Source organism: Aricia agestis, chromosome 3, assembly GCF_905147365.1.
Source record: "Aricia agestis chromosome 3, ilAriAges1.1, whole genome shotgun sequence".
Taxonomy (NCBI): domain Eukaryota; kingdom Metazoa; phylum Arthropoda; class Insecta; order Lepidoptera; family Lycaenidae; genus Aricia; species Aricia agestis.
The window spans coordinates 1,626,670-1,770,848 of NC_056408.1; the positions used below are offsets into that span (position 1 = coordinate 1,626,670).

Sequence of the window (144,179 nt, forward strand, 5' to 3'; positions counted from 1 at the left end):
ACTCGAGTTTGTCAAGCGATAATTTAAAAAAAAATCTATACCTACCTAATATTATTATAAACCTGAAGAGTATGTTTGCTTGAACGCGTTAATCTCAGGAACTACAGGTCTGATTTAATATAATAATAATAATAATATCTATGGACGCTTCACACCACGTCAGTCTGGCCCCGTGCTAAGTACCTAAAGGACTTGTGTTACAGGTACCAGACAACGGAAATATATTTAATACTTTTATACTATACATATATTTAAGATTTTTATTATATCATACACATATTTAATAGGTACACACATCCAGACCCGGGAACATTGAAATCTTTTTGTTCCGTCGGCGGGATTCGAACCCGCGACCCCCGGCTTGAGCTACCAACGCGCTCACCACTGAGCCACAGAGGTCGTCAAATTTAAAAACTTATTTCAGTGTTAGATAGCTCATTTATCGAGTAAGGCTAAATATTATCACGCTAAGACTAATACGACCGAAGAAACTCGGGAAAATGTGGGAAAAACGGAGGAAATATAAGAAATTACCAACTACTGGAGCAATTTTTATGGCAATATTAAGCACAGATATAGAGTAGACCAAGTGAAGGGAGTAGGGACATAAGCTATTTTTTACGGGAAAATGTACGGTTTCTGTAAAATTCCTAATTTACGCGGGCGAAGCCGCGCGGGACATCTAGTTTTAACATATTCTGTAAAATATCACAGCGGTATATGATTTAGGCACACGATAAATTTTTCTTTACAGACCATTATCCTGTTTAGGTTTTATGTAAAATAAGGCTCGGGTGCTGGGATAACCAGGACGTTAATTATTTATACGTTTCAAAATAACTGTCCCCAGCCTTCATTTGACTATAAGAAGTTCAAGCAAAAATATTTTTTAATTGTCATCATAATATTTTCCTAACATTAATTTAAAAATAACATTTAGGCTCTATATTACCTCTACAATCTACCGACATATCATATTGTACGTTAGCAAATGAGGATGCAATAACGTATTTTTACTTGGCAGTCAAATGGCTAAAGTTGATTGGTGAGACAAAAATGGTTTAAGTATGAACAAAAATCAAAATCAAAATATTTGTTTCTGCTGAGCTTGAGCTGCTGGTGAGTTGCCGGTCTTTTTAAGAGGGAATGCGCTCTCTCCTTGAAGGTTTGCAGGTCGTATAGGTCCGAAAATACTGCTGGTGACAGTTCATTAAAATTTTACAGTGTGCGGCAGAAAGTTACGGGAAAAAAGCACGGTGGAAGTCTGCCACTCATCAAGGTATCATCTCACTTTGATGAGAGAAAAATATACCATCCATGAGGATTGTATACTATAAAAATACGCCATCCTCATGGATGGTATATTTTTAACATGGAGCGATGGCGAAAAGTTGCAGGAGGTAAGTACCTCCTGCAACTTCAATCTCCTGCAATCATAGGTATGATTCCGAACAATTCCTCAGAGCACTCCCCGTGATACAACCGATTGAGGATGCAGAGTGAAGCTATTTATATCTCGGCGTAATTCCAAGGGGTCCAGCCTATTTGAAACATTATGGCAGTCAACAATTCGAGTGGCCCTTCGTTGGATACGATCCAAAGGGATTTGTTGGAATTTTGGGGTCCCTGCCCAGATATGAAAACAGTATTCCATATGAGGCCGAACCTGCACCTTGTATGCAGGCATTGGTTCAGACTGAAATACTGTCTCGTCCTGTTAAGAACAGAATCAGAAAACTATCGTCTACCGCATTTAGAGACATTCTCCTGTGAATTCTCTATTTAGACATAGGTTCGTTTCGACTCTCGATGACATTTAGCCGAGAAATATGGTGGAAGCCGGTAGATAGGGCATCACCTGTACTATCATCCGCATAGCAATAAATGCCATTGGAATGTAACATATCATTGATCTGCCAAAAAAACTTGTGACCTATTTGCATAAATTCTCGGGAAGCCCATATTGTGATGGAAGCTTTGATAGTAGCGCTTTGAGCCAAACCCGATCAAAGGCCTTCGCAATGTCCAAACTAACAGCCAATGTCTCTCCTCTCCACACAATCACCTGAGCCCAACGATGAGTTTTGTACGAGAGATAACTAGCCAAGCGACCTGTACTGTATGTCGTGTTTGTCGCTTTGTAATGTCTGGCCGCCCAAGTATCGAAAGAGTTGATAATGGATTCCATTATCTTCGAGATGACGGAGGTTTAAGCAATTGGTCTGTAGTTGGAAGGATTTGAGAGGTTACCTTTTTTTGGGGATCGAGTACATTAAGGTTGTCTTGTAAGAAGCCGGGACAATGCCAGAAGAGTAGGAGAACCAAAAACGACGCCTTCAGACCGGAGCCAACTCTGGAGCACACTTTTTCAACACAATAGGAGGGATTCCGTCAGGCCCACTCGACTTTTGGATATCAAGGGCACGCAGGGTTATTCACACTGAGCGCTGACGTAACCTATTACCTAATATCTTACATGATGCCCCTGCATCGTGGTATGGTCGGCGGTTTTTATTCCAAGGTCATCAAGGGTCGAGTTTGACGCAAGGAGCTTACCCAGAAGATCGTCTTTGTATTTGTCGTGTCGTGTCGTGGGACAACGATCCATTTCCTACTTGTAGGGATGACAGGATGGCTTTCATAAATACCCTTCAATAGCTTAGGCCAGAGACCAGAATTCACGGGTTCCCAAAGGAAGGCAATCGAGTCTCCCACCAATACTATTGACGTGCTGTTTGATCTCTCTCTTGAAAGATCTATAGGCAAGGTTGTACTCCATTTTATATGTATGAGTCCACGCATAGACGCGAGGTTGGTCAATATTTATCAACAACAACAATAGGTTAACAATATTTTTTTTCTGAACCATCAACAAGAAAATATTAGCTAACTAGACGTTCCACGCGGCCTCGCCCGCATAAATGAAAAATTTTACGGAGACCGTACATTTTCCCGCAAAAAATTGCCTATTTTCTTTCACATCATGTTCTACTCTACATCTGTGCCAAATAACTTAAAAATTCATCCAGAATTCATCCATCCAGCGAGATAAGCGCCCTCAAATAATTTTAGTGTTTTTTTCTACATTTTCTTATGTTTCTTCGCTTCTATTCGTGTTATAGTGATAATTTATAGTTTATAGCCTTCTTCAATAAATGAGCCATCAAACAACAAACGAATTTTTCAAATCGGACCAGTAGTTCCTGAGATTCGCGCGTTCAAACAAACAAACTCTTCTACTTTATAGATTTACATTTTATACTCTTAACACTAATAAACGGGCTTTTATCTTTACAAACATGTAAAAGCAACAAAATCTACAAGAATAAGCGTGTAAATGACCAGAGCATGGCTCAGGAGGAAAAAAATATACGTGGAATAACCATGCAACATTTCACTGCACTTGTTAAATCTTCATTTATGACACGAATAAACGTGCATTGATACAATAGTGTTAACAAGTCACATATTATTCACTAGAATAATAATTTTATATGGTTTTTCTTAAATATGTAGTAAACCGTTAATATTTGATTTTTAATAAATATATGAGCTGAAAGATATTTTTTTTACCTTTAATTTGAAAACACATTCTATTTGTCTATTTATTATGTAGTGAAAGTTATGTGGCTCCAAACGTTTTTTTGGCTTCCTGAAAAGTTGTCTTTTTTCGATTGCACGTTTATTCGTTGGGGCCATCGATATAAGCGTCGGACTCATTTTGACCTTCGACCCTCTGATAACAAGTGCTCCGGGTGGGGGTGCTTTTCTTCAGGTCCATGGAAAAGCAGGGCTTCTGTATGTACTTATGTAATATATCAATATATGTTTTTTATTTTAAATGATTATTATGATCTCTGTCCGATAAAGTCAAAATTCTATGAAAAATTGGGATATCAATTAAAATTTAAGAATAGTAATATTGTTAAATGATTTTGGTAATTAACACGTCATATTTTTGCTAAGTTACAGTGGAACAAAATATAAAATATTTGATTTTTCTAATAAAAAAATGCAACCTTTTACTAAATTGTTTGATTTCAAAACCGCGTATCTTTAATATTTAGCCTACGTATTTTGTAACTACTTAATACAAAAACGCGTAAGTTTTTTTGACTTGACTTTACACAAAACCTAAGCCAATTGCGAACAAATTTACATTACTAACCACTAAAGGAAAGTACAAAGAACTAGCTGTTAAGTTCAGTCGGTAATAGGAGTCAAAATAGCTGAGATATTCAGTTTTTTCTTCCTCCTGTAAAATCATCAAAAAGCAGATACGCGGTATTTACCAACTGCTCATACGCGGTATCGCACGCGCAGCGACGATATAGAACTGTAGAAATTCGAATAGAAACGTTGGCCTAGATAATGGACACGTTTCTTATCATCGGTGCGACACAGTAGGTAGGAAAAAAGTTGCACGCTTGGTTTCATACAAATGGAGGGACATGCGGTATCTATCTTGATCTATGTCTGTTGATGTCTTTGCATAAAACTGATCAATAACAGTAGCAACATTTCAGATGCATTCTAAACTTTGTATGGATTTGATAGATTTGCATGACGTCTGACCGCTCACGCAATTGAAATCTGTCAATTCGTGACACAATATTTAGAAATGCATTTACGCGTCGCGTTGCAGTCTGAATTGATTAAAGTATTGAATTGACAAACTATCTAGTCTAAATTTGTTTGTTTGCATTTCTAAACTTGTACTGAATTGACATATTTCAATTGCGTGAGACATCTTACAAATCTGTCAAATCCATACATTTATATATTTTGAAACGCGTCGCGTTGCGGTCTGAATTGACCCTAAGGTGAAGTTTTGTGATCAACCTTCTTGACTTATTTTTGGGTAAGATTTGAGATTAAATCAACGACGACAACATGGTAAACATTTAAAAATGTTTTCTTTCTACAGTGAAAACCACTTTTATTTCAAGTCGAAGTAGAAAAAAAAAACTCCTAGATTACATTACTGTTAAATATTTATACTTTAAGGAAGAAACTGTTGAAGTCTGTTCAATATGCAACTGCCCAGTGTGTATCCAGCTTATGTCGGAAGAATTTTATTTAAATGTAATTTTCTTTCCTTGCGCTTAGGAAGTAAATTGTTGTGCTGAGTTTAATTTTGATACGACCCGTGGTGACATATTAAACAAAAATACATCAAAACGACATGAAATGACGTAAAATACTTTTCTAAAGTTATAAATAGTTACATAAAACAATTATTCTTTATGAGGTCGGTAAGTGATGAACCAGTATGTGAATTTTTAGAAACATATTATACAAATAATTTTAAATAATAATCTACTTAGTAAAAATTCCCGTTTCATAGTATTTGTTAAAAAAACCTCCTTGACACGGCTGGAACGATTGTGATGTAATTTAATTTGCGTATTGGGTGGATCTAAAAATTTACTTTCATACCCGAAAATCGAGTGATAATACTATAATAATAGTAGTCAATAGAGTCATAATATATAGGCCAGGGATAAGTTTCTTCATAACATAGGCCCCGAGGAGAAAGCCTCTCGATGCAGACAGGCGGAGGCAAAGGCTGCTGCATCTGTAGAGATGCCGGAAGTGGCAAGCGCTGCGGAGGACGCGGTTGAATGTTGCGATCCCACTCCGCGTGTAGCGTTGACGAGGGCATGGGGGGGGGGGGGGGGGGGGTTTAGTCGGTAAACCTCTGCGGAGGGAGTCCGACATACCCCTGTCCCCTTCCCCCGAGGGGGATTTTTAAGGAGGATCTACGTGGGAGAGCCATGCTTCGGCACGAATGGGCCGGCTTGACCGGAGAAATACCACGTTCTCACAGAAAACCGGCGTGAAACAGCGCTTGCGCTGTGTTTCGCCGGGTGAGTGAGTTTACCAGAGGCCCAATTCCCTTCTCTATCCTCCCCTATTCCCTTCCCTTCCCATCCCTACCCTTCGCTATTACCCTATTCCCTCTTAAAAGGCCGGCAACGCACCTGCAGCTCTTCTGAAGTTGCTTTCCATAAGGTGACCCGTTTGCTCGTTTGCCCCCTTCTTTCATAAAAAAAGGAGGGGGAAATGCGTAATTCATTTCCCCTCCTTAAAAAAAGGGATAAGTTTCTTGGCTATAATATATTCTCTTTCACAATAGCAATGGTATTATTTCCATCCGTCCGTGATCGGTAACGACTAAAATGTTCTAGTTACAGTTCTCCTACAAGAAACCTATGTTCAGTGATGTAGAACTAATGTATATTGTACCTGAATGTGCTAACTAGTGTCTGTAGAAATGGACTGGAAATAATTTAGCATAGTTGCCTTTGTATAATGTTTATTGAATTATGTATCGCGGCTATGATTCAGGTGTTAAGTTGTAATAACTTATTATCATTGTATTTGAGTTGCTTGAGAGTTAAGTATTTATGGAGCTAATAAATTAATATTATACAAAAATAAGTCGGGTTTTCCTTCCTGACGCTATAACTCCAGAGCGCATGAACCGATTTCCACGGTTTTGCATTCGTTGGAAAGGTCTCGGGCACCTTGAGGTCTATAGAAAAATTCAGAAAAAACTTCAAGAGAAAAGCAGGAAAACAGGGAAAATCATTTTATGGCAAAACAATATTTGCCGGGACAGCTAGTTATAATATAAAAAGTTATTATAATAACAGAAAATAATACAGGAATCTGGTTATGTCAATACATAAATTAAATTACTTATGACATTTGACATTGGTCTGTCAAATGTCATAAGTACTTAATTTAATTTATCTCTGAAAAAAATTCACATGCCTTCTAATATTGCAAGCATCCGATAAATAAAGTTTTTTCACCTTTTTAGTGGCTTAGAGGATCAAAATCTGTTATATGCCAGGTAAAAATTACGAGTGAAGCCGGTATGATAATCTTATAATGAAATGCCATCATAAGATTATCTTACCCGAAGTGCGTGGGCACCTAAATGTAGGTACCCACGCACTTCGGGTAAGTCAGCACTGCGACACGAGTCACGACACGATGTCACCTCGTGACACACCTTGACGGGCCCTCAGGGATACATATTTCACTCCAACACGTGGAAAAACTTCCAGATTGAACGTTCTCCAGATATATTTGAAGTAGAAAAAGTACAAAAATAATTCAAACCAATAACCCATTGAACCAAATATAATGCTAATAGTTTTACCTCTTTACCAAAGAAGACTGTACTCCATATAGTTAAAAAATCTCCTTGTCTATCATGTCACTTTTATGTATCAAAGGAATAGAAAACCCTTTATACAATGTCGTGGACCTTTTATTTTAGATTCGTTAAAAAACTTTAAAAATAATCAAAAACTATTTTTTGTAAATAAACATACTTTTGTGCTCACAATAATATGATAACTAAAGGCTTAGGTATTCACGTTATAAGAAAAGTTAGGAGAAGTAACTTAACACATTGAGTGCCAAGTATATTTTCAGGTCATTATTGGTTTTCACCATACAAATGGTCATCTACGTAACACTACGTACTCGGCACCGTGTTTAAAAATGGTATGTGTGGTGCCGCAATCTACGTAATATACGTATACGTATTCGCATTATTTTACGTACAAAACGCGCATACGTACAACACGTTTGAAAGACTGGACATCCGAAATACGGTTCTAGAAGTTTTGGGAAGATTTTGTGAAATATCTACTAGGACTGAACTGTGGCGATACTACTACCACAGCTGCAGAATCACCTGGAACATAAATACCGCCAGTACAGCCTGAACGAGTTCAGGCTGTACTGGCGGGATGGGTCTGCTGCAGACCCATCGTCGTTGCTGCCTGGGCCCTCTATACCACCTGCATCGCCGGCCGTTCATAGAAGTCGTGTTCCGTTGAGACATTTTCATTACTTAGAAAAACTCCCACCTACTAAGAAGGCTGTTCCAGCGAAGCTTTGTCGTGTTTGCACCAAAAATAAAAAACGAAAGAAGTCATATTTCGTATACAGTGCCACTTGTCCGGAAAATCCTGCCTTGCGTGTTGTAAACTGTTTCTACACCTACCGCACTGATCCTCGTTTAGCATAATTTTGCATAATTTTATATAAAATTCTATTGATGTTCTTAGATGTTTCTTTTTTTATATAATTATAGTTATCGATCTCTTTACATAGTTATAAAACTAATTTTTGATCTCATTATAAAACTGTAATTTGGGCCTAAAAAAAGGAACTTTATTATTTTAAAACTATTCTAATCACAAAATTTATAAGGCACTTTGAGCCTTATAAATTTTGTGATTAGAATAGTTTTAAAGTAATAAAGTTACTTTTTTCCTTGTCACGTCCTATTTGAGATGCCAACGAACCTAAAAACATCCTTTCCAGGAGGCCTAATAATGCAAATACCTATTTAAATTATAAGAAAGTGCTACGCTGTATTACGTATTTGGCCCCTAGCATTACTAGTGCCTACGCAATAAGGCGTAGTTGGCATTCAATGTGTCAAAAAGTACTTTGTTTAGAATCTATTTTTATTCTGACCTTACAATTGTAGGTGTCAGAGCGTTACAGAGAAGACTTTTATAACCAGTAAAGATTACGTTAATCGAGACTAGTATTAGGGAAAGTAAAGTAGCAATTTCAGCTTGACTCTATTATGTAACTATGGCTACATTTGACCCGATGAATAACCCAGTAATCGTACTGAACCCTGGTATCGGAAAGCCATTGGAACACTTTATAGTCGGCAACGTTGTCTAAGTAACCTATCACCGTGGTCTTATGATGATTATGCTCCAGAAACTGGATATTTTATAGGTATAAGTAAATTAAATACTGACAAAATAATTTCATAAACTATAAAGGGTCAACTATAAAGGGTCAAATCTATAAAGGGGACCGCAACGAGACGCGTAGATGCATAAATTTGTACTGAATTGACAGATTTTGTGAGCGTGAGACGTCTTGAAAATCTGTCAAATCCATACAAATTTAGAAATGCATCTACTCGTCGCGTTGCGGTCTGAATCAACCCTAAGGGCCGTCTTGTGAATCTGTCAAATCCATATAAATTTAGAAATGCATATCTACGTGTTGCGTTGCGATCTGAATCAACTCTTAGGGTCAATTTATACTAGCGCAGAGTCGAAGCGCATCGAAGCGAATTATTAAAACTGAACATAAAAATATAAATTACGTAACGATCTATAGTGGCGCGGTCGCGCTACCATTTGCATACATTTGCTTCAAGTGATTTCACGATGTAGCCGTCAAACCACGCGTTTGCGGAACATAAAATATACAGCCTGAGAAATTGATTGCTGGGCCAAACATACGTAAATTGGTCGTGTTATGTCGAGTCCCGTCAAACATGACCAACATCGGTATCTTTTGTATATATTTGGCAAGCGTCACAAATATATGATTATTTAATTTTATACTACGGCACTTTGTAACTGCAAGGAACGCTTATGCTGGCCATACACCATCCTTCCTATCGTCGTTAGAACTGACCGTGTGTGGGAGTGAATTTTCATGACTCATGGCATGACTCATTCCAAACCCACTCCCACACACGGTCAGTTCTAACCGATCCAATCCGTAGCGTCATGCGGATTGGACGATAGGAAGGATGGTGTATGGCCACCATTACAATTTTGTGTTATCTGCCTACCTAGCATACGCCAACGAGATATCTCACTCTACACGTTTTCTCGATGTTTGATGGTTTGTCTCTTCATCTCTGTTCACCCTAGCATGACAAACATTTTTTCTCGCGTAGATCTATCATCGAAATAACACATTTTTATAGAGTTTGGTCGAGATAATGTCGAGATTTTGACATTATGAGACGAGTAACTACTCGTCTCATAATGTCAAATTCTCATATATGAAAATGTAACGAGAGTGAGATATCTCGTTGGCGTATGCTAGGTAGGCTATACAGCCTACAAATTCGAGTCCCAGAGTGGGTCACGATGCACAAAACGCTCCGTGCATCGTGACACCAGAGAGGGCCCCCAAGCAAGCCCCAAGTGGGGCCTCTGTCGGCTTTCGGGGCGAGAAGCGCCCCCAAATGAGTGTGGCCGTCCGACCTTTGTGAAGGTCGGATGGCCACTGACGTAGTTGTGGTGGGTGTGTCGTGCCCGTGGCTTCGTCTTGGGTGGCGAGAGGAGCGTCGCAGAGTTTTAGTGGGTAGGGTCGCGGCACGTACCATCTTCGCCGCGATGAGCCCCACATATCCACAGCGCGAGTCCCCATCCCCTGCGTCGAATGCGTTAATGCATTTCTCTGCGTGAAAAAAAAAAAAAAAAAAAAAAAAAAGGTAGGCTGTATGTCCATCCAGCCATTCAAACGTTCATGAGCTGTCAACCTTGATATAAAATAATTATTATAACTAGATGATGCCTGCGAATCCGTTGCGCCAAAATTCGTTTACCGCGGCGATACCGTACATTTTTCCGGGGTAAAAAGTATCCTATGTCCTTTCTTAGGTCTCAAAGTATCCCCATACCAAATTTCATCAAAATCGTGGGCGCGAAGGGGTAACATACAGACAGACAGACACACTTTCGCATTTACAATATTAGCATGGATTTTGTATCTTATGGTTGGCTCTCCATTTTTAAGGTTATGCATCTAAAAATAATCTTAAATCCAAATCCAATATCTTATATAGTATTCCTTTGGAAAAGCACTTCATAAATGCGTTTCATAGAATATCTCGACCTTTTCAGGAACATTGTGGCAAACATTTTATCTCGCAACTAAAACGCTTTACGTTTTTCCACGCTATCCTTCCGGATGGGCGTTTCCGGCGCGGCGTATGGGATTAACGCAGTGTTTCTCAACCTATTTTTATGACGTGACTCCTCTGGTATGAAAAACATATTTCGCGCGACTCCCCCCTAACCTTTGCTAAATCATGCATGCAATGTTTAATATTTTACAAATTCTCCTACTTAATATATTTTCCTTTCTAATTTTTATAATCTCTGTCGACTTCTATAGAAGGCGACCCACAGGTTGAAAAACACTGGATTAACGGATGCAAAACTTTTGTTCGCCCTTTTTTTTCACCACCTAAAATAATAACGCTTCAACATTTTCAATATCAACGTGATGCGACGATTATGTGTGAAAAGTTAATTTCAACAGAAAAGTCTGTTTTACTCAACTACGGTGGAACTGTAAGGAAGGGTAATATATTTTGCCAATCTGGCAGTATATTATGTATGTTATTAATTTTTATAGATGTGTCCTCAATCCTCGTACTACTGGTCATAATATTTAAACAAAATAGGTGTCAATAGATTGACTTAAGCTTTAATTAGTTTTATTGTACTTCGTATGTAGTTTGGTTGGAGTTTTTTAAATTTAAGATTTTTTTTTGTCTCTTCTTAATCTATGATTATGACACTTACAACAAGTCAAGTACTCGTATAACTTATAAAGTTTAAAATAGTATCATTATATAAATTGTTTTTTAACTGAAATATCCGGACTTCAGAGGCATTTCAAGCATTGAGCTTGAATATCAAATTAATCATATTTTGACAGCTCTCCCCTTACAAGCCACTCTCGAGTTGCAGATGTTTTGAGTCGCCATCAATTAACTTTAGATATAAAATCATTAACAACATTACTTACGGATTTAATAAGAAGGTTTGAATAAGTGAAAGGGGGGGAGATACCACCTCATTTCCTTTATACAATTGTGCAAGAGAGAAGTATCAAACTTTTTACTATTCCATAAAACAAACTATTTGAATGTACCTCGTTTAATTCCTAAGACTAGGTGAGTCCAGGGCCGGATTTATATTTTTTATCAGTAAAGGTCACTTTTATTTTGCCGCCTATGTACGAGCTCTGCCGCCATCCTAGGACGTTGTCGCCCCCTCTAGGCCGTCATAATATGACGCTGCCGCCCATAGGACATGGAATATAGTACCCATACATAATAATAATAGCTCCCACACCGATTTCGGTGACGGTGGCCGATTTTATTGAAACCGGGCCAGTTACGCAGGAGTAATTTTATAGTGCCCAAGTGTGTGCGCAGTAAACAAGAGCACTCTCTATTCCTTTACTCTCATAACCCAGTGGGATGGAAGACCGACACGACTGGCGAGAGATCAGGCGCAGGACCGACTTTTTACATACCCATCCGACGCATGGATCATCTTACTTGTCAGACAATCAGGTGATCAGCCTGCATTGTCCTAAACAAACTTGGAAATAACATGTTTCCAACGCGGGAATCGAACCCACGACCTCCGAGTCAAGAGCCACGCTCTATACCACTAGACCACGGAGGCGTTAAGTTTTTTTTTGCCCATACATAATATCTATATCTAGAGCTTTTTTTTTAATGAAATAAACGAGCAAACGGGTCATCTGATGGAAAGCAACTTCCGTCGCCCATGGACACTCGCAGCATCAGAAGAGCTGCAGGTGCGTTGCCAGCCTTTTAAGAGGGAATAGGGTAATAGGGGAGGGTAGGAAAGGAAAGGGAATAGGGGAGGGTAGGGAAGGGAATAGGGTAGGGGATTGGGCCTCCGGTAAAGAGCTTGGTGAGTCTTGAGCATGGCAAAGAAATAGTAACTACTAATACACGGTAACTTCAAGCACTCAGTCAGGTGAAAACAGGTGCTTCCTTCCTGATATCTTCTTGTTTTTAAAATTCTTTAAACTTACGCTTTAAGAAAACACTTTTAAATTACAACGTAGCACCTTTACATAATTCATTTGACTCTTAGCACGTAAAAGTTAAGTAAACTGAACTTTCTTGAAACTATTGCTCTTGTATAAATATTAACTTTAACTCTCAGCTCATTACCTCGCGGATATTTTTTCAAGTCACTAGAAAGACCCTGCTAAATTAATTATGAAGAAATTCACTATTTCTGTAATAGAGTTAGAGTATTTCAGTACTTTGTAACAGAAAAAGTTATGTTCAATTTAACACTTCTTTATTATTTTGTATTGGAACTAGCGACCCGCCCCGGCATCGCACGGGTATAAAATATATAGCCACTGAAAAAATGAATAAAATCGATAGCCTATGATCCTTCACGTGGTCTACTTCCTTTCTGTGCCAAATAAGATAAAAATTGCTCCAATACTTCGCGAGATAAGCCCTTTCAAATAATTTCCCCCGTTATTTCCACATTCTCCTATTAGTCTTAGCGTTATCAAATATAGCCTTATTAAATGGCTATCTAACACTGAACGAATTTTTCAAATCGGACCAGTAGTTCCTGAGATTAGCTCGTTCAAGTTAGCCCTTTTAAATAATTTTCCCCGTTTTTTCCACATTTTCCTCTATTTCTTCGCTTCTATTAGTCTTAGCGTGATAAAATATAATAGCCTATAGCCTTCCTCGATAAGTGCAGGGCTATCTAAAACTGAAAGAATCATCAAAATCCGTTGCGTACTTTTAAAGATTAAAGGGAACAAAGGGAAATGAGGGAAAAAAACGACTTTGTTTTATAATATGTATAGATAAGTCATGTTATATCAGATTCGATTACTAACACTTAGTTTTTAGAGACTTACAATAAGTTTTGTTAAATAAACGTTGAAGAATTATAATTCCGCGTGTTGAAAATTAAGATTATGCTATGCATAGTGTCTAAATGTACTAAAAGGATTCAAAATATTCATGTAGGTAAAACAACAGCATTTAACATTTTGGGGTAGATCGGCTATGCATTTTGATGAGACTATTACATGCAAATTGGTGTAAGATTAAACTGGTTTATATCACCACTTGACGCTTGACCACTGTAAACTATTCAATGTTATATTTAACGCACTTTTAACTACTCTATTACTGCGATTAGATCAGGGGCCCAATTTTGTGATCTCGAATAGCGCTTCCGTCTTTATTAGTTTACAGCCAGCTTTGTATTGTTCGTATTCGAAATAATTATAAGAATTAACCCGCAATGGTCTTATTCCATAAAACATTTTTAAGACGAATATAACATCCATATTATATCGGCGCCAATGCCACAGATTTACAGAAAACCTGTGCACCGAGTTAGGGTCAATTCAGACCGCAACGCGACGAGGCAAGGCGCGGCGTGGCGCGGCATAAATTTGTATGGATTTGACAGACTTCAATTGCGTGAGACGTCTTGCGAATCTGTCAAATCCGTTTAAAATTCAGAAATGAACTTACGCGTCGCGTTTCGGTCTGAATCAACTCTGCCCGGGCGCGCACTAGCGCAGGTCGCGGCGGCCATCGAAAGTATGGTGTGGCCGCTGGTCGCGTTGCGGCCAGGTGCGCGTCGTGTATGACGATTTCATACAGAGGTATCTATCTCGATGGCCGCAGCTGGTCGCGTTGCAGCCAGGTGCGCGTGGTCTATGGCGGTTTCATCAAGTTGGCCATCGAGATAGATACCTTAGTATGAAACTGCCATAGACCACGCGCACCTGGCCGCACGCTATCGAGCAGCCACATCATACTTTCGATGGGCGCAGCGGCCTGGCCGCTAGTGCGCGCCCGGGCTTAGTGTGGTAATTAAGCCCGGGCGCACACTAGCGGCCAAGCCGCGGCGGCCTTGCCACGGCGGCCATCGAGATAGATGCCTTAGTATGAAACCGCCATAGACCACGCGCACCTGGCCGCAACACGACCAGCGGCCACACCATACTTTCGTTGGCCGCTGCGACCTGGCCGCTAGTAGTATAGTGCGCGCCTGGGCTAAGGTCTTTAAAAGTGATAAAGATTATTAGAACTATCGACTAGCTCCTTGGTATTCCCAGTGTCCTTATCGCTTACCACAAGGTGATTCGAAAGGTCGTTGCCTGGTTTATTTTATAAAAAAACCGGCCAAGTGCGAGTTGGACTCGCCCATGAAGGGTTCCGCAGCAGCAATAAGGTTTATTTTTATGAAATTAAAAGGGTTTTGATTTATTTTTATGTTTCAGTTGATTTAATGAAAGTTTATTTACGGTTTATCATTTATGACGTGTAAAAAAAGTACTAGCTAGATCTCGTTCAAACCAATTTTCATTGGTAGTTTTTATAGTAATGTACATCGTATATTTTTTTTAGAATTATCATGCCCCTACTTTAGAAGTTAGAGGGGGGGGGACACACATTTTACCACTTTGGAAGAGTCTCTCTCGCAAACTATTCAGGTTAGAAAAAAATGATATTAGAAACCTCAATATGATTTTTGAAGACCTATCCATAGATACCCCACACGTATAGGTTAGATGAATTTTTTTTTTGTTTCAGTTGTACCTATGGGGACCCCTAAAATTTTTAACAATTTTTCCATTTTTGTATCAAAATCTTAATGCGGTTCACAGACTACATCTACTTACCAATTTTCAATAGTACAGCTCTTATAGTTTCGGATAAAAGTGGCTGTGACATACGGACGGACAGACAGACAGACAGACAGACATGACGAATCTATAAGGGTTCCGTTTTTTGCCATTTGGCTACGGAACCCTAAAAAACATCAATATTAGTTAGCATAAACCAATTAGAATTTTCAGTCTGTTTTCCTGCAATTAATTAACCGTGAAAATTATAAAAGATCTATATTTAGACTGTTATTATAAAGGCTACTGTTTTTCTGGTCCCGTAAAGTATCTAACATTATTTTACGTAGAAAACTTTATTATTAATAACGGAAATTCTGACCTGCCTTACTATTTACTTTGTAAATAATATTAATGTTTGCAGTCGCTGCTAATGTATAATTTTTTTTAATATTATAATATATAAATAGTAAATGTAGTGATAATATTATTACCACTACATTATGAAAATAAAACAACTTACATGAAATACGGATTTCATAAATTCACTTCAAACATTTTTTATTTCACAACTTTAATATGAGTTAGGAGTACCTAACTCATGTTAACTTCATCATTTTTGGTTGTAACTAAAACGCTTTTCAGTAAAAAAGCGTTTTAGTTACAACCAAAAATGCATAAAGCGAAATATGGAAACTTTCTTGCAGTGTCGCCTACTCAAATATAGGGCATGTTCAAAAAGTTTATAACAGAGTTCACATTGAATGACCTTTTTAGTAGTTTTTGGGTTCAAACTGGGAATATTATACTCAATACTCATCCACAGAATCATATGAAAAATAATATTGTTTACCCTTAACTAGGGTTAGAGACTTTGTAACACTGGGTGTACATTTTATTAATTTCGTAATTGAAGACATATTATTGAGTGGACTGGGTAACTAGCATTTTATAACATACGAGCAATTACAATTTTTTCCCTTATAACAAACAAACCTTATAACTTATTTACTTCGCATTCTGCCTTATATAATATCTGACTATATCCACTTTTTTAATTCAAATCATTTTTCGGGGCCTAAATGCATAAATGGAGGCTCCATTTATACAAAAACGTCAATTTTCAAATTGTTAGTTAGCCACTTCATCCACTTTTGTCTTAATTTTTTTTAGAACAGTGGCCAACTGTGACAGCAGTCGTGGGACTGCTGTCACAGTTGGCCACTGTTCTATATTACTAACCGCCTTAAAAAAAGATATGACTGTGGAGTCATATCTTTTTTTAAGGCGGTTAGTAATTATAAAGTAAGTACTAGCTATTTGACCGAGCTTTGCTCGGTATTCGATGAAAATGACATTTTCCAAAAAAGATTCCTAGCTAGATCGATTTATCGCCCCCGAAACCCCCTATATACTAAATTTCATGAAATTCGTTGGAGCCGATTCCGAGATTCCAATTATATATATATACAAGAATTGCTCGTTTAAAGATATAAGATAAATTTGTATATTGGACAGATATTATATTCAGACAGATAGCGGTCACGCGGTCAAGCGTTCAAGCGGTCAGTTTTGCGTTCTTTGTGTTGTATTACGTTATATAGAGATACTCACACAGGGGGCATTCTGACCACGTCATAATTGCTCCTGTTAGACTAACCACTCGAACGCAGAACGCTTAAACGCGTGACCGCTCTCTGACTGATAGGTCCCAATAGAAGGAGCATTCTGATCGCGTCATAATCGCTTCTGTTAGACAGACCGCTCGAACGCAGAATGCGAATACAAAACGCTTAGATACGTGACCGCTCTCTTTCTGATAGAGGGGGCGTTCTGGCCTCGTCAGAATTGACTGACCGCTCAAACGTAGAATTCGAACGCAGAACGCTTGAACGCGTGACCGCTCTCTATCTGATAGGTCGCTTAATACAAAGTACTATTTAATACTTGGTAAATACAACACTAGTTACTTATACCGTTATATAAAACGAAACAGATTATACCTGGGAGCGCTAGATTTATGGTCTGATAAGCGGTCTAGAGCCTGCGGCGCCAATTTATTAACTAATTAGATATTGTTCGGTTACACTAATTGGCTTAGCACCGAGTATTTTATTGGTAATACTACGGTTGGCAGAAATACAGTAAACATAAATTAATTTGAAATTGGAGAAGATAATAATTTGACAATTATTATTTGAACAATTTTAGTTACCATACTATAATATTATACTGTCGCCAAAGCTGCTGTTTGATCAGCCATACCATTTAATAGCATCGATAAATCAGACCATCTTGAAATGTCTTGGGACTGCGTCAAAGGTCGATGCGATAATTTTTGTGTTTAAAATATTTTGTGGCAAAAATTCTATCACAAACGCGAAATTTTGAAAGTGTCAAGAATTATGTCGACAGTGTTCTTACTAGTGCAATCCAGTTTAATTTTTTATGTTTTTGAAGTTTGTACTGAGTGTAATTAATATCGATCAAGTCGACGGTCTGGAAAAGACCATCGACTTTCTTTCACAACAATTCCAAACTCGGCCAAATTGAAATTACCAAAATCAACTCCGCCGGTTATTAGCCAATAAAGTCATAATAAAAGTTTTATTCAAACTCAATATTTACGCAAGATTCGTGCCCGGGGGAACACCACGGACAGATCTAAGTATCAGTTTATACTAGCGCACAGTCGACGCGCAGTGAAACAAAATTCTTCAACTTGATGGAGAAAAAACAAACGTTGTGTACTGTACAAAACATGTTCATACTTAAAATATTTTGTAGTAATTTAAAAATACGACAGTATGTCTGTCAATCTTCATTATTAAACCTCTGAACCGTTTTAAATTTTATTTTTATTTTTGCGGTAAAAATACGACTTCCTCGTTATGAACACATTTTTGCATTGAAAATATAAGGAAAATATTCAGTGAAATGTAGTAAGAAGCAAAGGTTATTATTATTATTTATCAACTCTTCATAAGTATCTTCAATCAATCAATCAATCAATCAATCAATCAATCAATCAATCAATCATTTATTTGCATTAAAAGTGGTACATTAGATGTTCACATAAGTTCATTGGTCAGGTCTTACACTTTTAACTATAAAGATAGCATGCAAATATTTTAAAAGTCATAGAATCTAACAACATTTAACTAATAATACAAGGCAGTCTGTATGAAAATATTAAGAATAAACAATAAAAATGTCACATCATTCCATAAAATTATTAAATAACAGTTAGTAATACGTGCATAACATTTTTAAAATACAATAGGACAGTTACAATTATACAATTACAATAAATACAGCAATGTCAAGAATAATAAATTTAGTTTAAGTTACAAGATTAATATGTCAATGTCGATCATTAAAATACAATAATATAATATAATTAGTTAAAAGTTTATTATTATAAAATTATGTCAAAAGGATTATAAGATATAATTATAAGATATAAGATCTTAAGAATGAAGGTGCTACATTGAATAATTTTCTTTCGTTGCGCTTCTCCACGCTAGTATGAATCGTCCCTAAGATGCCCGAGGGAGAGGTGCCAGGGTAGAGGTGCCAGGGTCGCGGTACAACGGACAGGTTTAATTAGGGAAGGATACCCAAGTTTTGATGAATGCGATTTCATGCTACGTCCGCCTGCGGTTCTTGACGAATATAATTTACAATTTTGATTTAAAACGTCGGTTTCAGGTGTGGAGTAAAACTATAAATACGTACAATTTATTCTGTGGTTTGAGCCGCTCAAATGGCGTTTAGTTATCTAATATCTATATATATATAAAACTCAAAGGTGACTGACTGACATGGTGATCTATCAACGCACAGCCCAAACCACTGGACCGATCGGGCTGAAATTTGGCATGCAGGTAGATGTTATAACGTAGGCATCCGCTAAGAAAGGATTTTAATGAATTCTATCTCCAAAGGGTTAAAATAGGGGATGAAAGTTTGTATGTAATAATACTGCTTAAAGCGAGCGAAGCCGCGGACAAAAGCTCGTTCTAATATGTAAAAATAAGTCGGGTTTTCCTTCCTGAAGCTATAACTCCAGAACGCATGAACCGATTTCCACGGTTTTGCATTCGTTGGAAAGGTCTCAGGCTCCGTGAGGTCTATAGAAAAAAAAACAGAAAAAACTTCAAGAGAAAAGCAGGAAAACAGGGAAAATCATTTTATGGCAAAACAACGTTTGCCGGGACAGATAGTTTGGTATAAATGAATTTATTTGCAGCCCTACAATGCAAGGTTGTTTGGACGCGTGGATGATATGTTGTGGAGCTAGGATGGATGGATGTATGGATGCAAATCAGCTGTCTCTGATATGGGCGTTAATCTATAAAATTGACTAATAATATGCTTGGATGACATTAACAGCGTAGACATTGACAGGTGTCTCCGAAGTGACACTATACCTACAAATGGCGGCGGCGTTCTTCACGCCAAATTATATTATTACTATAAACTTTTTATAATATTATTATTTGTTAGAATTTATAATATATCGAGATAGTTATTAATGCTTTTATAGCTTTAAGAATATGACGCCCCCAAATCCGTTACGCTAAAATTCGTTTATCGCCGGAAATCGTAATTTTTTTCAAGATCAAAAGTATCCTATGTCTTTTCCCGGGACACAGAGTACACTATACCAAATTTCAGCAAAATCAGTTTAACGGTTTAGGCGGAGGTAATTGAAGAGAAATTGAAGGTAACAGACTAACAAACATACAAACAGACATGGAATTTATGATAATATTAGAATTGTTTGCCACATTTTATTGACTATATTAAAGTATCTCAGAGTATACAATATATTTGTCAAATCCCACGTACGTATTTATCAATAACGGGGTCACTACATGATATTCTAGATATTGAGAATGATTGCACTTAGTAATTTGATACACTGGTATTTAATATTGATTTACTAGACCAAATACGGTTGTGTAGGTGTTTATGAAAAGTGGAGTTCGGTTTGTGGTCGAAATTAATCCTTGATTAGAAATGATTCCAAATTTAAAGTTTTATTAAACTCTCTCAAATATTTTTGAATAATTGTATTAAAAGTGGTGAACTGTTTTTTTTTTTACTTTTATGCTAAAGTACCGGTTAAGTGGCTTATGCATAAAGACAGAAAGTGTCCTAAGGCTGAAAATACGCGGCCGAAGTTTGGCATGATTACGCTTGCAATGCGCTACGCATTGCAAGCGTAAGCGTAATAATATAACGCGACGTAATTTCGCCGTGGTGTATCATCACTCATCAGCAATTTAAAATACATTGCAGGCGTTATCATGCCGAACTTCGGCTGCGTTTTTTCGGCCTAGGGCAAAGTTACGCGGCGTAAATTCAATATGATTACGCCCGCAATGTATTGTAAATTACCGATGACACCGTCGCGTTCCGTCCGTATTTTGTATGGTATGCGTTTGACATTGCGGACATAATCATGCGGAATTTACGCCGCGTAACTTCGGCCTAGTGTGTTAAGTTTAAAATATTCGAAAATGTATAAAAGCTACCATACATACAATTTAATTCATAGTGTTAATAAAAGCTAAAGTAGAAAAGTAAACTTCAGCTAATAGCTAGTTTAAACTGCACCAAAATGTACACCGAATGCAGTACATAATCACTATTAGTGGCTATTAAAAGTAAAAGTGCTAAACTAACATATTTTGTGGACTTTGTAACCCGCTGCGGGCAATGGCCTTCGTTCTGTAAACATTTTACTAAAACATGGTGACTTTTAAAGGTACGTGCACATTGTGATGTAGAGAAGCGGGGAGGGCCGCATTTTTCATACAAGCTTTATGACCCATCGCGGATTCTGTCCTAAAACTTGAATGAAAAATGCTGCCCTCCACGCTGCGTTTAATGTGCGCGTACATTAATGCCAAATATTATTTTCCATATTAAAATATCTACTGAATTTAAAATAATAATAATTATACATAAAATATCATATTATTGCTAAAGTATTAGTTCATAACTTTAGTTATTGCATAGCTTTTAGCGCAGCGACCGAATCAAGAAATTTCGTACCAAAAAACGTAACACCCCCTCGGCGGGTGTATTGCCAGACCTCGACACGGTGTTAATGTGCGACTAGACGTATGCGAATTATAATTCCATCAAATGCTATGCAATAGCTTTATCCCCGAGTGGTATACGTATTTTTTTAATGATACGAACATATCCATTACCCCTTTCCCGGACTTACAGTAAGTATCTGCATCAAAATCGGTTCAGCGCTTGAAGTATACGTGTACATTCGTATCTAAAAATACCTGCGTTTGTACAGATACTTAAAAATATATTAAGTGCGACCGCGTTTTTATCGCTAAGTGATGTCTTCCCCGGATATGGGAGTATTATCTCATTCCCTCACGTCGTCGTAAATCAGAGAATGTATGTATGGGAGAAAATGCTAAGGGTTGATTCGAACTATAAATAAGGGTTGAAACGAATACTAAAACGTAAAAAAAATGCGTGTTATAAACTTATAATATTGAGCTTGTTAACATTTATCATATTTTATGCTCACGATCTTTGCGACAGTGGTGAATATGCAGTGCTGTGAAACGTTTAGATGAGAGAAAAATAATTAGAAATCAATATCCGTACTAATATTATTTTAATGTGTGTAACTGTCTTGCTGTTTATTACCTCTTTTTTTTTATGAAACAAGGGGGCAAACGAGCAAACGGGTCACCTGATGGAAAGCAACTTCCGTCACCCATGGACACTCGCAGCATCAGAAGAGCTGCAAGTGCGTTGCCGGCCTTTTAAGAGGGAATAGGGTAATATAAAATAGGGGAGGGTAGGGAAGGGAAGGGAAGGGAATAGTTGAGGGTAGGGAAGGGAATAGGGTAGGGGTTAGGGGATTGGGCCTCCGGTAAACTCACTCACTCGGCGAAACACAGCGCAAGCGCTGTTTCACGCCGGTTTTCTGTGAGAACGTGGTATTTATCCGGTCGGGCCGGCCCATTCGTGCCGAAGCATGGCTCTCCCACGTATAAAACCGCTAAATCGATAATCGCTAAAAGGCTATCTTTACGCCCAAACCGCTAAATCGATTTTGATTGACCTTGAAAACCCGGGACTCAAGGTATCCCCAAATACCATATATTTTTTATATAGGATACATGTAGAATGTATTTTTTTCCGGAAAAATTTACGGTTCCCGAGCGATGAATGAATTTTGGCGTAACGGTATAGCGGGAGCCATCTAGTATAAAATAATTTTGCTTAACATTTAACAGTACACTCTATACAGGGGCAACATGCACACCCTAAATATATTATCACTCGTTGATAAACGCATAAATGAGTAAGACGCTTAGGTGTTCATCGCGTTTGGTACAAAACCCCGCAGCCTCATGTTATTCAGCTCAAGATGGTGATCTTTGGTGAGCGTTTTAGCGCTACGGTAACCATGATAACAACTAAGACTGTCATTTCAGAATTGTCATGCCATTTCAATGATACTAGTTATTTGACCGAGCTTTGCTCGGCATTCGATAAAACACGAATAAAATGACATTTTATAAAAATTATTCCTAGCTAGATCGATTTATCGTCCCTGAAACTAAATTTCATGAAAATCGTTGGAGCCGATTCCGAGATTCCAATTATATATGTATATATATATTATACAAGAATTGCTCGTTTAAAGATATTAGATTATCCTAAATTATAATAATGATATTAATAATATCTATGGACGCTTCACACCACGTCAGTCTGGCCCCGTGCTAAGTACTTAAAGGACTTGTGTTACAGGTACCAGATAACGGAAATATATTTAATACTTTTATACTATACATATATTTAAGATTTTTATTATATCATACACATATTTAATACACATCCAGACCCGGGAAAATTGAAAACTTTTGTTCCGTCGGCGAGATTCAAAACCGCGACCCCCGGCTTGAGCTACCGACGCGCTCACCACTGAGCCACAGAGGTCGTCAAATTGAAGTTTTGTGAGTACGGTGGCTTATACAATAAAGCCCATCACAGACTTAGCTATAATATAATATATTAATATTTTTATAGCTAGAGAGAAAAAGACCCCTCTTTTATGTTATAGCTATAATATATATTTCTGGTTGCTACTATAATATATATTATAGTACGGTATATTAATATATAATAAAGCTAAGTCTGTGACGGGCTTAATTATGACGGCTAAAAATCTTGCTTTGTTTCACAGTGTGATTTATGTAGATCGTCTTTTATACAAAATATACTTTTGTTTTATCGATATTATACTGAATATCGAAGTGAATTTTAAGTATATCTAGCCGAAAAATCTTATTTTGTTTCACAGTGTGATCTTGATTCTCCTAGTTTTTTCTTTTTTAAAACGTTTATGTATCTCTGTTTTTGGATTTCATTAAATCTATAATTATTTTAATATAGTGCAAGCATAGTTCTTTAAACAATCAAATTAACGAGGTATTTGAGTATTAAAATAATAAAGAGTACGTATTAAAAATATGTACCGCAGAATCGCTACTTCAAACAAAAATAATATCATTTTGTTTATTCAAACAGTCCCGGTAAAAACACGAACAGTATGGTCGCCCTAATCGGAATGCGGGTACACATTTTGGGAATATTGCCTACATGTGTTACGGTAAATTCTTGAATTGCTTAACTGAATAAATGTATGAGAGCAATCATTATACGTTTATTCAACGTCATCATCAGCTTTTGTTTGTAGATTGCGTTTATTGGTGACTGGATGACGCCCGCTAATGTTTTTTCGTGTCGTTTCACGTTAAAAAATCGTTTATCGTGCGGGAACCGTACATTTTTCCGGGATATAAACTATCTTTTGTCCTTTGGATAATGTCCTGAATTGTCCTGTCCCTCTCCTTGGGACTCGAAAGTATCTCCATGCCAAATTTCATGCAAAATCGGTGAAGAGGTAACAGACAGACAGACACACTTTCGCATTTATAATATTAGTATGGATATGGATTGTTTGGTACCTAACTACGCGAAAAAGTGAGTGCTATTTTACGAGAGTTAGGTAGTGTGTATTACACAAATTTTTTTGCGACAAAATCTACTTATTTTTTTTTTATTATTGAGTTCACAGCAATAATTTCTTATTATTATGTTTATTATATCTATTTATAGTATGATTGAATTTAATAGCTATAAAGATAATGAAATGTTCGTTATCTTTATAGCTATTAAATTCAATCACACTATTTATAATTAACACATATTTAAATACTTTCCAATTACGATATACAATCACATAAGATAACTATATTATATGCCCTTATTACCTTACCATTTTTCGGACATTACCTTTGCTCGCATAATGGCTTTGCTTATGACCCAAATGTGACCTCCAAGTGACCCCCGTAGGACCTTTCCTACACTATTAATGGCCTCTAATTAGCCAGGTTACTTCTTTGCAGTTTCAAAAAGAACCCCCCGCCCTCAACTCCGTTGCGCGAAATTTCATTTATCGTGCGCGAACCGTACATTTTTTTGACATGAAAAGTCTCAAGTATCTCGATACTAAAAAAATTGGTTCGGAAGTTTGGGCGTAAAGAGGTAATAGACATACACACTTTCGTATTTGTAATAATAGTATGGAATTATGAAAGTATAGATAATTGTGTACTATGTTGTATTTTTTTGTAAATAATGAGAAAAGTTTACATAATAATTATCGAATGAAAACTCTAAGCTACCAGTTTATAAAATAACTTTATTAAGCATACTTCAATGCAAATAGTTAAAATTTTACCACCACTTCACTATCGCACACTAAAATCTACCCTTTCACGATCGCCATAAGTTTCAAATTCGATTACGTACTATCATGGTGCGATAACATGATAGAGTCTCGTTACTACAGAATAATGCACCCTACCACAATCAAGATAGAGTTCAAAATCAATGGCAGTGCGATCGCGTGTTCGCGTGCGGAGATTTCATTCGGCGTAATGCTGTAATTAGAAGCATCATCGGTTCAGATGTATCCGAACACGGAAACCTCGAATTTGATGACCACACTCTTGATTGTGTTTTTTGGTTAGCGGAAACCGGGGGTGCTCATTTTAACCATCCTGGAAGATTGTTATGGAGATGATTTTCATAAGTTTGGTAAGAGAAACGTTATTATTATTCCGTGGAATTATAAATAACTAGATAACGCCCGCAACTTCGTTGCGCCAAAATTTGTTTATCGCGCGGAAACCGTACATTTTCCGGGATAAAAAGTATCCTATGTCCTTTCCCGGGACTTAAAGTATCCCCATACCAAATTTCAGCAAAATAGGTTCAGCGGTTTGGGCGTAAAGAGCTAACAGACAGACAGACAGACAGACACACTTTCGCATTTATAATATTAGTATGGAAGTATGGATAGTTAAAAATGATGATATTTACTACATTCCAATGTAACAACATCTGATACAGTTTAAATTTAATTATAATGCCTCGTGCATTTAAATAAACCATACAAAACTGAACTTTATTGTGTAGTGACAAGGTAACATTAAATTGACAAAATTGCTGCCCGCTGTGTAACGCAGTTAATTCCAATTTTGAAAAAGCTCATTTGAAAATTCATAGCATAGCTTGTAAAAAAAAAACACAATGCAATGTAAAAAAAACACTCGCGTATACTTGCTACGAGTGCGTAGACTATTAGCGTTTTCGGCATCTGGACAGCCCCGGGGCAGGGTGGGCCGACGCCCGACGGGATACGCAAACATCCGAAGTTTAAATTAAGAACATAAACTACGTATTGCACTAGTACTATGCAATACGTAGTTTATGTTCTTAATTTAAACTTCGGATGTTTCCGTATCCTGTCGGCCCACCCTGCCCCGGGGCAGTGCAGATGCCGAAAACGCTGTATGTCTCGTAGCAGGTCTACGCGTGTAGATGCGCTACGCCGTAGAGCTGTGCTACGTCTCGCCCGTGCCGTAGAGCTTACTACGACACGCCATGACTCATTGACTCCTGGCTCATGACGTAGAATTGCTACGTTTCGTTCGACGACGGCCGCGCCGTCAGTAATAACATTGTGCTCATGTCAGTGTTGGTCGTTACCATAAAGTTAATATGCCTAGCGGAATAGAGCAACAATCTCGAGCTGTCGAACGTAACCGAAATTAGTTTTCATCTGTGTGAAAAATATGCATACGTATACACTTACACAAGCATGATTGAACATGCTTGTGTAAGTGTATACGTGAGATGATTCTATGACATTAAATTGTCAACGTGTGGCACGTGCCGACTGGACGTCAAAAAAAAAATGCTGCTATCATGTAACACACGTTTCTTTTTACCACGCAGTGTTACTGATAGTGACATCTCGCTTGCTCAGGCCTTTGTTTCTCTATTCCGCTAGGTATATTTACTTTATGGTCGTTACCCAATATTCATACAACAAAATCGCGTAAAAGATACAGCCTTCTTAACATAACCTTAATATTCAGGAGATAACAATTAACAACAATACTTAAAAAGGCTCGACTTATATAAAGCGTCAATTTACTTGTTACATTCTTTATTCATGTAGCGTCGTCGAGTGGTTAAAATAAAAGAACTCAAAATTTTTTGTATTATAATAAGCGTATAGCATAATTTTACTGAGGAGCGCAACAGCAGAGAAAGTATTAAAAACTTTCATGAATTCAAAAATGAAAGGATCCCCCGCAAGATCTGAGAAGTGTTAATAAGGCTCGGGGACGCCGAGTTCGTGAGTGCCCATTGTAGCGCGTCATTTAACTATAATTTGTATCGTATCGTATCGTATCGTCGTATGTAATCGTCTTTGCAACATTGGATGTACCATCGAGGAAATGGATTCCTAGGCAGTTGACGGATCTACGTCCTTTGGTTATGTCAATTCAATGTTAGCTGCAATCTGTCGGTTTGACTTAACGCGACCAAATTACTTAGGTCCGCCATCTGCCCAGGAATCAACTTCTCTGATAGTACATTCAGAGAAACTGATTATTAGGCAGTTGATAGACATGATGTTATTTGGTCAGGCATATGCCTACCAAAAAAAAAAGTCCAGTTGACAGATCAAGACGACTTGGCTTCTACCAAATTAATCAGGTTTTCCCATCTGCCTAGGAATCAATTACTGTCAGGGTACATGCATTAAATTTTAATGATAATCATTATTACTAATTACTATATTGACTTACATCATGATAAACAACGTCATAAAAAGCTTGATCATCTATTTATAACGTTACGTCACAACGTCATCCGGTGACGTTTCGTCTCGTGACGTTCGCCGCGCAATGAACACACTCCTCTCCTTGAATTATTACCAGCAGAGGTTTCAGCATTTTTACAATGAATCACACACGAATCCCGGCGGGTTTCCGCGGGAATTTCATTCATTACTCGTACATTGAATACTGGGTGGGAATTAGGATTTTTTCGTATATTGTACAAGGGCCGGGGAGATTTCCAAATTAACTGTCTCTCTTCTTGGAATTGCAAAACATTATAAATCGGGAGTACACGACTTGTTTTTGTTTGCTTACATAATTTATTGTAAATATTGACTCTTGTGTTTTATATTATTGAGGGCTTTCGTAGAATCACGAAAAAGAATTTTTTGGTATAATTATTCCATAATTTAACAGTTAACAAAAATTGATTATTGAATACCCAACTAAAAAATTAAATAAAACTAGAACAGTTCGGACTCATAGCATTAAGATGTTTTGATTTGTGTCACTCAACCAGCAACTGCAAGAGTGTTACTTGTATGTAGAATGAATCGAGGATTCCCTCGAAAGAAGTCTACCTCAATTATAGTAATCTCGTTGTATAATGATGCACATTTTTCATGTTATCACGAATATAAGGGAGCGTTAAAATTTAAACGTAACGTATAATTGAAACACGCGCGAGTACGTCGCCTGAATCCCTAACGCGACGGTCAAACTCCACGCCCGCTGAATAACAAAATTTTAATGCTCAAACTTTGCGGAATATTGTTTATCCTGTAAGTTCCCGCAAGTAGATACGTCGATTGTTTTTTGTGGAATTGTTGTAATTGCCGATTTGCATGTAAACTGCGCGCTTGTTGCTTTAACGGCACCTGGTGATTTGTTGTTTTGTTTGTGAACGTGTCTCTCGTTCGGAATTCGTTGAGGGCTGGAAAGTTGTGAACTTGGAATTTTAGGCGTTTTATATATACATCGTCTGTTTTTGCAACGTTTAATGTAATGTCAAACGAGCATAATTATTTAAAGTGAGTTGCAGAATTAAAGGCGGCAGAAATTTTGTTACATTAAATTACATTGAAAGTCCTATTTCATATTCATATTTTGTAAGTCGTTATATGTGTAAGTTATACGTGGGACAGCCATGCTTCGGCACGAATGGACCGGCTCGACCGGAGAAATACCACGTTCTCACAGAAAACCGGCGTAAAACAGCGCTTGCGCTGTGCGCCGAGTGAGTGAGTTTACCGGAGGCCCAACTCCCTTCCCTATCCTCCCCTATTCCCTTCCCTTCCCATCCCTACCCTCCCCTATTACCCTATTCCCTCTTTAAAGGACGGCAACGCACCTGCAGCTCTTCTGATGCTGCGAGTGTCCATGGGCGACGGAAGTTTCTTTCCATCATGTGACCCGTTTGCTCGTTTGGTCCCTTCTTTCATTAAAAAAAAAGTGAGTAAAAATGAAAAAAATATCTAAAACAACTCATTTTTTTTTTCATTTCTTCGTATTCACCCCTCCAATCTCCGTTTATCTGCGTAAAAATTTATGCATGTTTCACCTTGTCGTTTAGAACTCCACAAACAAACTTGCCGAATACGGTAAGCTGGAGAAAGCAACAAGAAAAACCCAAGCAGCTTGACGTGTTTCCAATACGGAACTTCAGCTGCACGCCTTAAATAGCCGGCTCGGGCGAAACACAAGTTTTTAATTTAACTTTAAATCCGGACTGAGTCAACAGAAACGTTTATTAGCTGTAATTCAAGAAAATATAATATTATCTAAATTATTAATCTTCAGCGCTTAGCTTTAGAACTTTCAACTACATATCCCATAGGAATGAACTTTTGTCTGAATAAGCACTTATATTAAAAATTAAACACTAAAATTAGTTAAGGTTTTCTCTGTAAGAAGTGTTGGTAAAAATCCTGCCAAAGTTGGACCCCTCCAGGCATGATTAGGAACACATAACTAAACGAAATTTCGACAAAATATTTTATTTAAGTAGGTACATTTAATAATATTATAAAAATAATTTATACTCGTACATATTATAATATTATATTGTCGGCAAATTAGTGCTCAATCGATGTAATACGTTTTTAAACGCCTTTGAAATGGGCAGGCTTACGCAATACGCACCCAGGTGCAAGTAGCTTAACCGTATTATTTTTTTATGAAATAAGGTGGCAAACGAGCAAACGGGTCACCTGATGGAAAGCAACTTCCGTCGCCCATGGACACTCGCAGCATCAGAAGAGCTGCAGGTGCGTTGCCGTCCTTTAAAGAGGGAATAGGGTAATAGGGGAGGGTAGGGATGGAAAGGGAATAGGGGAGGGTAGGGAAGGGAATAGGTTAGGGGATTGGGCCTCCGGTAAACTCACTCATTTGGCGAAACACAGCGCTGTTTCACCCTGGTTTTCTGTGAGAACGTGGTATTTCTCCGGTCGAGCCGGCCCATTCGTGCAAAAGCATGGCCTCTCCTACGTATAAATAATAATATCATATTTTGCACTCGATGCCATTATTTATATTTAAATATTTGGAGTCTTTGAAAGCATAATCCTTGAATCCTAAATGACTTTACAGTTATTTGTTAAACCTATTTCACGTAAAAGAGAGTAGCTAATAAAACGAGTACACATTTTGTTTGCTATACACACAATACAAGCGCCACAAAAAGGGGAATGCACCCTCAACTCAGGATAAGTAGCGATGCGTCGGTAAAGGGTTTAATTAGTACCACTAGAGTATACTTGTGGGAGCTCTATGAGCTAGTGGGAGCGGCTAAACAGAATACAATGGATTGATGAGTCGAGGAAATATGCTGCATATTTTCTTATTATGCTGCCACTGCTCCACCATACCATAAGCAAAATACACCATAATTAAAAATGGTACTTTTTTATTTCACACAACGTGAAAAGATTTATATAAAATGTGAGACAGTAATGCCTCGGCACAAATAGGCCGGCTTTACTAGATTAATTTGACGTTTATATAAAATCGGTTATCAACAATATTTTTGTTTCGTTTTGCCAAGGGCTAAAGAAGGCTAGGGATCATAAGTGATAGTAGCGCAAACCGTAATACTAAAGGGCACACATAATAAATGTTACGAGTTTTTTTTTTATGAAATAAGGGGGCAAACGAGCAAACGGGTCACCTGATGGAAAGCAACTTCCGTCGCCCATGGACACTCGCAGCATCAGAAGAACTGCAGGTGCGTTGCCGGCCTCTTAAGAGGGGATAGAGTAATAGGGGAGGGTAGGGAAGGGAATAGGGTAGGGGACCAATCCCCTACCCTTCTCCCTGGCCTCCGGTAAACTCACTCACTCGGCGAAACACAGCGCAAGCGCTGTTTCACGCCGGTTTCCTATGAGAACGTGGTATTTCTCCGGTCGAGCCAGCCTATTCGTGCCGAAGCATGGCTTTCCCACGTATAACAAAAAATATTTTTTATCTTCCAACTTATTCACGTGGTTACTCTAATCTAACAGGTAAAAGTAATCTGATGGTATTTTGTAGGTACAAACAAAAAAGCATTTCTCTTTCGTATAACACAAATTCGTATACATTGACGCGTGAAAGCTGCTAGTTATTTATACATTTTATACAAAATATGGAACATCGTAAGAGCCTACAGCTAATGAAGCAATATGAACACTAAAGGCACTGGAGGCTTTGAAAGCACTTTACATAATGTCGCCATGTGCCTGAAGATGTATGGTCGTGATTATATTTAAAGCATTCCCCGCATCTTCTACTTGTCAGCGCATAGTAAATAAACGGCGAAAAATGTGAAAATGAAATTTTTGCTCCTCCTTTAACCCTAAAGCGTGTAACGTGGGATTTATATGGGTTGATTTTATACACGGGCAAAAATACCGCCGTGCAATGTAAACTAACCCTCAGTTTACATTGCAAGTTTATTATCATTATTGCATTGCAATGAGACAATGTATGCATTTTTTACGAGGGCTGCCTTTTAAGTTTTGTCGTTTGGAATAAATACAGGCAATCTAATATATTATTACCATTTATTGTTTTTTAAGAATTCTTCGCGATATTTAAAATGCTTTTTCATGCGTTCAAACCAGTTTTTATTGCATTGCAATGAGACAATGTATGCATTTTTTACGAGGGCTGCCTTTTAAGTTTTGTCGTTTGGAATAAATACAGGCAATCTAATATATTATTACCATTTATTGTTTTTTAAGAATTCTTCGCGATATTTAAAATGCTTTTTCATGCGTTCAAACCAGTTTTTAAAACATTTATTTCAGTCCGAAATTGGGTAGTCAAAATGGCCGATTTTACGCGTAAACAGCTTCTTCAGGTGAGCTTAAACTTTGACCACAATGACTTTGTTTAATTTTGTGGAACTTATTAAAATCCTTAGGGCTCAAGCCAGGGCTGTAAGGCGGATGATCTAAAATTTCAACTTTTTGGGTTCACAAATATATCTTTGTTTGACCGCCGATGTGCGAACATGCGTTCTCATGGCCAGGAACATACGACGTCTTGAATATTTTTTTTCGAAATTCGGTGATGACTTGTGGCAAACAAGCTGTGGTATACTAGTTGCAATCTTCGGGTATAATTATAGTGGCGATGTGACCACCCTTTGTCACAATGGAGGCGAACTTTTTTTTAAGTGCTCTGTGAGTCCATGACTTTGGTCGATTTTGGCTCATTCTAGAAGACCCAGACAGTAGACTGCTGCTTAGAATTTAGATCATAAGCATATATCCAAAACTCGTCACTATTGAGCAAATTATAAACGTGCTTTGACTCTCCTCGGTTGAATCGCTGCAGAGTTTTGCGACAAAAACTAACACGGGCTGTTTTTGGTCGTCGCTAAGCAAACAAGGTATCTAATGAGAAATCACCATTTTTACTCCAAGTTTTTCGTGCAAGATTTTTTGGACAGTGGTCCCTGAAATGCCCATGGATGCCTCTATTTTGCGATATATCACATGACGGTCTTCGAGGATTAGCTGCTGCTCGGCTTCAATATTCTCTTGCGTTACGACGGTTTTTGGACGACCATCACGTGGCTGGTCACTGAGGCTAGGGTGTCCACTTTAAACTTCTAAATACCAGCGTTCTATAATCCTAAGACATGGTCCTGCATCACTAAATATAGAAATGATCTCCTCAAAACGCCGAAGTCGCGATAATCAACTTCGTTAGTTGTAAAAAATTATCGTACGGAAATTTTCCTTTAACATTTCCATTTTTACAACCGACTTGTCACCTTTGAATAGACGATACAATAAGACTATTCGACCAATCTGAATAATTTCTTTTGTTTATGAAATCCAAATACAAGGAGATTAAAATCCCATATGGTTTTTTTTTCAATTATCGCGGGAAGTTTACAAACGACAGAACTTAAAAGGCAGCCCTCGTAATGAGTCATTGAAATTGAATTTTATTTACCACACGGGATGCACATAAAATTGGCAAACTTATCGGACTAGCTAAAAAGCGAGACAACTTGTAACATGTAAGGCGACGTAGAAAATGGCGACTTAGGTAGTGGTAAAAATATTCATACAATTTTTGGCATTGGCACAATAAACAAGCTGCGAAATTAATAAAATACGGACGTGAATTGAGTTCAGACGAAAGCGGGTCCACCACAGTTATCCTTCACGCTGCAAACAGACTCTTATTATTTATAGGAATATTAATTACGATTCCGTAATTTGCTCGTGAAATGCGGCATATTTTTCAAACGGGATCGCTAGCCGTTAATCAACATCGTAAAGACAAACCACCGTTTTCCAATAACGAATTTGTTACCGAAATCTCATTAAATTCTCACGGGTAAGGGCCAGCTCATACATTCAGGTAGTCTTCCACCGTGCGTTTCTCACGTAATATTCTGCCGAGCACTGTAAAACTCTGGAACGAACTGTCACCAACAGTATTTCCGGACCGATACGACCTGCAAACCTTCAAGAAGAGAGCGTATTCCCTCTTAAAAGGCTGGCAACACACCTGCAGCTCTTCTGATGTTGCGAGTGTCCATGGGAAACGGTAGTTGCTTTCCATGAGTTGCTCATCCTGACCCGTTTGCTCGGTTGCCCGCTTATTTAAAAAAAAAATCAATATGATTGTGTAGGTAAGTAATCATTCTCTCAAATAAAAAGAAAAAAAATATTTCTGAATAAAATTGAAATTTAAGTTACTTAGGGCCTGTTTTACCACAGTTCCTGATAAGGCTATCCACCAATTAACTTGACAGATCAAGTATGGGGAATCTGTCAAAAAGTTGTGAATAGCCTATTAGGCACTTTATCAGAAAGAGGTGAAACAGGCCCTTAGTCTCGCTAAACACTTGAGAACGTTAGAGAAGAGAAGTATTATTTCTTCACCACGGACTCGTGGTGAAGAAATAATACTTATTTATCATAATTTAGGCTAAGTAATCTTAAAAAGGTGTTAGAGCATAAACAGCTCTCCAAAACTTCGTTTGTCACGACAATAGGATGAGTTTGAACGTAACCTTACTTAGGTATTATGAACATATTAAAAATACCGCGAGTATAGTTTTGAGTCTTAAAAACAATAAAATACCTTTTTATTTCAATACTGGACACCAGTAGAAATATTTCGTAAGTAAAAAAAATATACTAACTTTTAATTTCCTTTCAGCGTTGAATGATATAAATCACAATTTTCGTTCGGCGTAATCAAAGTGATCCGTATAAAGTTAGCTGTAATTTGCATATTAACATCAATTACAAATGGCGAAGGCCTAAGAGTAAGATTAAAACAGAGGTGAATTACGGCCGCAATCGGAGACTCGGATCACTTGTGCGCGGTTTGTAAACTTTTTTTGACCTAAGATATTTTTTAACAGCGTTGTTGGTTGGTCAACGTTTCCACGTTTCAGCCAAACCATGCGTTTTGTATGTAAATCTTTATTGAATAACTGCTGGAGTAATAATTTAATTCAAATGTCTCTAAGCGAGTTCGTAGGCTATATAAACTGTAAATCGTATCTCCGAAAGGAAAAATTAGGAAAAAGTTGATAAAAGAAGAAAAAACACGTTTGCAAGATACAATGAATACTTGGATTCCGCACGTGTCTTTTGCCAAGACTTTCTTTTCCTGTTACAAACGATCTAGCCCGTCGATCGTGGAAAAACTAGACACAATAGATATTCTTATTGTCTCGTTCACCGGTGAGCGTATGCCCCATACGATGATGAATGAATTAAAAGAAGACATCATAATCATACATAATAACATACTAGATACTGCTATTTAAATGCTGTAATGTTGATGTTAATTATCCATTTAAGTTATAAATTGACTCTATTTTAATTGCCAAAATAAAATGTACTATCATTCACAACTAGTTTCTAATAATTGCTAGTTTTATAAGATTAATAGCTGTTGTTGTTTATAATAAAAACAAAACAAAGTAAACACACATAAGGCAGATTCTGCTAACAATCTCTAGGTGCCTCTATTCCCCTACTCTAAGGTGAACTGAACCTCGCGGCTGAAGCTAATTACTTCGTTCGAGCTAATAATATTATTCTACTGCTTCACCTTTGATCTCAGATTAACTAACAGACGGATAACTTACAGACTTTATTAACTAGCTGTGGTTTGTAAATGGAATTTCCGTTTGCAGTATTGCGAACACAGTAGGTATAATATATATTTTTTTTATATAGTATTTAACGACCTCTGTGCCCTGTGGCTCGATGGCACAATGTGTGGCAGCTCAAGCCGGGGGTCGCGGGTTCGAATCCCGCCGACGGAACAAGAAAAAAGTTTTCAATGTTCCTGGGTCATGGATGTGTAATATTGTGTATTAAATATATGTATGATATAATAAAAATCTTAAATATAATGTGTAGGTAAAGTAAGTAAAAGTATTAAATATAATATTTCCGTTGTCTGGCACCCATAACACAAGTCATTTAGGTACTTACTACGGGGCCAGACTGACGTGGTGTGAAATGTCCATAGATAATATAATATTATGTTATTAACGCCTCCTTGGTCCAGTGGCTTAGAGCCCGTTACGGTCGTTTACGTGGATTCGATTCGAATTTTGGTTAGGGCAGTGCAGGCTGATCACCTGATTGTCTGACAAGTAAGATGATCCATGCTTCGAATGGACACATGAAACAGTTGGTCCTGCGCCTGATCTCTATTGTGCCTGATCAGTCGTGCCAGTCATCCATCTTACTGGGTTTTAAGAGTATAAAGCAAAAGAGAGTGCTCTGTTTACTCTGCACATACTTGGGCACTATTAAAATTACTCCTGCGCAACCGGTCTGGTTTCAATGAAACAAGCCGGTGTGAGATGTAATTATTGTTATCTATAATATAATATTATATTATGGTTTCTGAGATTTTTTACTCTAGCTTATCTCTCCAACAGCTGCGTTGTTAATTGGTTAATTTTATGGGCCTTAGTATCTTATTATTTCTTTTTTGATTTTCGATTGTGACATATTGCTTGTAGAGATATATGAGGCTTCTCTACTGTTGACCACGACGAAACCAAATTGTTATCAATTTTGTTGGTTCATCATACGCCAATGCAAAGTGGAAAGAGAAAGCTCTTTATTTTTCTTAAGTCTTATATATAAAGTACTTTAAAATATATTATAATTTATATAAAATACAACCACAACGTACTTAGAGCCAACAAAATATGACCACGACAAACTCTTTGTGCGTACATGTAAGCCTGTGTAGTATGTCAACTACGACATCGTGTAAAATAGGTTACACTTTGTATATTTTTATTGCGCTGAGATCAAAAGAAAGTTTATGCAAGCGATACGAGCTCAAAGTCCTGAATAAACCAAAAATATTTACAACTATCATAAAGCATTATTAAGGGCCTGTTTCATCGCTTCATGATAAGTGACGAATATGCTATCCACCAATTAACTTGACAGATCAAGTATGGAGAATCTGTCAAAAAAAGTTGTGAATAGCCTATTCGGCACTATATCAGAAAGTGGTGAATTAGGCCCTTAGAATGGTATATTGTCAACTAGATGACGCCCGCAACTCCATTGAAATTCGTTTATTGCGCGGAAACCGTACATTTTCCGGGATAAATAGTATCCTGTTCTTTCCCGGGACTTAAGTATATCCATACCAACATTTCAGCAAAATAGGTGCAGTGGTTTGGGCGCGAAGAAGTAGCAGACAGGTAGACACAGTTCGGTAAAAGTTTTAACATTTTTTCTCAAGAATCTAAATGAATTTTAACGTTAGCACCTGCAAATTAAGCCATGGTCCTTTAGCCTGCAAAATGTAACCTGGTATTTGAATTTGTACGAGTAATCGTTCAAAGTTATTTATCCGCTAGAGTGAGCCTTATGCAGTAGGCTTGAAGGTCCTGTAAGAGGCAAAATAATAGTGAACGGTCGGAATAGGGGGCCCACGTGACCCAAATTTGTACCTTAACAGGTTTCCGTGACACTTCAGTTTGTGATTTATGATGCGAAAGAAACTTCGGAGATATTAATATTTGATATTCAATTTCCCACATATTAGCGACGATCGGAGTCAAACGCATACAATATAATATAAGTAACGTAATTTCGGCATGGTGTGTCATCGGTAATTTTAAATACATTGCAGGCGTAATCATACCGAACTTCGGCCGCGTATTTTCGGCCTAGTGTGTTTAGATACTTAGGTTGCGTGTAGACATAGTTACTACGAATAATAAAAACTAAGGAAACATAACTCCCATACTATTACCTTTTTCAATTGTTTGGTTCCTTCCGAATTGTCGTGTAACGTCAGGCTGATACCGCTCAAGGCCACCTAAATATTGTAAATGTATTGAAATGTGTACTTAGGTACACATTTTTGACAAGTATTGTAGAACATGTTTTTTGACGGAGTTACTTTTCCTTAATTTTTATTATTCGTAGATGACACATAAATTCAGACCATTGTATCAATTAGTCAATTATCACTCACAAACTACTCACACAACTAAATCTACCTAATAATTATCATGTCAAACCTAATAATTATTTATCATTAGAATGCATGATTTGTCGCCTAATTATAGACTTTGATTATAATTATTATGTCTTTGACATGGTAATGCAATATTAATGTCACTGACTTGATTAACCTGTATTGAATAAATTTTCTACAACGCTATAATAATTTATTATTAATCTCATGACTTGGCGTTTTGCGTTAAAAACTTTTACCAATTGTATAGTGTCTTATACACGATGTACTTCTCGTAGTATTATAGGTACATGATGTAACATATTACAGTGCCTAAGAAAGAATAGGCTCATATTAGCAATTTCCGTTGCAGGAAAGCCAGGTAAGCAATTATTATTGCATTGGGCACTTACGACAGATCTGATTTACGTTAATTTAAATTTTGTTTCTAATTTAGAACTAAATCATGCTCCAACTTTGACAGTTTGGCAGTTTTATTAAACACATTTAAAATTGGAAAAACTTTGTAGTTTGAATTTAGAATGTCTGAGGTGAGATGTGTTTTTAAAGTTGTGCTAATTAAAAGTTTAGGGCTCCACATCATTAGTACGAGTTTGCCTGTACCAATCTTTTTTGTATTGTTTTTTTATTAATTTTAATTTCGTAGTCATAGAATTTTTTAATATATTCATTACTTGGTCATGCCATAACACGTTCATGTTTTTTCCCATTGCCCATACCACCAATAGAAACGAACATTTTTACTATCTGGAAACAAAAGCATCTCCCACACCATCCGGGGTACACTCAACAATTTTGTCAATTATATAAGTTATGACATAATATTATTATGGGTCGGATTTTAATAAACATTTTCCTTAATTAATTATGAAACCTCACAAAAAGAAGGTAATTAAATGTGCCTTATAATAATAACTATATAGCCAATATGCTTTTCCTACACCTTTTTAAGTATAACGTTGAACGTATGTGAGGTAAATGAGTGCGACAGTAATGGCGGGCGGTCTGCAGGGAACACTAATTAGGCCACAGATGCAGTAAGGTCGGGAGTATCCTTGGAACTGGATACACTCTTAATTGTATGTTATAAAAGTAGACACGTTTTTATTAAAGTTAAGACTAGTCCTCGCTAAGTACCCCCTCTTTATGGTACATACATTTTTTATCGTGGATAACATGTGCTTCAATGTGTTTAACTTGTAAAACATGACAATAAGAGCAACGACTATATGCTAAAATGCTAGTAGATTAAGAGCCAGCGACAGCTGGACTTTCATAATTTTATAAAAGCTAATGCTATTGAAAGGATATCGCCGGCTCTTGGGCCTGGGGCCATAGTTATCTACTGAGTAGTTTGGCCAGTGACAACCCGCTTCTTGTTTCTTTTACTCAGTTACTGCATAAGGTCTGTCCACAGATACGTGATAGCTATAATATTTTTATGCGCGAATAAATGTATCAAGTAGGGATAAGTGATAACTCAATGAACAAATTACTTCGGATGTGACCGAGTGACTGGGCTTTTTGCCCATCGAAAGTATAGGCTTGAGAGAGGTTTTGATCTTTTTTTTATTATACAGTGATCAAAACACAGAAAAAAGTTACAAATCACAAAAAATGTATACGAAACAAAAATTTTATGTATTTCAAAAGAATCCCCACTCTTGGCGGCCACTAGACTTTTATTGTGCAAGTTTACCTCCACACAAAGTGAATCTAAAAGCTGTCAGTGCTGCCAAACAAATTTTTGCGAAGCTTTTGTAATACAGATTTTTAAAGTTACGCAACTGACAAACCTTGGCAAAATGCATGCAGCGATGCGTCGAAAGCCGATCAGAGTTCAAAGCTTGTTGGTGCCGAAAGCAATATATTCGGTCGCAGCGTTGGGTGAAAATTAACTTTTTAATCGTGTTTCGCTCCAAACGTATCAAGTTCATTTACTGTCATTGCTGTATTTACTGTGACGGTATTAGCTTGACGTTTATTGAAAGGATGAGAACGGATTTATGTCCTCTTCAATTACTGTAATAACCATGTAGATGGGAAACGACAGTGTCCCTGCGAGATGGACTTTTAACACGCTAGCTCACTGTAGTTTGATTTCATGGGTAAATAATATCTATCATTTCCTTTATTATAGAAACATGAAAATTACACTTCTGCTGAGCCCGCAAAGTAAAAATTAAAAAAAGTTTAAACGATAGAAAATGACTAAGAACTGACAATAGTTTCGTCAATTATCTTAAAGAGTCTTATTTTATCCAGATTTGAAAATTAAAAGGCGCGAGGTTAGAAGGTAGAATAAATTTTCACCTCGGTATCTAATATTATATCTTAAATAAATAGTGTATAATTTATGTTATACAATATTTTGATCATGGTTTGCTATGTTGGAAAACGCACTTGATAGATCGATAAATTTTGTAACTATATATTAAGTATATTTTTTTTTTCATTCATTGTGTAACTATTTTTATTATGTAGGCTTAACAAAGTATAGGCGATAGTGTGTGTGTGTGTGTGACTGTGTGTAGAAAATTTTGACGGCACTGAAACACGTCATTAATAATGACTCATAAGAGCCAGTCCACATGGCGCGTTGCGTCAGCGTTGCGTCGACGTAGCGTACGACGTAGTTTACGTTGTTTTAACAAGGCGCGCTACGTCGTCGCAATGCACACATGACAGACAGCAGCCCCCGTGACGTAGCGGGACAGGGTGTTGACGTTAAGACTGTGTGGGATATGAGTGGTGGCCGCAAAGGAAGATCTTCCGACCGAGCGAGGTGTTATGCTCGGTCAGGCGGGAGCCCACATGATACATTTCAGCTGTCGTATATATACCGACGCGCTCAGAAAACTTCGATAGCGCGATGCAGGAATGTTAGGCGCATTGTGGGTACCGCCACACTGCTTCGTCATAACGCAGCGATGGCGCAGCGCCCGTGTGGCCGGCTATGCGTCAAATGGCAGCGCTGCGTCGACGCAACGCTGACGCAACGCGCTGTTTGGACTAGCTCAAAGGGTCAATTTAAACCGCAACACGACGCGTAGATGCATTTCTAAAATATGGATTTGACAGAATTGCAAGACGTCTCACGTTCATGAAATCTGTCAATTCAGTATTGCATTCACGCGTCGCGTTGCGGTCCTAATTGACCCTTACCGTTAATAATTCCAAATTTAAAGGAATGCCCTCCGTTATTTTCAGAATTCACCTAGTCACCTATTTCTTTTTTACCGGCAACAATAGAATAAATATTTGAATTCTATTTCGCATTCGAGAGTTACGCTCCAACAAACTTAGTATTTAAATAAACTGAGTCATATCGCTAGTGAATTTGTAGGGCGCGCGTATTGGCTCGCCTTTTGTTTGCGAACGGCCTGGATGAGGAATGTTTTCCGCGACCGTTCGCACCTACAAATATTCAAATATTTACGCCATTTCCGACAACGCTTTTATTTTCATATGGTCCTAGTAGAAAATTGGCTGCTGGTCTGTATTTTAAAAGTCACGTCAATTCTATTTTATGCAATAATGCAACTCCGTTCCTTGTTAGATCTAGTCCGCGTTTTCCGTCAACCTCCAAAAATATTCTCATGTAAAAATTTAACACGCGTTATTTTGTAACTTTGATTTGAAATTGTATTTCGAAAAAAATATTTGTCCACTTTGTTTGAAGTTCGAAACTTCATAGATCGAATAAAATACGAAGCCACATTAATTTTGCATAACACATTAAGGAATATTATGTTATTAAGAATTAGGTCACAACTCATTGAAAATGTCCGAACACACACGCGTCGCATTATTATAATATAATTCCGGAACATTCAGTACATAGTTCGTACCTCTTAATCAGTCTCTAGTCCCCTGTCAGGCCTTATCTGAGTGGCATGTAGACGTGACAGCCCTGGACTTGTAGCTGTCTCATGATCAAAGCTTCAATCATTCACGGTGGACTAATTTTAATACTATGCTCTGTAAATACATCGCCAACATCGTTTCCTTTGTCGTCTGTTTCGACGTCTTTGTTGTCGCTGTATTGTCCGTCAGTTTGTTTTGACTTTTGGCAAGGTCCTTTGATACGTTTTTTCATATTGTGGTTAACCTTAGGTTAGCCTTACTACCATACCGTTTGGACCCATATATAAATATTAGGCAAATGCTCAATTTCTAAGGTTTTTTGAGTGAAGTACTTTATCTCACTAGTGTTTTTGAGTATCTAACACAAAATTACTAACCAATCATCAACCCTGTTGAATAGATAAATTTATTTAAAAAAACCTGAGAAACCTGGGCATAAGTAAACAAAATTGACTATAGTCAGAGTGCAAGCTAACATTTACTATTATTTACAGTAAGTGCCTGATTAAATCTTTATATTAAATGGTTACTTGAAGATATTTTCTTGAAATTGCCGTCTTTCAAACAATTCCATTGCATTAACTTACCTTTTCCCGTGATGTTTACTTATTTGAAATCCTGTGAATTCATTAAACAGACTAGTTTTATAAGGAACAAGGATCCACTTTGGTTGAATTACAAATTAAATTCAACAGAGAGAGAGATAACTAAATTCACGATACAACATTGATTTGTACACTACTGCTGAAAGGATAGGCCACAACTAGGCCGTGAACGTTTCCAATGCGTGTGCCCCATAGAGTTACAGTCTATGGCCATGCGATTGTAACTAGATGAGTCGGTTCACTTGCAGCCGTTAACAAAACCAGCAATTTTTAACTTATTTATATTTTATATAAAAGCAAAGCTCACTGATTAATCACGAAATTTCAGAAACTATCACACTTATCTCACATCGGATTTTACAAAACTGCACTTCTGCAGCGAGCGAGATAAGCAACAGCTATTAAGCTATTAATTACAAAATTGTAGTGGGAATTACTTATAGAATATTATCATCTACTACTAACTTAATGATGTTTTTGGAAATAAAATGTGCAACTTTGAATTTGTACAAAGTTGAAAGACTCATCCTTACTTTCGAAATGTTAGCAATACAATCTCAGCGGAATTGCGTTCGCCGAGTCTAGCGTAAAGCAAGTCGTACAAAGTTAGTGCGAGCTAAGACAAGTTTTCATTGCTCATTAATTTCAAGATAAAGCCAAGTTCACAACAACTCAAATTCCTGTAGTGTGAAATCGTTACGACGTCTTACGCTAGCAATTTGATTGTTAATTTCTAAACTAAAACAGTTTGAGCCAGAGTATCGATTACAGCGTCTGCTGTTTTATCATCACCATGATTGCTAAGGTTGTGTAATTAATTTTAACGATTCATTTTTTGATGACATGATTTGACTGATTTTGCTGGAGAAAGACATACATGATTTATTTATTTATTTTATTTATTTATTGATACACAAAAATTAATATACAGTTAACAAATAACAGTGTTAAAAAGCCCATACTGGGCTTGTGCTAACACGGCCTCACGGGATATAATAAGTAACGCTACAATGGAAAATTTAAGTAACCTACGGCTAACATAATATCTTCTAGTACATATTTTATTACATAAGCATTCACCTGTTGATCACACTGCATTGCCATTCAGAATACTTGTACCTTTTCCTATTCATACAACGCGTGCGCACGCTATGCGCCCGCAGTACGACTGTGCAGCTACGCGTTGCAATTTGCATTATACGCATATCTACTGCCTGTAAACAAGTCTCGACTCTCGTCGGTGTTGCGCCCGCTTATACAGGGCGATAGTAAATAATTAATATATAGTAATTAATATTTTAACAATACTTACTGATGTTTGCAGGAGGCAGATAGACATAAATGATTAATATTTTAATTACATTTTTATAAATAATTCCAAACTTGAGTTATCCGCATCCATACGAGTTTTGTAAATGCGAATGCGTCTGTCTGTCTGTTACCTCGTCACTCATCGTCGTCTACTTTCAGTCCCGAAAAAGGACCAAGGATATATCATAGGAAATGTAGGGTTCCCAAGCGATAATCGATTTTTGGAGCCACGGAGTTGCTGGCACCTCTAGTTATCAATAATATTTTGTGACAGATTCATAATTTCAAAGGTACGCTCAAAGCTTTATCTACATTTCTTGAAACACTAATATTTGTTTTATTTCAAAACACAAGTATGATGCTAATGGAGGACAATTGGGATTTTCGTGGAATTTCTCGTGTTGAATTTACAATTACGAATTTGTTTTGTACGAGTGTGCCATGATACACCGACTATATTGAGTAATCTCTTACACGCGCTCGCTGCTTTATAATTAAGGTGTCGGGTGCTTTGGTTTTGCGTAACATTATATTTCCTTTTGAACTACACACCGAAGTTCATTTAGAATATATTGTATTCCACTGCTTCATCAAAGCATGTTAAACGTTTAAAATTAAAATTCTTAATCATCTGCTAATCGAAACAAATTAAAATTAAATTAAGTGGTAAAATAGAAATGAAACACATCATCGACATATAATTTGTATTAAATCAACAATATCTTATTTTACATTCTTTGGTATAGTCAGCTCGTTTTACATTTAACTATTAAATTCACATCCTGACCAGAATCGAATACAGATCCTATTTCACCGAGACCGTTTCGTATAGTCTCTCCGGCACTTGTCTGTACAAATTCAGCTATATCTAAACGGACTTAGTAAAATAGACTATAGACTATTGTAGACCTATATTAATGCCTATGTGTTGTTAGCCCACACGATAATGTGAAATAGGAGGAGGATTTGGCACGACTGCAGTTTGGCGCCGGCGCCCGGTGACGTCACTGAAAAAAAATTGAATACACTTGAATAATGAGCGGGCAATTGTAAGGGGAAATTGAATGGAAGCTTTATGGGCGGCCATTAGAGGTTATTCAATTGTGTACTTAATGCAGTACATCTTGTCTGTAGACTGTCTGCAATGTGTTTTGAAATGGACGATGCAATAATGTAAATAGGTTAGTGTGAAGCTATGTGGATTATTAATCAAATTGTAAGCTGCTTGTTAATCTTTTGTGGTAGATGTTAAAAGAGAAACATTTCAAAATTTAATAAAGTTGAAAAGTGTAGGAGAATAAAATAAACAAGAAGCAGTTCTAGAGACTGAAACTTTATTAACTATTCAAACAAAACATTTAAATGAAAAGTACGCAGCCATGAATCCATAACTTGATGATGCCGGTCTAGACTAATGGTTTCTAGAAATGCACTCAGAATTTCAATATTTTATTTCAAACAAATGTTCCCAACTATAGCACTATGTCGGACAAGTTTTACAATGAAAGTTGTTAAACTCGGCCTGTAGAGCTCACTCTTGGTCCTGCTACAGGTACGCTGAGTGAATACTTTTGCCACTTTGGATTTATAACGCTAAAAGATCTTTTTGTTCTAACATCGCTAGTCACTACTACACTAAAGTCTCAGAAATTTTATAAAGGACGGCCTTGTTACGAATTAAAGTTGACGTTTTATTGCGATAGAAACTACGAATAATAAATAGTTTTTATTATTCGTAGGATAGAAACAATCTATTTTATAGCCCGTGTATTTATGACTTATGTTACTTTACTATAATAATAGAGGTAAATAAGTTTTAAGAAACTTATAAATTTTTTTATGATAACCGAGGATCAGAATATATTATTCATATTTGATATTTTCATAAATATACCAAATTTATTTATCGAAATGATGAGTAATTAATTAAGTATTGAAACATAAATAATTAAGCTTGTTAAACATTCACCTCGTGACATTCATACACTTTAATAAAAGTTAGTATTACAAAGAAGTCTCTATGTCAGTGAGCAAAGAAACGTGGGACGTAATCTAGCCTCGCAATTTGTATTATGAAAGCAAAAATGTTACGTTTTCGAATATTCAGCTTTATTTGATTTCGGCTTTCGGCAAACCTGGCATTGTACGTAATGGAAACGGGTAGACTAAACATTCTGACAGCCCCAGAAATTGTTTAGTCTGTTATGTTTAAGTATGATTCATGGTCATAATACGATTACGGCGTGATTAAATTGCGTAACGTTCGTCAATAAAATGGTGGCAGCGGTGGGATCACTAATTTCATTAATCGACCGAGTTATGTCGGTGTATTTTCAATCAAAGGTTAACAATCGTTTCAAACATGCACTTGATTTGATTTTTGTGAAGTGTTATTCAATATAAATACACTTTTTATGGTCAAACAAATAGAAAAAAAAATACTGAGTGAATATTGTTATTTTAAAACAATCGACTTTTATAATCAAGAAGTTGTAAGTAACAAATAGAACGTTTTAAACGATAAGTGTTAAAATTACTACATTTTTTACTATTTAAGTTGCGACAATGTAACATAGAGTTTCATCTAGAACACTAAAATTATAGCCGTCGAACAATGACACTCTGTTGCCCAAAGGAAATTGTCTTCCCAAATGAGGCGGAGAGCTATAACTCACCGACTCTCAATGACCTCTTTCTAATCTTATTACTGCGGCTTCCTGTCCAGATGTACTGCGAATTCGATCGACCATAATGACACTTATAGCACTGTGTTAAGTGCGAATATCGTCTGTCATTAAATAAATTAATGCGCGATGTATAAATCAATTATTTCGTTCAAAGTTATGTTTTCCTGGTCACAGTTTATCAAGATAAAGCTTTGATTAGATTATTGAAATATGTTTTAGATAAAGACAAGAAGGAAGAGAGGAATATTTAAATCATGAAAATAAAAACTCTAAGAAAAATGCCACCACGCAAAAGTTTCGTGTAAGAGCGGTTGACCTCTCGCATTTGTACGGAATAATAATAATTATTAGATGAATTCAGATAGTTGTATGCCTTCTTGATTCAATTACAGTTAACAAACATTATACTGATATTCACAAAGAATCTTAAGTTAACCAACCTCTTTCAATCTTGGGGTCGCTGTTAGCGGAGTAGAGCGCGACGGCTGAGTTGTCCCTGTATAGATCGCCCACTTTGGCCTCGCACCTCAGTATCGGGGCCCCTCGCTCGTAGTGCGCGGGCCACAGCTGGATCTGTATGAACACCTCAGCACGGAACAGCCCCTCGGGGGCCGGTGGCTCCTGATGTAACCCTGGAGTCACCTGTATAATACAATAAATAATATAATTTAACTATTATCCCACCAAAAACATATAAGTGTAAAAAAGGAGAGTCAAGTTTTGCTTCGCTGCAAAAATAATTGAGATCTACATGAGTGCCAAGTTCTATGCAAAATCGAAATATTATGTACTTATTTAAATAAAATAACATTAAAAAACACAAAAAATTGGCTGAAAATTTCTTGGGAGACTTCTTAGATTTTGGAGAGTATTATTCATCTCGTTCCTGTGGGATGTCACATTAAAATCGAGGGAAGTCGCAGGCAAAAGTTAGTTATGAATATTTAGAAGTTCCCAGAAAATTTGACATATCAAAATATCCCGTATTACGGCTTCATTTCGAGGGAAGCCAAGAAACAAATTTCATCAACGGGCAGCTTTATAAATATTTAATCTACTTAGCTGCCGTTTGGACTTGCAGAGGGAGGCCATTCTGAGAATTCTCCCAAATAAACATCACCAATTGTATTATTTACTGGATAATAATGGCGCTGTAATTTTAGACTATCAAAGTTTATATCTGTTTTCCTGAGTTGTATTAAAACAATTAATTATTTTGCATTGTTGTCTCAGTTTTCCTTGTTATTGTTTAGATGAAAAACAACATTATTTACTCTTAATTTATTCGTTAAAAATGTAATTATAAAAATAGCCGAACGCCTTTCGTTTGGCTTTTTACGTATATAAGATTAAAATTAAATTTCTAATCAAAATATTTGGTTTATCAAATGAATCAATAGAAAATGGCTTATCTTACTAGCCATTAAGTAGCCACAGAGTAGCTCAAAACAACAATATCTATAGAGAAACTTGCCGCAAACAATGTTGTTTACTTCGACGAATTTTAAGCTGTAACATTAAGTAGGTAGTTTGTTATGCTCGGTAAACCGAATGTTTGTGGCGACTTGCAAATTAGAAATAGATAAGTGTATTAGTTTATTTTACACGTTAAATGGTTTTAGATCGTAGTTCGGTCACAGTCGCTATTTTATTGGCTAGTTAAATCCAAATCTAAGTAGTATTATATTTTATGTAAACTAAACATAATAATTTGATCCATTTCTTTTATTGAAACTCCGCTTTTTATTTTATTTCGGCATAACCATTATTATTTTAATTAATGGGTAAAAAGGTTGTAGTCCATTCAAAAATATTAATCATTTTAAATTATGATTATTTAATGAACAATGGAGATTCATTATAATGCTATGTTAATTTAATAAATATTAATTATATAACAACATAGTGTACACATTAACATTATTATGTATAAACTAACGTGAAAATTTTCGTAGTTTGTATATTGTGACCTACATAATATAATCCTGACTAAAGCATCGCGTTTTGTTTGCAGTTTTATTCCACGTGAAATTGAAATATCTTTTATTTCTTTTATCGGCTAAAACTGCGAACTATTTATACTAAATCTATGGGAAAATGACCCACCACACATTCCCACCACTGCAACTTCTGTGTCGCCAGGATCAACAGTGGTAACCAACCACGAAAACCCTTTGATACGATCTCAGGGATGCCCGAGGGACAAGCTAAATCTGTCTTGGGACCCGCAACGAAATTAATCAGAAGAAAGGTAGGAGGAGTAGGAGAAATCCAGAAATCCAGGAGAAATCTATGGGAAAGTAATTTTTATTTTAGTGATTTACGATACGAATAAAGTAGTTAGTTTTATTAAATAATATGTTCTTAGCGGATGCTCTTTAAAAATATCAAATGTGTAGGTGTTATAGCTTGTGAGGTTTTGTTATTGTAAAGTGACTGACCTTTTGCTTCTGTATTTTTTTTAATGAATTGCTTTTGTATACAAGTAAAGATATTCATACGGTAGAGGTAGAAAATATAAGTAAAATTTGATGATCGATATTATAAATCAATTAGAAGTTCGTGAAAATTCAGCAAATTTTATCAGCTATTCATCTAGCTTAAAAGTTGCATACAGTTCCCAGCTATTGGCGATTGGACAGTAGACACGTCAGGAAAAGTGTATGTTGGTATTAAAATCCCAGGAACAAGTTGAAATGAAGCTCCATACAGATGGTAATGCAGTTAGTTAACTTGCTTCGCATAAAATAAACGCAGCAAAGTTTTAATGCGATTAAGAAATTGAATTTTGGCGCAGGTATTTTAACTATCTGTTTATGTTTGGTCCAGATTTTACCCGCAGCTCGAGCTTAGCCCGTACAAAATTTATCTTCGGTAGTGAATTTTCGGGCACCTTATCTGGTGAAGCTGCTATAACTCCAAGTTTATAATTAAAAGTAATCCTTTTAGTGGTTTGCTTTGTGTGGTATAAAGTCTCGTCTCTTATTTATATCTCTGGGCAGCATAAAAGTTAGTTCAAATCGCAACTGACGAAGCGATACGATACATTTCTACAAAAAAATACACATCTTGTTGGGCTGCCTATTCTAATTAGTGGCCATTAGCCAATTTGAGAACGCATCGTCTCGTCACGTTGCATTGACAACTGCATTAGCGTTTACCAGTCAGCCCGTCTGATCATACTAATTCTCACACGTATAATTATTATCGTTACTCTTGGCACCAACCCCAGCCACAGCTTTCAATTCATTAGTAGCAGTTGGGGACGGTACTCTAATGCGAAAGAGTCACAATAGATCCTCAAGGGTCGCAGTGACATCAGGGCTACAATGACCTGTCTTTAGGACAAAAAATATATTTGCTCATACTCACAGGTATATCGTTGATGAAGAATGTAAGCTCTGCAGGCGGGCGGCTCGGGCCGGCCGAGCAGTTGGCCTTGAGAATGTCCCCTGGCACGTAGTAGTGCTGGTTCGTGTCGATCACTGGTGACTTTGGCGGGAGAACTATGGAGAAGAAAATTAGTTAAGGTTTTGAAATCACAACTTTATCTTTCCGTAAATAAGTGCTATACTTGTTATCTTTGTTTTTGGTCTAACTTACAATCATACTTCTTGGTAGTTATCATGTTTTGTTGAGTTTGATCATCGAAATGAAACAAAGTGAAAACAAATGAAACAAATCGAAATGAAATTAAATAGGTAGCTTCATCTATCTGACTACCTTTATGCCGCAGAGAAAACGTCGTGAAATAAAAAATTTGATCACCGAAGTTAATGTTCTTAGACGTGCATCTTTACAACCGCACAGTAACAGCCAGTCATCTTAGGTGAACAGTTAATTTGTAGAGGATCTAGCGTGTTCTAGACTTCACATAAAATTGCAGCTACCCTTATAATTTCTGCTAAATAGATAGATCGTTTTTTTAAGGCTTGTATTAATGCTTGTATGCTGATTTGCGTATCTTATGAAGATGTTGTACAGTAACTGTATTATACGTGACTAAACTGTCTGCCACTCCAACAGCTGGTACAATAAGCCATTATCATATTAATATAACGAGACAGGTGTTGACTTGAATAAAATATTACTACAGTTGGTGTAATTAAAAGATCCCCTAAATACGTGTACGTTTATTGCTGAAGATCGAGGGTTAAATTTTCGAGTTGAAAAAAAAAAGTTTGTCGCCCATCCCATAGAGCAGTGTTTTTCAATATTTTTTAAGATTTGACCTCCTTGGTAACAAAAAATTTTCGCCACCCCCTCTCCCTTTGTTTCTCTAACACATAATACCTATATCCTTTTATCAAAATTGCTTTATTTAATCTATCATAAAACCTGGCCATCGTCACTGAAAACTGGAACGCTTTATACTTTCTGTATAATATATAAAATTCTTCGGTGTACATATTCTGTGTTATGGCAATCAGAGATGCCATAACACAAGTTTTTACTTAGCATATGATTAAGTGACGTGATGTACACTGCCAAGCTTATATTAATATGTATTATCATGTGTGTTTTATAAAGAACTAGATGACGCCCGCAACTCCGTTGCGCCAAAACTCGCGCGAGAAACGTACATTTTTCCGGTACAAAAAGTATCCTATGTCCTTTCCCGGGACTCAAAGTATCTTCATGTCAAATTTCAGCAAAATCGGTTCAGCGGTTTGGGCGTGAAGAGGTAACAGACAGACAGACGGACAGACAGAAAATACTTGCCTACGACATCCATATTGCTGGAGACGATGGATGTGGCGAAGGAGGGGGCGTCGGCGGTGACCTCGCAGCTGAAGTTCCCCGACAGACCGAAGCTCACCCGCGTCAGCACCACCTGACTCTGGTTCGACCGCGCCAGCTGGTGACAGACGAAAGAGGATATAGTGAAATTTCTTAAGACTTTTGACGACTTTTGAGGCTCAGTTGGTGAGCATGATCGTTGGAACTTGCGGGTTCCAATCCCGCTGAGGTGATAAAAAGTTTAAAATGTTCATGAGTCGTGCACGTATTATAAATGTCTGTATGCTGTAATAAAATAATAATAAAAACATAATAATATCCGTGGACGCTTCTCACTACGTCAGTCTGGCCCCGTGCTAAGTACCTAAAGGACTTGTGGTACCAGACAACGGAAATATTTTTCATATTATACATAATCATTAGGATTTTTATTATACATCCATGACCCAGGAACATTGAAAACTTTTTGTTCCGTCGGCGGGATTCAAACCCGCTACCCCCGGCTTGAGCACTGACCACGCGCTCAACCCCTGAGCCACAGAGGTCGTCTTATTAAACTTTATTTATTTTTATATAAAGTATAAAATTATAAATATATTTCCCTTATCGTACCCGTACCACAAGTTTTTTTTTAATTATAAAATTGGGGCCGTCTATGGACTGTTCGTCCATATCCTTTTTTTTGTTATTTTTGTATTTAGATTTTTCGCACCAAGGATAATTGAAATAATATTATGAACTAGCTGTTGCCCGCGACTTCGTCCGCGTGGACTTTATAGTTGTTCCCGTACATACAGAAAAGTATATTGTGTGGGAACCGCACATTTTTCCGGCACAAAAAACATTCCTTGTCCCAGATTCAAATTAGTATCCTTATTTTCCTGTTCTGAGGTATCTCCAATCTCCATTCCAAATTTAATCAAAATAGATTAAAAAGGCGAGAATCATAAAAGTTTATTGTGCGGGAACCGTATATTTTCCGGGATAAAAAGTATCCCTTTTCCTTTCCCGAGACTGAAAGTATTGCCATACTAAATTTCATCAAAATAGATTGAATAGTTTAGACTTCAGGTGACAATCACAAAAGTTTATTGTGCGGGAACCGTACATTTTCCGGGACAAAATTAGTATTCCTTGTCCTTTCTCGAGACTCAAGGTATCTCCACACCAAATTCCATAAAAATAGATTGAATAGTTTAAGCGCAAATCATATAAGTACATTGTGCAGTAAACAGTTATTTTTCCGGGACAAAATGTATCCTATGTGCTTTTTTTGGACTCAAAGTATCTTTATACCAAATTTCAGCAAAATGGGTCCAGCCCTTTATGTGTAATGTCGTGACCACGCGAAATATAACGTTCCACGCTTCGCCCACGTAAATTAGATATTTTACAGACAAATTAGTCCACAAAAAATAGCCTATGATCCTTCACGTGGTCTACTTCTTACATGTGCCAAATAACAGAAAAAAGTCTCCAGTAGTTCGTGGGATAAGCCCTTTCAAATAATTTGCCCCGTTTTTTTCCACATTTTCCTCTATTTCTTCGCTGCTTTTAGTCTGAGCGTGATAAAATATAGCTTATAACGCCTTTCTCGATAAATGAGCTATCTAACACTGAAATAGTTTTTTAAATCGGCCCAGTAGTTCCTGAGATTAGCGCGTTCAAATTAGCCCTTTCAAATAATTTCCCCCCGTTTTTTCCACACTTTCCTCTATTTATTCGCTCCTATTAGTATTAGCGTGATAAAATATAGCCTTTAGCCTTCCTCGATAAATGGGCTATGTAACGCTGAAAGAATTTTTCAAATCGGACCAGTAGTTCCTGAGATTAGCGCGTTCAAACAAACAAACAAACAAACAAACAAACAAACTAACAAACTCTTCCGCTTTATAATATTAGAATAGATTCCTCGATAAATGGGCTATCTAACACTGAAAGAATTTTTCAAATCGGACCAGTAGTTCCTGAGATTAGTGCGTTCAAACAAACAAACAAACAAACTAACAAACTCTTCCGCTTTATAATATTAGTATATACTTTAATTAATTGTGGTCCATCACGCCATGGAAACGTTTTTTTTTAATATAGTACCAGTAGTATAGTACCAGTAGTAGTATTTTTTAATAGTAGTAGTAAACGGTACCACAAGTATTGATAATTTATATAATATTATTGTAAACTAACGCCTGCATCTACGCATAACTAACGATATCTAAGGAAAGGGAAATTTTTAAAAAATCAGAGCAATATTTTTAGCTATCGAAAACAAGAGTATTTTACAGAAAGTCAACTGTGTCGAACCAACTTTGTTTATTTTAGGAGCTTTTTAACCTTGAAAATGTATATAAAACTATTGTTTCCAAACGCGATTTGAATAATAATACTTTCCTTACAAAGATAGTTGTTTTTCTTCTTAATAATTAATCTTGATCTCAGCCTAATTGAGGACTTATTGCGTGTTATTTTCTGAAGAATTATCATTAAATGACTTTAATATTGGCTTATAGCGTCTTGCAAGTCTAGGGTTCCATTCCCGCGTTGAAAAAAATGTTGCTTTTAAGTTTGGTTAGGCCAATGCAGATATCAATTACTGATTGTCTGACATAAAGGATGATACATGCAACATGCGTCGAATGGGCATGTAAAAAGTAGGTCCTGCAGCCTGCTCCCTGGAGACCCTGCTAATCTTGTCGGTCATTAGCTTTGTCCACACTGTGCCTTTTTTGTTCATCAGGGGCATGCGTCATAGCGCAGTCAACATCATACGTGAGACATGCCCGCGACGCATGCGTTCTGACCGTATCCAAAACTTTCGCTTAGTACTATTTTTTCTGGAATTTCTTATGACCAAATAAGCCGCACATACTCCCCAGTAAAACTAAAACGTTCTCGTCGCATATGTTATAAAGCTGATAGATACTGCAACTGAACAAAAATGACAATGTTGGCGTTGCGTTCGTTAACGCATTCAATTATTGAAAGCGCCAAAAGAAAGTTGAATACAAAGAAGATGACGAAAATTGAAGACGAAAGCGCATAGTGTGGACATAACTAGTAGGTTATGAGACAAAAGGGAGTGAGAGTGTGTTTTAGTGTCCTGCGCTCTCACTTGCACACTTAATCACTTAAAACCAGCCACCCACAGAAATAAATCAAGATAGAATGGCTAAGCGGGTGGAGTACGCGTGTTTCAATCTTGCACAAGTGACCAAGATTTGTTGAACGTTCATTTAGTCAGCGCGCACGTCTCGACTTGATTACACCGGAGCGGTTGTGCAAAAATGCCTCATTGTGCAGTGTCTAATTGCAGAAGTACGAAAGTGAATCGGTCAAAAGGAGGTATTTCTTTCCACGGGTAAGTTATTTGTTGTAACTAAATGTAAACAAAAAAATTGACACTATCGATTCCTTAGATTCCAATATCGATTTTTTCCTTCACCGGCCACCAAAACCAGTGTGGCATTAAAAAGGTTTCTGAAATAAATATAATATCTATGGACGCTTCACACCACGTCAGTCTGGCCCCGTGATAAGTACCTGAAGGACCTGTGCTACGGGTAACATACAACGGAAACATATTTAATACTTTGATACTATTCATATTATATTAAAGATTTTTATTATAATATTATGATACACATATTCAATACACATCCATGACCCAGGAACATTGAAAACTTTTTGTTCCATCGGCGGAATTCGAACCCGCGACCCCCGGCTTGAGCTACTAACAGCCCACTAACTGAGCCACAGAGTTCGTCGAAATGACATGAATGAAATGACGTAAGATATACTATCAGAATAAAAAAGTTATTTATTTCCGTCTGCTCTAGAATTACATCCACGAACGTGAAACGAAATGGTATCTAACTCATGTGGATGTTTTAATAGCTCTGTAAAATAAAATGACGAAGCTGTAAAGGCGACTTTTATTATTATAAAACTTTATATTGCACGGTACAAATATGTGAATTACTGCAGTAATTTGAAGTCATACAATGTATAAGAAATGAAAACATATTTTGTGGTTTGTGCTACGAGCTCGTAGCGCAAACATTCGTAGCAATTCGTAGCTACGAATTGCTACGAAGTGCCTACGAAGCGCCTACGAAATGTCGTAGCAGGTTTTGCTTCATTATGGTTATTGTAATAGTAAAGGTGCCCATACACGGGACAATTTGTCGTTTCGATCGATCGTCAAGAAAATCGTCCAATCGATCTTTTGAACGTAAAATCGTTTGCGATATTGCTACACACGTACAATTTGTCGTTCGATTTTAACATCGAGGAGATAAATCGTTACGATATTTGTCCCGTGTATGGCCACCTTAAGACTTTAATATATTGTAATAGTCAACTAATTGGCCGTATTAAGAGACATTTAATGGCTACTTAACTTTAATTTAATGAAGACTTCAACAGAAAATAATATAGAGTTATGTCAAAATCTTCATCAACGTTCGCTTAGCATGTATAAATTAGAAAATAAAATAATATAAAAATAAATTATGGTAACTATGATGTTACTGATATTATAATATTGTATTTAATCTTCCTCATCCACGTGGTAATCACACGAACCTAGTGTAAAATTCTTCGAAATGCCCTTTGAACATGTTACAAAAGAAGTCTCACAAGAAATGTTAAAGTGCTAGAATTAAAGATGTGAAAAATTCTCACAAATGTTAATTTCCATTTAAATGGGAAACTTCGAGGCCCTTATCAAACAAACATTAAACAAATGTTTTCCCAAAAACTTCCAGACTCAGAACAATAAGCTTTGATTTTGGCAATGTTTATGAATTTAACATTACATTTTAAGAATATATCAAATGAGAGAAAAATGCCTTACTCGTTTAATATATTTTGTAAAACTTTTAACATATATTATGAGAGCATACTTTGACCATAATTTAAGTTCAAGATGTGTATTAAGTTTGAGCTAAGTATACATATTTTAAATAAATCAATGTAGGTACCATCAAATAAATTGATTCATAAGTTTATTTATTTAGTTTTTTTTTTAATGAAATAAGGGGGCAAACGAGCAAACGGGTCACCTGATAGAAAACAACTTCCGTCGCCCATAGACACTCGCAGCATCAGAAGAGCTGCAGGAGCGTTGCCGGCCTTTTAAGAGGTAATAGGGTAATACGGGAGGGTAGGGATGGGAAGGGAATTGCGGAGGGTCGGGAAGCGATTAGTAGGGTAGGGGATTGGGCCTCCGGTAAACTCTGCCTCATCTACCTTTATTAATAAAATAATAATTACAGTACAATGAAAATCTGTTGGCTTGGTTTGTCATAACTCGACCACAGTAGACAGAATTATAGAGTATGCTGACTTAGAACTGATGTTGAAATTTTAAACTTGACGTAGGTATTACGACCAAAATCGTTGCTAGGGTTGTTAAATTGTTACCTACGAATTTAAAATTATGACATATTCGCTGGACGTGTTCCCCTTTGGTCGTATTGTTGTTTGTGTTTTTGGCACATGCGATTAAAATTGTCAGAATCCAATTTTGAAATCTTTATTTTAAATATTTAAAAATAAATTATATCAGCCAGCGCTAGGCACATTCCGTTCATAATCCTAGTGAAACCCGACGAATTTCACAGATATTGAAACCTGTCCGTTTCTTTGCAGTCGAACTACTGGTAGTTATGTCTATTGTGACTCGACCGAATTACGTCCGCCATCTGCTAACAATTCAGTTTATCTGATGGTACATGAAAATATTACTTGTTATACTAATTGTATACAAATATTATTACAGTATTATTTATCGCGTATCAGTTTAAATACAAAACATCGAGAATGGAATTTCAATTAATCGCTTAATCCGAGATGTCAGTGCAACAAAGGACTCAACAAACAATTACATTACATTGTTTGGACGCGTTCGGGTGAACTCTTATAATAAACTTTGAGGCACAGGCGCCAGCGATTTCCTTTAAACAGGTTAAATAAGGGTTAAGTTTTAAGATAACAAATCCAGGAAACGATGTAGCTTAATCTACGTTGACAAATTGATTATTACTATTAGAATTTACTTTTTTTTTTTACCTTGATTTATCAATAAAAATTACAAAAACAATGTTACACGGCGCAATATAAGCTAATACAAGTTTTACCATGCGCCGTCCAGTCGTTGTTTCACATATCAAAATAAGTGCAAATTATTATAAGTACATTGATCATCTATTAACGTGTGTATAAGTGTAAATGTAAGGCGTCATGATCATACTAAACGTGCGCGCGCACCCGCGCCCGGCGCCGCGCAGCTACTGACGTGCACTGCACAGCCCACGGATGCGCCCGCGCCGTTCAATACATTCACAACCGCTAAGCAGTTAGTAGTTAGACACTGATTATACAGGGTGATAAGGAAAAACATTAATTACTCACATTGAGATGTTAAGTTGTTTAATATATAAGTTTTTAATTTTGATTTAATATTGTTTGGGGTTAAACTATTATTTATTTCTGTATTTAGGTTATTGATTAGCTTAGGTATTACATACTCGAGATAATTTTTACCGTATGAATTTGTAAACTGAGGGACTTCTAATTTTGATAAGTTGGCGCTGCGAGTGTTGTATGTATGTATTTTGTTTCGGAACTTGAATATTACTGTTGAATAATTGTTTGACTAGAAGACGATATTTTATTTTGTCATTGTATAGGAATAATTTTACAATGATTAAACAGACCATCATAGTTATTATGAAATTTTGATAGAATTTTGAATGGAACAATTTTTTTTTAAGTTTTATGTTTACTTATAAACAATATTAAAATTTTTATGTTTCTTGAAATAAAATTAAGCCGTGTTTTTAAAGTATTACGTATGAAAATGTATATGATATAAACGAATCTATTTTTGTACTTATATACTGTATGAGTAAGTAAATTTGTTTTATATGATAATTCTGATTTAAAAATATAAAATATATTAATGTGAAGAAGGCGCCAATCCCAAAAACTAGTAAGCCTGATTATTCTTTTTTTTCCTAATTTTGTCCGCAATATCTCCGAATTTATTTAAGCGTACTTCCTGTGATAATTTTGGAAGATAAAATATTTAAATTTGCAGCTGTTTTTGAAGGTAACACTCGGAAAGGTCATTATTTTTTATAGCGGGAGTCGTTATTTATTTAATCACACTTAATAAAATAATTAACTTTATCGCAGGTGAAAATAGTATCTGGCGTTTTATTAATTCCCTCCAAGAATATCGTTTAGAGCTTTCATTTTTTTTAAAGAAGGCGATGCGTTATTACAATTATTGTTTATAAAGGACGTCTATTATGAGTTACGTAGATAGCTGTTCCAGTATGACCATCATGGTTCAGCATCCTGGCACAAATAGAAGCCTCGCTTCAATTTGCGCCTTCAATTATTACTCATAAAAGTCAATATCAAAGAGAAAAACAAAAAACAAATTAAACACAAAATGAGCACGAGTACGACTGCGATTTTAAGTCTTATAAAACTTTGTAAAGTGAAATTTCGAAACCAATTATTCACGTCAAAACTTGCGCGTCAAAGCGGCTTACTGCGTAGGGCTTCCGACTTAAAAGTCTCAGAGCAATTTTAATTTTTTGAGGTCGCCTTTACTTATTATACCGAAATGAGAGTGCTCCACAATAACAAATTAGCCGATTATGGGGCTACTTTTGGGATTGCAAATTAAATTGGATAAGTTATTAATAAGTTATCAAAGGTTTGAGGAAGTTTAATAATTAGCAACCAAGTTTTGTGCACTTACGGATTGTAGTACTTGGATGACCGAGCTTTGCTCGGTACCGTATAGCAAACACTCATTGACTTCGTGTTACTTAATAACGCCATCTGCTGGTCGTTAAAACAATTAGTTGCTGACAAAATAGTATTATTATTCGCCAATAGATGTCAGGAAGAGTCATAATTTTCATTTTATCGATTATCGATAAAACACGAATAAAAAGACATTCTCTGAAATTGATTCCAAGGTAGATCGATTTATCGCCCCCGAAACTCTTTATATACTAAATTTCATGAAAATCGTTGGAGCCGATTCCGAGATTATATATATATATATATATATATATATATATATATATATATATATATATATAGAACTCAAAAAGGAAAACAACGCTCAGACACTCGTAGTCCGACTCGACTGTACCCAATACCTCGCAGAAAATGCCGTCTTAGCTAAGTCTAAGGCGTTGAGGATTTTAAGGACCAGAACCACAACGCGAATTGCAGATGAATTTGTACTTTAGTGTCTAAGCACACTAGGCCGAAGTTACGCGGCGTAAATGCCGCATGATTACGCCCGCAATGTATTTTAAATTACCGATGACACACTATTCCTTCGCGTTCCGTCCGTATTTTGTATGCGTTTGACATTGCGGACGTAATCATGCTGAATTTACGCCGCGTAACTTCGGCCTAGTGTTTTTAGACACTAAAACTCCTCTAATGCCCGGGCCGCACCTGCGTAGTACTTTGTGCTTAAAACGATACCATTGAACGATCTGCGTGTATCGTCCAATGGTATCGTCTCATAGCACGAAGCTTTGTACGATAGACGCATGTGCGGCCGCAGCATAACACGTGCATGGACGGTGGCTATTGCCATTACGTCTACTCTTTTCCTGGTTTATTTCTTTAAAATGTTACGCAAGTGGCTAAAGACGAAGTTAAAGTAAGGTCAATTGATTTCTATATTGTGAGTACCGAATTTACTTTAGCATCAAATCGACATGCGGAACCGTAAATCTAATATCGATAAAAGCAGATCCGTATTGAAGAGTTCAATCAAATATTCCAGATATTTTTGTGATCCAGACGCCGCGCAGACGACTGGCCTTCGGCATTTTAAATCGCCTCCGAAATAAGGTTACTATTGATGCATAATTCAATTTTTATGAAGAACAAATCGGTTGGAATCGAGAGTGATAAATAATAATTTGAGAAATTTTGTAAATTATTTAGGAGGACCTGCCTATTGGTATGGAAAAAAATATGTTCTTGAATTTTATTGGACTAAAAAATAAATTCAAAATATTATCAGCTTTACTTATTTTGTAATAAACAGTTTGTTATCATTTCTGCTTTTCAATCTTTAAAAGTAATTCACCAACTACGACCAATTATGAGATAAAGTCATAATTCTAAATTAAACTATCCTAAAACTATGTACTAAAGTTATAAAAGTATAAAAATAAAGTGGTATAATAAATATTGAGTCAGCTACTGACACTCGGCTGCACGCCCGATGTATAATGAAAACAAATGTCTTGTGCCGCTCCTAAAAAGACATTTTTCGTCCCAAACGGGGATGGCGGGGATAGCTAACTAATTAAATGGAACCTAATCTAATATAGAAGAAAGGTTGACTTATTTATATGTATTAGGCTTAGAGGATAAATAAAGATGCTTTGTTTGATAAAATGTTTCACTTTTATTGATAAAAAGTAGCGTATTTTGTTCGGGAGATATATTGTGTTTTGTTATATGCTAGTAACTATCCTATAAAATATGTTATGTATATAACAACATAATATTATTATGTCATAATAATTATGGTAAGGATATTTTCCACAATTTATTTTTTTGTTAATATTCCCTAGAATAAACGGACACATGCATTAAATATGTTTCTTTACACTGTTTGATATCGATATCTCACTATAACCTTTTGCCGATTGAGCCGTCTCAATTCTTAGTTCGAGAAATGAGATGACTCTCTTCTCAATTCTCGCTTAGAAATTGTAATGATCTTTCTTGATACCATATTTTATTTGTAGTTTGTCAATGGTTTTAGTTAATTTTATTAGTTTTACTTGTTTTTATTACATAGCTGTAAGTTTTTTTTTTAAGAAATAAAATATTAGTACTATCCAAGAAATTGATTCCTAGGCAGTTAACATACCAATGTCATTTGGTCGGATCATGTCGATTCAATGTTAATTGTGATCTGTCGGCTGGGATTGACAGAACGCGACCAAACTATGTAGGTCCCCCATCTGCCTAGGATTCAACTTCTCTGATAGTACTATAACTTACATCAACATTGATCCCAGCGAACGGGAAGATCTTAGTAGCGGGCGACTCGGTGGGCGAGTAGCGGTAGAACTCGTGTCGGCCGCGGTACCACTTGACGGAGTAGAGCGGCGCATCCGTCAGCTCGTAGAGGCAGGCCAGCACCACGTCAGCGCCGCGCTGGACCACGGGGGGAGAGATGCGGAGCTCTGTCGCCCGGAGACCACCTACACCTGGGGGTGAGAGGGGTATGAGTACAAATGATGATGATCCTATAGGGTTCCTACACAAAACGAAATTCGCATTGAATGGCATCGTAATGTCTATCGCAGATATTGCTAATGCAATTCGAAATTTTGTGTGTGAGCCCTAAGCCCTGTCGTATTCTGCATTGATTTTAAGGACGTCTAAAAGAAAGGGCAGGTGAAGATATTATTGTAATTGATAGTCAGTTTTGCATCATCCATAGCTAACAAAGTCCGACAGTATATTATAAAAAAAAATATTCCCTGTTTGCTTGGCAGCTGAATCTCTAAGAGCAGGTACACATTAGCTTTGTACATACTAGGCCTTTTTTTGTTCATCAAGGGTATGCGTTATAGCGCAGTCAACAGCGAACGTTAGACATGCCCGTGATGCGCGTTGAAATCGTAGCTCGCTGGGCGTTTTGAAGCGCGCGCTTTGCTAACGCGCGTTTTGAGAACCCCGGATTCTATTGAGGCGTACACATGCAAGCGCGCGTTACTGGCGCGCGCTTGCATATTGTATATACATTGGGCGTTTTGAAGCGCAATGTGTACCTGCTCTAAGAATGGTCTATTTTATACGTGATGTCTATCCCTGGTTTGGGAACTAACCCGGTGAGAAGAACGTAAACGTAACCGAATTAGTGAAAGCGCTGTTATAGATTAGATATGTTGTATTTAATATACAATATAATATACTTATAAAAATATATTGGTTTGATCAAGCAAAATCATATACTGCGATACGATACAACGTTTTGCTTCTTCTGGTATTAGACGGTGTAGTTAATTATCAATATCATAATGCTGCAAGACAAAACGCTACGCTTTACTTTCCAAGTCTCTTTCATATTGCGTTCAAAGTTTTAATCTAATTAATACAAAGAGAATATTATAAGTATTTTTATGAACCGCTTCACTTAGTTGAAAATGTACAAAGGTAATCTAAACACGACTATAGTTCTCGGCAGGTTGTAATTTTAATGGCTCCATGTATTTCTTTCAAAGACTTTGTGTTGCAAATGCGTTCGGCGTTGGTATGTAAATGGATCACAGTCAAAATCTTCGGCCTTGTGTCGTGAGGAACAATGAACCCGCTGGAATTTTTATCGTCAAGGTAAAATGAAACTGTGATGTGAATGTAGCTTTGTATGGCTAAGTGGAATGCTACTGGTAATTCAATGTTGACAGAGCCTATTCTCATCAGTGCAAAATACAAGCCTAGGATTGCTATGAGAGGTTATGTGAGCATAAATCCGTAGTGAATGCATTAGGGTTCTTGTCTCTATAAAAGCTGCATCAGATACGTAACTTAGCTTACGACAATAGTTCTTGCAAATAACCTAAGTTTTCGAGCTTAGTAGTTGAGCTTATAAGTCAAGTAAAATTTTCATAATATCCTTACTTATCCATACTAATATTATAAATGCGAAAGTTTGGCTGTCAATATGTCTGTTACCTAATTACGCTTAAAGTACTGAACCGATTTTGAAATTTGATATGCAGATACTTGGTATCCCGGAAAGGATATACTATTATAGTTTTTGCGGAAAATGTACGGTTCTTGTTTGATAAACGAATTTTGGGCGCATCGGGGTTGAGGGCATTATTTAGTAGGGTAATAAAATGTATAGATTTTATTGGTGTCGATAAATTTTCGTGTCCAAATAACCAATTTCGTTATCGCCGTAGAAAAAAGAAACGTTTCATAATTTATCTTCACAAATGACACTAAAAACAACAAATGATTGCGAGCGCCACTTTTATCTGAATCAAAGGCTCGTAAAGAAACATCACCGTGCGATAAGGTCGGAAATTGCGTGTCTCAACGGTTACGGCTTTTATCTGGGCGGGATTGAGCTGTTATAGGGAAACTTATTGGCAACGCACGCAAAACAAGCCCATAAATACGAGTGCGAAACTTTCAATACGCAAGATCTACATAACGGGTTGTATAAATCACTTTTTTCTTGTATATTTATTATTTTGTATAACTTTATTCTTAGCTATGGTATTCTATGATTTATCCTTGAATCGTTTCCAAAACTTTTTCATATAAGTACTTTAAAAAAAAATTGAGCACATTAAAAGTATTGGACTAATAAACAAATAATTGTTGTTAATTGTTATACGTAATGTTACATATCAATAAAAATTTGGTAATAATATGTAAGTAAATTATAATATTTGAAAAAAAAAAACTCATCATGTTCACAAAGTTTTAAGGTTTGATTACTTATATTATTAAGTAAAAGATTTCAACGCGCAAAAATGTTATTTAATTTTTTTAAACAGACAAAGGGACTATTTCAGCATTTCCTTTTAAGTACGGCCTGCCGGATAGGCTATCCACAACTTATCTGAAAGATTCTCTATACTCCATCTGTCAGATAAGTTGTGCTTATCCAGCACTTATTAGGAAGTGGTAAAACAGGAACTTAATCTGTCAGATAATATTTTGTGGATAGCCTATCCAGAACTTTAATCAGTAAGTGGTGAAACAGCCCCCGTGTTTTAAATTAAATGCTATAGGCGGTTATACTTTCAGATAGCTTAACTTACGAAGTTTTGTCAGTCACAATAACAGTTTAATAAATGCAAATTGATTTCTGCAATGACTCGTCATTATTCACCTGAATATAATCATTGCCGTATCACACACCGCACGGTATCAGGATGTAACCCAATTTTGTATTTAATTTTAAAACTGAATACATTATATTCCTTTGACAACATTTAAATTCCACATGTGATTGAAACGTACGTTATTATATAATTTAAAACGGGGAGGGCGGGATTACGGTCGGTTTTACATTTCAAGAGAAGCTGATTACTGATCCATTTTTAATGTTGTTTTATGTGACGATATTTGTGTATGTACCATATTATATACCTTAACACCTCCATCGTGGGTATCGCAGACACAATAGATTTTCAATTGCTATGCGACAGCCGGCTATCGCTTGGGGATTGATGGGTTAATCTATGGTATGTACCGTCGGAGAAATTTATTGACAAGCAGTAGCGTTAGCACGGCGACCAGCGGAAATGCGAAAGTATGGACAAACTGTGGAAATAAACCTAAGGTGCCGTTCCGATCTTTTTTCGTTCCGAAAAATTCAATTAAAATGCCACTTTATACACACTATAGTATATGTCATAATGTAGGATATTATTTGAATTTTTGGAACTATAGTCTGTCATAAAGTGGCTTTTTAATTGAATTATTCGGAACTAAAAAAGATCGGAACGGCACCTTAAGTTCATCTCCACAGTTTGTGACTATAGTCTGTCATAAAGTGGCATTTTAATTGAATTTTTCGGAACAAAAAAAGATCGGAACGGCACCTTAGGTTTATTTCCACAGTTTGTCCATACTTTCGCATTTCCGCTGGTCGCCGTGCTAGCACTACAGATGGCGAATCTACGTAGAGCTTGTCTAATTTGAAATGATGCGCCCCACCACTTCACTAGTTGATATAAATGAAAAATGTTGTACTGTGAATACGAGGGAAGGGCGCGACATTTTAAGTTAGATAAGCCTTAATTTATCGGGCTATCAAGCCGAGCCGACAGATTATGACGTAAAGCAGCCAGCAGGCATAACCTGACCAAAATGAGATCTTAACTAAAACATGACCTGGGTCCGGCATAATATGTATATGAATCAATGCTTCTATTATTAGTAGCTAGTAATAACAATTTATGTTTAAAGATAATTACATATGGTAATTGGAACCTTTCGACCTCTGTAGCTCAATTGGTGGGATGTTGTTACCACGGGGCCAGACTGACGTGGTGTAAAGCGTCCATAGATATTATTATTATTATATGAATGGTTTAGTGGCTAGTAACCTACAGTACACCGTACTCTTAGAATCTAGATTATGTTACTGAGAGTATAGATACTATTAGGTAAATTTACATGTTTAACGGTGGTTGTAATATAACCACTATTATTGATGTGTGTTTCCGAGAAAGATGTCTTCGAAAACCCGTCAGTCCGTGTCCTTTATCGCTAGACCTAGTATAGCTCCGGGGTCTTAATAGCCCTAAGCTGTCATTAGTCATTAGATCTCAAATAGTTACTATAAAGTTTAATTATAATGCAACGCGTAAGTTTAAAATGTTGTGATAAAATATAGCCTCAATAAATGAAGTATCTCTGGATGACCGCTCAGGTAACGTACAACACTTACCGACGACATCAAGTCGTGCGTGCGCTATGTGGTGCGGGAAGGAGTGCGCGTTTTGTATGACCTCGCAGCTGTAATTGCCGCTCAGCGCAGGCGTCACGCGCGTCAGCACCACGTGCGTCTCGTTGGACCGCAGCCTCTGTTGGCGAAGGGTCAGCTCACATAAAACGTGACGAGGCAATGCATTTTTACATCAGCCTTCATTATTTAGGGTTGAATAGGTTCAATAAGAGAGCGTCCCTCTTAAAAGGCCGGCAAGGGACCTACAGCTCATCTAATATTGCGAGTGTCCAAATACAACGGTAGTTGCTTTCCATCAATTGCCCCGTTTGCTCGTTTGCCTTCATATTAAAAAAAAACAGCTAATAGAACTAAATTGTATTTATAACAGCTAAAGAATTTCAAACAAATACACTGAATTGACGGGTCTTGCGCTGCAAGATCTGCATTGTGCGGAATGTGCTTTTTAGATCCATTATAATTGCATAGGAAAATCAAGAAGCGTCAGCGGATCTTTAGCTCGTGAATTCGTTGAGGAGCCAGCGGTTTTGCTCGCAAATAGATCACCCCCCTCCCCTTAACTACAAACACTTACGTCAACTTTAATCCCATTGACAGGCATGACCCTGGTGGTGGGTGACTCGAGTGGCGAGTACCGGTAGAACTCCTGCGAGCCGCGATACCACTTGACGGAGTAGACCTCGCTCTCGTGGATGCGATACAGGCAGGCCATGGTGACGTTGCGACCGCGCTGCGCCACGTGTGGGGTTATGTGCAGCTCTGTCGTGAGAAGCCCGCCGACTTCTGTAAAGAGGTAAGTTTAGGTTTTAGATTCGTGGAAGTAGATTTATGAAGTTGCAGATTCGCAGTAGTATATTTATGAGGTTTTCGATTCGTAGTAGTAGATTTATGGAGTTGTAGATTCGTAGTAGTAGATTTATGAGGTTTTAGATTCGTAGTAGTAGATTTATGAGGTTTTAGATTCGTAGTAGTAGATTTTAAAAGTTTTCGAATTGTTTGCATTTTAGGGTATGGTGAAATCTAATGTCCCGTCGCGAAGTTTTAGTTGATTACGCTAATAATGCCGATTATCTATTTTATGGTGCATGTATTAAATTAACCTTCCTCTTGAATAAAATAAGTACCAAAATCCATTACATAGTAAATGTTATAAAGGTTAAGTATAGAGGTACATAGGGACAGACAGCGGGAAACGAATTTGCTCTATACTAAGGTAGAAATAATAAACAGTTAACACTCATGATCATGATATTCAAATTTCGAATGTTTTAATCTGTAACCTTTCCGATAAGCGTCCTGATGACTCGTCTAAAATTCTTCAGAAATTAAGATGTGAGAACTGTGATAGGCGCAACTTTTAACTTGATGCGATGGAAATCAAATGCTCAAAGTATCTCGAAGTAAAGTACAGGCCGCTCGCTGGGAGGCTGCCAATACATCGCGCCACGTTCTCAAAAACTTTGAATTCCAAATTGATGATTTATGTGTTATATTTTTCAAACGCCACGTAATCCGGAAATAACTGACGAAGACATTTTGTTTTAGAGCGATTTCGCAGCGATCTGTTTTAGAATTTGCTACGGCGGAGCCAAATTTAAGGGCTACGTTGACTGGACCTTATGTAACTAGTACTTACAGCAAAAGTAGGTTAGGTTTTTATGTGAAATACGGTATTAGAAAATATTTTGCTGTGTACAATTTGTACCTTTATGTCGGTTGGATATAGGTTGGCCTATTTAAAGATCTAGCCGTTGTACTTTAATAGGAAGTGATTCACAGGAAGATGGCAGAACTTTTTGGTCTGATTAAAACAAATTAATAGGTCCGCCATCTGCGTGAATCTTTTCCTCTGTTAGTACAAGGTTCCATCTTAATTTAGGTGAAGTGTTCTTTAATTCTGTTTTCTCATTTTATTAAATAAGCATCAAGAATAATTATTATGTCAAAAGGGAAGGGGTCTGCTCAAATACTCCAGGAAAATGTTCCCCTGGCGAAATATCGGGGTGTAAATTGAAAAGGCAGCTGGTTTGAGCCGCACTTTAGTCCGGTTTGCAGAGTGCCGGAAACCATAAATCATACCATTCTGTAACCTTTTCCATAAAAATTGTTCTCTGAATATCTTGTGAAAAATGCTGCGGTACTTTTCAAACAGAGCTGAGTACACCGGTTGCGCTCAATTTCAGATTGTGAAGTACCTAATATTGTTTGAGATATATTCCGCTGTGGACTTCTTTTTCAAAATCTGGGACAGGTTGGGATTTTTCAAAATTCACTACCCGAAGGGTTGAATAGGTTCAATATAGAAAAAAATGGCTTTAAAATCTAAGACGCAAGCGTTCCTTCCGAAATATTTTCAATTTCCCCGCCCCACTATTTCCACGCTTGCATGGCGACGTGACGCGGATACCTGATGAGATTAAAGTCTTTGACGATATCGGAACATCTTAAAACTTCGCCTTGAACGGGAATCGCTCCTGACATATTAGACAGATTACCTGCTTTAGAAAACTCGGGACTTTAAAACTTTCTGTTCACTAGTCACTAACCAATACGTTTGTTTAAGCTGTTTACTTGGACTATTAGCACAAAGAGTTTTTTATTTGCATTGGAGGAATAAGTTATACGAGTATCATAACATTATATAGATGCGATACGATACGATGATATAATGACTACGAATCCCAAGAAAGTAAAGATATTTCGGGACAATATTAGGCAGTGTACAGCAAACAACACACATAAAGAAGAGATATTTATATGGGTGATTTTTCAAACGTATTAATGAGAGGTCGAATACTATAGTAACGTAATTTTATTACAGCTGTACTAATCCAAAATATACCTATAATCATGAATTTTTGTAAAGGAAAAAGTGGTTCGAATAAAGTAAATGACCAATATCGTCGCAATAGCCATTAGTTTATTCAATATAGTTCCTTATTGGTCCCGAGCACCTGCGACGTCGGACTCGTAATATTTCTCGCTGTCTCGGCACACTGTTTTCTTGTTTTTGGTCCCCGTGTCAAGTCATAAGCTTGAGCTAGTTCTTTGTGGATTTTTTTTAAGCGTCACGGTATTACGGGGTCTTAAACTTGCGTAATTCTCAAAAACGATTATGATCGCCAATTTAGCGGAGTCGGTATTACAATGATCATAATATTTTTAATGTTTACATAATATCATTAAGTACGATTTTACTCTGTATGTTAGATGCCTAGTCCAGAAAAACAATATACGGATCGTAGTAAAAACCAAACCTAATTGTGAATATGTTGGAATTAGTCGAAAGTACAAGTCAGATTTTTTTTTATGAAATAAGGGGGCAAACGAGCTAACGGGTCACCCGATGGAAAGCAACTTCCGTCGCCCATGGACACTCGCAGCATCAGAAGAGCTGTAGGTGCGTTGCCGGCCTTTTAAGAGGGAATAGGGTAATAGGTGAGGGTAGGGATGGGAAGGGAAGGGGATAAGGGAGGGTAGGGAAGGGAATAGGGTAGGGGATTGGGCCTCCGGTAAACTCACTCACTCGGCGAAACACAGCGCAAGCGCTGTTTCATGCCAGTTTTCTGTGAGAACGTGGTATTTCTCCGGTCGAGCCGGCCCATTCGTGCCAGAGCATGGCTTTCTCACGTCTAAAATATAATAATAATATAATGTTTTAGAAGCCATATAGGTATTTCAAATAGGTTGAAGATTAAATTAAAATATTGTCTGAACGTCCCGCTTGTGACTTGTGTTGAGTTGAATACCGTGTCGAACAGGGGTTGTTATATCTTCGGAAAATAATTAAAAAGAAGATCTTACTCCTTCACTTCGCTCGGAACAGCAATGGAAATATCCACTCAATACTTAAAAGAAAATTTAATTTCGCTGTTCACTTTGTTTCCGCTTTTATTTAGCCTTTGGTAAATTTACTGAAAATTAATAAGATTATGTAGTATGATTGTAAATGTATGTTTGTGTTTACTTTTTGACGTTATTAAAAGAGCTTCATTTATATTTACATAATTTAATTGATAATAAATAATTATTACATAACACGACCTCTGTGGCTCAGTGGTGAGCGCGTTGGTAGCTCAAGCCGGGGGTCGCGGGTTCGAATCCCGCCGACGGAACAAAAAGTTTTCAATGTTTCCGGGTCTGGATGTGTATTAAATATGTGTATGATATAATAAAAATTTTAAATATATGTATAGTATAAAAGTATTAAATATATTTCCGTTGTCTGGTACCTGTAACACAAGTCCTTTAGGTACTTAGCACGGGGCCAGACTGACGTGGTGTGAAGCGTCCATAGATATTATTATTTACAACGAATTGTTTACAACATAATAATATTATGTTGTAAACAATTCGAGTCTCGGCTATTAGCCGGATAAAAGATTCAGGTACGGGCTAATGCCAAGTAACCTGATTCTTAAGCACAGTTATGATTGTGATGAGGTGAAAGATGACGACGGGTTAAGAAATCGACGAACTAAAGAGCATGTATCAATGACAATGGCTTTTTGCATTGGTATGTATGAATTTTTATGTAAATCTATTGTTTTCAGGGCAGAATGTAGAGTTTTAGGGATGACGCCGGTTGAGGATATGATAACAGGTACAATTTTAACAGTATTTTGACGCCACATTTGCTTAATCTCGTCTGCGAGGGGAATGTATTTTTGTATTTTTTCAGTATGCTTTTGTTTTAGGTTATTGGTGTTGGGGACGGCGATATCTATAAGGTATGTAGTCTTTTCAGATTTTATTGTGAGAGCTATGTCTGGCCTATTGCTGAGGATGGTTCGATCTGTGACAATGTCGCGATCCCAGTAAAGTTTAACAGAGCTGTTTTCAAGGATATTACTAGGTTTGTACTTATAATAATAATAATAATAGCTCCCACACCGGTTTCGGTGACGGTGGCCGGTTTCATGGAAACCAGGCCAGCTACGCAGGAGTAATTTTATAGTGCCCAAGTGTGTGCGCAGTACACAAGAGCACTCTCTATTCCTTTACTCTCATAACCCAGTGGGACGGCAGACCGACACGACCGGCGAGAGATCAGGCGCAGGACCGACTTTTTACATGCCCATCCGACGCATGGATCATCTTACTTGTCAGACAATCAGGTGATCAGCCTGCATTATCCTAACCAAACTTGGAAATAACATGTTTCCAACGCGGGAATCGAACCCACGACCTCCGAGTCAAGAGCCGAGCTCTGAACCACTGGACCACGGAGGCGATAATAATAATACTCCCCACACCGGTTTCGGTGACGGTGGCCGGTTTCATTGAAACCAGGCCAGGTACGCAGGAGTAATTTTATAGTGCCCAAGTGTGTGCGCGGTACACAAGAGCACTCTCTATTCCTTTACTCTCATAACCCAGTGGGACGGAAGACCGACACGACTGGCGAGAGATCAGGCGCAGGACCGACTTTTTACATGCCCATCCGACGCATGGATCATCTTACTTGTCAGACAATCAGGTGATCAGCCTGCATTGTCCTAACCAAACTTGGAAATAACATGTTTCCAACGCGGGATTCGAACCCACGACCTCCGGAGTCGAGAGCGACGCTCTAACCACTAGACCACGGAGGCGTTATAATATGGTGTATGTGTATCTATAAGGTTGTGTTTCATTGCTAGTAGTTGGTGTATTTGTTTGGCTACATTGTCATGACGATGTGTATATTCTTTGCTGGCTAAAGCGCTACATCCTCCAGTGATATGGTCTATGGTTTCGGTTGTTTGGTGACATAGTCTGCACTTATGGGTTTCTATATTTTCTTTTAATATACATGTAGAGTAATTTCGTGTTTTGATTATTTGATCCTGTATTGCTATGATAAAGCCTTCCGTTTCACTGTAAATATTACCTTTTGTTAGCCAGCTGAAGGATGCCTCTTGGTCTATGTGGTCTTGTTCTATCTGATGTGGGAATTTGCCATGGAGTGCTTTGCCTTTCCATTTTATTATTTTATCACTATCTTTTACTATTTTATGTTTTGGATCGAATTGTTTATTATTTAGTTTTAAAGGTGTACCTGAGTGGGGAATATTCATTTATGCATTGTGTAGTGGACTCATATTGGCTTTAGTTAAAAAATAAGTTCTTAAGTTATGTATTTGATTATAGTGCAGATTTTTTATATCTATGACTCCGCGGCCACCTAATTTTCTTTTTAGCGTAAATCGTTCGGTTGCTGAATGGATATGCTTATAACTAGCGGTTCGAGTTGCGATATTAAGAGCTTCGAGTTCTGTGTCTGTCCATTTTATTATTCCAAAAGAGTATGTCAATATTGGTACGGCGTAAGTATTAATAGCTTTGATTTTATTTCGGCCTGATAATTGGGTAGATAGTATTTTATTTAGTCTTAATTTATATTTAGATTTTAGCATATTCTTAATTTCCTTATGATTAATTGCTGTACTCTGTATATATCCTAAGTATTTATATGTTTCTTTCTCTTGCATACTGTCTATAGTGCCTTCTTGTAGTTCCAGATTATTAGGTTCCGTTTGAGTGTGCTTGCCATTGAGGACACAGTTAATCTTACATTTATCGGTCCCGAATGTCATTTTTATGTCTGTACTAAATTTTTCCGTTAGTCTCAGTAGTTGTTCCAGTTGTTGCCTATCTGTAGCATAGATTTTTATGTCGTCCATATATAGCAAATGCGTTAGTTTAATTTTGTTTGTCTTATCTATTATATAACCGTGGCATTTATTAAGAATTTTAGTGAGAGGATTGATTATTATTATTATTATTATTGTTATTATTATTATTATTATTATTATTATTATTATTATATACCTGATAATAATAATTATTAAAATACGTTCCGTAAATAAACTTAAATACACTGTAGTATAATAGATGAACTTTATTTTATTCGTTCGATATCCTGGCAACTCAATAATAGACAATATTTTAATAAACACTATATTTTCATCTCCAATTTTGTTTTTGTAGAATATTTTTATTGTTTATTCTTTTTATCTGGAATTTGTAATTGTGTGCTTCGATATTCTGGCAACTCAATTATAGATTACATTATTTAACACAATTTTTGTTGTTTATTCTATAATTTTTATCTGGAAATACGAAAAATAAACTCCGTTACGGCTGGTGTTCCGCGTAGCGCTTTGTTTTAATTGTTAATGGAACTTATTTCAATAGCAGTTATTCCATTTTGAGTATTGTACGCCGCTGTACTGTCTTGTCACTGTAGAGTCTTGAAATGCTCGTCGTTAAACAAGAGTACAGGTTTGTATTCACAAATTTTAAATATTTCTTCATAAAACGTGGGAGAGCCATGCTTTGGCACGAATGGACTGGCTCGACCGGAGAAATAACACCTTCTCACAGAACGTAGTACGGCAAACCGGCGTGAAACAGCGCTTACGCTGTGTTTCGCCGAGTGAGTGAGTTTACCGGAGGCCGAATCCTGTGTTTCGCCGAGTGAGTGAGTTTACCGGAGGCCGAATCCCCTACCCTATTCCCTTTCTTACCCCTCCCCTATTCCCTTCCCTTCCCTACCCTCCCCTATTACCCTATTCCCTCTTAAAAGGCTGGCAACGCACCTGCAGCTCTTCTGATGCTGGGACTGTCCATGGACGACGGAATTTGCTTTCCATCAGGTGACCCGTTTGCTCGTTTGCCCCCTAATTTCATAAAAAAAAACATACAATTTTTAACACTTGTATAATGTTATTCTATATTAAAATTAGTAGATAATATTATAAATGCAAAAGACGTATAATATTATGTCTCTCTACCTATCATCCGTTCTTCCTTGACGCAGCTACTGAAACAATTTTGATTTAGTTTGTTTCTAAAAAGAAGACATCATTTATTTATTATAAAAAATACGAGTCCCACCTGATCATCTCATATATTTTACAAAGAAAGTAACATATTATTTTAGACTTTTTCTGACGAGGATTTCTCCAGATCTTTGATTGGTGACCCAATAAAACGTTGGGCTGTGTATTCCACTGGTCACTCAACAGATCACAAAGATAAGGGGTCTCTTTGTTTCTGTGTAGCGAACAGAAGTATCACATCGTTCGAAATGTTTATTCATTTAATTCATTCTTGTTGTCGTTGATATTTGAGGATTGATATTTCATACACGTCCGGCCGTAATTTATTAATAAAATTTGGTAAATGCAAAATCTAGAGTAATCTATTCACGTTCACATAATATTATTTTTATCATAGCTGCGTGTCTTGAAATTCATAAAATCTTTAGTTATTACATCTATTTTCAAGATATTTACGATTTAGTCGATATCGCTCGTTTTTTTTTATTTTAGCGTTAAGTTATGTTAGCCAAGAAAGTTAAGTATTATTTTTCAATTGCGGACTAAATAAACAATTCTAGCGTTCATGATTATTTTGCCAAAATTACTGCGGAACCTTAGTTAGGTAAACAAGTGAAAAAGGAAAAAACGGAGAACAGCTTATCGAATATTGGTCCTTCGACAAAACGAGGTAGATATGAAATACTGTGTATCGGAATATTACTATGTTCCTATTCAGTAAAGGTCGGAGTAGAACGGTGTGAATCCATACAGGAGCTGCAATATTTGATATAAAATGAAATCGACCCGGACGATCAAACGAAACGATGCTTTGACTACTGGCACGTACTGGCATTCCTTGTTAAGGACACATTATATTTGCAATAGGGTCAAATGTTCTTCATTTTCTTCCGCTGACCCATTGAAATTATCTTTTTTTTAACTCCAAAGGTCCTTATGGTCCTTAGTATGCTTGTTTGTACTTGTATAAATATACGTACTTTTGTTGTGGTCAATGATTTATTTTTAATTTTTGTTACGTTATTGAAATTCCCATTTTCGGGCTTTTAATGATTATAAGGTCGTGTATAATGTATAAGGATATTAATATTTAGGAAAGAAAATAAAGCAACTGAAATAATAATTCCACTTCACGGGAAGTCATCTTTTGATAAACAATAATTAATAAATAAACGTTCTAATTTAAAAAATGAAGGTATCTTCACTAACCAATAAAATTCAGCCCTTAGTCTGGTTGCATTATATAATTTCTACGATGTTTATTTAAAATCCCATGTAACTTGACTAACGGTCCATATTAGCTCCTCCTCACATAGTGTATTATTCCTCTGTTACATAGAGCCTGCGTTATACAGGTGGTATCTTACCCCATATATCACGGGGACCAATTAACTCGCCTGATGTACGGAAATGACTTCCTAACAACATAACACTGCGGTACCCAAGTTATGTTTAGTTGGAGCATAGACACAGTATATAATGTTGTTTTCTAGCTGGGCTAGCTCTATTTAGTATCAGTTTAATTCAAACAGTACAGAGAATAAAAAGAAGGAGATATTTTTTAATTTAAAATGAAAGAGTAATAAAGGAAAAGAGAAGCTTTCTTAGGAATGTCTACTGGGTCATCTAAAGGATTGTTTCTGGTAGATCACAATCAAACTGTGAGTTGTGACACGTTATTGAGTACTATTATTCGTTATTGGTAAATATTTTCCTTATGAATCGGTCATCTTTATACCGAAACAAATTTAAAAAAAAACTATCTTTACCAAAGGCAGCGAGACATTTTAAATTACTAAACACTTGCAACATAAATCACGTTTCGCTGTTTATTATAAAATAGACAGTAATAAAACGAATTGCTATGTGCCGCGTTTCTCAGATTTCAAAGCGACGGGACCCACTGGGGATCTAAGGGGGTTTCGCTCCGGGTTTGCCCCGGGTTTACCCCAGCTCCCCGGGTCTGGGCTTAAAGTAATTTATGTAGCAACACTCCTCATATCCAAAAACTATTTCAAGCAGATAATTACTTTCGGATGTAGATATTTGTCAAGTTGTTTGTTGATTGGAGTGTGATGGGGTGAAATTATAGTCAAACTTGAGTCAAAATCATATTAGTCTAGTCTTATAGTCGTCAGGTAGAGAGAAATTTATAGATTTGCGGTCTTTGTTCGCATAAAAATGGCATCCGATATTATACAATTCTCGGAAACAAATAATATAATATGGTCGCTGTTAAGCATTAGTGTCCTAACCCACATTTTTTTTTGTTGTTAAATTTTGAATGCAGTCTTGTTCTAAATCATCTACAGAACACAACTGCAGTCATAACTCAATACGTAATTTTTGTGTGGGTTAGTACACGAATGCTTAACAGCGTCCAATTATAATATTTTGTACGTATTAATAACGTTAATAATAATCATTTATTTCGGACATTATTCATTTATTTTATTAATTTATAGACTAGAAGCAGTTCAAGAAGCCATATTTCTATCGATCGAACGCCCGGACTTTAGTAACATTCGTAAATCAAGGAACGTTTATATTGCTTTCTGTGAAAAATATTCGAAATCATGGCGACACTAAAATAAGTGTTTTGTGATTTTCGCGACAAATTTAATTTTAAATGTATTCTATTAAAACATTTGTAGAATAAATAAAAGCAAATAATTGCATACAAAACCGCGTGCGACTAAAGTTAATTGCACAATAAATTCGGCAGTGAGTCGCGATTAACTAGTGAGTTGTATTCAATTTGTTTTTGACCAAAAACATGTTAGTTCATTAAAGCGAGCTATTAAAACTAAAGAGTGCAGCACTTTGTGGTACTGACACAGTTAAAAAACACGCTCGACCGCAAACAAAAATCCTGATACAAAATATTGAAAAGAAAAAAAAAACTTGATTGCTTTTCCCGTAGAGTTTTGACAAAGCATAAAGGTATCAAAACATTTTGTGGTACAGACTACAAATATTGTACTTATATCACAGAAGTAAAACATTAAAAATTTGGCAGAATCAGTAACGGTCATCAGAGCGGATGCAACAAAGTTGGTCAAAACGGTGAAACTCGGAAAATAAAATAAATTTCTTGTTATTTTCAAGAGTAAATAATATATACATGCTATGTCAAAGTCGTTCTTCCTCACCCGCGTTAAATAAAAATTGGAAGAAAAATTTAAAATATAAAATCATAAACTGTCGATGACAGCTAAGAGTTTGAAGTTTGTAGTTTGGGAGAAAATAACGCTAAAATATTCAAGCTTCAAGTTCGGGAACACTTTTCACAATTGATTGAAAGTTTTCCAGAAAAAATATCATATTCATTTTATATCCGTAGTTTTCAAATTAAATTTCGGCGTATACTCAATAAACACATAATTTATATTTTATATAGCTGTTAGCTGTTGCCCGCGAATCGTCTGCGTCAACGTTCAATATGAAAAAAGTAAAATATAACCTCCTCCTTTTTGGAAGTCGGTTAAAAAGTAGCCTAAATTACACCTTACTACATCAGAATCATGAATCTATATTCATATGCATGTAGTAAAAAACGGTTCTTTCAATATTACAAACAGACACTCCAATTTTATTTATATGTATAGATGTATAGATAAGTAATCGTAAAAGCCTGCAATTTCTATTTTTTGAAAATGATGGTGCGATGAGTTGAACACATACAAAGAGTGGTATATTGTTGCGGTAGAGTAAGAAAAGTAGAGGACCTTGGGTTGTTCCTTGCCCAGCACTCAGCAGTGAGACAGCATATTAATATGCACATAAAAAAATCACAAATAAATTAGAACACTATTTTCCTTCTGTATTTGAAAAAAGTTGGTTATTGTTTTTTAAACTAATTCGCATAGTGAAGCGACAACTCAACATAATATTTGAAAATGTCCTGCATTTACTAATAGCACTTTCCGCTAAGCCTAGCTAACAATTCTAACCAATTCTCTAAACAAAATAGTTGGCGCAAATCAATATTGTATGTAACTTTGTAAATCAGCGCACAAAGACTATTGCGGAACAGATATTCCAGTAATGTTTATTTGTTTGAGCCGCCATCAAACGCGGCTAATGTGTTTGGATTATGAAGTAGGCAACGGGAATTTTGTTGAGTGATAATGGCGAAATTAGATGGAAAATAGATACTTTGACTTACTGAGAGTTTAAGGCCTCCTTATACGATGAGGTAGATCCTTCCGGTCGGACTGTTTTTAGGCCGACGGACTGACTCCGGATGCACAAAACTAGTCTAATCAAGTCGGACTGCGATTATAATCAGCTAGTCGCTTATCGGAACGTAGACGTCTATGGAGGCCCTTAAAATTTCATTTAGCAGAACAAAAGTAAGAAATATGCCATGAAATTTTCCAAAAATATTTAAACCAAATATAATCCATACATCCATACATACATATATTATAATTATAAATTATATTATCAATTATAATTATAAATCTATATATATATAAATATGTTATGACGAAGGCATCCGCTAAGAAAGGATTTTGATAAATTTGGAATTTATCAAAATCCCAAGGGGTTAAAATAGGGGATGAAAGTTTGTATATAATAATACTTCTTAACGCGAGCGAAGCCGCGGGCAAAAGCTCATCTATATATGTATATAAAACTCAAAGGTGACTGACTGACATGGTGATCTATCAACGCACAGCCAAAACCACTGGACGGATCGGGCTGAAATTTGGCATGCAGGTAGATGTTATGACGTAGGCATCCGCTAAGAAAGGATTTTGATCAATTCTACCCCCAAGGGGTCAAAATAGGGGATGAAAGTTTGTATATAATAATACTTGCTAACGCGAGCCAAGCCGCGGGCAAAAGCTCGTTATCTTATATAGAAATGGATTTAAATGTGTTAGTCGCGCTAAAACTCAAAAACTGCTGAACGGATTGGGCTGATTTTAGTCTTAAAATATTCGTAGAAGTCCAGGGAAGGTTTTAAAGTGACACGAAGTTCACCGGGACAGCTAGTAAATTATAAATTATAAATATATTATAAATATAATATAAGTTTTAGTATGAGCACGTAACAAAGAGGCACTATTTCACATTTATAACACTGCCTGGATTCAGCCCTCTACGACCTACGTCAAGCTGTAGAATCTTCATGAATCACTTTCCTCTAGAGCCTGATATTAAAATGACATAAACTTGAATGCTCGTACTCCGCTAATCCAGATAATAAATTACAAAGTTTTACTCAGTTTATAAAATTCCAATATGGATTAGTCACACGGAGTAACCGTAAATCACCGGATCTGAGGAATGCTCGTCTTTGTTTTCCAAATATACTTCAGCAACAAATCATTCGGAATCTTTTTAAGTTTTAAAAGCACGTCGAAAATGCAGCTAAGCATTTAGATTAGTGTAGGTTAAAAAGGGAAGGAGATTACTATAGTGATTTATGATCGCATCTCTTTTATTTTAGCTAGGGTTACTATTCATTAGTAAATTACCTGCTTTGTGTATACGTGCGCACTACTAGCATTACTAATATTTTAAATGCAAAAGTTTGTCTGTTACTTTTTTACTGGTTTCCATCGTTTTCGTCGATTAACCTATTTTGATGTTCATTATAGAGATACTCTCGTAACTATAGTTTGTGCGTTTTAAGATGATATGGGTGACACATTATAATTGACAATAGTAGGGAAGTTCTAAGAAAATTAATGGATAATTTAAAAATATCGAATCACTTCGTAAAGGAATTGCAATCGAAATTATCGATTTGGTACTGACGTTTCAGAGTGGCGCCGGCGATTTAAAATGGCCGCCCTTTTTATCGATTTGATTTCGATTCAACAGTGTCAATCTCTATTGGCATACGTTCCATTTCATGCATCGGACATTTTTCAAATATTTTCGTAACAATAATTTTCACAGTTAAAATTTATAATTTTATATTAATTAGTTAGAATTTAGCAACTTTTCCTTTTTATTCATTTACAATAATTTGTTTTTGTATTTGTACAAAATCAAAATCAAAAATATTTTTATTCGGAGTAATTTTTTTACAAAAACTTTACCGAACGTCGATACTACGGTGCCTACCACCGGTTCGGGAACTAACCCGGCGAGAAGAACCGGCGTAAGAAACTCGCACGGGGCCATCTTTTACTAAAAAGATGGAAAATTACAATTTAAAACATATACAGTACAACACGGTCACATTAACCTGACGCACCACTGGAATGTATATGCAAACTTCGTAATGACGTCATCACCATGCGTCTAGTTAATTTGACTGCGTTATATAACAATATTATCACTAAGAGCTATTTACAATAGGAATTATAAAAAATATTCTAGTAGCCTGTAAGAACCACCCTATTCCCAAGGTGTGTTGTCGTCGATGAAATCATTGATTTTATAATAAGCTTTAGTACACAAACGTTTATTAGAGAGTATTAAAAGTCTTGAATAACTATACATTGAGCGGTATTTATTCGAACAGAGTTTCACCTTACACGTCTCAAAGTTATTTACAGAATGAATCAATCAATGCAATATGGCTGGCTTTTATACCATTTTACACAAAAGAAACGAACTGCCGTTGACAATTCAAATATAGTAAAATAATTAAAAATGGCTAAGAATAAGTTAAATACATAGTTCTAAATATTAATTAATGTACTTCCCATATTTAAGATAATTATTTACTTAAATATGAGAAGAGGAAGTTATAACTGAAGTAAATAATCCTCCCGCCATTTATAACTAACTATTTGTCAAAATCAAGTACCTTACTTATTACTATTTAAAATATAATAATCACGTCTTATTAAAATTATATATAGTGACTAACATAATATACCGATTTAAATAAATAAATATAATATCATATAGCTTGTCCTTTGACATCCGCTAACACGTTCTTTTACTACATTTTTAAATTTTTAAATTATATTCCATATAATAATAATATAATATCTATGGACGCTTCACACCACGTCAGTCTGGCCCCGTGCTAAGTACCTAAAGGACTTGTGTTACAGGTACCAGACAACGGAAATATATTTAATACTTTTATTATACTATACATATATTTAAGATTTTTATTATATCATACACATATTTAATACACATCCAGACCCGGGAACATTGAAAACTTTTTGTTCCGTCGGCGGGATTCCAACGCGCTCACCACTGAGCCACAGAGGTCGTCAAAACCAAAAATATACAAAAACATTTGTTTTTGTATATGGAATATAATTTATAACATTTTGATTTTTTTTTGTTTTCTTGTAAAAAAAACCCGTAGAAAGGAATATGAGAAGTGTCACGCATATCATCTTAAAACGCACAAACTATAGACGAGCAATTTAAGTGTCAATATCACGTTTCAATTTTATTGAATAGTTTATTTCACAATTATTAGATTGAAGGAGCGCGATGTTCTATATCAACCATAGACGGTCAATATTATTACGCAATACGTGATATTGACAATAAAATTGCTCGTCTAGGGGCCGGCTAAGTCCCGGGAAACAACGAAAAATGGAGAACTTACGTATTCCAACAATCTTAAATTTTCGTAGCGAAAAGTCATGCTTATATTTTCGTAGTTAAAAATAGTCTTAAATAATGAACTCAAAAGTACACTTAAAATCTAAGTAAGTATTTTAAGCTGGTTGAATACCTCATCCTCATTTCCAAATAAGCCGGAAATATATTATGTGGGAGGCCGCGCTGGCATTTTAGCGCTGACTGATACAGCCAGAGTCCGCGTGGCATATGAAATGTGTAATATCTGCGCCTGGCACTGATATATTTTCTGTCCATTTATAAAGATAATATTGGGGTTTTAATTTTAAATTACGAAGTGGGTCAGAGCTCCGAGGTGGGGTGAATGAGAATGGCGACTGAAGGCCTATGAACAGGTTCTTAAGAGAATAACATTGTGGGTTTTGTTTCGACTCATTATATAATCGATGCTTTGTTTGTTTGTTTGTTAATGATTAGTTTTTTTTTTGTTGTATTTTAGTGATAAAATATAATTGCACCGTATGTTCCCGTTCTAGTAAGAAGATGCTTATTGTTAACACATTAGAGTTAAGTGTTCTTAGATATATTTTAAGGATCATTTCTGTTTCTTGTATAATATTGTTCATGCAATGTGAGTCGTCTAAAAACTTAACTTTCATTTACACGGTCATACTAAAAACATTTAGCAAACATTTAATTTGCTCAAATTATTTATTATAAATGCATTCGCCAACGTAATAACAATGTAGTAAATAAAATACAATATATTGCAGTTGTGACTTAACTATTTTAACATGAATTTCAAACAAATAGCACAAGTATTATTTACAATTTTATCACAATGAAATACCGAACATGTAGTACAGATATTCAATAAGCGTTTTAACATCGTACGCGAGTCGATGCCAACATAAAATATCTGTTATTGCTACGTAGATTTAAACTATTTGTTATGTGCCAACACTTACGGTCGCGTATACAACTAGAACAGCTGTATACTCAACCTGCGGCCCGCGGGCCGCAAGTGGCATGCCAGGACTTTATCAGTGGTCCGCGTAAAGTTAAAGTTAAAGATAGATTGTTTCAAGATGAAGTGGGCAATTGAATATTTTATTGTGCCTAACAAAAACCGTGTAGCTACTTGTTTAATAAGTCACAAAACAAATGCACTACTAAATAGCTAACTTTGAACAACGTTATATTTTAACACTAAATAATTTTACTTGCGACCTGCCCTCGAGACTATAACGTGTTTGCGGCCCATTGGTTGAGTACGGCTGATTGTATATTCTCTACTTCGAAATAAACTACGAATGCTGTTAGGTACATGTATGAGAGAAATATGGAACCTATTACGTAGCAAACCTTGTTGAAAATATTCTTTGTTTCTTCGTTACTTAAGCTTTTAGGCGAACACAGTGTAAGCTTCAATTATGTCCATCACATATCTGAAACTTGTAATATTGTGACCCTAATAAAATCCTACAGTAAATACATGTACAACGTTCCCGCCGGCTCACTTGTAAAATTCGACTGTATTTAAAGTAATTTTGTAACGTAACTCATTTTACTTTAATACTATTATGGCGTATTTACTATTATCCTAAAAAGCATTAAATCGTGATGTTTTGATTCAATCTTATATACTCGTTGTTGTTACACATTTTCGACGCATCAAAATATTACTCTCCGCGGTGCATTAAGCACATAATTTTGCTATTTCGGTCCGAACACAACTTAATACCGCGTTACATTTATGCAGCCAAGCTTTTAGAACTTCCATATTTAACCTGTAATGTGACATCCCTAGTAGTCCTTATTGTGTGTCTTCACACACACTATGTTGAGCCGTAGCGTTGAGGAGCGCAAAAATCCGTCCATATCGCTTTACGTACTTCGTAATACAATTTGTATGAGATGAATTTCTACATATTACGTGTTGGGACGTAGCGCATTATTGCGAAGCAGATTTGAGTCCGTGAGATGCGGCCCGTTGCGCCCCGTCAATTTACTTATAGCAAGACTCAAAGTCTGTCAATATACTGCGCTTCGCTTCGATATGCAACATCCTGGCCCGTCACATTTTTGTAGAGCTTGTGTAGCTTGAAATTAGGAAATTTTCATACAGCAAATACGAGAGGGGCGCATTTTAATGGCAAACAAACTTTACTAGGTTAGAATTTTGCGCTGCGGTCCAGCACACTGCGGCCTGGCATAATGTGTCCCAACAATGCGTCTACAGTCTACACTCTACCGATAAGGACTTCTCCATGATTTAAAAATAGACCGGGAGTTTCATTGTGGTTCAGCGTGTGTAAGCAATCAGACCTGTCACATTTATTGTACCTCCTAAGTGTTGTTCTAGAAACATCGGGGAGCTATTTCGGAGATTCTAAATTTAAATTTTCTTTGTAATTCCCCGGGCGTTCCTCTGGAATTTCGGAACGAGAAAATTATGTTTAGTATAACAAGTGTTCATTAAGGAAAAAGTTTTTCAACCCTCTAATAATACAAGTTTATGAAAGTGGCACATATAATATTGTGCAACTGTTGAGTCAATTCAGACCAATTCACGGCCCTTCACGTGAGAACATCATAATTAGGTGAAGGTGAGCGTGGGATATGTGATATTATATTCGACTTGTGAAATGCTACTTATAACAATATTTTATTTAATTCTCCGTATTTATATTTAAAAATTATATGAATACTGCTGAATTAGTTTTCTCTTATAATTATTTTTCTATGGCTATGTAAGCCACTTTATTTTTTTAAAAAGCTCAGCTATACGCACAGAAATATTTTGTTTAAAATTGAATTTACTTTTGACCTAAGCCACGAAACCGCTGACAAAAAATATAAAATTTTGGGAGTCGTCACGACCACCATATTTTCATCGACACGAGACGAGGCAATAAAATTCTATACCCCGAGTAATTACACCGCTAGTGATGTATGCGGCGTAATAACCAAAGTGAATGGAATCGGACATAAATTTAACGACATAGAATGTAAATCTCGTTCGCCGATGAATCTAGAAAGATTTATTCCTAGTAATGGCGGATAAGAGGAATATTTTATAGCGGTATTAATTTTATACGAGTACTAATGGTGACGTTTGTGTTATATTTCAAGAGATTAAGTAGGATTAAAGTGTCATTTGTGATGGTAATTGGTAAGTGATTTTCAATAGGGAACGTACAGGATTTAAAGGTGGTAGGTGGCACATAATATGTCAAGTAAAAATATGTTGCATAAAACACGTTTCACATAAGTGTAGTAGGTAGCACTTTCTTTGTTTCCTTTATTCACTTTGATTAGTGATAAGTGCAGGTGATTAGTAATCAGGAGAAGGCAAGTGTGGACAGCGACTGAATAGTGCAAGTTCTTTATTTTCTCCTAATCACTAATCACCTGCACTCGAATTAGTTAAAGTGAATACATCACTTTAACGCTGTATGAAATATTGTTATATGCAGGCTGAAAAAGATTGGGAACCCCAGGTGCTAAATAGAAAACCTTTTTTACAACACTATATTTTATGAAATACTTTTGTAGTTCAAATAAGTTTTATGAATTATGATCAAATAAAAACAACCTTCAAAAGAAGTGAAGATTTCGCAAAAACACGCAAATATTTTGTTTACACACAAAATATATTAGTCAACAAATTGAAGATAACGAAATATTGAAACATCCAAATGATATTTATTGTGTGAAGAGTCGATAACAAACATAATCAGAGCAAGTAAACACGTCAGCCAGCAATATCTCCTCAATCAAAACTTAGATGTTTATGCAGTTATCTCGTATTAGTATTCGACTGCAATGCATATAGTCGTTACTTGTATTTGGGAATTAATAATAAATAATAACTGGTGAATAGATAAAGTCTTTTAAAATATAAAATACGCGTGGCAGTCAAGGACTTCCGCGGTAAATCTATTACATAGCATGTTTTATCAACTTATGCAATAATAATTTTAATACGTCGCACGATGTCGGCACGGCAACACCGCACAGACTGGCAACTGTGCCGGTCGGAGTGAGGGTTGTTAGGTTTTTTTCGTTACGGAATTTCTAGATTCGGTTGCCGCGCTCAAAGCCCGCAATAAAATGCAATAGCTTAAAGCCTCAGAAACCGGAAATAAGTCCTAAAGTCAAAGTCGCATGATATTATACTTAATACCTAGGTACTATAGAATATCAAAGACATCTTATTCCTCTTTGTCTCCGTACATCCTAAGAATACGCTACTTCGCTATGCAAAAAGAAGGTAAAGACATCATCTCCAAAATAGATTCCCGGCCGCCGAGCTGGCTAGACCGATCCACCAGGATCCCGACTAAATGTTATATTATTTACACCACAACGACGCGCCAACAGGTGCAAGTCTGATTTAAATCTGATCAAGAAATTGGTGTAAGCCTGAAGAAAGTCTACGATTTCCCTGACAATTTAGTTGCAGGCAAAATCCAATCAATCTACATAAGTATAATAAATTGAAAACAAAGTTTAAGAAATCAAATTATAGAGAAGCTGAAATAAAGTAAACTTAGTCGATAGAAGTGGTAAACAGACTATATTTAATGCATGTCTATGAAGCTTTTAATATAGGAAAATGAGGTTTTAATTATGGTATCCACTTTATTTACGAAATACTTTTATAATATGCCTATTTTAAATTTTAAGCATGAAAATAGCTGGTCATATTAACACATAACTGAGACTCCATTCGATATTTAAATTTGATCAAAATATGGGTTATTTCGTGAATAAAGTGTACAATGTTTTTGAACTCATAATACTGTAGGTAATCAGTAATCACTGTCGGAGGTCGGATTCCTCCTTCACATTAATAGCCCACTGGCTTAGCAGGATCATCATTCATCATGGAAACAGTTTCTCATTCATTCTTTGCAGAAAGTATTAAGTTTTATCTCATCTCTAAAAATTGTCACTAACTTACTGTGTATATCATGAAAAACTAATAATAGCAATGGTGGTTGTTTTATGCATGCGAAACAACAAGATCCACAGCTTCACAAGGATTTTTAGTGCGTGGCCAAAATGGTAAGTAATTCCGCCATTTTGTTATAATTTACGTCATGAGACAAGACTGCAGCCGGCTTCCACTCGTATCCATTTGTCAATTATTACCGCCAGTGTCCTTTTCAATGATATATTTTGAATTCACTTAAGATGCCATCAAACTTATTAAATATTCTCATGGGCAAATAAACCTATCTACCTAAATACGTATTTCACTTTGATACTAGGAGGTTAAGGCTGCGTTTCCGCTGAAGCGGAGCGGTGCTTAGTGGTGCCGAATTGACCAATCACCATGCTCGAAACCTTCGCTGTCATTCCGCTGGAATAGCACGATTGGTCAATTCGGGCACCGCTAAGCTCCGCTCCGCTTCAGTGGAAACGCAGCCTTATATTATAACGAGCTATCGTTATAATATGAACCTAATAAGCAATAGTCAATAGTCATGTGAAATGAGTACACATAATATAAAAGTTGATATTATTTTGAGCTAATCGCAGTATGTGGGTATAGAAATAACTTCAACATGATCTAACGAGCCCTTTCATGGAGCTATTATCAAGCATTATGTCTGGATGAATGAACATGCGGAATTCGGATTAAATTAGCTTGTTACTGGGTAACGTCCTTCGAGGTCTTCAAACTTTGCTTATGAATATTCGCTCAATCAAATGCTTGTACGTGTTTTATCTTCCATATTAGATGGCTGATGTCTGCGGTGCCTTTCGATGTTGTCAAAGGTAGGCAAGTCATACAAGGCGAAGGCAAACTCTAATAGCTACGAGTCTGGGCCCGTACCACGAAACGGTTTTGAGACTCAAACAATGAATCAAACAAGAATTAATGTAGTTGTTAGAGCAGAACGTGGCATTCCCGTCCGATTGTTTGAGTCTCAAAACCATTTCGTGGTACGGGCCCCGGGGTCTACGCGCTACGGTGTGTTCAGAATTATTTACGTCTAACAGCTATATCTTTAGATAATAACTGCAGTAGATTCGAACATACAAATTAAGGTCTTTACTTAAATCCGTTGTGGATAAAATTTATGAAGTCTGCGAGTGTCAACAACAAAAACAAATCATCAATTAAATTACTATACATTCGTATGACCTGACACATAGGTCAGGCGACCATAAGGACACCTATGACTGTGTATGAAATCGTAGTCCGAAAAAATTACGTGCGAGTTGTTTTCCAATACTGTTCTGGATCTGGAATTGTATTTAAAGCCTACCCAATAGTCCTCATGCTTGGTTCGATTTTGAAAAGTTATAATATCTTGTCTGTATACACTCACATTATGTCTCCTCTACACGTGCAATGTTGAGTCGAACAGCTAGATTTCAACACGAATGGTTCTTGCACGGGTCGGAATTCATGCCCACTGAGTCTGCTCCCAGCGGAGTGTACCGTATTATGCGTATTAAATCCAAGGCCTTGTCCTTAAAAATATTGTATGGAAATAATGTCGGAAAATGTATCATCATTTTCACGGTATCAGATCACACAGACATGTGTTTTAGAAAAAAAAATATGGTAGAAAGTAAAAACTTTCAGCTTAGGCATCTAACATGACAGCCGATGCTAAGTTCGCCATATTTTCATGACTTTGATCGTTAACTAGATTTGGATCACCTGGCTCACTTAGTTAATAAAAATCGTCACTTAGTTTCCCAATAGTGATTTTATGTGTCGTACCTTTTTAAAATTATACATACCGTTTGTTATATTATAATGATTTAATATTAAAACGTCTATTGTGATGCCTATTTAGGCGGAATTTCGCCTCAGTAGATGATGGCTCACAAAGGTGTAGCGACTCACAAAGTCCAAATGAAACCTCTTTGATATCGGAATGAGTTATTAATTTTGCATCAATCTTAGTAGACTCGTTTTCATCATACTTGGGGCGTCCTGATTCTAAATTACTTCAGATGATTAAATTTAATATTTAAGAAGACGAATACTAAGATACCTACGCCTAATTTAATATTTATTATAATCGCAAACTTCGGTTGGATCACTTTTGATATTGAAGTATTTGCTTAGTGTTGTTTGGGTTGACTCTATATTTCCATTCCTACTAATTTATAAAATATATATATATATATTTTTTTTTATGAAATAAAAACGAACGAACGAAAAAAAGCAAACGAGCAAACGGGTCACCTGATGGAAAGCAACTTCCGTCGCCCATGGACACTCGCAGCATCAGAAGAGCTGCAAGTGCGTTTCCGGCCTTTTAAGAGGGAATAGGGTAATAGGGGAGGGTAGGGAAGGGAAGGGAAGGGAATAGTTGAGGGTAGGGAAGGGAATAGGGTAGGGGTTAGGGGATTGGGCCTCCGGTAAACTCACTCACTCGGCGAAACACAGCGCAAGCGCTGTTTCACATCGGTTTTCTGTGAGAACGTGGTATTTATCCGGTCGAGCCGGCCCATTCGTGCCGAAGCATGGCTCTCCCACGTATGTAGTGTATATAATGATATTATGTTCACATAATACTAGTGAATGTTATGTCACCCATATTGAAGTGATGAGTTGAGGCCCCAAAGTGAGATTGATGTGCTCGGTTAGGCCGCAGGTTGACTACGGTGTCAGCTCAGAATTATTACATTACTACGAATAATAAAAACTATTATTTTTCGTAGTTACAATAATCATTATGGAGCCTAATGAAATTGGAGTAAAAACGAAATTGGAGCGATGCAGGATCGTGGTATTATTATATATCTATATCTATATTCTATATCTATATAATATATTATGAAACAAAGTCGCTTTTTTCCCTCACGTGCCTTTGTTCCCTTTAATCTTTAAAACTACGAAACGGATTTTGATGCGGTTTTCTTTAATAGGTAGAGTGATTCAAGAGAAAGGTTTATAAGTATAAGAACATACATTAAATAGTGGAGTAATACTGTTTTATTGTCCTTATCTAATTAAATAACTTAAATACATTGTTGATTTAATGTAGATCTATAAGGCCCTATACAGCTTATGATTTAAATGAATATTTTCGAAGATATTAGGTACAGACTTAAAAATTGCGGGACGTAGCTTTTGCGGGCCACGGGTAGTAATAATGAATACAAGTCAAAACTGCTGAATCGATTTTAATCATTTTTTCAGTGGCTATATATTTTATACCCGATGCGAAGCCGGGGCGGGTCGCTAGTCTATATTAAAGTATCTAGCTCATTATTCAGCATATTGGCTGAATAACTTAACATGATAATTCAATGACTTCATTCGTCATAGACATGAAAGCTGCAGTCGAAAGTCCCGCCGAAACCTACAACAACCTTTGTTCCCGACTTACATTATGAAGATTATATTTACTTTGCCTACTCTCGGGAACAGTTCGTTCGTCGGAATAAATTTATATGGATATGAATTTATACAGGGGATTAAAGAGGGGATTTGTAATATAGTAATATACTCTGTGTTTGCATTCACAATAATTTCGAAGCAAGTTTTTAATATTCAACATACGCCATTATCATAATATTCTTCATTATTACGATTATCCATTCATGCGTTTTATTAATGATGTATGTGGTTTGCATTAATACTACAAATGGACACGAGTACCCAGACGTTGTGGGTTACTGGGTATACTAGCAGTTTGGTCAAACTGTCCATTAATATTACCATCTAGCAACACTTACGTGGTTCAGTGGTTTAGAGCTTTACTCTGGAAGAAGGTCGTAGGTTCGATTGTCGTGTTAGATTTTTTTTTAATTTCGATTAGGTCACTGTGGTTGAATAAATTATGCAGTAGTAACTGCTGATTTCCTGATTAAAAATATCATTTAAAATTACTATTTTCTGTCTCATCTCTGTCTAGTCGTCCGTCATCCTGGGTAACATCAACATTAACAGTAGGAACATAATATTAAGTATGTGCACAGTACATAGGTACACTGTGTACTGTGCAGTGTGCACAATGGACATACTTGAGCCCTATAAAAATATTTTAGTGTCTGGTCTAATTTTAACCACCGTCATAGAAATAGATGAGTGGTACAAAATGCATCATATCATGTGGTTTGAGTTAATTCTACTAATGGACTTAATATGGCTCATGGTAAGATAAGGATTAATTGTTTGGAAATTGGACGATCCTGTTACTATTGAAATTATCTATCTACGGTCTCCTGTGCAAAATAGACCTTCATCCAAGAAAATAATGGATTCTGGAGCAAAACACTAGCCTCACTTTGTTGCTAATGGTCGTCCGTGGGTAAAGATCAAAGCTTTGTCTAGAAGCACGTTAATTCAGTATACCAAAGACTGTATGTAGCCTGTTGCATAGGTAATTTAAAAAAATAATTGAAATTGAAATTGTTTATTCAGCTCAAAACATAAAAACCTTAATCTAAATACATAATTATAAAGCTATTATTTAGTTTTACAGTGGTTTATATATATATATATATATATATATATATATATATATATATATATATATATATATATATATATATATATATATATATATATATATATATATATATATTATATACTTATAGTATGTGAAGATCGCAACCGGCAGCTTAGCTAGGTTACAGACATAATAACATAATAGAATATCGCTGTTAATATAATATTAAATATTGACCTTTTTTGTTTTTATAATAAGTCATAGGCAATTTCAGATGTACGAGATCCAAAATTATAAATAACTAGCTAACCCGGCAAACGTTGTTTTGCTATAAAATGATTTTTCCCTGTTTTCCTGCTTTTCTCTTGAAGTTTTTCAGATATATTTTTTATAGACCTCACGGAGCCCTTTCCAACAAATGCAAAACCGTGGAAATCGGTTCTTGCGTTTTGGAGTTATAACTTAGCGTCAGGAAGGAAAACCCGACTTATTTTTTAAAATTACATATGATTATTTTATTTAATTATTAAAACAAAATAATTAATAATATTAATCGTTAAACATTCAGTTTTGATAGCGTTCGCATTTTTTAAAATAAGAAATTATTTTTATTAATAACATTATGTTTATTGGATGTATTAATTAAATGAAATATTTAAATACAGCTTATTATTACGAAGAATGGTCACGAACTATAAAGTAATTTTATATATATATTAAATGCAAATAGCAATATAATAATTTAATAAAATTAATTCTGTACATAACTAAAGTTCTCAGAAAATAAATGATTTTATGACTATAAGTCATATTATACCTATTATGTTGTGGATGTTGTGACCACACTGTCACAGTTCGAAACTACTAAAACCACTTAGTTCCCGTTGAGAAATAATATTAACAACAATTAAAACCAATTAATCTGGGTAGGCCTTTCGAGTTCAAAGCACTACTTTACAACAATTATTACAAGGTTACTTAACAAAGTAATAATACTTTGGGGTGCAAATTATGTGTCCCTTATACTTTTGATGAGAGTTCATTGCGAAAGTAGCAGCACTGGGAGAGCCATGCTTCGGCACGAATGGGCCGGCTCGACCGGATAAATACCACGTTCTCACAGAAAACCGGCGTGAAACAGCGCTTGCGCTGTTTCACGCCCAGTGAGTGAGTTTACCGGAGGCCCAATCCCCTAACCCCTACCCTATTCCCTTCCCTACCCTCAACTATTTTCTTCCCTTCCCTTCCCTACCCTCCCCTATTACCCTATTCCCTCTTAAAAGGCCGGCAACGCACTTGCAGCTCTTCTGATGCTGCGAGTGTCCATGGGCGACGGAAGTTGCTTTCCATCAGGTGACCCGTTTGCTCGTTTGCCCCCTTATTTCATTAAAAAAAAAACTGGAAGAGCAATTTTTTTGTGATTTGTATGTGCTAGCGCCCGACACCCCTCCCCCTGCCCATTACAAAATGTTAAAAAAAGTTATTCTTTCAGCGCTAGTACTTTCACAGTCAACTCTATACAGGGGATTCGCCCACACCCACACTCAAGTATTATCACTTTCACATTCCGAAGAAAAAAAATATTCAACCAAAAATTCCAAATTTTTATTCACACAACGTATTCGCATTTACGTCAACATCAAGAATGTTTGTTGCTTCTTCCGGCAACACAAACGAAAATTATGGATGCAACGCAAAGAAGATAAGCTCCTTAATAGGGTTTCGCCGCTTATCTAAATTCCCCAGTTCGGTATATCTTGTTAGTTGATACGGCGCTGATTTACGTTCACAAGAGCATTTCAATGCAAGTTTCAGCGGGAATATCTAAGCGACGCTTAAACTGTGAAGTTGGCGCTCATCAAAAACCGCTGCAACACGCGGCGCACTTCAGACCTATCCGAGTTTGCGGCAAAACAGAGTTTTCGACTTGCGGCAAATTGTGATGGTAATTTGTTTGTGCGCTAAGAAACACGAACTTCGCACAACAGCTGCTCCGCTGACAGATATTTATTGACTTTTTGCTATTGCCATCCTTTGATGTTGCTCGCTTTACAAGTGTGAGGTGCTGAAAAGCAAGCGTTTGCTATTTCGAGAGTTTGCTATTTTTGTAAACTCATCAAGTTTACAAAAATAGCAAACTCTCACATGAAGATGACCTATTGAATTATGTGCTTTATCATAACCATAGGTACATATTGTCTTATATCTTTAAACGAGCAATTCTTGTATATATTAAATATATAATTGGAATCTCCGAATCGGCTCCAACGATTTTCATGAAATTTAGTATATAGGGGATTTCGGGAGCGATAAATCGATCTAGCTAAGCATCAATTTTAGAAAATATAATTTTATTCGTGTTTTACCAAATACCGAGCAAAGCTCGGTCAAATAGCTAGTATTTATCAAATAATCTTAATCCTAGCTTTTAACATACATAAATTTTAGTAAAACATAATTTATTGATACTAATCTGAATAATATTATGATGGTGCTTGCTTACTTCTAATAATATTTTACTTAAAAGAAAGGTTCATATAATAGAAAGGTTATTCACATTTTTTTATTAGGATTTTCAGCCAACGAAATAGTTTGTGATACTAGAGTGGTCGAAATTCGACCTTAGTTTCAACAACATTAGGACTACTACCTATATTTTGTAAAATTATTGACTTCAACTTCTTCAAGACTTCAACCATAAATAAAAAGACAAGCCTATTCGCATCTATAGGCTTGTCACTCAAAAATTTGTCATTCCTCATGTGTGTGTGTTGTAGTGTGTGTAATGTTTTATTTGTTAAAAAAATATATGATGATTTAAGCATAATTTCAAAATAATATTAGATGCGATGCACTCCTTCACCATATAAACTATAACTTTGCAAAATTTCATGCACCTACGTTTCCCCATTTTTCGTAAAAAGAGTTACAAAGTTTTTCGTTCGCGTATTAATATTATGATAAATAATAGTATCAAGTTTACTCTATCTCGCCTTAACATACTATTATTATAATGTTGTAAATTGCCTGGAAGTAATCCTTTTGTAAGCAAGCGCCGGCAACGTACACTAACACCAACTAACACGATAATACCTCGAATGTTCCACGATCGAAATATCTTGATCCGGCGAAATATATTATGTAATAATATTATCTTAAAATTGTTTTGTAGCCTTATTTTTGTTTTAAATTTAAACCATGAGCTTATTTACATTTCCCGTCTGACTCGACTTCAAAAATATTATCTCGTGGTTATTGGTCAACACCAGGTGCAACGCGCGTTCATTGGTCGACGCGAATGAAAGTTGCCGAATCATAGTTAAATACTGCATCGTGAATCAGGCTCCTTGAACATTTAAGCATCCAGACTTTCAAAAAACAAATTACCTGACAGCATTTTTAAATTAACCACTGCGACCGTGATAATTATTCAAAGCAAATAAGATCAAAGCTGTAACCATATGCAATTACTTACCTCGTACAAGCTAATATCTCATTGCAAGGCGAATGTCAATAGTTAATCAAATGTTTATCCAGCTCCAGATACAAGATAAGCAATCAGGTATGAGGTTACTAATGAACGGGGGATGTTGACAATTTATCAGGCTGCGGCGAAATGACGGCTTGATGCTGCTTTGATCATGTCATCATCGATGTCATTATCAGCGAATGCAATTTGATGCGGAATCAAAATATTTTCTGATGCAGTAATGATAATTATAATTATTTTCTATCCCATGTATCTATGTGTAGTCAAAGACAAAGTTTTGTGTGATTTCAGATCTTTATAATTATGTCGAGATTGTTGACATTTAGTAGTCTATCATCAGGTCAAACTATATCATTCACCCACAGACGTATATTTTTTTTACGTCCGTGCATTCACCCTTTCAATATCTTCGCTTAACTGTTATTACCTATATATACTCTCATGTTTTTTTTTTTAATTTTTTTTTATGAAATAAGGGGGCAAACGAGCAAACGGGTCACCTGATGGCAAAGCAACTTCCGTCGCCCATGGACACTCGCAGCATCAGAAGAGCTGCAAGTGCCATGCCGGCCTTTTAAGAGGGAATAGGGTAATAGGGGAGGGTAGGGAAGGGAATAGGGTAGGGTTTAGGGGATTGGGCCTCCGGTAAACTCACTCACTCGGCGAAACACAGCGCAAGCGCTGTTTCACGCCGGTTTTCTGTGAGAACGTGGTATTTATCCGGTCGAGCCGGCCCATTCGTGCTGAAGCATGGCTCTCCCACGTATAAAACGTATATTTTGGAATCCAACTACCTACTATAATACTATGTAAGCATTGTACGTGGAAACGATAGCACACTTTAACATACATAAGAAGTTTCCACTGACACGGAAAAAAGCGAACGACAAAGTATGACTAGGAAAGTAATATATTTCAAACTTATACTTAATACTTGCAGCTAATAGAAACGTTAACGTACTTTGCACTTTCCAGGTTCAACGCTTCTATAGTAATGAGTTCTAACTTAGTTAGCCGTAAAACTCCTCGGGATTCCTTTCTTTGACAAGTTTTTACAGCGTCTCAAAGGATAGATATTTATCGTATAAACTGCTATCCTCTCGCTTTGAATGGGGATTGTCCATTATTTTTTAATTTTGCTGATTACAAAAACATTTCGAGGAATAAGGTCAGTGATCGTTTTTGTGTATATAAACGAAAAAAATACCCATTAGTTACTTATATTTTTGAACAAATATGTTTAACCTTTGTTTGACCTTCAATGGCGTTAAATTAGCAATACATTCGACCAACATTACGTTTCGAACTTTTGGTAAGCTTCTCGTATCAGCTTTCACATAATGAGAACTTGCATTTGACCAACCAGCCATTATAAATAAGATTGAAAGGAAATTTGAAACATACTGCAGAGGTCAACTAGCCGCCGATGATGACGTCAGAGCGAAACTTTAAAAATTTATTGAGAAAAAACTAGCCAATTAATTTCAAAATTATTTAATTTATATTCTTAAAATACCCTATTTTAACGAAAAAAAATATAAAAAGTACATGTGATTTTTTTGGACAATGCCCATTGGCTTTCATATTATTGCATGATAATATACCGTTTAAATATTTTAACAGACTATATAGTGTCTAAATACAAAAATCGGTATAAATTAGCGACGCATGTTTGATTTTAAGCAGTCTAGCAAAATTGATCATTAAAATCTGTGACCGACATTAAAATTGATTTCATGATCGAACACCGCACAAAGTAAATTATTAAGGCACAAGAAAATTGAACGTAAATGAAGGCAATAAAAAAGTAAATGAACTAATTAAAAAGTCTCAAAGCAATTTGTTCAAGACGAAAATAAAACTGGGGAAAAAAGCATTATCCAAATCCGTAACACGTGTACAAAGTGATTTAGCGAGTGCGTTAAAAAGTATGTAATTAAGCCTCTACCGTTATTTATGGACGTCTCTTTAATGATTTTAAGTCTGCCCGCAATATTTCACGATATATTGCTTACAATTTATTCGTGGAATCTCGTAATCCTATCTTTTTAGAACACAAAAAAGGTTATGGCGGAATTAAAATGTGTGATGCAATAAATTAGTCGAGAATGAAACATATTAAAAAGAGCGAGTAATGATCAAATTTTTCATAAGCGAAAGGCGGAAGCACAATACATAAATAAATACGTATTACATGAAATGGATGGACAATTTAAAATAAAATGGACGAAAATAATATTATTTTGTTGGCTTGGTACTAAATTAATGACTTATTTATGCAATATACACCAATTTCCTTCTTTTATGTTACACTACCTGGATGACCGAGCTTAGCTCGGTATAGCAAACACTCATTGACTTCGTGTTACTTTATAACGCCATCTACTGGTCGTTAAAATAATTAGTTGCCAACAAAATAGTGTTATTATTCGGCAATAGATGTCAGGAAGAGTCATATTTTTCAGTTTATAGATTATCGAAAAAACACGTATAAAAAGACATTTTCTGAAAATGATTCCTAGATAGATCGATTTATCGCCCCTGAAACCCCCTATATACTAAATTTCATGAAAATCGTTGGAGCCGATCCGAGATTCCAATTATATATATAATTATATACAAGAATTGCTCGTTTAAAGATACTAGAGATCGCCCAATGGTCGAAATTCGACCTTACTTGCAACGACATTAGGAGTACTACCTATATTATGTAAAAAATATTGACTTCATAGTTTTTTTCAATTCTTGTCTCTGGGACTCAGCTGATCTCAGACTGGCTGTTTAAGCATTGTCTAATACTATCTAAAATTAAATAAAAAAACAATAATCCATTTTCAATTTGTCAACTTGTTGTCAACAGACTTAAACCATAAATAAAAGAGTATTATTTGCATACACTTAATATATACTGTCGTATATAATATGTCTATGATTATTTGTATGTATAGGCTTGTCACTCAAATATCTGTCATTTTCCTAGTAGTAGTGTCGTAGTGTGTGTAACGTTTTATTTGTTAAATATATATATGATAAAAGTATAATTTTAAAATAATTTCATGCACCTACGTTTCTCCATTTTTCGTAAAAAGGGTTACAAAGTTTTTCTCTCACGTATTAATATATAGATAATATATATATGTAGCGAGAGTAGGCAACACAGTCGGGTGACGGTTGCTAGGCGACGGACTGTGAGGGATCGGAACTTGGTTCTTGGCAATATTGTATGTTTTGTAACCATTTCTAATTTACACTTTGTGGATTCTGTGGTAATAAACGATTGCACTGCATTACACTGGCGCCCAACCCGTGGCTATATTTTTTTTCAAAGAAATAACAGACCCAATCCCAGTGCTCCGTGAACTGTTTAGCTAGCCGCTAGCCGAACTGGTATCGAAAATGCCACGAAACACACGCCGACATCCCCGTTACGAGAGTGAAGAGGAGACACAGCAAGCAAGCGACGACGGAGAGCCCGGGAACGAGACGATGGTTTTCGCCGACCCGCGGCCCACCCCGTCTACATCTACCGCGGCTGCTGGAGCATCTACCACCACCTCGACAGAACAAGTGATGACGGCGATGTTAGAAATGATGATGCAATCGCAGCGTACGCAGGAGGAGACCAACAGAGCCCTCCTGGAAACACTCCGAGCCCTCCCACGGTATGACCCATCCGGCAATTTCGGAGCTTTCACCCCTAACACGGCGACCTCAATGCAGAGAAGCTCGACTGCCCCTGCTGCAGTCGCCGCCCCGCCGGGCAATTTCACTAAATGCACCGCGCGGTTCAACGGGAAATCACGCGACGCCGAGAAACTGGAGGCCTTCTTGGACGCCGTGGAGGTATATAAGGAATGCGCAGACGTCAGTGAACAGCACGCGCTACGCGGCCTGAGCATGCTGCTGGAGGACGACGCGGCTCTCTTCTGGCGCGGCGTCAAGGACAACGTCTCAACATGGGCGGACGCCGTCGTACAGCTGCGAGGCATGTACGGCACCCAGCTGCCACCGTACAAGATCTTCAGAGAAGTTTTCCGAACTGAACAGTGTGAGACTGAACGTGCCGACGTATTCGTGTCGAGACTGCGTGCCCTAGTAGTGAAGCTACCCTATAAGGTTCCGGATGCGATGCAGATCGATATGGTTTACGGGTTATTGCATAGGCGTATTCGTAAAAGACTGTCGCGAGACGATGTAACTTCTATGGACAACTTCATAGAGAAATTGCGAGCCGTAGAGGACGCGATCGCGGAAACCAATAGGTTATCTATTGTAATCCCTTCCCTCTCGCCCGTACCCACAACCCCGGCTAAAATCGTAGATTTACCCGCGCACGAAAGAGGCCCTACTACACGTTCGGCCCCTACTACGAATTCGGTTCTCACGCCAAACTCGAATCAATTATCGAAACGTAATCGGATACGTTGCGCGTATTGTAAATTGTATGGCCATATTATTGACAATTGCCGCAACCTGCAAGGTAAAAGCGAGAACATCGGTAAGTCAGAGTCTAATGATATTTCTAGTACTTTAAGGTGTTATGGATGTGGCCAGCAAGGAGTAGTAAAGTCGAAATGTAAAGTCTGTTCGAACACACAGAGAGCTGGTTCGAAACCAGCTGATTTCAACACTTTTTCTTGCGATATCGATTTGTCAAATATTTCTTTAAGTACGGTCCCGAGCGAGAATAGTGTGAGTTCAAACTCACAAAATCTGGGGGCACGGCAGTGCCTCCGCCAAGTCGAGCACGATATATTTTTGAATCATAATAATCGCCCTTGCAATTTACTTTCGAGTAATGTTTATTGCGACGGCGACGACAAAGCAGCTTTTACAATAAATAATTCCAATGTAAAGGAATCCGAGGCTTATGATATTGATGCGACATCACTTCCCACCGTTTGTATTAATGTTGCAAATCGCGAAGGAGTGGCTATTATTGATACCGGCGCAACTCATTCTATAGCTAGTACTAAGCTGTACTCCGTGTTAGTTGAACAGGGTGTTCGATTTAAGGAGACAGAGCGCACAATAGGATTGGCTGATGGAACGCATAGTAAAAGAAGAGTACTTACCGCTGATGTAAAAGTCACTATTGGAAATCGCGATGCAATTATTGAGGACCTGCTTGTCTTACCAGGAGCCTCAACTAGGACGTTGTTAGGACGTAAATTTGTTAAAGAGGCTAATATTATCCTCGACATTCCGCACGATGTATGGCATTTTAGGGATAAACCGGATCAGACTTTTGATTTTGTTAAGTCTTATTTCCTTATCAGTCCCGAGCCGATCGCGGACAGCAGTGGATACGGTTTGGGAGCGGCTTTAATGCAGGGGGAGAATCAGGTAAAAGATCCGCATATTAGGAAAATATTAGAAAACATTAAATCCGAAGATCCAATCCGTCGTAGACTACGGACGGATAAAGGTCAAACTTATTTTGTGCCAAAGAGGAATAGCCCTTATAAAATAAACAAAATAATAAATACCTATGAGTTGGGTAGTTTCAGTAATGGCACCTCCATAGGCGAATATCACGCGACACGCCTTACCCCATTTGTTGGTCCCATCCAAACTCCTCTAAGGGACAAGCGCAAACGTGGACGGCCACGAAAGGGTCCTATCCCAAACGCGGGGACGTCAGGTTCGGGATAGAGGGGGAGGATGTAGCGAGAGTAGGCAACACAGTCGGGTGACGGTTGCTAGGCGACGGACTGTGAGGGATCGGAACTTGGTTCTTGGCAATATTGTATGTTTTGTAACCATTTCTAATTTACACTTTGTGGATTCTGTGGTAATAAACGATTGCACTGCATTACATATATAATATAAGATAATATATAATATATATATATATATATATATATATATATATATATATATATATATATATATATATATATATATATATATATTATTATATATATATATATATATATATATATATATATATATATATATATATATATATATATATATATATATATATATATATATATATATATATATATATATATATATATATATATATATATATATATATATATATATATAATATATATATATATAATAAGATAATATATAAGATAATATAATATAAGATAAGTGCTATATGGCAGGTTATTCCAATTTTCAATTACACTTTTAAATAAATTACTATAAGTTTGGAATTAAGAGACGTTAAATACCTAAAAAATACTTATTAATATGTCACAAAATTAAAGAATTCATTTTAAAACTTGCGAAATCTTTTATACAGTTCAAGGAAAAGTAACAACCTGTTTACTGAAGCATTCGAAGAAATAAATTTAATGGATGTGAAATTCAAAATAGATTTGGGACGACTGGGACGGGTATATTCCACGAAGACAGGGAAAGAGAAAGACGAGACAATGAGAGGAACTTGAGCGGAAACTTTACATAATGTAGTTTCACTAATGTTGGCAATTAATAATTATTCCTCGTGTAGAACAGAGATCTTGATGCACGGAAAATTAGCTACAATTTCTTTTGTGAAAAATATTTATGGCATCTTATTGTGTTACTTTTTATGCTTCTGTAAAATGTAGTTGAAATACATTTTGTGGAAAATTCTAGCTTGAAGTAATGCAATATTTCAATGAATTTTTATTTCGCTTGTTTCACTTTGCATTTTTATGCTTTCGTAACTCGATTAAGCGTGTTGATGAATTTCTTTGAAATGCCTTATTTTATCGAGAGTGAATTCAGTTTTTACGAGCGAACTCTTATATTTTTTGCTCCACTTACCTACGTCTGTTTTGCGAATTGTCTACGTAGGTTGAATTCAATCATAATATTATTACGTAACATTGGTACTCACTAACAATTTTTAAGTTTTGCTGTCAAATATTTCCTGTGCAATTACTTCCTTAAACCACTAGAAATTAAGGCTGCACCTATCCTGTCTATATTATAATTTAAAATTAGCCCATGTAAATTCTCTTACATGCATGAAATTAGATGGTCAAAAATGTGATCTCGCATGCAATTTGCATGAAACTTAATGCCTTCCAAGTCAATTACGTGCAGGTCCAACATAAACCTCTCGGACAAGTAATTTGTCTTCGTGTTCGTCTCCTAACGTAGTTAGAACCGCATTCACAGCGACTCCATTAGACCTCACTAATACTGATTCTATTTCACCGGACGCCTTCGAAATTGCTTTTAGATAAATTTCGTTATCTTTTCCAATGCTACGTTGTTGGGAATTTTAAATTTTTTCACTATTGCCGCTTCGGTTGGTAATACTGTAAATTGCTGTTCATTGACACGATCTATCAGATTACTTCATAACAAAATAATTATAATATACTAGATCATAGGTTCTCAACGTGGGCGATAACGCCCCCTTGTAGAAGTAGAAGACCCAGAGAAAATTAGGGGGCATTGAGATGGCGCAGATGGGGCGTGGGTAGATTAAAAGATATAGTCTAAAAAGGCATAAAAATACACGCTAATCACGTACTAAAGTAAAATAAAAATTAATATCGTTTTATTTTCGTTCTTGTAGGTATTGTAATCATTTTTATCAAAAATGTCAAAAAAAATCCTCAATATAACTAAGCATGCGTTTTAATTTCACCCATTGAAACATTATTTTTTCATTCTTCATTTTAAACTCAGAAATAAGATAGGGTCATATTCCTATCTTACGACTATAATATAATATCTTACGTTTAAGGGTTGATTCAGACCGCAACATGACGCGTAGATGCATTTCTAAATTTGTATTGAATTGACAGATTAGCATGTCGCCTCGCACAAAGGGTTGATTCAGACCGCAACGTGACGCGTAGATGCATTTCTAAATTTGTATTGAATTGACAGATTAGCATGTCGCCTCGCACAAAGGGTTGATTCAGACCGCAACGTGACGCGTAGATGCATTTCTAAATTTGTATTGAATTGACAGATTAGCATGTCGCCTCGCACAAAGGGTTGATTCAGACCGCAACGTGACGCGTAGATGCATTTCTAAATTTGTATTGAATTGACAGATTAGCATGTCGCCTCGCACAAAGGGTTGATTCAGACCGCAACGTGACGCGTAGATGCATTTCTAAATTTGTATTGAATTGACAGATTAGCATGTCGCCTCGCACAAAGGGTTGATTCAGACCGCAACGTGACGCGTAGATGCATTTCTAAATTTGTATTGAATTGACAGATTAGCATGTCGCCTCGCACAAAGGGTTGATTCAGACCGCAACGTGACGCGTAGATGCATTTCTAAATTTGTATTGAATTGACAGATTAGCATGTCGCCTCGCACAAAGGGTTGATTCAGACCGCAACGTGACGCGTAGATGCATTTCTAAATTTGTATTGAATTGACAGATTAGCATGTCGCCTCGCACAAAGGGTTGATTCAGACCGCAACGTGACGCGTAGATGCATTTCTAAATTTGTATTGAATTGACAGATTAGCATGTCGCCTCGCACAAAGGGTTGATTCAGACCGCAACGTGACGCGTAGATGCATTTCTAAATTTGTACGGATTTGGCAGATTTCAATTGCGTCAGACGTCTTGCGAATCTGTCAAATCCATACTAATTTATATGCATCTACGCGTCGCGTTGCGGTCTGAATCAACCCTAAATATAATCGTGGCAATAGTTGTTTTAAATCCGCGACAGATGGGAATTGGTAAGTAAAATTAAGATGGGGGGCTCTAGAAAAAAACATATTCTCAAAGTGGGCGGTGAGCAAAATAAGGTTGAGAAACTATGTACGGTACTAGATGACGCCTGCAACTCCGTTGCGCCAAAATTAGTTTATCACGCGGGAAACGTCCATTTTCCCGGGATAAAAAGTATCCTATGTCCTTTCCCGGGACTCAAAGTATCTCCATGCCAAATTTCAGCAAAATCGGTTCAGCAGTTTGGGCGTGAAGAGGTAACAGACAGACAGACAGACATACATACACACTTTCGTATTTATAATATTATAATAGTATGGATTATCTTACTTTATCATAATATTAAATGCTAAAAATAATATATTTACCGCTATTTGTTTTCTATGCATAGAAACATAAGAACACACGGATAGAATTTAAAATTGTTCTCTGCTTGCTTATAAACAGATATATATGTATAGGTACGAAGTTAATTTAATCGCATACTTTTAAAGTCATTTCATAAGCGGGAAGCCGCGCAAAATTTTATTTTTATCCCGGCTCTCATGGATCTCAACAAATAGGACTTGTCATCTCAGACATGACGAAAACTGGGTTATCTTTTAGATGCAAAAGGCTTTTTGTAGTCGCCACAGAGCGCCATGGATAACGCTAGTTTGATAAAAGACGTTTTAAGTACGTGCAAAGTGTTAAGCTTTTATGCTTTGCTTTTTTATGCGATACATCCATATCCATACTAATATTATAAATGTGAATGTGTGTGTATGTCTGTAAACTCTTCACGCCGAAAACGCTGAATCGATTTTACTGAAACTTTTCGTCCCGAAAAAATTACCACGACGTGATAAACGGATTCTGGCACACTTAGTTGTGGGTGTCATCTATGTAGTTTATCAATATTTGTATATTGTAACTGCTATATTGGCTATATTTCGAGTGGTTTTCAAGTGATTACACTCAAAAGCCACATTGTGGTTATTGAATAGGTACTGGTTTCTGAAGTGTCGTTAAACTCGTCTAGACACACGAAATTATTGAATTTGTCGAATACCACGTCTTAACAATCTAAATTACTCTGCAAAGGGTATACTTTAGAGGTAAATAGATTTTTGTTTATTTACTACAAATTTAATTTAAGTAAGCACTTACTCTATCAGCTGTGGATATGGATATTTCAGAGACTAATAATAATTAAAATTGTTACTGCTCACTCTATTGATAAGAAATAAAAAGTAGGTACTCATTTGGTCTTTCTTACTAAAGAACCGGTTTAATGCCTATTGTCCATAATCACAAGTCAACTCTTTTAGACCAGACGCTAAAAGAGTTGACTTGAGATTATGACATTAAAAATGATCAAACCAAAAAAAACGAGTCACAACTTTACTATCCTCGTCGCGCGTCGTTTAGATCAGTCATAGTTAAATAACTAAGGATAGAACTTATTGAATGTTACTTCTAGAATTTCCAACTTTGGCAGAAATAAACGTGATTATTATTGCCAATACTAATGCCAAAATGCTCCACAAGTTGGTACCGCAAGAAAATTTGGGCTAATCTTTCTTTGCGACACTTACATATTAAACTTGCTACGAGTCGGTAAGCCCAGAAGTTCGAGGGATTCTCTTTTTACAAATCTGTCGCGTTTAATTATAACTTCAGAGGCCAACATTTTATTCCTTTTCCAAATACGAGGAAGAAACATCGGGATCCTTGTGTTTAACATATTTTTGAACCTTTAAAAATATTATGATACATCCATAGCTATTAGAAACAAACGGTTCAATATCTCTGGATACAGATTAAGCGCGTAAAATCAGTCGTACTGTAATACAACTGATTTTACGCGCTTAAGATATTATGTACATTTTTGACACAGAAACAACCTCATACATACCAAATTTCATCAAGATCGACTTTCACATTTGTTTCGCATGAACAGATTTTTACATTTTACAATACTCTGGAAAATGCTGCAGCTAACGACTTATTATTGTATTGCCTCGAATCTCAAATTCTAAGCAAATAAACTATCTATCTATACATTTATGATATTTGTATGGATTACCATACCGTAGTGTTCTATGGAATAGTTTATATTTTAAAATGAGTAATATTTTTCTACAAAGAATTCAACCGTTTTACTTTAGCCGGCGAGTGGTGGATGGTGATCGATCATGAATGCGCGCTGTTGTAACTCTTTTCAAAAGAGGTTTCTTATAATATTAAATTAATATGCAACGTATTTTTCACAATTTTTCTTTATAAAATTATGTCAGATCATAATTCATACTTAATATAGCGGGTTTACATTATTCTAATCCAATAGCAATCCAACGATGGATTGGGTTACTGGATTGGAATTATGTAAGCCGACCAGAATAAAGAATAATGTTTTAAGTTAAGTGACAAGATTCGTTTATCACATGGAAACCGTAATTTTTTTCGGGATAAGAAGACGTATCCTATGTCCTTTCCCGGTCTGTGGTCTAGGTAGGACAGACAGACTTTAGCAAATATAAATATTAGTATGGATAAATCATTAAAATATTTACACTCGTTCAAACACCTCCAGTATTATTTTTATTGGAGCAATTTGTTCAGCAAGTATCGGCCGTATACAAAGGAAATATTGGTTATCTGATACAATTTTAAGGAGCTCGGAAGATCAAGATATGAGTTATTGAACAAACGGCGGTATGAGCTCTACTACGATCTGTTATTGCTGTTTATATTTCACTTATATTCTCTATTTAATATTTGCTCTTCTCGGTATTTTGTTCTTCTTGATATTTATTTATGTTCATCCTATGTATGCTTTTACCTCTAAGAGAAGGATCACTTATCAATTTGTGTAGTGTCTTTAAAACAAAGTGCCTTTAAATTCGCTCTTATTATAAAGTAATCAGGATCTCATAATGTTATGAAAAATTCTTGTGTCACGGTATTCCATGCCACACTTTTTCGAAACGGCTGGACCGGTCGCTTTAAAAATTATTGTCTATTCCGTAGGTTCGAGAATCGGCCAACATTTTCATTCCCAAAATTACGTAAATGGCAAAACAATGTTTACCGGCTTAGCTAGTAATGTCTTCTTCTGTAATTACCATTTGTACATAGGTTACAATTTTCTTTTAACAAACCATTAAAATCAATATTATAATAACATGAAAATAATATAATAACATGAATATGATAACTAAAAAATTACGAACATAAAAATATACTTTCAAAGATTCAAGAGTTATGATTTCAAAGAAAAATGTCCCAATAAGAACCCAAAATTCCAATATGGCGGTGTTCGAGGCATCTGCTGCGTGAAAGTTGCGTCTCTCTTATCTATTTGTCGTATATTGAATAACTTTGACTCGTTGTAGGGCTGCCAAAATTGTTTTGTAAAATTTATTTCCTCCAAAGTTAGTTCTAGTGTAACCAACTTATTTACTACATGCTCATAAAGTTAGTATGTTTTCTTCGTTATTTTGTTGCAGATAAGTATAAAAGTAGATGGAATACAATATTTTATAAAGATAAATTTTATAAATAGAATTTTTGGATTAAAGAAATACTCAAATCAAATCACATCAAAGTTTGTTTATTTCTGAATAAATTTAAAATAAATGTTTTCAGAATGTCCTACATGATGCCTACCACCGGTTCGGGAACTAACCCGGCGAGAAGAACCGGCCTAAGAAACTCGCACGGGGCCCACTTTTTTACCAAAAAAAAGTGAGAAAAAAATTAATCTTTTAAAATAAAGTTTACAATTTTGTAACTAAATATTATATACAATATCCACATACATAATTGTAAGTCCTATAATAATGAAGAAGTAGCCTTGCAAGAAGCCATCCTACTCCCAAAGTGTGCCATCGTTTATGAAATCATTGACCTTATAATAGGCTTTGGCACACAAACGTTCTTTAACTACTTTTTTAAATTTATTAATGGAAAGATTTTGAACGTTTTCTGGGATTTTGTTGTAAAGGCGTATACATACTACTGTTACTGGGTTAAAAAAACAACCTTTAAAATAGGATGCGAACAAAAACAAAGTTAACCACCCCTAATTATTATTCTACGTTTCGTTATTAATAAGATACAACGGGGAGTAAGTAAAACAAAATTTTGAAGATATAACAATGCAGAGTTTGTGTTTTCGACGTGATTAATATAAAGTTGTATTCATAACCCACGCTTGCGGTCGGCCTCACGAAACGGAAGCCCTGTGGTACGCCTGAAGTGCCCTACCTGTTTCATTTATTAATGATAATAATATACTTACAACCAACTCAAATTATTATACGCTTAGCAGTCGAAGTTTTGCAGTCGTTTTGATCATTGTGTTAGCGTCATCATTTAGAGAATAGTTTAGTTAGATATAATAATAGATTTGTATCTCATTTGGGATAAAAATGGTTATGATTTACCAAATTTTACTATAGCAGGAGGAATTAAGAGGGCTTAGAAACCAAAAAAATGCTTTTATCCAAACCTTGTTACTCTACTATTAGTTAAATACTCGTTACGTCATTATACTAAAACAATTTTTTTAATAGAGTCTTCAACATTTACCTTATTATTATGAAAGTTAGGACTTTCATCACAAAAATGTTACTGCTGAGGTCGCTACCTCAAAAACGGTTTTGGTAATGACGCAACGAGAATATACTTTATATCTAGCTGCCACGGTAGTTAACTCGTGGGATAAACTCCGGTTAAGAGGGGGTGATGTAATAATGGATTGATAGTTTTACTGCCGGCGCTAATTAACCCGCCGGATGATTTAACTTTACGATTATATCCTTTTGTTTTGTTTTTAGGGTTCATGCTAAAAGTCCCTCTACGTTAGGCCAAGCATCGCCAACATGAGTGCAATAATTAATGCTGTCTATCCACACTTACTTTACTTACTAATATTATAAATGCGAAAATGTGTCTGTCTGTCCGTCTGTCTGTCTGTCTGTTACCTCTTTACGCTCAAACCGCTGAACCGATTTTGCTGAAATTTGGCATGGAGATACTTTGAGTCTCGGGAAAGGATATAGGATAGTTTTTATCCCTTAAAAATGTACCGTTCCCACGCAATAAACGAATGTTGGCGTCATCTAGTACTACATATAATATTATATTGATATCGAACATGGGCAGTCTTAGACGAATTATGTGTTTCACAAGTTCGTCATAGCTTAGTTTTGTCCAGCATAGGCCGCACAAAATTCAGTACATTATTATACACAAAAAGGACTTGTCTATTCTTCGTTGATTTTTTTGTCTTCAAAGAGTCTTTATAATATCTCATCTTGCACATTTGTCTTTACTTTCTGGCTGACCAAAAAGTGCCAATTTATTTGTTTTTCATGTTACCCTTCTTAAGGTACCTACCAAAAAAAGATATTGGTCGTTATAATTGCAGACTGCAATGGGTTTTATTGTTTAACTACTCGTTTAAAATGAATGTAATGTTTATAATAATTACTTAGAATGTAATGCAAGGAGTAAATCGTTTTTCAACTCATGCGGGCGATACTAAATCTACAAAAGAGAATGAAGAATATGAGGATAGTTAACAAAAAATAATTTGATGAAGATGTATTAAATAGACGCTCGGGTAGTAAAAGATATTAATTGCACTGTTAAAGCCGAAATAAAATTTCTTATATTATGTGTAGTTTCTACGTGAAAATATATCTTCTAGACAGTATTCATCGACACAAAATATTTTGAAATACATTTTCATAAACATGAATGGTAAAAGAAAGCAAAAAATAAAAACGTGACACAGTGGACCTTGATATAAAAGATAATTAAAAAATGAATTTCATCAAAGCAAATTTCATGTTATCTATAAAAACTGTTTTTAATTAAATATGCTCTTAATAAAAGTAATGTACGGAGAGCCTCCATGAAGTGGCAAAAAACTTCGAGCCTTAAAATAAATGCGAAAATTCAGTTAATATTTTATGATTGTAATAGGTACATTTTCAGACATAATTTTAGAGCACGTTAAATTAATTAATCTTTTTCGCAAATGTTTGTATATTAACGAAAACGTAATATTTAGTGTTTACATTAGTGTTAATATATAAGTAAATTTTAAATTGATTAAAACAATTACCTGTGTTGGATACTTTAATTTCGAAGTTCAAATATTAAAATTGTTTAATAATAAATAAATTTAAAATAAATTGGTTTAAAATGTATATAAGAATTTGAATTACTTCGCCAGTATTTAGCAATTCAGTTGTCGCGCAGAAACTGTACATTTTTTTGTTATAAAGACTTTGAATTACTTAGCCAGTTTAGCCCGCACCTTAGCTTCGTTGCAACTCAATTCACTTGTCGCGCAGAAACTGTACATTTTTATGATATAAAGACTTTGAATTACTTAGCCAGTTTAGCCCGCACCTTAGCTTCGTTGCAACTCAATTCACTTGTCGCGCAGAAACTGTACATTTTTATGATATAAAGACTTTGAATTACTTCGCCAGCATTTAGCCCGCAACTTCGTCGTAACCTTACTTCACTTGTCACGCGGAAATTGTAATTTTTTTCGATATATAAGAGTTTGTAAGTTATTATATGCAGGGTATTTTGTATTTCTATATAAATTTTCTTCTAAATCGGTATAGCAAGCTTCACGCCGGTTTTCTGTGAGAACGTGGTATTTCTCCGGTTTCGACATGAATGGGCCGGCCCATACGTGCCGAAGCATGGCTCTTCCACGTCTGCTTGTATAGCCTATAGGTCTACCAGAATCTGATTTGCCATCAGATCTGAGTTGCCATTCTGGTAGACCAGTATACAAGCAGACATCGTTTAGCAGAAATTAATGCGTCAAATTTTATACAGTGTTCATTTCGCAGCATTGTTAACAATTTCTTTAAAAGCGCGTGTATAATTCCGTCAAAGCTGGATGTAATTTTCCGACACTTTTCCTCCGGAAGTAGGTCTCGGGTATATAATTTCGTGGCGACGATATTCCGAACCCCGCCATTATCTTCGTCGTCCATACTCCAATTTCTTTATGTTCTCCCCGATCCCTTTATCTTTTAATGTTATTTCTATTTTAAAGTGAGTTACAGACATGTCTTTAGAGATAATTCTACGTCTCTTTTTCTCGTCGACAAGACTTCGTTTAGATTTAATCATTTAGTAAGTTGGAGTAAATGGTATCAGTTAGTGTTATTTTTTATAATATGATAATGAATGATGCAGAACAAATCATTATGTTGTCTGCTGATAGAAATCTAAATAACAATGTTTTATTAATGTTAAGATGTAGGTCGCATCGGATTCATACCGGCCAAATGCATACCTACGTGTTACGACCTAGGTATCAGTCAATTATTCTAACCATAAGTTTATAAATGGACCTAATGTTAACAATGAATTCTATATTTTCAATCCACGACTCTTTCCAAGTGAAAAAACATTGAGATCTTCAACGGAACAAGAGAATTCCCGTCCCGGAAGGAAAATATGAAAGCTGGTAGAATAATTCCAATAAATTATTAATCCTTAAGTAGTTGAATGGGAAGAATTCCTAACTAATAGTTACGTAGTTGGTAATCTGTGCTGCAGACTCTGAGCTAAGCCATCTTAAGCCGACCTATAAGTACTCAGCGAATTATGCACAGGTATTATGTACGCGTCTTTAGAATATATAATTATATACCTACTGTCTTGACTTTTATTCTCTAGGTAAAGTGATTGAAAATTAACCTGTCAAGCCCCATAAGGACACCAGTGACCGCGACAACAATAGAATAACAATAGATTTCCATTAATTAACGGCCGCTCCCAATATTTGATCTATCTCTGGTTTTGCCCTACTAGAGATAGGAATAGCTCACAATTGACATTAGAGACATATTATATTTTATGTCAATTGTGAGCTATTCCTATCTCTAGTAGGGCAAAACCAGAGATAGATCAAATATTGGGAACGGCCGTAAGAGGTTTAAATTTTGATTATCATTTACTATCGTAATAAATGAAGTGTAAATCTTTTGAATAAGTTTTGAGTGCTTTGCGTGTGCTAATTATATTTTCTGGTACTTGAGTTATTAATTTCAAAATAAACAAATTGTAATTTTGGAAACTAAACTATAACGCCACCACATAAAATCATCAAATTTAAAAATAAATAAAATAAAGCATAAACGCTATTCGCAGCATCATTGTATAACTCTTGACTCCTCATTGTTTAAAATCGGGCCAGTTCTCAAGCAGCTAAAAGAGGCCGTACATACATGAAACATACATAGACTGGCAAAATAATTAATCCTTCATTTGGATTCGCAGTAATCGGGTAAAAATGGTGAGTTCCTGGTATAACGCTTTCATTGACGTTGTTGTAGCTCGATCTTAAGAGGAGTCCACACCGCCCTTTTTTTCATACAAACGTTGTCCCCTATTTCCTCCCTGGATAATGCTAGTAGAGTTATATTTTTTTTCCTGAATATCTACGGCCACCAATACAATGTCCCTATGTTTTCTTTTTTTGATTTGATTCAAGATATGAACGTTCAAAAACCCAAAAAAATGGCCAGACTTTTCGCTGTGTTCAAAATCCAGAAAATAGATTTGGCTAGATTATACAAAAAAAAATATCGAAACACAGCTCAAGCCTTTTTTTTAATATTTAATGAAAAAAGTACTTAAATCGCTTAAGTTTTGGAGAAGGAATCAGGGGACAAAGAATCGTTGATTTTCTGGATTTTCTGCAGTTGTCTCTATCGCGTTCTGCGGTATAGGCTTGAGGTAAGGGAGGGGAAAATATATTTACGCGACCGAAATTCTGCGACTCACAAATTACGCTCGTTTGGCTTCACCCTAAAGCACTTATAACGCGCATGACGACGCTCCACATCAAAAATATAAAACGCTGACAAAAAAACTCCATAGTAATCTGATCTGTCTCGAAACGTCTTCTTCTGTACGCTATAGCATTCAGACAACGGACACCAAAATGCGGGTACGTAAAAATAATTATAAAGACAACAGAACCTATGACAAAGCATTTGAGGTTTTCTTTACTCGTCATTATTTTTTTCTGTCCCATGGAATCTTAGATGTAGTATTTAAACGTTATCCATTTTTTTATGAAATAAGGGGGCAAACGAGCAAACGGATCACCCGATGGAAAGCAACTTCCGTCTCCCATGGACACTCGCAGCATCAGAAGAGCTGCAGGTGCATTGCCGGCCTCTTAAGAGGGAATAGGGTAATAGGGGAGGGTAGGGATGGGAAGGGAAGGGAATAGGGGAGGGTAGGGAAGGGAATAGGGTAGGGGATTGGGCCTCCGGTAAATTCACTCACTCGGCGAAACACAGCGCAAGCGCTTCACGCCGGTTTTCTGTGAGAACGTGGTATTTCTCCGGTCGAGCCAGCCCATTCGTGCCGAAGCATGGCTCTCCCACGTCTTACTTATAATATTATCTAAAATTTGTCTGTTTGTCTGTTAGCTCTTCACGCCTATAACGTCTCTGAACCACTTTTGCTGAAATTTAATATGGAGATACTTTTTATCCCGGATTTTTTTTTATTTCTCTGGCTATAAATTACTTTTTGCGCAAAGGATTTGCGGGCGTCATCTAGAATAGAATAAGGGATAGTAATGCAATTAGAGATACCTAGCTTAGTCTAGAGCCATTCCGTCCGTCAGTCCGTCCGTCCGTCCGTCCGTCCGTCTGTCCGCTCAACCGATTTTGATAAAATTTGGTAATGGGGGTACTTTGTCCCAGGTCCCAGAGTCCCAGCAAAACTGGAAAGGACATAGGATAGGTACTTTTTACTTAGGTACTTTTAGGTATTAGTACTTAAAGGTACTTTTTGCGCAACGGAGTAATTGCGGGCGTCATCTAGCATAGAGGAATAAAGATGAAACCCTTTGTATCCTTTTTGACGAAAAATGCGGAAATGTAGGTGAATGAAATTTTGCACAGTTATAGTTTATATGGTGAAGGAGTGCATCGAGCAAGTATTATTTTGAAATTATGCTTTTATTATACATTTTTTAACAAATAAAACATTACACACACTACAATGTACAGTGTGCCACTACCATCTTTTTGCATGACAAGCCTATACATACGAATTAGACTCTTTTGTTTATGGTTAAAGTATGTTGTCAAATTAAAAATGGATTGTTGTTGTTTTTATTAAATCTGAAATAATCAATACTTTAAACGGGGAGCCAAAAGAAAAAGATAATTAAATTTAAGGTCGAATTTCGACCATTGGGCGATCTCTAGTTTGATGTAATTAGACATACATTACAGATGTAGGTAAGTAGTATATACATGCAGTAGTACTTATACATATACATACAGCTGTAGTACATACCCACATACATTACAGATCTAAAACTACTTACATGCTACTTACCAGCTTAGCCTAGAAAACTTTAAGTTTGTCTTTTTGGACATCATCTTTATTGTATTATAATTAGTTTCATAATAAGAACCATCCATTACTATAATAATATTATTGTTCGTTCCGGACCGTGTCGTATCGTGGAGGACCTAATGCCAACTTACCTTCGAGGTTTTCCTAATAACATGGGATAAACCGAAAAGCTAGGTAATTTGAAACCCTTGAAAATAGAGGTTATACATTATCATAATAAATTGAATATATTCTCGGATGAAAAGGTGATGTCTTAGATAATATCTCAGAGGCTTAACCTCTTTGAGTCTTTACTTTACGATGACAATAATTTTTCACGTACCACGTATAATGTTACCTTGCCTGACTTATTTACATTTTCACAGAATATAGAAAGTCTCTGGTGTTTTGCAATGAAGAAAATTGAAAAAGTTAAATTTTAGTGATCACTAAATTCATTGTACTATAACATATAGTTTAGCTCCAGAAAAAAAATCAAGTATGACTGGATTTGAAATGTTTTTGTACTATATTGTTCTATCATAGTGTAGCACTAATTGTGAAATAAGTAAAAAAAAATGAATTTAAACATAGTAGAAATAGTCGAACAACTCCAAAAAACTCCTGTAAATAATTATTGAACGTTTATTCAGTTATGCAACTAATACGGCAGCAAAATAAAGGGGTTTCTCAACTTTTTGTCCATCAGCCATCACCTTTGTCTAGTTGTCCATACTAACAAATATTATACATGTGAAATCTATCTGTCTGTTACATCTTAACACTTAAAGAGCTGAACCGGTTTTGAGGTTTGGTATGGAGACACTTTGAGTCCAAGGAAAGAACATAGGATTTTTTATTTCTGGAAAATGTACAGTTCTCGCGCGATAATTGTGGTCGTTAATGACCTTTGTTGTTAAAAAGCGACCTTAAATAAATTAATTAAAAAAAAAAAGAATTTTGGCGAAACGGAGTTGCGGCCGTCATGTTACATGTAGTGCATAAGAGATTGTGTAATAGTATTTTGAAAAGATTAAACCGATTTCAAAGTTGTACGTGATTGATAATTAAAATTTACTTTATATCAAAAACTACTGGACCTATTTTGATGTAACTTGCAGTTTTCCCTAATTTGAACAACACCAAGTACAACAAAAAAATAATTACTGAAATTGGATTAGTAGTTTCGAAGATATGCGACCACAAACATAAAAACATACATACATACACTTTTTTGTTCAGACACTGATCTAGACTAACACAATATACAAAAACTGGGCATTTCTAGAAATATTACAAACATACGCGTCGAATTAATAACCTCGTTTTTTGAAGTCGCTTATTAACACAGTGCAATGCTAACCTAACTTTTAAGTTTAGAAGCCTTTTGTATATAAGAGTAAAACAGATTCAGAAAACCACATTTTGGCGGTTACGACAGCTCATTAAACGAGTATTTGGACAGACTTGAATACACGTATTCTAGGATAACATTAGTGCCAACTTTATATTTGAATTGTTAACCTAATTAGGTTGTATGAAACTTGTATACTAAGAGAATTTGTTATGTAATTTGTTGTAGGAAATATTCTTATTTTGAACAGATTATTAGATTTTATATGAACAGACATGTACATATTGAACATTTTTTCCATCGTTTTAGTTTATTTTTATTATTGTGTTTAATTTTATGTGTAATGACGTCTGAAAAGTTTTATAATTCAGTAAAACAAGTTTTTTTTACTCTATATAGACAACAAGTTTGAAAACTTAAAAATATAAACTTATTTTTCTCAATAGCAAAAGTACGTCTACCTTACTTAGGTTTGTCAATTAATAGCTCAATATCCAGATGTTTTGATTTCTAACTACTGAATTGAATAAAATTGTTTTTTTTAACGAGTAGAAGATTTCTGAACCCAAGTTTATTACAAATTCGGTCCATAGACTCGAAAGTCTTTTATATTCATAAGTGGTGGACATCAAAGAATATCAAGACATCTCAGGAATCAGGATAAGAACCTCTTAACAACTTTCCATTAAAAGTTCTGTACGATTCGGCGGCAAAAATATGCAAAAATGTTAACATTTTTTGGACACTTACATTTTCGTTTTTTTACGTAACTATAGGTACTAAAGATCGCCCAATGGTCGAAATTCGACCTTAGTTTCAACGACATTAGGACTAAAAATATTGACTTCATCATATAATCTCTTTTTCAGCTGATCTCAGACTGGCCGTGTAAGCATTGTCTAATAGTAACTACCTATCAGATTCAATAAAAAAAAAAAACTATAATCCATTTTCAATTTGTCACCTTCTTGTCAGCAGACTTCAACCATAAAAGTAAAGTAAAAAAATACAATACATGTTTACAATATTTATAGGATACAATGTTTTTGGCTCACGTATTAATATATAGATTTAATAACTGTACATGGGCAATTTGAGATACCTATTTAGTTTTTATTAGTCGCTAGATGACACCTACAACTCCGTTGCGCCTAAGTTCGATTATCGCGCGGGAACCGTACATTTTTCAGGGATAAAAAGTATCTTGTTACCATTCCCGGGACTCAAAGTATCTCCGAACCCAACAAAATCGGTTCAACGGTTAATAAACAGACATACATACACTCTTTCGTATTTATAATATTAACTAGCTGTCCCGGTGAACTTCGTGTCACTTTAAAACCTTCCCTGGACTTCAAGGATAATAATTATAAGACTAAAATAATTATCCAAATCAGTTCAGTCGTTATCGAGTTATAGCGTTACTAATACAATTAAAGGTCCATAACATTTCAATATATTCAGCCCGTACATGCACATAGGCCCTTAAAATGAATCAAGATTTGATAAGCAATTTCCTTGTCAGGCCCAGAGCAATTACTACCAAAAAGCCATTATGTCCTGATTGTAAATCCGACTGTCTCGTCCGACTCAAACGTTTCATAAGCAAATAAATGCACAGAGACAGCCATTTGAACTAACAACAGGCTTCGTCTTACTAATACTGCCACTGTTCGTGATTGCTATCTATTCGTTTGACCCGTTCTCATACTTTATAGACATGCCATTCTAAGACTTAAATTTTATAGCATTCATATAAGTGGAACATAGTATTATATTAGTACTAAAAAAGCTGCTATTACAGTTCCATATCATTTGCAGAGTATTTTCATAGTCTTAGGGACAATTCAGACCGCAAAGCGACGCGTAGATGAATTTCTAAATTTGTATTGAATTGACAGATTTGCAAGGCGTGTCACGCAATTGAAATCTGTCAAATTGATTCTTTAGAAATGCATCTACGCGTGGCGTTGCGGTCTGAATTGACCCTTAATCTAGTGTAGACGTCGTGTCCAACAAGTTTCAAGCTTATGCGAGTTGAATTGGTAGATTGTGAAGATGTGTAACATAAATTAATAAATTTAGTTATTAAAAAATTTAATGTTTCAAAGAAGATGTAATAAGCCGAAACAGGGTGACTCAAAGGGTCATTCTGAATAACTTTAGTACTAGGACTTTTTGAAATTCGCGAAAAAAAATGGATTCTCCATAGAAACTTTGTTGACTTTTTACCATCAAAAAACAACATTTATAGTCGCGAATTTCAAAAAGTCGTAGAACAAAGTTGTTCACGATGTCCCCTGAGTCACCACCTTTCGGCTGACTGACTCACAACCTTTTAAGTTATTTGAAACTGTCGAATATTTTTTAAGTTCCGAGGAGACTAATTAAAGTACATTTTGTTTTGCAACACCTACGAATAATAAAATATGTTTTGCTCTACTTGTCGCCATTACAATATTATAATTTATGCTAGTATCACCGAGTTATTGATATTATATTAGTTAATATTGTCTTAGTTATTAAAATAGCACGCAATAAACTGGAGTTGGACCGGGCACTATCTTCCGATGCAAATTATTTAAGTGGAGCTGCAAGCAAGTAACCTTATGGTATCTTAAGAGGAGACACCAGAAGACAGGGGCGTCCGAAGACAAGATGGAGTGATGATATATTTCGGAATAAAAGGGCTATATTATTATAAATTGTCTTATTTGGAACATCTGTGACGTATGAAAAACGATATTATATCCGAAAGACATCAACTAGTATACTTTAAGATCAAAGTGTAAAAACGCATCCTGTGGAACACGGAAGTACGATCTCCGAGAATAGCGCCCGAATGCAGTACAATTTATTAGCCGGTTTGAATTTATGTACTTAATTTGAAGTTAAATCTGCTAATGAATCAAGACGTCTCGAGCGGGATCGTTAGCCTCAATTCATTTACTTAATTACTAGATAATATACGGATTGTCTTAAAAACAAGAGCTCGACCTACTTCAGTGGAGATTGCCAGAACCAGAACTACAATAAAGTTTATTGCGTTAAAAAATTTGTCCTGGGCAAAAGTAGCTTATATTTATTTAAAACAAAACTAATATTTTTTATAATTCTAAGGTAAGTATATATTATAAGGTAAGGTATTCCCATGTGATGTTATGGTTTTAGTTATGCACTGCACACTCAGATTCACTCTCAGTATAATATGCTGTAAAGAGAAACGAGTCAGAAAATAATCAAAATCAAATATTTTTCATCCGAGTGTAACTACTAATTATATATAACTACTAATTAAACTAATAATAATTTGTCACAATATAATATTATAATATCAATTTAATACTAAGTAATTTATTGTTCACGAGAAATACTTGCTAATCTACTCAAATATTATATTAATTACATTTCATTAAGGGCATGTTTCACCAGTTCTTGATAAAGTGCCGAGTTATTTGACCGTTGCTTTATACTCTATCTGTCAAGTGTATATAGCCCATCCGGCACTTATCAAGATGTGGTGAAACAGGCCCTTAGATTCATAGTACATATTATTATTCAGTGTAGATATCCAGTGTATTGTACCCTGGTTGTAAAAATGAAAGCAATGGAGACGCCGTTCCTGTAACCTATTTCCATTGATACAGTTTTGATCTGTATGAGCAATCTATCTTTCTATTCTGCTCCACTAAAAGATTGTAGCAAACATTCACGAGAATATTTCAAATGAAACAATATTAATAAAAATTGTTTTATTTCTGAATACTTACATAGATTTAAAAAAAATACTTTCAGAATAGAAGTGCATAGGTAGTGGTGTCTACCACCGGTCTTCCATACTATCATATTTTACTAAGTATTATACATGCGAAAGTATGTGAGTCTGTTCCCTCACGCTTAAACTGCCAAACCAATTTTCCAGAAATTTGGTATGTACGTGTTTGGTACTGTGTTATTCCCAGGAAAGGATATAACACAGTTTTTTTGTTGCGGAAAATGTACGATTCAAAGAAATTAATTTCGGTGCAACGGAGCTGGGTGTCTTAAGTGTGTCTTCTAGAGTCTTTATAAAGTCATATTTAAAGAAAGTCTGCGTAAGAGCCCCCGCAGACTGCAGCCTTTTTTTTTAGTCGGCCGATTGTTTGATCGAAAGCTTATCTTCGTACCGAGAAGATGTGTGAAGGTGCGCACACTAAACGAATTGTATCGGCCGATAATAATGTACTGGGCCTCTATCATGAGCTCTTAAATCCATTCTTTTTACGTCCTTATCTGACTGTATAAGGACGTAAAGTGAATGGATTTAAGAGCTCATGATAGAGGCCCTGAAACCCCAGTTTAGTCAAACTGTCGGCCGACTAAACTCTGTAGTCTGCAGGGGCTCTTAATTCCTTCGGCTTGTATTGTATTCTAGAATAGCTATTGCTATCATGAGTATAAATTCTCATAATAACTCCTCTGGTGGAAAAGTAATCATAATTATGATAGTTTTCATTCCCATAAAATATAGAGTTTTGGCGCGATAAACTAATTTCGGCGCAATTTGCAAGCAACATCTACTATTTTTTTAAATAAGTATTAAAAAAATACAATAAAAAAGTACCTACCTACCTGAGTTCTAAAAAGTTTTAAAATATTCAAACGTAAACTTAACTAAAAAGCTCGACTACATCCAAAAGGAATAAAAGCGCAACAAAAGTATTCTCTTTCTAAATAATAAATATTCACACCGAGTAAGTTCTGAGAGTAGTTTAAGAGCTTCTGCTAAGTGCACGAGGCATCTGAAATAAATAGAGCGAAAAATACCTACTTGACAACCCACGCACCATAATATGGGTGACTTGTAAGTAGGCATATACCCTCCACATTTCACCGCGTGTTCACGTTGAATGTTTGAGAAAATTGTTTTTCATCAAATACCTAATAAGCGTATACAAAGCCTAATAATTGTGGTGGTTAAAGCATATTGTATTGATTATTAATATTGAAGAAAATATTATAAGTTTTGTATAATATTAAATGAAACAGTAGATATTAATTTCATACATAAATTTTAAAGTAAGTATTTGTAGCTTTAAAAGCTCACTTTTCACTTACTTAGATCCATTATAAGTAAATTCACTTACCGTATGTGGTAGACACGATTAGCAAAATGGCATTCAAGATGTACGAATGCCACCGCAATCTCTTCAAGTCGCAGGCCATTTTGTTATAAATCTCTATGCACTTAATTGGTTTACACTCTTCGTCGTTTCATCGTCACAAATTAATCTATCGTCTTTAATTTACAGCCTCTAAAACGTTTCGAACATCTGAAACTCCCCGCCGAATCTGTCGGCATCTATTTAAGTCTAATAAACCCGTTGACAAACGATTAACTTTAGAGCTTTTAAAATTAATGTCGCGCCGTATACTATAAGCTTTTACGGGCCTATTTTTGTACCGCGCACAACATAAGTTTTGGGGATGAAACTTAACATGTTCTAAAATTAGCTAAGCGAGTCCATAGTTTCGAGCTTATAAAAATGTCAATTTAGCACACAAGAGCTTCAGCACTTTCATTTTCACAACGTACGCGCGGAAAATAAATCACATATCGGCGTTTCGATGCATTTTTTGGAGCGCGGCGCAAAGGTCCGACCGCGACGGGGTTCGGGACAGCACTGACTTACATAAGGAATCTGTCCTGTGCCAGCCGAGCGGCCGGGGGAGCGAGACGGAAAACGCTTTTCCAGGGTACGCCTGAAGATTAGAAAGGGATATAAACTTCTCTGCCGATACAAGAAAATATTTTAGCAATTAAAATATAGAACCGGGGTAATTGCAATTAATTGCTTATTAATTTTTATTATCGACATGCAAGTAATCATCGTAATAGTTTATTATTAACGTTTTCATCAATAATATATAAAAAATAAAACAAAAATTTGTTTTAAAGTGCGGCATAATAAAAGTATAATGACTGCACTTAGAGACATTCAACAAAAAACATGGTGTTTATGTCAAAATCTACATTCAATTAAAGTTAAGTACTCGTTAATTTCTCTAACATAACACGTATACATTTTCAATTATGTAGATATATCGAAAGGATAATAATATTGTCTTCACTAAAGACTTTTCCGTTTCAGGGCTGGCATTGTTGTGAGTTTCTTACGCAGGCCGCAGGGCATTGTGGGCGATACATTGTTTGGTCACAAAACCAATACGGCCCAACCCTAAACAGATAGGTTTATTAACAAAAGATTTATATCTGCAGCAAGTGAATGGGTTTACTTCCTAGCAGAGTTAAGAAGCAACAGAAAGAGCACGTTCTATTTTCTTGAGGTACTAAAGAGCTAAAGTCGTAATGACGACTTTAGCTCTTTAGTACCTCATAATATGAAATAATAAAATGATTAAAATGATCTTTCCACCATTTGCTAATTTACAATGTACTAGATAACGCCCGCAACTCCTATCCTATGTCCTTTCCCAGAACTCAAAGTATCTCCATACCAAATTTCAGCAAAATCGGTTCAGTGGTTTGGGCGTGAAGATATAACAGACAGACAGACAGACAGACACACTTTCGCATTTATAATATAAGTATGGAAGTATGGGTTTAAATTACATTCCAATGTGAAATATTTTGATGCTCATCAAATCCTCTATCATCCTATTTACATCCTCATCCTACACCTCCTATCTACATTTACTAATTGAAATAATAAAATAAATACTCCCTTTAACGTCAATAACACATAAAACTAATAGATATTGACAATAGTATGTTAATACGATCTCATGTTCATAACTCTACGTGGCAGTGAGCGTATTGAAATTATTATTAGACGTATCGTTACGAGGACAATGGCGGCGATTTACACAAGAGTGGCCCTAATGCAGATCCAAATTAAGTCCCTTTTGTAGCCCGGGACAGACAGAATGAGTCCCTACATATGAGGAATATCTTTCATATTAAACTTGATCTCGAATAACGGTTTCAGCTGGATATATTTTGATAATATAACAAGACGAATGTTTCCTGAGGTATTGCCAGGTTTTTTTCAATTTTATCCATAATATTATTATATCTTGCTTAACTTAACAATGCTCCTCACACCGATTTCGTAAGCTGTATTCGTTGTCATAAAATCCGAAGTAACTTATGATTGCCAATAATAAATTAATGCAAAAGTATGTATATCTGTATCTTTCATGTGTATGATTAACGTCTTTATCTTTGTATATTATTATATTGTGTCTTTCTAAGGAAAATTTTAGCCGTAAGTTTGTTAATAAATAACGCAGTTGACAGTCGAGTTTCATTTAACACGAAACTCTCACAAGTAACACGAATTAAGTCGAAGAGAACAACTAGTATCGGATATAATCTAGATCTTCCGCGATACGGCGACCATGTTTATCAGTAGACAAATCTCTTAAACCGTTCCGAACTACTCTCCGGGTTTTGCATAAAATTAATCAGGCACTATGGATCCTCTTAAAATGGAAACTAAATATTTACACGGCGTCTTGGAAGGGCCATATTGATTCAGGTGCCCTTTGAGAAAATACAGCTGGCCCTTAATATAATGGGGTATCAATGACTCCAATGTTATACGGTTTAATCTAAAAGATTTCATAGTATTGGGAATCGACCTTTCAGGCAGAATATTCCATGCCTTTGCCGTGCTTTAACTAATAAAACTTTTCGGTACAATTATTACTAGGTATCAGAAATGAAAATCATAAATTATTCTTAACATAAATGTTTTTTTTTTTCGGTAAAAAAACATAAAGTACGAACGGTACGGTCTTTAGAATTAAGACCTTAGAAGTTTTAAAACAAAAGTATTTTTCGGGATCCATAGCTTTAAGGCTTAGCATGTATTAAGCATACTATTATAGTATTTACTTGTACTAACAAGTAATACATATAAAGCTGATAGGTATAGTATGTAAATATTACGTTTAGAGGTATAATATTATGTCGATATAATGCTGTTCACACAATAATATTGCAGTAATAATAACATCTGCAAAGAAATAGTCGGACACCCCTCGTGCTCAATACATCGTATAGTTTTCCGCGGGGTGACTCGAACTGAGCCATTCAAACGGAAAAATAGTAGGTAATACAAAAAAGTACTTTAATAATAAACTCCATATATTATATTATTGTAGAGTCAACAACATAATTTTTATCAGATGGGTAGGTATGTAGTTTCTATGCCTAATCTCTTTGGTCAAGAGTGAAGAAAATAATTTAATAAGAGTTATCCTGAATTTGGCAGGCACACTTAGGCATTATGAACCAGAGTAGCTGGTGTCTCAAGGAAACTAGTATATGAGGCATAATTATAGTAATTTCAAGACTTCCAATATCTAGCATATATACTTTACTAACATAAGTTTATTTGACTCCACAAATGATATATAACAGCCAGCGCTCAATCTTCATTAGGTTGACGGCAATAACGCTCGATGTTTATTGGAAGTTCCCAAACTTCAGATCCACATTACCCTCTAATTAAGGCTCCACGAGGGGTTCTCAAATTGAGTGGGTAGTATCAAAGTTAACAAATAAAAGTTGAAGGATTTAACCACACATAACACAACTTTGTTATCCTATACCTGTACTTGACAAATCAATTGACAAGGTTTTCATATTCACAGAAGTTGATTCCTAGGTAGATGGCGAACCGACATAATTTGGTACCGTTACACCAAACCCACCTATCAGATCACACCTGGGCTTGTACCACGAAACCGTTTTGAGACTCAAACAATCGAACGATAATGCCGCATCCTACTGTAACAAACGTAAAATGACGTTGTTAGAGCAGGACGCGGCAATCTCGTCCGATTGTTTGAGTCTCAAAACGGTTCTGTAGTAGTCAAACCTACTGATTGATATAAATCGACCAAATGACGTAGGTCCGTCAACTGCCTAGGAATCAATTTCTTTCAGTAATTTGAGTACGGCGAATCTAAAAAACTACCTTTTTTAGATTCGCCGTACTCGGATAAACGGTGAACCGAAACCAAAAACATAAAATGTGGATATAATATTATTATTTTACGTTAGAAGTATACAACTAGAGGTAAGTAGTAGAGTCAAAGATTATTTATAAATATAAATATATAAAAGACAGGGACGATAAAGTCCTAAGCCACATGGCGGGTAGATTCGACACAGAACGATATCTCTTTAACACCCTAGAAACTCCACCCAGCTTGAGTGACCCCTCTCCACCGAGCCAATGTCACAACATCTAAAGGCAAAGGGTGGAGCAGCATAAAATCTAAGGAAATCGGAAAAGGTCGGATCTACTCGGACGTTCCAGTCCATAGACGGCCCCAATTTTATAATTAAAAAAAAAAAGATTATTTATAATAATGTAAAGTCACATGATGTCACCTTTAGCACCATAAGCAGAATGGCTCAAGGGACATGGCCACAGCGAAATAAACGGTTTCTATAAAAAAACAGTGGCAAGCAGATGGATAGCCTGATGGACTGCGAAAAAGGAATCAAAACAAAATTCACTAATTATTACTGCTCCTCTAGGAATGCAAAGTCTCGTGGGCAGTGGTGATCGCTTACTATCAGCAAATCTCGCCGTTTCTTTATCTATTTTATAAGAAGAAGAGAAATTAAAAAAAAATACAGACAAAAGTGATCTTTGGTTCGCACGAGCCGGACGAAGCAAAGTATTTTATTGGCGGAAGTAATGCCCTCAAAGGCGAACTAAGCACTGATTCCGATTTGATTTAGATTCGGTGCTGATAAAAGAAACTCAATATGTCTGTAATGTGTTCGGGGATTTTGATCTTTAATATCATACGTTTAAGGAATGGTTTTGCCTGCTTTAATTTTGTCCGAGAAACACAAAAATAGCTCAAACAATACGAGGGAGACGAATTTATAATTAACTGCAATCAACACTGACAGCACTGACGTATAGAATTTCGAGCATTCTGTACACTCACGTACAAAATTGTTATAATATCTTAGAAATAAATCTTAGGAATATACTGCCACTTTTTTTTATAAAAGAAACCTATCAAAGTGCCAAATCACAGATCAGCGGGGCTAAAATTGTCATATTTAGCAAATCCTCTCAATTAATTCAGCAAATGAATTGTCGAAGCTGTGAAACTGACAAAATATTATGTCAAATTAATACGAATTAGAGACATGAATTGCAAGCAGACTTGCATTTTGCGATTTAAAAAAATGAATCATATTATGGTTCATAATATGATACTCCAAAGCGACCATTTTAGCCGCGCTGGTCAAGTTTATATTACTTTATATAAGTATTAATTACTTTCCAATTCAAAATATATTGACATATTTTATATCATTTTGATGTTACACATAAAAATTACAGTGCAGCAAAAGACTTAATAGGGCCATATTTATTTTGTGTCACGTTTAAAACATAAAGAGTACAAAGGTATCGTTGTGAGCGATTGTACCGGCCCGCGCCAGGACAGATGTTAACACACGCTGTTTGTTTTCTTACTTTGAGAGATATGTTTGTTATTTTTTCCTCGGGGGCCCCGCGCGGAGGGCCCCGCCCCCGCCCCAAAGCCGGTGCCCCTCGTTCCGTTTTTATTTATGTCACACCAAATTAACTGTCGCTTTCGGGTGCGTTTCAAAGATGAAATTTCTTAATAGCCGAGGTGGTTATTAAGCCGGGATTCAGTTCGTTAAGTGAGCTTCAGCCGCTAATTCAAAGTGACGTCTTATCTCTCGTTCCGCGTAAATCACTAATTTTTCCCTTTAATTTGTTCGGGTATTCAAAAAGCCTAATTTAAAGCAGTCGACAAAATAAATTCGAATTTAGTTTGATCATTTTTGTAAAGTTAACTTAGTTTGTAAAACATAGATTACATACTTACCTACAGTATGTCAAGAAAGAGTAGACGCTGACATAAATTTTCCAAAAATAAACATGATCAAATGGCAGTTTTTGTGCCTTTTTCATATAGAACGCTTGTACACTTTAAATATTAACGCTCTGACACATTTTTATTTGCAATAATAAGGTTTTTGTACTCATTTATGTGTTTGAAAAATTATTTCGGTGTTACTCTATTTTGACAAGCTGATATGTGAAAAATAATACTTGGTTTTCGAGTCTTTTATCTAATGTTTTATTGCACACTTTTATGTACCTAAGTAATAATTAAATTTTAATACCCTAAAAATATAAATTAATGCGAAAACAACTAAATTAAGTAATCCACCATTAATTATAATAAGTTGAGCGATAATCGTAAAAAACAAAATGAAAAGTCCCCAATCGTAAAAGAACAGTTTTAGCGACTTAACTGTTTTATATTAATCACACATAAAAATAAAAACTTCATTTTATTCATCCTCGGAGCAGTAAAAATGATATTTTACGCGTTGTCTATTTTAATGGGCGCGTTGATTTATGTTATTTTCCACGCGACTGTACAAGTGTTTATGTTAAGGATAGTTTATGGGTTCTATAAAAATTTAAGTAAATTGATAGCTAATTATGCTTTTTGCCTTGAATATTTTGTAGGTGGGTGCTGACTTTAAGGTCTCAGATAAATAGTAATATTATCTACCAATGATGTCAATAGCAATTATTTTTAGTATCGTGTTACGGTCTGATTGCAATCTTCTACTTAAAGCCCGCTGTTAGTAGATCATACCCGAGTTCTAATCTAACAATTTTAAGGTCTCAAGGTAATAACATCTTTGTATGTAAATATTAAATTGAGTCAAATAATAATTAATGTTCAGATATTTTTTCAAAATTTTTAAGTAATCGCACTAAGCTATGTAGGGTCATTACGTCATTCCTGAGTAAACAAAATGATGCTATTTCGCTCACATTCCATTCCAGCTTAAGTGATTCCATTTCTCTTAAATCTAAAATTAACTTAAAAATTTGTCCCTAGTTTGGGATACCCCAATTTGTCTTGCTGGAAATATTTATGTAAGTCCAAATCGAGAAACTTTGAGAATTTGGAATATGTCTAAATGTACAATTTGTTTTAAAATATTGATGGTGTTGAAATCTTTGAATGCTTCTCCGTGTAGGTAGGCCTTACGCAGTTTCTTAAGTTTAACCAGCTAAAAGTAAAAACTAAACAAAATACGTTATTTGCATCTTACTATTACCACAGAATATATTATACTAGCTGTTGCCCGCGACTTCAGTTTATTGCGCGCGATGTCAACAAAATTGGTGTCAAAAGCTTTTATACAAAAAAAAACCTGGTACCCCTTAAATCAAAACAGCTGTGCAGTGTGCACATAATATTTCAATTTTTTTTAATAAAACTTTATATTTTATGCCAAATTTTTAAGCTTATATTTTAGCCCCCCAATCACACAACTTTACCCATAAACTATTTATCATTGATGGGTTTAAAGTTACGTCACTGCATAGATAAAGTACTGATTTATTAAATAACGTAAAAAAAGAAATAACAATCAAAAATCGAGTGCAAGATAATACCACCTCTTATAGATAGACTTTTGGGCAAGCGTTAGCGCGATGTAGAAGACGCACGGCGCCATCTATTATGAATTTTTAGACCTAACTTAAATTGTACAAATTTACGCATTTTCACCCACTTACAACGCTTTTTTCCAGTAAAAATAGCCTATGTCCTTTCTAAGGCTTTAGACTATCTGTATACAAAATTTCATTATAATCAGTTCGGTAGTTTTGGCGTGAAAGCGAGACAGACAGACAGACAGACAGACAGAGATACTTTCGCATTTATATATTATAATATTAGTATAGATTAGTAGCTATTACATTATACTTACTAAAAGAACAAAAATGATTATGTACTTACCACGGAATATATAACACTAAAGGAAGGGGCATAGCAAGTAAGTTTCATTGAAACTGCTGTCGCCAAACTCACACAGTAACATTTTACGCACACAAAAGAAATAACCAATCACAAAGAGATTTCTTTTTTAAATACAATGTCGTAAAAACAACCCTAACCCTTTTGAAATAAAGAAGAATTTAAATTTAGCAACACCGGCTCTGACTACCGAGTTCAGTTATTCAACGCTAGATGGCGCTTGACAGCTAAATATGATAAGACTTGAAGTTGTACGCAATTTTACACCTTACGTCAACTAACGTAAGGTTTAAATCCGTACTCACGAATTTCCTTTTGCGTGCGAGTTATGTCCAGCTGGACATAACTATGGCACGCGGGCCACGCCCATATGCCCTTTCTTGTAGTGTTATATATTCCGTGGTACTTACTATTGTTTACTTATAAAGATTCTTAATGTATTTCACTCACCACTTAACCAATAACCCTCCTGGCAGTCGGGTAAAAATACACTGAATTAGAACTATCCATATTGACAATACGGAACAAAACTTGACGAACTAAACTCCTCGAACTAGGTGGATAACAATCAAACGATAGTAAAAACACTGCCACTGTAAAACCCGAGAATGTAGAACAAGACAGAGTATTTTTACAGCTTTATCCAGACAAACCATTGATTCCAAAATACTAAACTAAACATTGCAAACTCCTTAAATATAAAGGATTTGATCGATGTACGACCAAGTTCGGTTTTCATTTTCTTTGACCATATCTTTAGAGGGTAATTTAGGTGGTAGATATTATCTGTGACTAGATACCTGTACTGTACCGTAATTTTTTATCGTAAAACAAGTAATCCAAAACGTTTTCTTTATCGCTTCTAGAATCGCCGATCAAAATGTATGGAATTGACTTGATTGTTAATAATTATGAAGTTGAAGTTTGACTCGTCTAATGTCAATTCCATATATTTTGATCGACGATTCTATAAAGAAGCGATAAATATAACGTTTTGGCTACAGGCTCTGTATCCATTCCAAGTAATTGAAGATGAAGATACGGAACTGGTTGGTTAAGTTTTTACAGATCAAGCTGAAATCGAATCCAGCCAAAAAGGAACAATTAGAATCTCATTCAAGGTACTGACATCTAAAATAATATTTTGTGATAAATGTGAAAACTCAAAATTACATAATATTTAACGTTAATAAATAAAGATTTTATGGATCAGAGGCAATAAGTCACTTGCAAACAGCCCTTAACGATTAGGAATTTACTGAAGAAAACAAATCCTAAATAGAACGAATAAAAACATTTATGACTGATTCATTTGCGTAAACATCGCTCATGTTAGCACGAAAAGAGACTCTAAGCATTAGTGATAAAGTTCAATATCTGGTAGACGTTCACTAATATGATTTAATATTTTACGACGATGAAAGGTTGAGGTGAAAAGTTGGTGTTAATTTATGTAGGCTTCATTTTTAGGATTACACAGGGTACAAAAAACTTCTTGAAGCGGTATCAGTATTAAAAGTATTTAAGTAAGTTCATTTTTTTTAATTGCAAACTTTCGAATTAAATGTACCATCGAGGAAATTGATTCCTAGGCAATTGATAGTCCAACATCATATTTTGGTTGGATCATGTCAATTCAATTCAATGTTTTGTGATATATCGGCTGGGTTTGACGTAACGCGACCAAACTGAGTAGGTCCCCCATCTGCCTAGTGCCTAGGAATCAACATCTGTGATAGTACATTCATAGCTCTATATTATCCTCAATTTATTATTATTTTATGCAAAAAAAATATACCATGCATGGAAATCTAAAGACCTCCACTAAAAAGTCACCAATGGTCGTATATCCTCGTTTTGAAAGCAGTCTTCCACCGTGCGTTTTTTGCGTTTCTGCCGCGCACTGTAAAACTCTGGGACGAACTGTCACCAGCAGTATTTCCGGACCTATACGACCTGCAAACCTTCAAGAAGAGAGCGTATTCCCTCTTAAAAGGCTGGCAACGCACCTGCAGGTCTTTTGATGTTGCGAGTGTCCATGGGCGACGGTAGTTGCTTACCACCAGGTGACCCGTTTGCTCGTTTGCTCCTTATTTTATAAAAAAAGACGTGGAGGCTAATCGAATCTGGTCAGATTAATTGCATATTCAATAGAATATAGTAATACTTGAATTCTCTGAAAGCTAGTGTTTTTTCTAATCATTTTTATGTATTTTACAAGGTTATCTTAGGGAGTACAACTAAACATCAGCTAGTCCAATAGCCCGGGGGTTCACCTTGCAAGTCTGTTGTTCCAAAAACAATACCAAAGGAATCTTTCGCCGACGGGATATTTATTTTACTCTTCAATACACGTCTGGAATGTTTCCTCCATTTTGAACCTTTGAATTGTACCTTTCATGTAATTTAATAAGTTCAAATATGAAATTGAATGAAATGTTACGATTCAATTCTGATGTATTTTTTTTAATCTTATTAATTTTAAATTCTCGGATCGCGGTATTTGTTGCCAAATTTTCCAAAACGGCTGGAACGAGTTTCACGAAATTTTGTTTGATTATCGGGTAGGTCTAAAAATTGTCCAATGTTTATTTGAGTTTTGCATAATATTTTATAGACTTCTGATAGTTTATTTCATTAGCACGCAATATTTTGTGGCGTTGCTACATTGCTACAAAACGGTCAAAATCAAAAATGCAGGGATTTAAAATATTTAGCAACGACGTAGTTAGTCTTAAAAACAGTACTATTTTTAGCAGTGTTTTCTATAGGTTTCCTTACATTGTCACCAACAAACGTATAATTTAATGAGAATATTTACTGGAGATCTGAAAAACTTATAGACAAGCGACATGAAACAAGGTTTTAGATTAGGACTTAGAACTATTTTCGTGATAACCTCCAAAAAGAGCTGCCAATTAATTTTTGGAGCTAATCCCGATAACACTATTATAGGCTTAATGTCTTGAACTTTATGTGTGTTAATCCCGTAAATAGCCCGGCGCGGGCGCGTGCCGCACCGACAGTTGCTCGCACATGCTGCTGTTTTCTTTATTTAAGGGATGTTTGTTACTTTTTGTTCGCAGCCGCGGCGCCTCCGGTCGCTCACTTATTATTTATGGCAGCAAAAGTTAGAGATAGTTTACTAGATGTGGCGTACGAAATAGTTAGTGTCCTTTTCTAATAAGGATAGTAAGTGTGTCTAAAGACACTAGGCCGAAAAAACGCGGCCGAAGTTCGGCATGATTACGCCTGCAATGTTTTTTAAATGACACACAATGCCGAAATTACGTCGCGTTATATTGTATGCGTAGTGCATTGCAAGCGTAAACATACCGAGCTTCGGCCGCGTATTTTCGGCTTAGTGTGTTTAACTATACGATATGTACGATGTGTGCGTATAACTATACAAGGTTTGCTTGTCTTTGTGAAATTTAAGACAAACAAAGACAAAGACTTCAAATAATTATTTTATATTAAAATGCGTAAATATTGGTGAGGGGAAATGTCCAAAAGTTAGGTACATTAACCTGAATTTTCATTTCATTTTACATTGATCGTTCTTATAATTTACATGAGGTATGTTAATTATAATTTATAATACATAACTATTTAGTATGTGAAGCAGTTAGTATACTATGTGTTCCTAATAAAAAATTAGTCATACTTACATAAAAAAAAATTTTTAGAAAGTGGAAAAATGTAGGAATAAAAATCAATAATAATTGTTATTTACATAATTTGAGATTCGCAAACGACATCGTCTTATTATTATCAGAAAATGCAACCGAGCTACAGTCGATGTTAAAACTTTTGTACACCGCAAGTAAACAAGTAGGCCTGAAAAGTAACCTAAGCAAAACCAAAGTACTAACAAACTCCACAAAACGTCTAATATATCTATAAAATACCAAGCTGGAGTTGGTGGATTCCTTTATCTATTTGTTTTCTGAGACATAGAAATGAACAAGAAATTGACAGGAGAATCTCCAAGTCTTGGAAAAGTATTGGAGTCTGAAGGAGGTATTTAAAGATATATGCCAATTATTGCCGTCAAGAAAAAAGTAATGGACACATCACACATAATGTATACTACCCTCACTAACTTACGCCACCCAGACATGGAAACTTACATAATATAAGATCAAGTCAAAAATAAGATCGTGTCAAAGAGGTATGGAGAGAAGCCTACTAAATATCAAAAGAATACACAAAGTAGCACACAGAAGCAAAAGAAAAAGAACTAAAGTTACAGACGCTCTCCATTACAGCAAAAAACTCAAATGGCGCTGGGAAGAAGACCTTTCCAGACTGACAGATACTAATAGATGGACTCAAGCAATAACAGTATAGAAAGGGCCCACAGGCACTAGAAAGGGAGGGAGACCTTTTGCTCCATGGACTGACGACATAGTAAAGATAGCTGGCGAAGGATGGATGGAGATAGCGAAAAATAGAGAAGCATGGAAAACTCTTAAGGAGGCCTTCGGAGCAAAAAATTCTTACTAACACTTACTATATATCCTCTTAACTGTTACTAACGAAAAAAAATGTTATTAGTGAGAAATAAAAGGCTTTTTATTTTTATTTATTACTTACATAAAAATAAAAAATTAAATTTAGGTCATCACAAAATGCAGGAATCCATTATTTAGCTCTACAGTAGGATTAAGTAGAGTAACTACATAAATTTTAATTAATTAACAACTCTCTATATTTATTAATAATCAAAAGTTTTGAGATTATACGAAACGAGACGCATCTATCGTCTCTACATCCGTGTATGTGAGTAGCTCGCGCGGTATCAGGCCAAGTTTTCACATAACTCAGGCCACTCGATTTGGTCGAGTTTATTATTTGTGCCGATACGCGCCGTGTTTTATTGCGTTCCACTAAATCTTTGTTTCAGCGAGTCAATACAAAGGAAGTGTGTCATCCGAAGATCTTTGTTCTGTTACAAAAGTTTCGCCTTGGCCCGCCGAAACACCGAAACGACTAGTTACGAATTGATGGACATTCTGTTGACTCACTAGGTGCAGCGGCAGCTTAAATATTTAGCGACAAATATTTGGCGTTCCATAAAGTTTTCAGAGAAAAAGCTCTTTGTGACCGTCAAAGGATAGCATAATTTGCAATAAAATATCTAATGGTATGCTCAGTATTTAATCCTATCTTTTAAGTAACAAAAACTAAATAACGCAAATATTCAAGAATATTAAATACGATCGAATAAACAAAACAACAAAACGGAACTATCGTTACTATAAAGTGTTTTTGTAAGGGAAAGTTTTTGTTATTTTAACTGGAGAAGTTGTGTAATACGGAACTATAAACACAGGATCGATATAAAAACGGAGGCCTGAGAACATTTGCATTGCCGTTTCGGAGATTTATGTAGCCACTAGCAGCCTCCCCGTACTTCTAGCTCGGATAAGATGGCCAATAAATAAATACATGGATATTTTATACCGCGATTTGTAAACGTTTCTCGCTAATGCTGGAACCGGTTTTAAAAGCAATGGAATTTAAGGATATACAATATGATAAAGCCCATAATATTGTATATTTGAATTGAAAATCGTTCTGCGTTGTATTCCCCATCATAATAGCCATACATAATATTATATTATAGGGATATTCCCCTTTTTTAAGGAGTGAAATGCAATGGGCATCCCTCACCGGCCAGCAAGGGTTATGTTGACTCCCTCCGGCTCAGAGTGCCGAACATTTATAGACTGAAAACCTCCCCACGTCTTTCTTCCCGCCGTGAGGCCTGGACTTTGTCAAGCTACCGGTTCCTCTCATATACATACACAAATACAGGGATATTCCTCAACGATCGTCCTACATCCAGACGGTATACATTGGCAATTGACCTGCCGTTGTTAGGACTACTTGAAATTAACGTTGAGTATAATAATACACGAAGAGTGCTATAGCATAATAATTAACTTTTTTGCCCTTAAAGACTGATTGTGTACAGCTTCGTAATCATTGATACAAACATGGTTGTCTATCATCCTTGAAACTACGCTACAAGTCCTCAAATTGCGTATCAAGTCTGAGGTGTTCGGTCAAGTATCCGGGGGCGAACAACTAACTTCATTATAAACGAAGCTGCGGCTATCCGACGATCCTTGTACTTTGACTAATTGCGTTTTATCATTATCAGTCTCTAGTATTGGGGTAAAAACTAATTTATCGGAGCTGTGCACTTTTTTGGATATGCTGCTGACTCGTTTTGTACATTACTGTGTATAAAGTAGTCAGATCTCCATACGAAATTTCAGCAAAATCAGTTTAGTCTTATGGGTGAGAAGAGGTAACTGACAGACAAACAGACAGCCAGATACACTTTCGTATTTATAATATTGGCCTTTAGATCGACGTGAGACTGAATCCACGTCTATTAGTTTCATAAGAATAGAGTTGAAATATTGCTGAAACCATAGTACAGTATTACACAATACGCTCAATATCCTAGCACAATATCACTAGGAGCCTGATTTTAAAGTAATCTTCGTAATAAGTTTTATCATTATTTTAGGAGCAGCAAACATAACATCTTCGTTACTTTTAAATTTTTTAAAGTATGATTTATATGCATTTATTAATATCAACATCTACATGGATGAAAATATATCCTGAAACATTGAAAACTTTTCTCGACGGGATCCGAACCAGCGATTAGAAACCTTAGAATTAGAACGTTAGAAACATCACGAGTTATGGAGCCACAGATGACACAAGTCGTCAATTTTAATAATTTTTTGATTTGAAATTTTATTTGAAATTGATTCAAAAATACGACAATCGCGATACCGCGATTAATAAAACGTACAGCGCCATCTCTTATCAATGTCACTTTGCCGGTGCCCGTTTAGTTAATTTTACAGAAGATTCGTGAAGTTCAGCCAAGTGTTTGCAATCGTACCGGAAGGGAAATCTGTAAATAGATCCACGATAGAAAAGTCTCGATGTATGGCGACAATTTCCCCTGGCGAAGGATGAACGGAAGAGAGGCGTAGTCGCGCCCGATCTTTTTTATGTCACCCGAATATTTCATTCCGCCGGTAGTGCGATTTGCAGGAAATGAAATCGAGAGTATCTACGTTTCTGGTTTTGTTTTCGTTTGAATTGTATACACGTGTATTATTAGTTATGTTCTGATAATGCCGTTACACATAATGCATGAAGTTAATTAATGTCTGATCCCTTATTTTAATGATAAAACATAATAGTTTATAAGCATTCACAGATACCTCATAAAGGTCTCTATGAAGGCTTGTAAACTATTATGTTTTTGCGTTGAATATTATGATGTTTCGAATTGTGGACATTAAGACGAACATTCAGTATCAAACTGTATCAAATTGACTAGACCTATATCATTACGCTGTCTGCTGGTGATAAACGTGCTTAGAATAAATTAATTATCATCAAAATGACGCAAGTACTAAATATTCCATTCCCATTTGGTTTTATGAAAATGTCAGGACCGCTGGTCAGGACTCGCAAAAATTTTGAGGGGTACAAAATTAGCATTTTAAGTAAACGCTTAAACAAGTGATTGTAAACAAAATCAGGAGGGACGATTAACATAATGGGTCCGTGGCACCTACGGCTAATTCTGAATTAATTTGCTTAATTAATGTAAATTACTGATTAAAATGTTAATAGTGGTCAAATGCGATGCAAATTGGAAATCGCTGTAAGCGATGGATGCGGTAGTTTTTAATTGAACAAGGCTTCGGAATGTTTTTGGCCACATGTGAAAAATGGTCAATTTATAATATTAAGGTGATGTACCTAGTCGTTTTTACCAAATTTTTATAGGTATTATGTGCGTTTTCTGTCTCATCCTGTCTAGGTAAAATATTCTACATTTTTCTCTTTACGCGATTCATATCGGTTGTTTTCTTTAGGTTTATTACTAATTTTAGTTTGTGTATTTTTTATTGTTTTAATAATTTATAACAACAAATTATCATAAAAATAAAAAATATACAAATCAAAATGACTATTAAAAGAATTTGAGTAAATTATTCAAACATTATGTTAAAGCTTATATAAATATATATTTTTTGAACGAATGAAATGTCTTTCAGTCTTTTTCGTTTCTTTACAGTTAAATCGAAAACCAATACTATGTGGTTAAAAAAAAAGGTTCCAATTTTGAACAAATTAAAGCTTTAATTCGATTTGCCCTATGTTGGATAGTTTTGTGGAACATAATATACAGCTAAATACTTAATTTGCCTCATCCATTTTTACTAATCCCATCAATATGATAAGAAGCCAAACATTATCTTGCATTGACCGAAGTATTTCGCAATATCCAGCTCTTCTTTGTCCAAATATTGAACATCTGTATCCACCGTGTCAGCATTGTTGTCAGTAAAATTATTTTGATCATAAGATTATTCTATTTTCTATTTTCATTTCTGTAGAGAAATGATGCGGCATAGCATTATCCTTCTTTATAGTTTAATATATTTTACGTTGAAACACATTTTATAACTAGATCGCTTTCTTAAGCAATGTCCTTCATATCGCATAATATGAAAACAATTTAAAATGAGAACAAAAACAAAGCCGGTGGTAGGCAACACCTAGGACGTTCACGTTCTGAAAGTATTTGTTTCAAATTTATTCAGAAACAAAAGAACGTTTATTTTATTACTTTATTTAATGTAGTCAAAATATCGGTATTCTACTTAAACTAACTATATTATCAATCACAGTGTAAGTTACATTTTTTTAACGCCTCCGTGGTCTAGTGGTATAGAGCGCGGCTCTTGACTCGCTCAATTCCCGCGTTGGAAACATGTTATTTCCAAGTTTGGTTAGGACAATGCAGGCTGATCAAGGTGATTGTCTGACAAGTAAGATAATCCATGCGTCGGATGGGCATGTAAAAAGTCGGTCCTGCGCCTGATCTCTCGTCGGTAGTGTCGGTCTTCCGCCCCACTGGGTTATGAGAGTAAAGGAATAGAGAGTGCTCTTGTGTACTGCGCACACATTTGTGCACTATAAAAAATACTCCTGCGTAGCGTAGGTTTTAATGAAACCGGCCACCGTCACCGAAACCGGTGTGGGAGCTATTATTATGTAACATTTTAGTTGCAACATAGCGAAAAACTTAATCTATATTACTGTATCAGAAATACCTCGAACTTAAACAACAAGTGCACAAGAAGTTACTGTGGATAAATTGAGCTCTACCTGCGGGTAGTTGTAAGCGCAGGTGGCGAGTTTTTTGCCGGCAACGATTAGGGTAATGGGTACTTAATGACCGGCATATTAATTTTGTACAGACTTGATTGAGCTCCCGTTAACCCCACGCTGTCTCTGGGATTCATTACTCTGCACTTAGTCCGTCTTTGAAATTCGCGGCAAAGTAAATTGATCGTTCGACGGGGTTTTGTTTTAGCTAATGAAGTTCTTCTTCTTCTTTTTTTGTAGTTTAGTTGTAAGATTTGCCATCTAGTCCATTGAAATGTTACAATTTTAGGACCGAATATACTGTCGTATAGAGCACCTGCCAACCCGAAAATGCGTGACCATTTTTGATCTGTCAATGTGTGCGTGTGCTAGTGATGTATATTTTACTATCGATAGTATAGTATTTTGCTATCGATAGTATAGTCCGTTCGAGTTATTTAACCTGAGTTTCTATGAGAAATAAATAATATGCAACTTTGACAGATTTTGTATTTCAAATTAGGGATCAAAAATTTTAATTGGCAAAAAAGGTGACGATGGAAAAGTAGATACACATTTTCGTTTGGAATGATTTTTCAATCGTCATTCGTCGGATATGTTATGACTTATGGCATGAGGTTCTTATAGGGGTAAATAATATACACATAACACATTATAAAGTTACTTATTTATTACTCAGGTAAAAAAGTAAGATTTTGCACCACAGCTACAGTTATAAACTCCGTGGTATACTTCCGAAGGTAGGTACTGAACAGAACTTCAGATTACTTATACATGTTAGAGAGTTTCAGCGTTGTTTAAAGAAGCAAAGATATTGTCTTCAAATGCTACTATGCAGATCACATTTATCAGCATCTTCATCATCACCACCATTAACCCATCCAAGATTCAAGCCCCATACGAAGCATTTCAGAGAATCCCCGATCGAAGGATTCAAATAATTATGCATCCTTACAATTATTATGACCTTATTATTTGTACTTTTCATAGTAATTTAGCTCAAGTCTGGTGTTTTTGATCATTATTCTGTTTGACAAGCGATGTTTGCCGAATAGGCGCCGGCAGCCTATTCGGCAAACATCGCGTGACTTCGGCAAACTTCGGAGTTCGGAAAACGGCGCCGGCAGCCATTTTGGCAACCGGCGCCGGCAGCGGAGGCACTCCCTAATACTTTTTATTACAATCATTTTTAACCGACTTTAAGGAGGAGGTTAGACGTTCGGCTGTGGATATAATATTTTTTATGTATGTTCAACGATTACTCCGCCGTTTGTGAACCGATTTGAAGGTAAAGACAATAGTAACATTATACTTATATGAACTAAAAAGTATTAAATAATCCTTATTCTGTATTCAGTATTTCTGTTCTCAATCTTCATAATTTTGAAGTCGGTACCAGTCCTATTAAGTATAATATAAGTTGCAGTTATACCTATTCTGTCAGAGAACTGTCTATTATATTATTGAAAGCTGCATTCAATGAGTATTAGATTCAAGTGACTGTTCTGTGAAACCTTGATTTTATACTAGGTATGTCAAAAGATAATTATTACTTAAAAATAATCATTAAAATAAGATAATATGTCCTTTTTAAGGTGATAAATATAAAGGTAAATGATTTTTATTTTAGTTTTATGTTATTGTAAAATATCGATAAGCATATAGATAAATTTGATTCAAGCACAAGGCGTACATGTAAAACAATTTAATGAAAAATTTTTCTTCAAAATTTGTGTAATATAAGAAGAATAGTAACTTTAGTTACGCAAAATATGAAAGTAAAAGGGAGGATTCACAATATTTTATTTGAAATAGAGAGCTAAAGACAGAATAGAGCAAAAATAAACACCGTAGCAATTAGGAAATGAAGATTAATTACGTGTGAAATGTATATTTTTCAGGATTATTCCTATGATTTACACTGCAATCACTCACAGCACAAGTTATTATTGTTATATATATAATAGTATTTGTTGAAAATAACGTACGATTTAAATAATAAATTGCAAATACCGAAAGGGCATAAAAACGATTGACGACTTTTGACGACCTGTCAAATAAAAGTTGTTACAATTTTCATTAGACTGCCTCTCTCTTTTCATCTTGTTAAAATTCCATAAAGGATTTTCTTCTCTCTCGCACTCTTTGTTGGTCTATGAATTATAAGTTTATGGAATATTCCATATTTTATTAGAGGATGCAATTTTATTTTTGGGATATGTTTGGCTAATAGAAGCTTAACGTCAAGTTTGTGGGGTCGCCACCCTTGTCCCCCGACCGCCAGACCCGGTCGTCTTGAGAAAAGGGGTGACAACATTATTTTCACGTCTATACAAGAACAACAATAGTTTATACGTCTAACAAAAAATTTGTAAGCTTCTATTGACCCTCCCCCCCCCCACCAAATAATATATCCCAAAAATAAAATTGCGTCCTCTAATAAATGCAAATAATAATAGCAAATGTAACATTTCAATGGACTAATCACTATTTTGAGTAAATTATTAAAAAGTTAATAATTAATAGCCAGATGAAGTGTCTGTCTGTGTCTTCGTCACGCTTAAGCCGATGAATTAATTTTATGGAAAGTAAGGAAATAATCATAATCATAATCATTTATTTGCCTTGAATGTAGGTTACAAATATTTTGAGTCCTGAAAAAAGGACATAGTATCGTTTTTAGTAGAGGAAACGAACTTACGAAAATCTAATAAGTGAAATGTCTATTGTCTATAAATATTATTAATTTACGACATTCTTTCGAATGATCGTAAAAGTGTCTATCAAATCATGCTGGAGCCCACAAAGAAAACGTCAGTTTTGATGAAGGCTCCGAGAAAATTTGAAACACAAAATACCTGCGCCAAACCGAAGTGTTTTGAGGTCTTTGAAGTTGTGTATTGGAATTATGTTAGGCTCGATGTATGTACAAGTTGTAACAAAACTAAATGATAATATTATATTATATTTCACGATGTGTACGGGTTTCCTATTTAAAGTTCACTGTGGAAATTGTGGCGCTGAAAGAGCATTTTTTTGTGATTTGTATGGGTAGCATCCGGGCCCTAACGTCATGAATTTTCCTATGCAAAAGTAAAAAATAAGTTATTCTTTCAGTGCTGCTACTTTCACAGTATATATAAGGGACCCCCTTATATATACTTTTGCATAGGAAAATTCATGACGTTAGGGCCCGGATGCTACCCATACAAATCACAAAAAAATGCTCTTTCAGCGCTACAATTCTCACAGTAAATCCTAAAGTTCTATGACTTACTTTTGTTACACCCTGTATGTCTGCCCGAACGCGCGGTTTGGCTGCCGGACCGCGAAATTCCAATCGCACCGCTATACGCGAACGAAAAACTTTGTAACCCTTTTTACGAGAAATGGGAAAACGTAGGTGCATGAAATTTTGCACAGTTATAGTTTATATGGTGAAGGAGTGCATCGAGCTAATATTATTTTGAAATTATGCTTTTATCATACATTTTTTAAACAAATAAAACAAAATACACACTACAACACACACACATGAGAAATAACAGATTTTTGAGTGACAAGCCTATACATACGAATTATATTCTTTATGGTTGAAGTCTGTCGAAAACAAGTTGACAAATTGAAAATGGATTATAGTTTTTTTATTGAATCTAAGATACTATTAGACAATGCTTACACGGCCAGGATCAGCTAAATCTCAGAGACAAGAGTTGAAAAAAATATTATAAAGTCAATATTTTTTACAAAATATTACCTATATTAGTCCTAATGTCGTCGAAACTAAGGTCGAATTTCGACCATTGGGCGATCTCTAGTTTAAATAAATCGCTAAATGCTATTGTGATCTCATGGCAAAGCGGCCAAACGCGCTGACATATAAGTAATCCAGCCTTACTGAGTCAAAGAATAGCAGCCTTCGTATGTTTATACGTGGGAGAGCCATGCTTCGGCACGAATGGGCCGGAAATACCACGTTCTCACAGAAAACCGGCGTGAAACAGCGCTTGCGCTGTGTTTCGTCGAGTGAGTGAGTTTACCGGAGGCCCAATCCCCTACCCTATTCCCTTCCCTACCCTCCCCTATTCTCTTCTCTTCCTGTCCCTACCCTCCCCTACTACCTTTTTCCCTCTTAAAAGGCCGGCAACGCACCTGCAGCTCTTCTGATGGTGCGAGTGTCCATGGGCGACGGAAGTTGCTTTCCATCAGGTGACCCGTTTGCTCGTTTGCCCCCTTGTTTCATAAAAAAAAAACATGGGCACTACAGTGTGTTAGTGTATACACCGATATCCTTGAAACCATCAAATCTGCCCGTCAAAATGAACAACTTTTTCTATGAGAACAATGCTGGAAACTCAAAAAAAAAATGCCGTCTTCATACCCGTACGGATGCCCGGATCGGCAATAATTTGTATGGATGTCAAGAAAGATTTTTTTGAGTTCCCAGCATTGTTCTCATAGAAAAAATTGTTCATTTTGACGGGCTCATTTGATGGTTTCAAGGATAACGGTGTTTACACTAACATCTTGTATATTATAAATGTTTCTCAGTTGTCTCAGTTCTTCTCTAAATACAGCGCGGCGTCTCCATGGTATCGATTTATAAGATGCGCTGGAGTACTTCCTAAATTTCTATAAAGTAGTATCTTTAGCTGGTTTCTACTTTTTCTATTGCCAAGTGCTGATGGATGCCTATAATATGGATATAACTCTCATGGCTCTGTCAACTTTTCATTTTAGTGTTTTTAGTGTCGCCTGATACTTTTCGATAATAAATATAGATTTACTATCGATTTATTGAACGTGGGAGAGCCATTCTTCGGCATGAATGGGCCGGCTCGACCGGAGAAATACCACGGGCTCACAGGAAACCGGCGTGAAAGAGCGCTTGCGCTGTGTTTCGCCGAGTGAGTGAGTTTACCGGAGGCCCAATCCCCTACCCTATTCCCTTCCCTACCCTTCCCTAACCTATTACCCTATTCCCTCTTAAAAGGCCGGCAACGCACCTGCAGCTCTCTGATGCTGCGAGTGTCCATGGGCGACGGAAGTTGCTTTCCATCAGGTGACCCGTTTGCTCGTTTGCCTCCTTATTTCATATAAAAAAAAATCAGGCGACACTAAAAACATCAGCTCCGGTAAACAACAAAGGATAGACTTTGTTGTTTCCCGGAGCTCATTTAATATACATACTTTCGCATTGATATATTCATTATTCAAATTACACATAATATACAGTCTGTGATTATACTTCTGCAATTCTTCCTCTCTGTGGAATATAAATAATTAGCGATCCGTCTTAGGCTCGGTTCACAATAGTGTCGGTAACGAAGCCTGGTGAAATAAGGCTCGAACCCGACGGCCCGACGTACCGACGGAACTAATTACTAATTAGACCCTTCACAAAGCCTGCGGAAGGCAATTAGTTATTTGTACACGGTTATAAAAAGCAACGTAGTAATGAGACGCGTAGGTGTAGTGTAGGTATGTACTGACGTCTTGTATATTGTGTACGTGAAAATACACGTACAGACGGCAGACGGCAAATGGTTAAACCACTCAACTAATTTTGATGAAATGTTGCGTGGAGATAGATTAAGTCCCGGGGAAGGACATAGGATACTTTCTGTTCCGAAAAAATGTAGATCAATCTTTTTGTTGCGGGGGCCATCTAGTTTACTAGATGACGACGATAAAACGGCAAATGCGTTTTTACGTTAGTCAGTTATGGACTATAACTAATAATAATAATAGCTCCCACACCGGTTTCGGTGACGGTGGCCGGTTTCATTGAAACCAGGCCAGCTACGCAGGAGTAATTTTATAGTGCCCAAGTGTGTGCGCAGTACACAAGAGCACTCTCTATTCCTTTACTCTCATAACCCAGTGGGACGGAAGACCGACACGACCGGCGAGAGATCAGGCGCAGGACCGACTTTTTACATGCCCATCCGACGCATGGATCATCTTACTTGTCAGACAATCAGGTGATCAGCCTGCATTGTCCTAACCAAACTTGGAAATAACATGTTTCCAACGCGGGAATCGCACCCACAACCTCCGAGTCAAGAGCCGCGCTCTGTACCACTAGACCACGGAGGCGTTAGACTATAACTACTACCATGATTGCAATACTGTCTATATAATGCACAATTCACGTCAGTCATGAAGACTCATAGACGAATAAGCCCCTCTTTACGTTCGTAATCGCTTGGGCCAACGTGGATAGGCTGACAGAGCCCCCGCAGACTGCAGACTATTAATCGGCCGACAGTTTAGTTTGGCTCTTGATCAGTATGAAGCTATATATTACATCGATACCGAGTCGGCCATTATCGACCGACTCGGCCTTAATTATTTAAGTTTGATGGAGTTTTCTGATGGTTAAGTTTGAAGGCAATCGTATAGCCTTCAAACTTAACCATCAGAAAACTGTCGGCCGATGCCGTTCTTCCACGCGCGCACATGACGCCGATTGTTTGGTCGCCGACTCGGCAGAAAAAATCGTGTAAAATTTTCCATTCAAAAACCTATCGCCGTGAATGAATGGAACCGTGCGAGAGCAAATGGCCGACAGTTGTCTAGTCTGCGCTCTCACCAGTCACCACCAACCCAACTGTTTAGTTGGCGTAGTGTGCGCGCTAACAGCCCAACCCGACCAAACTATCGGCCGATAGAAAGTTTGCAGTCTGCGGGGGCTCTAAAACTGTTCGCCTTATGCCCGATTTCCGAGGTTTATTCACTGAAGTTTATCTATTTACTAGCACTGATTGGCTAATGTCAAATAATATTATCCAATCAATGACGCCGTTGAATAGAATAAACTCCTGTCAAATCTTGAAAACTGGGTATTCATCATAAAGTTAATATACCTAGCGGAATAGAGCAACAATCTCGAGCTGTCAAATGAAACCGAAATTGGTTTCATCTATGTGTAAAAATATGTGTACGTATACACTTACACAAGCATGATTGAACATGATTTCTATGAGATTAAATCGTCAACGTGCGGCACGTGCCGACTGGACGTCAAAAAAAGAGTGCTGCTCTCATGTATCACACGTCTCTTTTTACCACGCAGTGTTACTGATAGTGACATCTCTCTTGCTCAGGCCTTTGTTTCTCTATTCCGCTAGGTATATTAACTTTATGGTATTCATACAGTGAGTCATTAGGATTATTTTATGTCAAAACTAGATGACGCGGTAACTTCGTATCACTCTCCTTCTAATATAAACCTTCCCTGGACTTCTAAAAATATTTCAAGACTAAAATTAACCAAATCGGTTCAGCCGTTCTCACTTTTAGCGAGACTAGTAAAATTTAAAACTCATCTCTATTTATACAGATAAAATATGATCAATAATACTGTTCTTCTAAAACATGGTTCATTCTGTTAGCAAGTCATTCGACGAGCAGCAGCGCACCTGATAAGTGATCGCCATGCCGCAAACATCTCCAATTCCCATGCTCAATTAACTCCATGTAATCCGGTATGCATGGCACGCTTCATGTGCGGTGATTAGCTCTAATCAACGCCGGCTCGTCAGAATAACTAACATCCTTACAGACTTGGTATTGACTGACTAGGTACGTCTTTAAATGAACTAGTCGTGATGTAAATAATCAATGCTAATACTAATATTAGAAATGCGAAATGCTGTCTGTCTGTCTGGTACCTCTTCACGCCCCAATCGCTGATCCGATTTTTCTTCGAATCCCGGGAAAGGACATAGGATACTCTTCATTCCGAAAAAATTTACGGTTCACGCGCGATAAAATAATTTTGGAATTTTGACAATTAAACGAAATTAGTCATGCTGCCTGTGTACATATTTTATCCATAATATTCTCTGCGGGAAAATGTGCGGTTTTCACAAGTTTGTTATTTGCGTGTAATGCTGTTTTGCTCGATCGAGCAATCACATCGAACAAAACCAGCGGCTTGGGCTTTCGTCCACACATTCAGCCATAGATATCAGAAACAATCTCTATGAAATCAGCATTGCATGATAGTTTTACTCTAAATCGACATATTTAATTCCATCGAGCCGGCTCGATGCGAGCCTTTGAGCTGTGAGTTTTGCGGTCCACGCAGTAATCTATTTGGAGTAAAACTATCGAACAATACCGTATGTGAGTACTTAGCATAAGAAGAACATCTAGTAAATTATTATAGATCTATAATGCCATCTACATTAATTATTTCG

At 36.1% G+C, this 144,179-nt stretch overlaps 1 protein-coding gene across 1 annotated transcript; it reads right to left on the reverse strand.

Annotated features, from left to right (window-relative positions):
- Positions 1 to 43,972: 43,972 nt before the first annotated feature.
- LOC121725356 lies at positions 43,973 to 119,540 on the reverse strand. The gene is made up of 8 exons (XM_042112246.1): positions 119,016 to 119,540; positions 65,790 to 65,998; positions 65,198 to 65,333; positions 60,778 to 60,986; positions 50,692 to 50,827; positions 49,342 to 49,475; positions 46,410 to 46,611; positions 43,973 to 44,289 (listed from the first exon to the last, which is right to left on the reverse strand). The coding sequence occupies exons 1-8, from the start codon at positions 119,092 to 119,094 to the stop codon at positions 44,204 to 44,206; spliced, it is 1,191 nt and encodes a 396-aa protein (XP_041968180.1). The 5' UTR covers positions 119,095 to 119,540; the 3' UTR covers positions 43,973 to 44,203.
- Positions 119,541 to 144,179: the final 24,639 nt, after the last annotated feature.

Excerpts from the sequence above, each read along its gene's own strand:
- LOC121725356 (XM_042112246.1), bottom strand. The coding sequence starts at position 119,094 with ATGGCCTGCGACTTGAAGAGATTGCGGTGGCATTCGTACATCTTGAAT. Across the intron at positions 65,334-65,789 it reads TCAATGGGATTAAAGTTGAC|AGGCTGCGGTCCAACGAGAC; the intron begins GTAAGTGTTTGT and ends CTTCGCCAACAG. Across the intron at positions 49,476-50,691 it reads CAGCAATATGGATGTCGTAG|TTCTCCCGCCAAAGTCACCA; the intron begins GCAAGTATTTTC and ends TCTTCTCCATAG.